Source organism: Schistocerca gregaria, chromosome 8 (assembly GCF_023897955.1).
Source record: "Schistocerca gregaria isolate iqSchGreg1 chromosome 8, iqSchGreg1.2, whole genome shotgun sequence".
Taxonomy (NCBI): domain Eukaryota; kingdom Metazoa; phylum Arthropoda; class Insecta; order Orthoptera; family Acrididae; genus Schistocerca; species Schistocerca gregaria.
The window spans coordinates 327,684,372-327,820,449 of NC_064927.1; the positions used below are offsets into that span (position 1 = coordinate 327,684,372).

The 136,078-nt window shown below is 42.7% G+C and overlaps 1 protein-coding gene across 1 annotated transcript; it reads right to left on the bottom strand.

Moving 5' to 3' along the window:
- Positions 1-49,265: 49,265 nt before the first annotated feature.
- On the bottom strand, positions 49,266-121,207 carry LOC126284965 (odorant receptor Or2-like). The gene is made up of 5 exons (XM_049984237.1): positions 120,278-121,207; positions 93,937-94,036; positions 80,262-80,363; positions 55,071-55,226; positions 49,266-49,319 (listed from the first exon to the last, which is right to left on the bottom strand). Exons 1-5 carry the CDS (start codon positions 121,096-121,098, stop codon positions 49,266-49,268), a joined length of 1,233 nt encoding a protein of 410 aa, XP_049840194.1. The 5' UTR covers positions 121,099-121,207.
- Positions 121,208-136,078: the final 14,871 nt, after the last annotated feature.

The window sequence follows — 136,078 nt, forward strand, 5'->3', positions numbered from 1 at the left end:
GACCGTTGCTATTCACAATATACATAAATGACCTTGTGGATGACATCGGAAGTTCACTGAGGCTTTTCGCGGATGATGCTGTGGTGTATCGAGAGGTTGTAGCAATGGAAAATTGTACTGAAATGCAGGAGGATGTGCAGCGAATTGACGCATGGTGCAGGGAATGGCAATTGAATCTCAATGTAGACAAGTGTAATGTGCTGCGAATACATAGAATGATAGCTCCCTTATGATTTAGCTACAAAATAGCAGGTCACCAACTGGAAGCATTTAATTCCATAAATTATCTGGGAGTACGCATTAGGAGTGATTTAAAATGGAATGATCATATAAAGTCGATCGTCGGTAAAGCAGATGCCAGACTGAGATTCATTGGAAGAATCTTAAGGAAATGGAATCCGAAAACAAAGGAAGTAGGTTACAGTATGCTTGTTCGCCCACTGCTTGAATACTGCTCAGCAGTGTGAGATCCGCACCAGATAGGGTTGATAGAAGAGATAGAGAAGATCCAACGGAGAGCAGCGCTCTTCGTTACAGGATCATTTAGTAATCGCGAAAGCGTTACGGAGATGATAGATGAACTCCAGTGGAAGACTCTGCAGGAGAGACGCTCAGTAGCTCGGTACGGGCTTTTGTTAAAGTTTCGAGAACATACCTTTACCGAAGAGTCAAGCAGTATATTGCTCCCTCCTACGTATATCTCGCGAAGAGACCATGATGATAAAATCAGAAAGATTAGAGCCCACACAGAAGCATACCGACAATCCTTCTTTTCACGAACAATACGAGACTGGAATAGTAGGGAGAACCGATATAGGTACTCAGGGTACCCTCCGCCACACACTGTCAGGTGGCTTGCGGAGTATGGATGTAGATGTAGATAAAAACAGTGAAATATACGCCACTGCAATTGGTGGATAATGTGAGGTTGGGGCCAATTCTTCATTCAGAGTTCTCATGAAGTTGTGCTGCCGATGAGTCCACATCTTCACCATGGTGGTGTTCTAACATACACAGACCGTTCCGAGACTGCCCTCTACGGTATGGAGTGTTAGCGTATCGTATTGCAGTTTGATGATCGTTCCCACACTGGTGGAGTAAGCAAAATCCCTGTTAAGAGCGTCTTATCGGCATTGGGAGGACCATTTCCAGATGGACTCCAGACAGATGCTGACAGCCACCCGTTGGACCATGTTCAAAGATCACAGTAAGTTGGTATAGACATCCATAAGTATGTCTTGTAGAAGAAGTGCACGGGTAAGGTGTGCCGTCCATCGACTGTCACAAAAAAAAAATTGTTCAAATGGCTCTGAGCACTATGGGACTCAACATCTTAGGTCATAAGTCCCCTAGAACTTAGAACTACTCAAACCTAAATAACCTAAGGACATCACACACACCCATGCCCGAGGCAGGATTCGAACCTGCGACCGTAGCAGTCCCACGGTTCCGGACTGAAGCCCCAGAACCACACGGCCACCGCGGCCGGCGAGTGTCACACATGTTGAGGACCCAATAAACATTTCATCGTATCTCGCAGTGTATATAGGACCAAGCTCCATTCTGGGAGGCCACTGCCATTGACCATCACCCAGACTTTCCCAATCTAAAGGAGCTTCTGGCTGTGGCACTCTATCGAGCAATCCATTCCAGTGACCTTTGGAGTTCATCTGGGATATGCACTAAAAACACCAGATCATCCTCTTATGCATGGCAGATAAAGGTATGTTCTGTCAACAGAAGACCCTGCAACCAGAGTCGTAATGTAACAGGGGCTCCATGGAAATACCATACATAACAAATGACAGGCCTAAACTTACCTCACAGAACTGGCGATAGTGATTTTGCCCGCTATACGTTCGTTGATCGTCGCGCCACACCGAAGGCACCTGCCAGTGTTTAAGAAGGTCTGGTGGAAGGACAGCTGTCGAAGCACCTTCCCAGCGTAGTCGTGACATACCCTATCGAAAGCTTGTCAAAGTTCACTGACACTAAGGCCCTGTGCGCTCAATGCAACTCCGCCAGTGCAACGACATCACCGTAATCACTGAGCCTGTCTGAATGTTTCTGCTTCAGAATAAACGCTCCTGGACTGTAGAGACGACTTGGTGAAAGACGCTCCGAAAGCAGTCAGCCAGTATACTCATAGGGATCTTGAAATCACTGTTGATCAGTATAAGAGATTGGTAATGGTCAACTCCCCTTTCAGCAAATGGCTGGGGGACAGATAAAATATTGGAATAGGCAATGGCAGATGGCATCTGCACTTGCTGCATCTACTCCCAATGGGGAATAATCATATCACGGAACATATGAAAACTCTATCGGAAGACCGTATGGGACCGGTGATTTGTTGGTTGCTCCTTTACAGAAGGCTTCGGCGACGTCCTCCACAGTTACGAAGTCCGTGAGAGTCACTGCCACGTCACCATCAACGGTCCAAGGCAGAAAGCGGAGAACTTAACCTGTGTTTATAGAATTGTGGTCTTCTGCAGAATAGAATCCCCAACTTTGACGAGGACTTCAGACGGACGCCTCTAACTCTGAGTGAGAGCAGTGTTATTGCAGGGGTGTGATGGCCATCTTTGTCCTTTTGCATATGCATCCAGGGCCATGTCAGGTCCGGAAGTTAGTAATTACGTCCAAGAGCTAGAAGTTCTGGCAATGCTTTACTCTCTGTATAAACTTTCATTCCATTTAAAACATCGTGCTTGAAACGGATCCCTCACTAAGCAGCATTTGCCAACAGCTTACTTAGTGAAATTACCAGGTTCACTAAAGGCTCATGTGTTATCACACTATGGGATGTGACAAGTTAAAAATACGTAGGTGGAATAGAGGAATGGAAAAGAAAAGTAAAGGTTGAGTGGGAAACTAGTAATTTCCAGTTCTACGGTAAGCTGTAAATTTGTGTCCTACCAGGATTCGAACTCCGTTCCATCGCTTCTTTTGAGCTTTAACTGATTTGGCCATTCGAACACATTCACCGACTGATGTTATTTCCATCTTAGCGCCCTCTGCAATGCAGTTTCCGTCGTCCATAAACGCCCTACTCGCAAATTTTTTGACACTCGTAGGAGTTCTAACGATATTAGTGCAGCCACATTGAAGCAAATGTCATGGAGCCGTCAGGGTATCGCAGATAGTTATGTGCATACATTAGTGTCTGTACTATTGGACATGCCTGACAGCAAGACACAACTTTAGATGACGTGGCTGATACATAGATTGTATATGAAAGAGACGAATGGGAAGGATGGGGAAATGGTGGGTAGAAAACTAGAGTCGTATAGTATAATAGAGTTTTTCGAGATGTGGAGGAGATTCTGCCTGTCGCTTTCTAGAGTGCAGGGTACAGTAGCCCGAAAGTTGCGGCTCATATCGGCACTAATAAAATCCTGTTGCTTAGGTTCTGAAACCATCTTCAGCTGCTACGGACTGGCGGAAGTAATGAAGATGGCTGGCTTCGCTCGTGTACAAGCAGAATTCACAGTTGATCAGAGTGCGTTGGTTGGGAGCTAAGTGGTGTATCTCAACCAAATGCTCCGTCGATTCTGTGGAGGTTAGGGCTGCAGATTTATGGACCTATGCCATTAGTTGGAGAGTTGTAGAACCCCCCTCGATGAGTCATATGAGTACGATGGTTACTAACGTTGTTCATAAACCCATCACCAAGACTACATGAGTATTTTTGCTAGAAAAATAATATAAGCAGTTATTAGAATATCACACAGAGAATGTATGTACATAATTTAGTACCATTATGACAGACATACGCTGGTGTCCAAAGTGAAAGCAACAAACGGAAATTGCGCAGGGCTGTGTTAATTTTGTCACAAAACAGTACAAACACGTGATACTAACTTAACGTGATACTAACTTAACGGATTTGCACACACATTCTGACAACTGGTTAATGTGCTCAATATAGGGTGTGACTACCTCTGGCACCAATACAGGCCTAACAACAAAGGGGCATGCTGTGAATGATGTCATAAATCCCATGTTGAGACAATAACCCCCATTCTTCCTGCAGAGCTGCTCGCAAGTCTTGGAGAGCTGTTAGCGGATGCTGACATGATCCAACCCATCTCACTAATGCATACCAGACGTACTCTATGGGATTCAAATCGGGAGAGCGAGCAGGCCATGCGATGCGTGCAATATCTTCTGTTTCCAAAACAACATCAACCTCCCGTGCTCCATTAACACCAAGTCTGGGCCCACATTACCGTGCAACCACGGCGCCTGATATCCCAAGGCCTCCTCACGGCACCTGACAACATATACATCTTACTGATTCACCCGCACAATTTCAGAAAGAGGTGTTCGAGTGGTCAACATAATCCCTATCTACACCATTAGGGATCCTACTCAATATTTATCTTATTCCCCAATGTTTGGGTCCCGGAAACGTGTTCCAATTGTCCTCCAGATGCGAATCTATAGCGAATCACTCTCCAGACCAACTCGAGTCGCATCTGTGAAAAGAACATTCGACCGTGTAGGAGGCATGTTGACGGCTTCACTCTAGACGCTCCCTTCTGTGAAGACACGTCAGAGGTAAGCGGACACCAGGTCCCCAACAATAAAGGCCACTCTACTGAAGCCTTTTGTACACCGTCTGCCTCGATACAACACGTCCAGCGGATGCTGCCTAGTCACACGACAGTTGCAGTACAGTAATAGGGCGGTACCTTCGTGTCCTTACAGTCAAATAACGGTCCTCTCTTTCTGATGTCACACATGGTCAGCCCTGTCCTATTCTCCGGGATGCATTTTCGATCTCCGTAAACTGTCGCCTCATCCGAGAAACAACACAACGATTCACATTAAGCCTTCGGACCACATCAGTTAGTTACTCTCCTGCTTCCATTGCTCCTAGGTCCCTCCACAACAGAGTCTGTACCCGTCTCATCGGTGCCATTATTCACCGCCTGTGACTGTGTGCACAGCGGTTGTGGATGTGGGACTACCCTGCAAACACTACTCCACTTGATAGTTGGCCTGAAGTCATTGCTGGTGTGGTTGTCCGTTGACCGGAATCCCATCCTCCGTCCAGAACACGATCCTAAGGACATCTGTTGAAGGTTTTTATGATTATGTTGTGAATTAGGATGGGGAAATAGCATTTTGTTGCTTTAATTTTGGACACCAGTGTACATGAATTATGGGTAATGTTCACAGTGATTTTACAATCGCGCTATGAATATGTTTGTGCCAAGTAAGTGGATTAAGGACAGAGAAGATCCTCCCTCATTAATAATAAAATTCTGAATGTGGTGAGAAAATAGAAATGTTTGCTCTCTCGGTTCAAAAATCAATGTGGAGTTGTCGAGAAACAAAAGTTATCTGCAATTCGTGGGTCCGTAAGAAGGTCAATCATCACAGCCATTCTAAAGCTAATGATATTTCTGAGCACCCGAGAAAATTCTAGTCTTTAAAAAAATCACTAAGACGATCAAAGGGTTCTACTCAGTAACTCGACGACCAGTCTGGGTTGTCAAGACAACACAGCAGAAAGGAAGCTTTAAGAAAAAAATTCACGTAGGAGGATCTTACAAACATACAGCTGATTGGCCGACGCACAGAGTCCCATATGGACAACATGGAAATACTTATCCCTGGCACTGGGGTTTGAGAAAATATGTAGTAAGTCGCCAGGTCCAGATGGAATCCGAATCCGTTTTTACAGAGAGTCCCTGCGTCATTGGCCCGTTACTAGGCTTGAATTTACCGCGAATCTGTCGCCTTGAGTTAATTACTAACCGATTGAATAGAAACGCCATTTTCAGGTATATTATTTTATGTCTTTAACATATATTGCAGGACACTTAACATGTTGTCAAGCTCGAAGCTGGTAATAAATTAAGAAAAATATTGACTCCCCAAGTAGTACCATATGTAAAATCAGCATCTTGTAACAGATCAGCAAATAATCGTGGGAGCACGTCACATTTAGTTCAAACAGGCTTACTATAGTAAATAAAAGATGAACACATATCCTTGAAACGTAATGCTCAGTGAAAGATGATCTTGGTTTAAGAAGGTCTATAAGGTTCCCTGTAGGTGCGGGATGTTATACATTGGACAAACTTGTCTCACCGTGGTGGACAAATGTGTCCAACATCGACGATACACACCTCTGGAACAGCCAGAGAAATCTGCAGTGACCGAGCATTGCCTCAGTACAGGACAATGTATGGAGTACAAAATCACCGGAATTATGTCGTCGACGTCTTCGGACTAGGACAGCATTATTAAAGAAGAAGTGGAAATTCGCATCGCGACTAATTTTCTCAACAGGGACACAGAATACCAAGTCAGCACGGTACTGAATACAGCGCTGGCCACGTTAAAATCATAGCGAACCCAAAAAAAGAACTGAAGTTAAACTCTTCTGTGTTATTAGGCCGCGTCATGTTTCTTCTAAAATGTTCGACGTTTAGACCCCTCTGCTGGGATCTTCCTCAGGATCTTTTGGTGTCCACCGCTGGTAGAGTGTTCTAGCAGTAGTGGACACCAAATGATCCTGAGGAAGATCCCAACAGAGGGGTCGAAACGTCGAACATTTTAGAAGAAACATGACGCGGCCTAATAACCCAGAAGATTTTAACATCAGTGACAACGGCCACGAAAGCCTGCAGACTTACATAAAAAAGAACTGTTGGTCGCACGAGAGATGACGCTGCGATGACGACATAGGTATTTGAAGGATTGGTTGGCAGTTGCGTGGAGGGGCAAACGCCAGCGCGGACACGTATTTCGACTGGAGGCTCCCGACAGAGGGGGCTAGGGGAGGCCGTCGGCAGCACACAGTACGACTGACACGCTTCTGCCTGTTCGTTCATCGGCCGACAGGTGGCGTACTTGACTCTCTCGCTACCGATATGCATATCTGCGCTATTGGTCACCGACATTTGGCGTATTCACGCTTGCGCAGTTACTTCCCTGATTGTCAGAAATATGAGGCTTCGGTCACAATCTGAACGTACCTTTCCTTCCTCCCTACTCGTAACCGGGACACACTCCTCCGCTACCGGCAATTGCAAAGACACTTTTGAAACATTCTGACAGCAACGAAACGGCGAGGCTGGCACCATACATGCACATGACTCAACGCCACCCTCCCTGTCAGCTCCTCCAAGTACTGGTCTGCGTTCAACCCCCTTACTGGTAGCCATCCTGCCCCGTATCACCCACTCCTCCATGACAACGGTCCCTTCCCTTAGAACCTCAGAAAAGATAAGCTTTTTGCTTCCCACCTCTCTGAAGTCTTCTCCATATCCGATAACTCTCTGTTTGATTACTCTCTCTTCCCTGATGCGCTTGATCGCACAGATACCGCTGTCACACTGCTTGCTCCCAGCTTTCGGTACTTGGACCAGTTGCCGCCCTCAGAATTGAACACTCCTATTGCAGCATGACATTAAACCAAACGCAATACGACCCGTGTTCACAACTGCTTTACCTGCTGCCATCTCAAAGGAATGCCCGCTCACCTTCCTCGGCGCCCTTGCCACTTTGCACAACACAATCCTCTCCACTAGGTTCTATCCCGACTTGTGGAAGATTTCCCACATCATGTTGTTCCTTAAACCTAACAAATCAACTTCCTACACCTCCTCCTATTGGCCCATCTTCCTCACCTCCATGTTCAGCAAGACTGTTGAGTTCATCCTCTCCTTCCGTATCCATTACCACTTAACTCAACACCACTTCCTCCCTTTTACCCAGTGTCGTTTCTGGCCCTCCTTCTGCACTGACGACCACCTCCTTAACCTCACGCATATCCTCTCCTTCCAACTTCTGTCGCTTGTTATTTTTGTTTCCCTTGACCTCCAGAATGCCTGTGACTGTATATGGCTTTCTAGGCTTCTTTTCAAGCACCAGACCTACACCCTTTCCATTAACTTTATCAGTCTCACTGCCTCCTTCCTGTCTCACCGTCCTACCTATTTCACCATTCATAATACCAATTCTTATACTTTCTACTCTACTGCAGGCATGCTCCAATGCTCTGTCCTTTACGCTCTCCTATCTCCTGTACATCACTGATATGCTCAAGCCACATCCTCCTGTCCATCTCCACCAATATGCTGATGACCCTGCCTTCCTTGCCTTCTTTCTTTCCCTTCAACAGTCCCAGCGCTTCCTCCAAACCCACCTAAACCAGTTTACTGTTTGTTGTAACTAATGGCTTCTTTGAATACATCCTTCCAAAACCCATACAATCTTTATAGGATGTACCACACCCTCCTGTCAACTCCATGATTTCTGCCTCACAATCTATGGCCGCCCTATCCAACTAACCTTGACCTTGAAATTCCTTGGCCTCACCCTTGACTGTCTCCTCACCTGGACTCCCTATCTCATTGAATGCAAATCGCACTTTAAATTATCCCTCCTGAAACTTCTGTCCTGACAAACATGGGGATTGCACCCTTCCACCACCCTTCATGTCTACAAATCCTTGATTCATCCCATCCGTTGTTATGCCAGTGTTACCTGGATCTTTGCTCCTCCTAAATTCTATAAAGCTCTCCAAATCCTTGAACACCATGTGCTCTTCCTCGTTTCCTGCATCCTTCTCCCATCCCCTAAAAGGATCTTCTGTGACCTCATCCCCTTCCCACATCTCGTCCCTTTCCTTCAATAAGTCCGTTTCCTCTACGCCAACTTCCGCCTCAATCCGCCTTACCTCTGGTGTCTTTTTGCCTTTGCACTCCCTACCTTTTGCCACTCATTTACTTATGTGGCCCTCCCTTTCTTCATTTCCCCACCCTCCACCTCCTCTCTCAAAGGAACACGCAATGACTCCCTGTTCTGGGTGATGTGCTTCACTTTGATCTTTATCCTTTCTTCCAACTCTGTCCCTCCTCTTCCCCTTCCCATCTGTCTGCTATTTCCTCCCTCCTCCCCCCTGTCTTGCTCACTTTCCCAGTCCTTGCACTTGCTCCCATCTCCTGCCCCTTGGTGTGCTACTGGCTCCACCCCTCTGCCCCCCTTTCTCACCCCCTTCCTCTATCAACCCCCCATCTCTCTGTCCTCTCTCCCTTCTTCCAGACCTACCCTCCTTTGGCAGGTCCTTCAAAATTTAATGTAGTTACTTCGTCGTCTTTGGGTGCTTACCGTGTGTGTAATACGAGTATAAGTGCAGTGTTTGTTCAGTGTCGTAGTCTCATACCGTGAACACCGTTTTTAATTGTGCTATTCGTGCCGCCAGCGTTTCTATACCAAGTCTTCATCGAGTGCCATTTTATCTGTATGTGCATTTCATGTAAAAAAAAAACCGTGGGGCACGGGAATGAAATGACAATGAAGAAAAAAAACAGCCTTAGCAGTGTGTGTGCAGCGCATGAAGATGTCTGACAGTTGCACTGACGAAATATTGTGGAGTTTTCACGACATCCGACGTCTCGCCCGAAAAGCATTTACAACTAGTCCGTGATGAAATCTTTCTGTGATTAAGGATAATTAACGGACGACGTTACAGATCCTTTTATTGTGCTGAAGTACACCTCTGGGTAAATGGCATCGTGCTCCTTAGGATTTTTTTGTAAAGTAATTAGTAATATTCGTGAACAGTTGTGACACTTTAAGTGGTAATGTGAATTACTAGGAAATATGTGTTCTATTCTACATATAATTCTAGGAAAGCTATTGAGACCATATACTTTTAATTGAATGTTAAGGGACGAGTTTGTTAACATTACCACGGTATTAGATACGTTGTAGATTTCAGATCAGGTGCAAATGAAAGCCACTGGGCTAATACGCAGATTACAAACTGTAGTTCAAACTGACGAGATTCAAATTACTACTTCTACTTCAAATTTCTACTTTATGGAGAAGAAATAAAAACTTTGAGGTTCGCCGATGACATTGTAATTCTGTCAGAGACAGCAAAGGACTTGGAAGAGCAGTTGAATGGAATGGACAGTGTCTTGAAAGGAGAATATAAGATGAACATCAACAAAAGCAAAACGAGGATAATGGAATGTAGACGAATTAAGTGGGGTGATGCTGAGGGAATTACATTAGGAAATGAGACAAAGTAGTAAATGAGTTTTGCTATTTGGGGAGCAAAATAACTGATGATGGTCGAAGTAGAGAGGATATAAAATGTAGACTGGCAATGGCATGGAAAGCATTTCTGAAGAAGAGAAATTTGCTAACATCGAGCATAGATTTAGGTGTCAGGAAGTCATTTCTGAAAGTATTTGTATGGAGTGTAGCCCTGTATGGAAGTGAAACATGGACGATAAATAGTTTAGACAAGAAGATAATAGAAGCTTTCGAAATGTGGTGCTAAAGAAGAATGCTGAAGATAAGGTGGATAGATCACATAACTAATGAGGAAGTATCGAATAGGATTGGGGAGAAAGAAGTTTGTGGCACAACTTTACCATAAGAAGGGATCGGTTGGTAGGACATGTTCTGAGGCATCAAGGGATCACCAGTTTAGTATTGGAGGGCAGTGTGGAGGGTAAAAATCGTAGAGGGAGACCAAGAGATGAATACACTAAGCAGATTCAGAATGATGTAGGTTGCAGTAGGTACTGGGAGATGAAGAAACTTGCACAGGATAGAGTAGCATGGAGAGCTGCATCAAACCAGTCTCGGGACTGAAGACCTCAACAACAACAACAACTTCAAAATTTAGTCCAGTACATTACTGCGCCGTGGTGCAGCAACTTTCTGTTGTGATTAATACTAAAAGACAGTCCTAGGTTGCAGAATGCTCTTTATTGCCTCAAAAACGGTGCGTTTCACCCGGGTAGCACATCGTCGTCAGGATGTGGGTCGTCAGACTTAATCCGCATAGTGACTAATGACTCAAATCGCGAGAACGTTTTGATGCCTTACTCGGGAGAAGCGTGTCGTTTTTGAGCCAATAAACAGTATTTTGTAACCCAGGACTGTCTCTTAATATCAATAAAATTTGTAGCTTTACAAACTGATTATACAGAGAATAACTGGTTGATAAGGAACCACCTACATTAGCCTTTTCAGACCCTCTTATCATAACTGTCTACATTAAATTTACTGCGTCTTAGCTGTAAAAGAAGAATTTATTGATCCAGTGGTAATCTGGGTTACACATTTTTGAATGTTCAACCTTTTAATCATGCGCCACTATGAAAATATCAGCAAGTCAATGCAATAGTGCACAATACCTCATGACAGTCAGAATACACAGATATTGTTGGTTCGCCACATTCTACTCAATAATTGAATATCGTTGTTGTTATTTTTCATAGTATTTATTGAATGATCATTTTAATACTTATTACAACAGCAAATATTTCGTAATTACTTATTTTAGTACATAAATGAAGCCAAGGGTATCAGGTACAATTTGCAAATGAGTATACACTTTTGTAAAAACCTCTGTTCGAAAATCATTAAACGATCACCTAAGAGCATTACCACATAAAGAAAAATTTTCCGTAGTCCAGAAAGAATCAAGTCATAAAAGATTAAAACAAACAAAAGGATCTATTTATTTATTCAACTATGTCAACCTACTGACCAAAACATCTCAAGAATGTTGGCTTGCGTCAGAAATTCACTGTGCGTCATTCCAATTCCTTGGATGCAGTTGTGTAATTGGTAACAAATTTTCATTGTTGACTCACCTGAATTTGGCCGTGACTGAAAATTTCTTAATAGCGAATTCTCACATTTCCATTATGTGTCTTTCCCTCTTCAGAACGCCCCATAATTACATTTGCGAGTCTCATTGTCCGTTTCTCACTAACTTATTAAATGGGTATTGCTGCAACTATGTTTCACTTAATACCTTAAAAGCACTCACAATTTTTCATATCTAATAGTGTATTCCTTTATACAACAGCACTTTGCGAATTATTTGTATCGATTACAGCACCATTCCAGAAACAGTTAGGGATATTGTCGGTATTGAGCAATACACTGACGTATTGGTCTCTTTCCATATTATGCGAGCCTCTCTGAAATAATTGGGTAAGTTATTCATTCTTATTTATTCTCGTGCGAACTACTTTGGAGAAACTGAAAAAAGCCAAGTATATAACTTAAAATACGAAATAGGCATGTTCGTATAAAAACATACTAGTCAAATATAGGAATACGTAATCAAAAATATAAAATATATCATATTTCGCTCAACCAGGATTCGGTATAAGCTGCGGCTCTCTCGGTATAAGAGAGTTGTTATTGCGTTAATTTGGCGGAAAATCAGAGTGCCGGAGATATTCATAGTCGCTTGTAGAGTGTCTATGGAGATCTGGCAGTGACCAAATCACTTTCAGTAGGGCGAGGGGTCTGTCTTCATCGCAACAAGGTCGCTAAAACTTGTCCGATTCCACGTGCAGGCCGATCGCCCACAGCAGTGATTTAGGCAATATTTGGAACGTGCTGACACTCTCATTCGAAGTGATCAATGGGATCACAATCAGACACCTCGCTGCTCAACAACATGTCTCTGTTGTTAATGCTGACATACATGTCCGCCAGTTGGGCTACTCAAAGGTGTGTTCTCGCTGTGTCCCTCGCCTCCTAATTGAAGACGTTGAAAAGCTTCAAAGGGCCCACTGTGCACAATGATTTGTGCCTTACGAGGCTGATAGTGATAAATTTTTGTCAAGCGTCGCCACAAGCAATGAAAGATGGGTTCATCATTTCGAACTAGAAACAAATCAGCAATCCACGCACCACCTCTCCTCATTCAAAATGTCGAAATATTTATTTTCTAAATAAAACTGCCTTTCCCCAGGCGTGTTTCACCTTTTTCTTACTCAAAGGCATATTAAGGGGGATATAGAACGATACAGTTTTGTTGTTTTCAGGTTATCAGACAGTTCACGTCGTGTTTTTTAATATAAATAAGTAATTACTCACAGTTTGTTGGTATCTGCGTTCAAAGGCTCACCTCAGCTGGTGAAGTCATGGCAACGGTCTTATGGAGCCTAAAGGGGTTATTATGTTTGATGTCCTCCCTCATGGTGCAACGCACAACTCTAAAGTATATTGTGTTGGCCTCGTGAAATTGAAGAAACAACTTCAGCGTCTTCGTCAGCAAAAAAATGCAAACCATTTTCTCTGTGTACATGCCAACGCAAGTCTTCTCACAAGCCTACCCGCCTGAGTGGCGCTCACGAAACTTCACAGCACTTTTCTTTCACTTCCAGCCCAACCCGAATCTCTTATCTTCCGACTTCCATCTGTTTGGCCTAACGAAGGAGACACTCCACGGGAAGCTGTACGTGGATGATGCGGAGGTTATTCATGCAGTGGGACGACGGCTCCGACGGCTCCGACGTTGACCAGTAGAGTGCTACCATTCTGGCATACGGACCCAACGAGCAAAGACAACCGTTACGTTTAGATTGCAGTATTACGGGTTAACATTCATAAACGCTAACAACAGTTAAATCCTGTGATCTGGAGTGACTTAAAGTGAAATCAGCACATGAAACAACCTACAGGGAAAGCATATCCCAATCTGAGATCCCATGGAAGAATCTTAATGATTTTTTTCGCAAAAGAAACGGCATACAAAGCATTCCTTTGAGTGGTTATCACTCAATAGTCTGCGTCACCTAGCCAATTGGGTTAGATGGAGAATAACATAATATCAAAATTTATCGATTAGTGGGCATGATAGCCTAATTCAGACGATCAACAAGCTACAATGGCAGACGCTACAAGCGAGGCGTTAAGCCTTACAGAGATGTTAACACTGGGGTGAAAAAGCTCATAGGATACCTACTGATATTATGGAGAACCTCCTTTTGTCAGATGCAGTGCAGAAACTCGACTAGGCATTGACACATCAGTTCGTTGGAAGGCCCCTGAGAAAAATACTGAGCCATGCTGGCTTTATAGCCATCCATAATTGCGAAAATGTTTTCGATGCAGGATTTTGTGCACGAACTGATCTCTGGAGTATGTCCAATATATGTTCCATGACATTCATGCCGAATAATCTCGAATCGCTAGCAATTGTGTCCCAGTGACCTAGCTTATTATCATCCACAAAAATTCCATCTTTGTTTGGGAACATGATGCACGTGAATGGATGCAAATTGTCTGCAAGTAGAGGATCATAACCATGTCCAGTCTGTGACTGGTTTACTTGTACCAAAGGACCCAGCTCATCCGATCTAAACACAGTCTACAACACTATGGAGCCATCACCAGTTTTCACAGTGCCTTCTAAACAATTTGGGTCCTCGGCTTCGTAGTGTCTGCACCAAACTTGAGGCCTACTATCAGCTATTAGCAACTGAAGTCAGGACTCATCCGACCAGCCCACGTTGTTTCAGTCCTCTAGGATCAAACCGATATCGTCAAGAACCAAGCAGAGGCGCTGCAGTCAATGTCGCGCTGTTAGCAAAGGCACTCACGTAGATCGTCTGCTGCCATGGACTGTTAACGCCAAATATCTATTGTCCGCCGTACGTCCCACATTGATTTCTGCGGTTACTTCAGGAGTGTTGTTTGTCTGTTAGCACTGACAACGCTGCGAAAACGCTGCTGCTCTCGGTCGTTAAGTGAAGACAGTCGGCCATTTCATTGTCTGTGGGGAGAAGTAATACCCGAAATCAGTTATTCTCGACACACTCTTGACACTCTTGACACTGTAGACCTCGAGATACTAGATTCCCTAATCATTTCCGAAATGCAATATCGATGCGTCCAGCTCCAAGCAACATTCCGCACTCAGACACTGTTAATTACCATCGTGCGGTCGTAATCACGTAGGAAACCTTTTTACATGAATCACCTGATTAAAAATGACAATTTCGCCCATCCAGTGCCCTTTTATACGTTGTATATGCGATACTACCGCAATCTGTATATGTGCATATTGCTATCCCACAACTTCTCAGTGTATTGTAGAAATTCTAAGAAATTACGTTACAAGAATAGTCGGGCAGCATATTGCATCATCTCACACGCATCTCGCGATATGGCCAAGACGAGAAAACCGGAGAAATTATACACTCCTCGAAATGGAAAAAGGAACACATTGACACCGGTGTGTCAGACCCACCATACTTGCTCCGGACACTGCGAGAGGGCTGTACAAGCAATGATCACACGCACGGCACAGCCAACACACCAGGAACCGCGGTGTTGGCCGTCGAATGGCGCTAGCTGCGCAGCATTAGTGCACCGCCGCCGTCAGTGTCAGCCAGTTTGCCGTGGCATACGGAGCTCCATCGCAGTCTTTAACACTGGTAGCATGCCGCGACAGCGTGGACGTGAACCGTATGTGCAGTTGACGGACTTTGAGCGAGGGCGTATAGTGGGCATGCGGGAGGCCGGGTGGACGTACCGCCGAATTGCTCAACACGTGGGGCGTGAGGTCTCCACAGTACATCGATGTTGTCGCCAGTGGTCGGCGGAAGGTGCACGTGCCCGTCGACCTGGGACCGGACCGCAGCGACGCACGGATTCACGCCAAAACCGTAGGATCCTACGCAGTGCCGTAGGGGACCGCACCTCCACTTCCCAGCAAATTAGGGACACTGTTGCTCCTGGGGTATCGGCGAGGACCATTCGCAACCGTCTCCATGAAGCTGGGCTACGGTCCCGCATACCGTTAGGCCGTCTTCCATTCACGCCCCAAACATCGTGCAGCACGCCTCCAGTGGTGTCGCGACAGGCGTGAATGGAGGGACGAATGGAGACGTGTCGTCTTTAGCGATGAGAGTCGCTTCTGCCTTGGTGCCAATGATGGTCGTATGCGTGTTTGGCGCCGTGCAGGTGAGCGCCACAATCAGGACTGCATACGACCGAGGCACACAGGGCCAACACCCGGCATTATGGTGTGGGGAGCGATCTCCTACACTGGCCGTACACCTCTGGTGATCGTCGAGGGGACACTGATTAGTGCGCGGTATATCCAAACCGTCATCGAACCCATCGTTCTACCATTCCTAGACCGGCAAGGGAACTTGCTGTTCCAACAGGACAATGCACGTCCACATGTATCCCGTGCCACACAACGTGCTCTAGAATGTGTAAGTCAACTACCCTGGCCAGCAAGATCTCCGGATCTGTCCCCCATTGAGAATGAGAATGTTTGGGAGTGGATGAAGCGTCGTCTCACGCGGTCTGCACGTCCAGCACGAACGCTGGTCCAACTGAGGCGCCAGGTCTAAATGGCATGGCAAGCCGTTCCACAGGACTACATCCAGCATCTCTGCGATCGTCTCCATGGGAGAATAGCATCCTGCATTGCTGCGAAAGGTGGATATACACTGTACTAGTGCCGACATTGTGCATGCTCTGTTGCCTGTGTCTATGTGCCTCTGGTTCTGTCAGTGTGATCATGTGATGTATCTGACCCCAGGAATGTGTCAATAAAGTTTCCCCTTCCTGGGACAATGAATTCACGGTGTTCTTATTTCAATTTCCAGGAGTGTATTTCACACGGAGGTCTACTGCCTCTTGCTCCACCTGCGCACGGTTGACTACTCTGTTACGCAGGGGGTGAAAACGGCTGTGGTGTCAGAAGTACCCTCTGTCACACACGAGAGTGTAGGTTTTTGTGTATGGATGTTAATGTAGATCAAGAGCCTTGGACTACAGTCTAGGAATACACAAATAAAGTGGGCCCATATAGTTGCCGTTATTGTTATCGCATCACGGCTCCCGAACCTTCTTCCAGGAGATCTCTGTTTATAAGATTGACGCTCCACGACTATTTCAATCTGTTACAGTGACTTCTGCTGCCTCTTCTGTTTTTCATATTTCCAATAACTGCGTCACATCACTCTAGCGCAGTGATCGTCATGCGGGCCCAGTATTGGTGCAGCTCGTAGTTCTCATTATTTTTAATAATAATAATAATAATAATAATAATAGTTTTATAATACTGTACGTGTAGCAAGTAACAGCCGAATCCAAAAAGGTCAACTGTTATTAACAGCTTTTCCTTCTCAATAATAGGCTAAATACTTACAGATATCTTAGGAAGTGTTCTATTTTAATTGACGTTTGTGAACTCGGCCGAAAGCTAAACTAAATTTGCTGCTTACGTCAGGGACAGAGGCGAAAGTGGCGCGGGGTTAGAGGCTGTGTGAGGGGAAAATTTTTACTTTTATTGTCCTGTGCTGACAACTCATGGGCATAACTGTTTCGAAGCGATCAGCACTACTCTGATATGACTTTCAAACAGAAGGAATATGGCCGCGTGAATGTGCATTAAAGAGTAGATGACCTTCACATCCGGTACACGTTTGTATTAAGGCATTTGACTTTCAATATTAAGACTGTTGTAGTACAATGCAACGAGTAGAAGAAAAATTACATTCAATACATTTACTACGCGTACGTGATCATCTCTCATACTGCATAACACATTTGAGCGTAAGAACTATTGCTGTTATTGTCCATCTGCTTACACAGAAAGTACAAAAATACTTCGTCGGGCTATTACAGTGTCACAACTTTGGCGTCGCTGAGGGTGCTAGCAATGTGAAACGGAGATCAATCGACACGAACGATTCTGATTGCTGACTACTTTTAACGGTTGGCCGGCGGCCAACCTATCGTCTCCTCATTTCTGGAGACCTCTAACATTTAATTTATGTACGCTAGCAGTTATTAATAAGATCGGTACATACGAGGTTCAAGGTGCCACATCACGACGACAGTGTTAGCTATTGAGCAGACAACATAGAAGACCACCGCTCTGCTGCATGTATTCCACGTCACACGAATATGGTCCCTTCCATTAAGGCACTTCCCAAATTCTTTCACTCACTGTGATTAAACTTTCTTCTCGCTAATATTAAATCACCACTTGTGACGCCAGGAGCACTTTTTTAAGGCGTGAAGTTTCAGCTAAATTCTCCATAAGGGACTCCACACCCTTTCGTAAACGGGAAAATAGCTATATTAGGCCAGAGCTTTGTAATTCTTACCGTGATTGTCATAAGAGAGATAACTGTATATTTGGAACGACCTACCGCACTTCCTGATTCGTCTTTATAACTACCTCGCGGAGTTTTATGAGTAAACTGCTGCGCCTCTTCGCTACGGTGTAAAGCACTGAATGGGAACATTTCAGTGACGCTAAATAAACAGACCGATTTCTGTCAGCGAAATTCTTCTAGAGATGAGACCAAATTTTCAGTGCGTAAAATTCTCAGGCTTTACGGCCTTTGAAATTGGCTTTCCTCAGGGTGTTTTTCCTAATTGACAATTGTAAAAGTGCCCGGACGAGCACCATCTGCAATAGTAGGCGAAACAATGGAGAATTTTAGCCGCTGACAATGCGGTCGTATACGCACAAGAATTTTATTGACTATGACATCGGACGCAGAAACCTGCTCTTTCATCAAACCTATGGCTGTTCGCACAACTCTCCTCTCATTCTTTTTTTTATTATCAGTGTACTATCTTCATTTTTAATAATTAAAAGAAACATGAAAACATTCTATCAGACTAACATTTTGAAACTAATTGCACATTTTTATAGACGGTCTCAGTAGAGATGAACACTGCACCGCTGTCATCTCAACCAACCCCTGACAGGCAACAGCAACACTTAAAGATAAAACAAAATTTAAAATTTGCGTATTTGTGTGCTTGTGATGCATCATGAAAGGAAAGAGACCGAGGTACTAGCCCTCTTGAAAGCGCATTTCATGTATTCTCGTTATGAGGTTATGGAGAAACAGAAAATATTAATCTGGGTAGTAGCTGGGAAATAGGTGGCTGCCGCTACATAATATATAACTCACAAGCGGTCACATTATTTTGTGAGCTATAATGGAGGTTACCGGGCTCTTGTTTCATCCGCGTGGATTTGTCTCTTCTTTGCTGTTGAATCGTCGGACTGTATGGATGTAGACGTTGAAACATGAGAGACGAAAGACTTCGACACATGCCAGTTCGTTTGTTAAGGTTTACGTTTGACAAAGATTATCTTTGAATATCACGCCTTATGTTCACGTTGTTTATGTCATTCGCGACGTTCGATCTGTCTGCAAGACTCCGGATAACCAAGGATACATATAGAGACGACCAACGTATCGCTGGACTTATAAGAGGAAATGTTTCATAGGCCATGACGATACATCTGACCAGATTCACCAGTAACTACGGCAAGTGGACGAGATATCTTTCATTTCATGTCTCTCATCATAATCGTACTTCAGTATCTTACGTACCTGAGGATTCCTTGTTGACTTTCTTTGCACCGCAGCACGTCTTTGCACATTTTCTAGTCATTTTCGAGCCCGACAGGTTTCCCCACGACCAATTCCCTCTTGATTTTCAGATTCGCCATGAGCATCGGAAGAGTCTCGAGCTGTGAGTAGCACCGCTGAGTCCAACAGTTGGCAGTCGAGGATAACGTTGTCTTACCCCGAGAGAAGACCGTGCAACACTGCTGGGCGTTGGAAATTTCGCAGCAGCGGTCGCTGCCGTTATCAGATCAGTCGTGCTGGACGAAGGGCAGGCATCGGCAGCCAAGGTCACGCTTGCACCAGCATCAAGAGGAAGCCGATCAGCAAGAAGATCGCCTCGTATGTCCATATGGACTCACTCCGTGGGGACGTCCTCACCATAGGGCAAGGCCTGCGAGGACATCAGCGCGTCCTGACTGAGTACAAGGGCGCAGTAGATCTCGCGGCAACGTACATAGAGGCAGATTATGATGACGCCGCTGCCGATTGTGAATGTGTTGGTCAAGACAAGATTCGTGTCCTCCATCCACCATCGCGCGAAACGCACCGCCAGTGCGTCCTCCACACAGGTCGCCAGGACCATCAAGAAGACGAGGTCGCCATAGTCTCGGAAGAGCCACGAGCAGTTGGAGGTCCACACCCCTTCCAGGAACAGGATGCCCTTCCAGGATGCTCATCTAGAGCACCGATCGTCCGCTATGTTGCCAGGAACAGCCGCCATTCCCTGTCGTTCCCGTTCGTTATCCGGCCATTTCACTTACCGCCGAACACAAATGACGCCAACACACCTGATGCTGTCTTTTTGAATGCAGTTGCGAAAGTGACTGCACGGGAAGGCAAAGGTATTGGCGAGAGAGACGGTGCAAGGCCACCGAATTCACTTAAGAAATCAATGTAGAACATGGCGTGAATATAAATATGAAAACCGCAGTTTAAATTTTCATTTGAAATTGCAGCTGTCGTCGCGAGATGTGAATTATGCAGTGGCACTGCAGGTGACGAACTCACATATTTATTTCTTGATTGCATAATATAAACAATCTTAAGACATAAACAAAAGTAAATGTTCGACACTGTACAGTAGGTCAATGGTACATTCAACTCTCTTGCTGCATGCGATATTTAAAAATGATGGCACTTCAGTTTACGTAACTGCGTAAATTTCCACTAGAGTACCCCTTCTCAAGCTGCCCGGAAGTTGCAAAACTGAGTGCCGGAACAGGACTCGAATCCATGCTTGGGCAGTTCAGTTGGTAGACCACTTTTCTTGCGATGCTCCTCCAGGAGGAAAGAAATCCATAATCCCGGGAAACGTATTTAGCAACTTTTAAATTACGCATTGAGTGAAATATTGTTGCGATCCGAAATAAATGGATATACATTTATATAGATAAAATGTAATTTTACGTCCTTCATCTCTTCCATGGAGGATCTACAATAATTGCCAAACGACTGTCCGGTCAGTAAGCCGATCACTTAACAGCGTGTGCGGTGCCGTGTTTGCGACCCAGGAGTCCCATTCACGAGGAATATTATTCTAATTGCAATTTAGGTTTACTATTATTTACCTAAATAGCAATAGGCAAATTATCTGCTGGTTTACTCGTAAAAGAACACAGCTGATTTCTTCACGCGCTCTTCCCCTATGTGAACTTTCTTTAAGATTTCAACGAGCGCATCATCGAAGACGTGTAAATTATTAATATTTCTTTCCACATTTCGGTCTTTTACATAAAAATTTGTATCAGTGACTTTTAAAAGGTAAACAGACGAAGATGTTAACAACAAGCATACAAAGAGTTTGAGATGTTGTAACACTCAACTTGACTTTTTGTTTTTTTTAAATCACTGTGAACTGCGAAGTTCAGAAGAATACACACTTTCTATTTTCTTCATAATTCTAGCCCCCTTTCCCTCCCACCCTCCCTCTCTCCCTCCCTCCCTCTCTCTCTCTCTCTTTGTCCCACACACACACACACTGTCTCTCTTTCTCACTCACACATTCACACTCTCTCTCTCTCTCTCTCTCACACTCACACACACACACACACACACACAGATGGACACACACACAAGCGTTCAATCATGCACGCACTCACATTCCCCTGCCGTTAAACTCGTTAGGCTTCTATTCACCTTCTCTTCTGTTTTCTCCACAGCGTTACCTTCTTTACGTGCTCTGGGGACAGACTCTAGCGTGCCCCTCTTCGTCGTATGAAATTGTTTTAAAAAATTATAACATAATATTTCAATAGGACGTGACACATATCTGAACTTAAATCTCGAATTATTCTTTCTTAACGCGCCTGCGACACCTCCCGGATCACCGGCTACACAATGTGAAGCATCACCAACTGAAAGCGTAGTGTTCGAGATAAACCGTCCATAGGCTCTGTACCCTCACTGGTTTGAAAGATAAGGTATTCTAGAACATTCGAGAAATCTGATACTATTCCCCATTTGAATATGCCGCAAGCTCCATCGGCAAATTCTAATACTACCTTTTTCTGTGAGGCTGGCTCGCTTTTCGTTTCTAGTTGCATATTTTATGCATAAATGTTACTTTATCTACTTGAACCGTGGAACGATCGTACAGACATCCCACAACTCGCGACAGATTCCTGCCAAATACATTTCTAGAAATCTAGAACAACTGCTAGTAAATTAATCTTATCATGCATCATTTAGAAAAGGACGAGACATTGTTTGCTTCTGTAAACCCCTGTATTCTACAGCGTTTGTCACGAACCTACATCCTCATTGTCGTGGAGGGAAAGTACTGCAAAGATTAGACTGATTGTTTCTCAGTCTCTCCCATAGCAATCACTATATATATATTTCCTCGAGCGCATGACACAAGTTATGTTTCATAAAGGCGGTTCTCCATACAAAATCAACGCAAGTGAAGTTTCATTCACTCACTGAAGAACACTAAGACAAAAAATTTTCAGCCGGTCTCTCCCTGTGTACTCCCCTTCACGATCAATATTATTCGCCAACCATCAGTACTGTTGAAAATATCAAGACAGACTTTCCAATACAAAAGTAGCACAAACTGCGCCGACGAAAGTACAATTAGGATTTAGGTTATAACGGCCACAATTCTAGCACACACACGTTCGATTTCTTTTCAACAAGCGAGAACGAGTTTTGAAATACATGTAATCGTATTGTAACTAAGACTAGCCATTATCGGGTTTAGAAGTCCTATCGTTATGTTATTCTGAATTTATAATCATGAACTGTTGCCATGTAAATGTTATGTCTCTATTCTACTGGATCCTTGTACACGTAAAAATTCTCTAATATAATCTCGCTAATTTTCTTAGTCTTAAATTCGTTCACACTCACACTCCCTCGATTGTCCTAGTAGCATACACTTAATAAATTATTTCGTTCGTGGTCCCTATGCAGTTAACTGTTCTGCCCTCTCTGCGTACACTCTGTACCGCATCTTAAAGACAAAAGCTCTAGCATTAGAGTGTTTTTGATATTGTTTCTGACATCAGATCCCTTTGTTATGAAATCAATGATTCGTTCGTACATGGGCACTAACACAACATGGTTTTCCTTCTGCCAAGTTTCTTCAGCACTTCGCTCAAGACCCACAAGAAATGGTGTCCCGGATTTAAAACTCAACGTTCCATTCATCCTTTGTCTACGATGATTCATCTCTCATTATTATGTCGACTTCCATGACGGTTGTGTTTTAGTATGTAGAATGTTTCTGTCGAAGTTTTTCGAATCTCTATATGCTAAAAGAAGTGAGTTAAAATGACACTTTTGTTTAGAGACAATGAAAAGTTTGTGTCTATACATTTCACTGCCCAGATTGTTTTGTGACTGACAGAAGTTTTATTTTTGTGTCTTTCATGCTTGGATCATACATAAATATAGACAGTGTAGCGCCATTACGCGCTGTACGAAGAGCTGCCGATACGGTTTATATCGTTTATAGCTGATGTCAGGCTCTCCAATTAACTGTTGAGTGACTTATTACATTGTTATATATGTGTAGCCCTACAAATTATCTTTTTTATACTACGTTCTCAGTGAACCGTTGCTCGATCCATAGCTCGCGTTCCTGGAACACAAACAATACTGTTCAAATGTGTGTGAGTTCTTAAGGGACCAAACTGCAGAGGTCATCGGTTCCTAGACTTACACACTGCTTAAACTAACTTAAACTAACCTGTGCTAAGAACAACACATACACCCATATCCGAGGGAGGACTCGAACCTCCGGCGGGAGGGGCCGCGCAGTCAGTGACATGGCGCCTCTAACTGCACGGCCACTCCTCGCGGCGGAACAAAATCATTTAAGTGAAAGGGGCGTGGCACGTTTGCCGCGAAGGGCGTGGACACATTATTAATTTGGACGACCAGGTCTGGAGGCGAGAGGTGGGTCGTCGTCATGCATACAACTTTGGGGGGGGGGGGGGGGGGGGGGAAGGGTCCAAATTTTCCACTGTTCGTCATCGCACAGCGTTCTTTTATACCCGGTGAGCTAAGTGTAGCTGGTTGCTTCGGGGTCGAGACCACGCTTCATTCGTAAAGACTGACCTTGCTCTGCGATGTGAGCGTTATAATTGTGGCTGGTTCGCTTCCTGCGCGTGTTTGTGTCTTGCTGCTTCTATATCGGATTCCGTTGAGCTTTCTGTTGTTGTTGTTCTCCGTTCCTGCGTCTGGCCAGGTAATCTGAGGAGCGTGTCCCTCGTATCAAAACATTTGTTAATTGTTATAGCAATCACTTTTCTTTCTTTCCTTAAACTTATATGCAATGTCATACATTAGTGATTTGACGGTGATCTGTGAATTCCTTTGATGTTTAATGCGTCATTATTTGGGATATTAAAAATATTTTTCTAGTCTGGTATACGTCGCGGACTAAATCGCCAAACCGCTTTCTTTTGTTATTTCAAGCCCGCAAGCTTATCCGCCTTGCCGGGGCAAACCTAGTTGCATGTCCTTTGGTGGGTCATACTTGCAAGCGAAGCTCATGTTTTCGTAGATGAGGTTCATCAGCCAACCATTCGCGTCCTTCTTCCATCTATGTTTTCCGTCGCGCGGGGTGGTTAAGTTTTTAGCGTTTCCGCCCCTTGATGTGATTTGAAGCCGAAGATCGGTTGGCCGCTGAACCTCGTCACTGCCACGTGTAAATAAGGCAGTCGCTGCCTTGGCAATATACCTTACTATCTATTAGTAACTTTTCACAACTCTTTTGTCCGCAATGCCATCGTGTATTCTGAAGTTTAACATTTGTTTTCGTTTTACTTAAAAATGTTTTCTCTGTACATCAGGCTATCATTCTATGTTTGTGCCTTGGGGCGTGTTCCCACAGGTTGCACACAAAATGAGTGTAGTGAGCAACGTATCGTGCCTTTCTTAAGTAATTTCGGGTCTGTTTGCCCCTATAATATTGCCCGACGTATGGTGGTTTCATATCAGGGAGCTTTCTTGTTGTTCCCTTTTCGTAAACCTCTTTTTAGGTTTTGTTGTATTTTTGTCAAACACATTAAATAAATGTCTGTGGACCACCTATTTGAAGACTGTTTACTCAGAACCTTTCAAGTGACTTTAAGTGTTGAAGTGTTATCTTGCTTCTCTTATTAAAATTTGCTGGAAGTATTTCAATACCAACCAGTGGCTCACAAGATTAGTGCGTTTTTGGAAAGAGAATAATATTTGTTCTAAATTTAAATTTTCATATGTAATGTTCACATGAATGACTTTTGGAGGGTTGGGAGCAAGCGTTAATTAACAGTATAACCTATTATATGGTCTCATTGAAAATTTCATAATTTGTTGAGCGGTTGTCAGTAATTGTTTTAAGTAATTTTATTTAAATTGACAGTTTTGTCTTAATATGTGAAGGTACTGTTGGCCTAGTTAATGAAATTATTAGGCTGGCATGTGTTAGTAAAAATCTTCATTCGATTGGTGTTCAATCCTAATTAAGCCCATCCTTCCACTCCCAGGCAACCTTACTGTAGTAGGGTGTACCACTCTCGTAGCTAGATCGTGGTTATTTCTGGGAGCTGAAGGATTGTTGTTATATTGAACATCCACGTATAATTATTTAATTACACCATAATACTTGTATTTCGTCTTAGACAGAATAGATTGTTTTTTGCATTGGGTTTCAGGTGCATTGGTCTGTTACGCAGCCTCGAGTCGTGATGAGAGTTGGCTGCCTTCGTATGAACCACTTGGGATACAAGAACAAAATCCGAGGACTGGAAGAGAATGGGGGCTTGGAAGAGCTATCGGCCCACCTTCAAGGAGGTGGACCGCAGCTCGTGGTCTAGTGGCTAACGTTGCTGTCTCTGGATCACGGGATCCCGGGTTCGATTCCCGGCCGGGTTGGGAATCTTCTCTGCCCGTGGACTGGGTGTTTGTATTATCTTCATCATTTCATCACCCTCATCATCATTCGTGACAGTAGCTAGATTGGACTGTGTAAAAATTTGGACTTTGTATGGGCGCTGATGACCGTGCAGTTGATCATCATCATTGACTAAGCTGTGGGGGCTCTGTTGCAGGGGATTGCGGAGCGTATTGGTCATGTGAGCGTGGCCATCGACCACTGTGTCGCTTCCATGTGAGACATAGAGTAGACCTTCAAGTTTCTTCGGTTTAGTGCTACATCGCGCGTTCTGCTGTACTGCACGCAGGTGCAAATTATTCACTGGTTGAGTAGAACTGAAGACCTGACTTCAGTAGTCACGGATTCCTAGTTCAAATCGGCGGTTCATCCACTACGTAACAGAGTGATTAATTCGCAAACTAGTTTGAGGGACTTAGAGTTGGAGAGTGATCAGGGTTTTACTAAACCACAGAAACCGGTGGTTATAGAAAACCCACAGTCCGGTTTCGCTTATTACCTAATCCCTTTTTGCACACTGTGGGCGGGATGCCTTGATGTCGGTAGTCAACAGAGATCGATGAAATTTTTGTCAGTTACTGTTTCCTTAGAGGAATAAGTTAACGTTATTAAAGTGTCGTGGGAAACTATTTTCCAGTTGATGAATCCTTTGCGTCAAGGGTCCTTGGGCGAAACAATCCGTGAGGTTTTGGCGAGGAAGAGCTGTTTAAGGGAAATGCACGCCCTCGTGCTGTAGGTGCGCCTGCCAGGCAGGGTTAGGAGCGAATTTGTTAATCTATATCTTTTCGTGTTCAAGATGATTACGAGAACCTAGTTGAGTATATTCGTGGAATACGCACGACAGCCGTGGCCATTGATCTAGAGTGGGCTGAACATGAGACTGTTGCCACCATTTTGCAAGTGATTAATCCGGAGGATCGTTCAAGGCTCATGTTTGCCGAGAGGCCGACTACCTTTCGTAACTTGGGTAAGTCAGTCACTTGTGTGGAAGGGGTTAACCAAGGCAATCAAAGGAGAGACTGGGAAAAGGCGCTCTCAGTGTTATGCCAAACGCACCTCGGGCGCCGTTTCTGCTAGTAACATAAGGTTCTCCCAAGGTAGCTGTTATCACTTGGGGTCGGCAAGGGAACTGTGCTCGCCAGTTCGAGGTCCGCCGAAAAAGGCGCTTCGACAGCTGGTGCCATAGGCAGGGACGGCATGGCATGTTTTCCACGTTGCCGAGTGCACGTAATAAAGTAAAAGGGGTGAACCATAGAGCTCTTCCATTTTTGTGGGCGTATGTCAATCATGAGCCGCTATTAGATTCCGGCAGCAGCCTTCCTTGATAAGTTGTGAGTGGTACTTCCGATACCGGATCACTTGTGAGTTTCCGAGTTTAAAGCCCGCGTATAAACATGTAGAACGGTTAATGGTCAAGCTCTTCCTTTGAGCCGTGCTCATTACTTGTCACATCGGTGAATTTTCTTGACCCAAAGAGGGTTGGTGGCGCAGGACTTAGGGACCGATCTTCTCTTAGTGAGTGATTTTGTAAATAAAACGGGGTTAGTTTTGGATTATGCCCTTGATAAATTCTATTTCGGCTTACGGTCTGAGGTGAAGACTCGCTTGTGCCGCAATCCTAGCAGGGCAGGTCTCTATAATACTGACGTTAGTGGAGCGGAGTTCTACACTGCGAACTTACCTCTGGACCAGGCTGAGGCTCTCGTTCAGATACTGCGTGGTTTCTCGAAAGCGTTGACAGATAAATTAGGTGTGAGTAATGAATACCGGATTTGCTTTCCGACCATCTTCCTGTCAGGCGATCCCTCTACCTGATATCTTCACCTAGGATAAGAGTATTGCGGGAGCTGTAGATAAAAGGTTCGCTGAGAGGGTCATCAAACCGTTCACCTCGCCGCACGTATCTCCGATATTTCGGGTGTCCAAGAATAATGAGAGGGAGGGGCTTCACACCCATTGTGAACTATGGCTGACATCTTGTTTCGCAGGACAGAAGGAATCAGGTTGTGGAAAGTAGTCAAGGTCAATTAGTTATACAAGAACAGACACAACTTTATTCCTCAAACCACTGCACAGTTTACTGGTTAAAACAACAAAGATCAATTCACTGCTGAGGCCCCAAGTAACTTCTCCAGAATAAGTTTAAATGGTTGCTTTTAAAACACCAGGATTTAAAATAAAGGCTGAAGGCCTTACCTAAACAAAATTACAATATATTCTCGGCTAAAGGCCGAAATAATATTTCAGATCAACTCAGGAATTCTTTAAAAGCCAAGCATTTAAAATTTCCGTCTAAAGGCCATATTAAGGAAAATTCAAGATAATTTTTCGGCTGAAGGCCCAATAAGAAAGATTTTTTTTTACATGATGAAAGAGAGACTTTAAAGATAAGTTTTTACGCAGTACAACAGAAAAACAGCCTAAAAAAATCAAAAATGGCTCTGAGCACTATGGAAATTAACTGCTGTGGTCATCAGTCCCCTAGAACTTAGAACTACTTAAGCCTAACTAACCTATGGACATCACACACATCCATGCCCGAGGCAGGATTCGAACCTGCGACCGTAGTGGTCTTGCGGTTCCAGACTGTAGCGCCTAGAACCGCTCGGCCACTCCAGCCGGATCCTAAAAAAACTTGAAGTATCTTTTCGGCTGAAGGCCCCATATAGTAAACATAAAACAGACAATATTAACACACAGCTGAAGGCCTGGCACAGTACCTCCTACCAAATAAAATGACAATGACAAACAACTACATCAGTGCTTCTCAGAGGTGTTCCAATGGTCGGCCTGAGAAGGTCCGTCATGGGTGTAGTGAAGTGGGACAGCCAAGGTTGAAGGTCAGATTAGAGAAGGTAGCACAACTTAGGGACGTTCACGACCAACCGACAATCTTACCGATTTCCAACCGTCAGATACAAATTGAGAAAAAATAATAGAAAATATCGGCCGATGACGAGTAAACCAAAATACCTATACTTCGGACACGGCCTCGCCAAGATCAAGGTATCACACAGCACTCAACACAAGTTTCAAAGAATGCAGAAAACATAAGTCACAACTGGCAAACTACTACGGAAGAAGGCTACTGGTTCTGGGCAGCAACACACACCAATTGCTGTCACACGCGTCAACGGCTGAGGAAAGAACAATGCACCAAAACGTAGAAATCGTAACAGTCGAATTTTAAGAACAGGCAACTAATTACTCATCTCGAGGATCCTGTATCGGTGGAAAGCGAAAAGTCGCTCACATAGTCGGTGATGAAAGTGTGGGTGCTATTCTGTCATCCTGCGCAACGCATTAATCTGAGATGTGCCCTTTACCCTGTGGCTCCTGCAAGATGCAATTTCCACCCCCACACTATTACAGAAGTCAGACAGACGCCCCTAACGTTCTAAAGAGAAATGCCTAAAAACCGTTCAGCAATAAATATCTTCTGGAGTCGTCCGCTGTAAGGAAATGACACAAAAATTCACAAAATTTCTTACGTAACTAGTGATATACTTGGGTACTGGAGTAGTGCTAGTTAGTGTAAGAAACACATGAAACTAACGAAAATTATTATTTTTTTATGCAAAGATTCTGAGAAATCACAACTTTCAGTTATGAACTGCGTGCTATGTTTGTAAGGAATGCGTAGGCTGGGCACTCCCACACAATGTAGCGAAATTTGCTTTTTAGCCGAACACGGGGTCGTTCTCCCTTTCACTCGGGCAAAAGCTGTCTGCTCTACGGGCGGTCGCCAACCGACGTAGAAAGGTTGACTTGTCCTCTGAAGGGACCGACCTCCTGGCGTGCGGTTTTCCTCTCCCAAACTAAAAGCTTTTGTGACTGTCATGCCTTGAATGTGTGTGTGTGTGTGTGTGTGTGTGTGTGTGTGTGTGTGTGTGTACGCCAGCCTGGAGTATTTCAACCCTGGTGTGCATTTGCAATTTACTTACTTTACTTATTTGCATATCGTTTACACGAGTTCATACTACACTGACTTTATATTATCAAGTTTTGGTTCGAATGAAGCGTCTTGATGTGCGGAATATGATTGTGAGGGTGGAATATGTAAGCAGTGAAGGTCAGAAGATCACAACGTCTTACATACCTCCCTCCTTCTGACAAAATTTTTGTCTGGGGTTTGTCAGTGCCGAGGAAAACATTGACAAACTCGGGCAAAAATTGTTCTTCTAGATTTTCTAATAAACGTTTCTCAGTCATTTTTAACAATTTCTTCTCATGATTTCTTTATAGCTATTGTTTCTATTTTTTAATTCTACGATTTATGTTTTGTTGTTAGGCAAATATATACTTTACAAACGTTGTTATTCTTTGTCGTTTCCAGTACATGTCACACTGTTTTTCTTTTTCATTTCCAGAAATTGTTTTTATAATATTAATTTTTCTAAACTAGTTAGTGTAGAGTGTATCATGTTTTAGTGTGGTTATATCTTTTCTTTAGTTAAGCTTCGTGTGAATGTTCGAAAAAGCTCTGTTGTGTGACTTTGTTTTATTTATTTAGGCATTATTTTTGTGTCACTGTTTTAAGAGTGAAGAAGTGTTTTTTTCTTTATTCTATCCTCTTTCAACCTATGATTAACCAAAATCCGTTTTATATAAAAAACTAACTTGGCTTTACAGGGATTTTTGAAATTACTTATACTAATTAATTTTCTTTACGTAATATTTTAGGGTCTCTATCACATTATGGGTTTTACATATATGATAAAACAATTACTTTTACAAAAAAGGAAAAAAAATATTTTTACAAATATATCATTTCCTTAACTCCACATTTGTATTTTATGTTTCTGTGCTCGACGATCCCCACTGAAATACTGGAAGGCGTCGACTCATTTGTATGGGTGTCACAAATGGTGAGAGAAGCACTCTAGCATGTGATGCCGGGTCTTACCTGTTGGCATTGTCATCATGGAGAGATACTTTTAACCGATGATGACGATTGTGGTTTACTGCATAAACGGTCTTGGTACTCCTTTGCTGTCACACCTGGGACGGTATGGCAGTTCGATGATTGTAGTTGACTACCAACGACTGTCACCCAATATTGTGCTGTGACGTCTTGGTACTTCAGCCCTGGTTCGGTATGGCTATTTGATGTGTGGTAGGGAGAATAATGTTCATTTTGCTGAATCTATTTCTAGATAATGTTGTTTGGTACTACTTAATATTCCGTTTGCCTTTCGTTTGTATTTGTTTGACGATTCAAGGTTTATTTTTGGAGACGTTGTTGTAGTAGTTGCCATGCCTCAAAGTTCATGGAAAGACTTTTCTAGCAATTTGCTTTGTAGGATAGGACAGAAAGGTATCTTGCTGTCTCTGCCCTTCTTCACCTTGCGTCTTCTGTTCTTCTCTTCTTTCTTGCATTCTTATTTTTGGCCTAGGAAGATGTGAATTTTAGTGTAGGAGTGATATAGGTTTTGTAGGATCTGACTGCCTTTCCAAATGTTACTTGATGAGTTTGTAGATCTTAGTAAATATTTGTACCTTCGTTATCGTCTCGTCATATTATGATTCTCCCCACGCTCTTCTGTTGTGTAGCAGTGTCTTGACACATGAAATGTCCGTGCTGCGCGTTGTCCTCCTGAAGTCCAACCTGGTTGCAAACTGCATTTCCAGTGTTGCGTTGGTCTTCATGTTGTTGTTATTTCCCTAAGTGCTTTCTCAACATCTCTGTACCCTCTCCATCTCTATCTCGAAACATCTGGTGTTAAGGGAGCTGGTGATTGGTGTTGGTGGCGATGTCCCTTTTTTCGTGTAGAGAAATTTTTTACAATGTTTTGTTTTATACAAACAACAAGAGATTTTGACTGTATACAATGCAATGTTTATAAATATGAAGAACATTATTATTTATTTCTCATATGATTAATTAAATCATACATCTATAATATTTGTAGCCTACCACTTCTTCATTCTTTTACTTGTTGTGTGCCATTAATTTTTGTGGGCGTGTTGTAGTGTACTTGATACTACAACAGATTGTTATGTGTATTGTGTCCATTTTCTTTCAATAAATGTGTTGTCCTGTTGATCTATTAATTTAACTTTTATTTAGTGGTTAGTATAAGATAGGGTGACGTTAATTTGCCTAACCCGCATTTTTCAATTCAATATTTATGTTTTACAGTATTCGGGGTCCTAACGTCTACAACTGGTTTCCCTTTGCTGCGTTTTTCTTGTCTCTGTGGACCATAATTTACTCGGTAATTATTCGCGCCCTGGTCTCGCCCGTTGCTGTTTCTGACATCGTGACCTCTTTCAAAGTACCCTTGACCGTTGGCATTTTCATTCCTAAACCCATATCCGCCACTGTATGAGTGTCCATTACCGTTCCTATTTCGGTATCAATTATTCTGGTTACCGTTTCCATGCCAATTGTCTCCATTGTACCACTGTCCTTGTCTGTTAAATTACCTGATATTATTGCTGTTAGGATTACGATTGCTATTATTGGAATATTCGTTCCTAGTCCTCTCGATTTGCTGTTCCCTTTCCTTTCTTTTTTCTTTCACCTCGTCTTCTTTAAACATAAATTCAAGTTCCCTTAAAACCTCTTTGAATTCTTCAGTATTTTCATTTTTCCTACTGTCACCTGTTGACACTTTACCGGTAATTTCATTCTGCATAGACGTATCAGCTCTCCATAACTGTATGGTTTGTCTAGGCATTGATTCTTTTTGTCCATTGTATAAAAGAATTTTACCACGCTTTTCTCTCTTGAGTTTTCATATGGAGTCATCTGAAGTAACTCGTATTTAACTTTGTTTTGCTCCTCCTTAGACCAATATCTGTCGAGAAGTGCTGTTCTGAACTGTAGGTAACACGTACAGGTAGCCGCGATCTTTTGCATCACCTGTGCTACTGTCCTTGACATGTGTACACAAATGAAGTCACGTTTGTAGGCTACGCTCCAGTGTTTTGGTAAGCCTACTTGAAACTGATCGATGAATGTGCGTGCATGCAAGCTACCGCCTTCTTCCTTGAAATGTTGAAATTTTCTAACTGTAAGGAAGTGGTCTGTATCATATATACTCATAAATCCGGTTTGTGGCTGATTCAAATAATCTGCCACTTCTTGTGGCATCGTGTTTATTCTCTGGTAATCTACTGCCTGCCTGCTTATTCTCAATTTCCTGACTCATATCCGCGCCATGTCGTGTCATTGGTGAACAAAAGTGTTCTTCGTTCGCGGTATAGTACCCGTGCTGCTATTATGTTGTGTCATTGAATTTACTGGTTCAGTTGCGTGTTTTTCGACTGGTATCAGCTGAACATATGTGTTCCGTTTTTCTAGATACTGCGCCTGATCCTGTGGCATGTCATGTATTACTTTAATCGGGGTTTTCTGTTTCGATTTCTGCGCCAGTGTTACGTCTAGCCTTGGTTCTACTTGAACTTCCTTAGACGGCGCGTGTTCGTGTACTGAATTAATGCTTGACGTGTCAGTTGTTTCGCTACAGGTGTAACCGGTCTCGATCTTTTCTTCGATAGTTTGTATCAAATCTGTTCGAAGCTTTCCAAATTGATCTTTGTTTTTTAGTTCTATTTTATTGATCCGCTGATCATAGTTTTTCAGTGCTACCTTTGCAAACCTTGCTTTGAATTGCTTGTTCTTCCTAAATTTGTATTGCTGTTCGAGTGCCTCTTTTCGTAAAACGTTCCATCTTTTTGTCAACGTTTACGATATCCAGTTGGACCTTGTGCGTAATTGCTGCTGACCTTGTGTTAGTACCTGAATTCTTTCTCAAGATTCTTTCGCGTCTTTGTTCATCTGAGTGATCTGACTATCAATTCTGGCGATCCCTTCTTCCATCTGGATTTTAACCTGTTGGATCTGTGTCTTAATAGCCTGATTATCCTGTTTCAATTCCTGATTATCCTGTTTCAATTCCTGATACTGCTTTGTCATCTGTGTATTCTGTTTCGTTATCTGTTTATTAATATCCTGATTCTGTTTCGTCATATTAGCGTTCATTTTTTGTAACATCTCCATGATCGCGTCCTGTCCTGTAACACTACGTTCTGCTGAACTACGTATTCTCGATATATTGTTTTCTAATCGCTCAGTTACGTCGTTTACTGGCCTATGCTGTGGCGTTTCTAAGTTTGATAACTGCAATAACCCGTGCTGTCTGTGTTAAGGACTAGTTGCGTTTGTCATTGGACCATTACGTGGCGTAAACAACTCCGCATTCTGCTCTCTCAGTTGTGTATGTCTCGTGTTTGCAGGTACAGTTGCGTCTGTTACGGAACCTTTTTTTAGCGCTCGTAACTTCGCAAAATTCTGTGTCTGTTGTTGGGGCATATTTAGAATGTGTACGATAGGTTCGAAGTATTCTGAATGATCCCCCTCTTCCTCACTGTCTACTTCTCTCTGATCGTTAGCTAACTGCCGGTTCATTGACTGTATTGACGGGTATTCTGTCCCTGAATATGCGGCAAACAAACGCGTTTCCTGTGCTCGTTTCTCTTCTAATCTTTGCCATTTCCTACGTGGTCTGTCTATTTCTGGCTCAGAATGTGCCCTACCTGTAATTTCATATTCTTGAAATTCGATGTTCTCGTCCGTTCGATTCCCATCTCTGTGATCCGTCTCAGTTTCAACCCAGTCTAACTGAGCCTGCTGATTCTGCAGCTCCCCGACTGCCCTATTCTCTGATTCACTGTCTGTCCTATTCTCAGGTTCACCTTCTGTCCTATTCTCAACAAGCTCGTTTACTTGCTGTCTATCTGGTTGAATTTCCCCCATCTTGTCTACTTGCTGTCTCTCACGTAAGCTTTTGGCTTGTGCTCTCATTAACATGGAAATTCTTTCAACACACCACAACCCTATGTACAAAACTGTACGACCACTTACCAGTTGATTTAACCAACAACAACAACAACAACGTCGTGACTTCTCGGCTAAGGTTCTGTCTGCTCTGTTACAGTCTCCAAGCTCCACCTGTGCGCTTGCAAAGAGAGAAAAATGTTGTTTCTTAATTCTAACTTATAAGATGCTGAGTCACGCCACGTCTCTGCGTCACTCTGCGTCTGTGCCTATCACCTGAAAATCCTATGCCCTAACAGCTACAAAAAAATTGTAAAAAATGCAAAATTTTCCGACACAATTTCGAGAAAAGAGAAAAAAAATTCACATTTAGGTAACAGCGTATAAGACACAATAGTGGCATAAAAATTCAATTTTTACAGCACATATTTTGCAGCGCTGCATGAGAAATAAATGCAACTCACCCCCCCCCCCTCCTCCCCCCAGCTCCTTTCATTCTCCCACATACACAGATACTCATATGTTTATACATCCTAATCTCACCACTGGTCATTCATTGTTACAATACCCTATGGATAAAGACATATTTCACTGTTTCAATCAAGAATTTGTGTACTTGCTACAAACAACAAAAAATTATCATCTTGACAACAAATTTTCAAGGTTCGTTTATCGTGACAGTACCACAATTAATCTCAAGATGTAATCAAATTTCTAAATTATTTTATTGTGCAAATCCCGTAATCAGAAACATATTAGATGACAGTTCTGTTAATAAGAATGAGCTAGAAGCATAGGCATAATAAAAGATTGTAGTTTTCTTATTAATACACATATTTTACAAAAATTATGGAACTGAATACTTGAATCTCAGTTGGATTAGTGCTTTCACTGCACAGCATTAACAGATAACATGCATCGATGGAATAGCGGAATGTTTCATTGTGCCTTTTAACTAATCCGTTAATCTATATAAGCTTTCAAAATAAATTATTTTAAATTTCTTAGAGCTATATCTTCTTTTATGGGGCCTGCCACCAATTCCTCTCCTGTGCTAGTCTCTGAGTAGCCTGATGTCCTCAATTCTTTACTGGATGTGTTTAGTCACTGTCTTCTTCTACGGATTCTACCCCGGCTAGTACCATGGAGGTATTTTTTTTTTTTTTTGTCATCAGTCTACTGACTGGTTTGATGCGGCCCGCCACGAATTCCTTTCCTGCGCTAACCTCTTCATCTCAGAGTAGCACTTGCAACCTACGTCCTCAATTATTTGCTTGACGTATTCCAATCTCTGTCTTCCTCTACAATTTTTGCCCTCTACAGCTCCCTCTAGTACCATGGAAGTCATTCCCTCATGTCTTAGCAGATGTTCTATCATCTTGTTCCTTCTCCTTATCAGTGTTTTCCACATATTCCTTTCCTCTCCGATCCTGCGTAGACCCTCCTCATTCCTTACCTTATCAGTCCACCTAATTTTCAACATTCGTCTATAGCACCACATCTCAAATGCTTCGATTCTCTTCTGTTCCGGTTTTCCCACAGTCCATGTTTCACTGCCATACAATGCTGTACTCCAGACGTACATCCTCAGAAATTTCTTCCTCTGGCCAGAAATGCCTTTTTTGCCATAAGGAGTCTGCTTTTGATGGCCTCCTTGCTCCGTCCGTCATTCGTTATTTTACTGCCTAGGTAGCAGAATTTCTTAACTTCATTGACTTCGTGACCATCAATCCTGATGTTAAGTTTCTTGGTGTTCTCATTTCTGCTACTTCTCATTACCTTCGTCTATCTCCGATTTACTCTCAAACCATACTGTGTACTCATTAGACTGTTCATTCCGTTCAGCAGATCATTTAATTCTTCTTCACTTTCACTCAGGATAGCCATGTCCTCAGCGAATCGTATCATTGATATCCTTTCACCTTGTATTTTAATTCCACTCCTGAACCTTTCTTTTATTTCCATCATTGCTTCCTCGATGTACAGATTGAAGAGTAGGGGTGAAAGGCTACAGCCTTGTCTTACTCCCTTCTTAATACGAGCACTTCGTTCTTGATCGTCCACTCTTATTATTCCCTTTTGGTTGTTGTACATATTGTATATGACCAGTCTCTCCCTATAGCCTACACTTACTTTTTTCAGAATCCTGAACACCTCGCACCATTTTATATTGTCGAACGCTTTTTCCAGGTCGACAAATCCTATGAACGTGTCTTGATTTTTCTTTACCCTTGCTTCCATTATTAGCCGTAACGTCAGAATTGCCTCTCTCGTGCCTTTACTTTTCCTAAAGCCAAACTGATCGTCACCTAGAGCATTCTCAATTTTCTTTTCCATTCTTCTGTACATTATTCGTGTAAGCAGCTTCGATGCTTGAGCTGTTAAGCTGATTGTGCGATAATTCTCGCACTTGTCAGCTCTTGCCGTCTTCGGAATTGTGTGGTGATGCTTTTCCGAAAGTCAGATGGTATGTCGCCAGACTCATATATTCTACACACCAACGTGAATAGTCGTTTTGTTGCCACTTACCCTAACGATTTTAGAAATTCTGATGGAATGTTATCTATCCCTTCTGCCTTATTTGACCTTAAGTCTTCCAAAGCTCTTTTAAATTCCGATTCTAATACTGGATCCCGTATCTCTTCTAAATCGACTCCTGTTTCTTCTTCTATCACATTAGACAAATCTTCACCCTCATAGAGGCTTTGAATGTATTCTTTCCACCTATGTGCTCTCTCCTCTGCATTTAACAGTGGAATTCCCGTTGTACTTTTAATGTTACCACCGTTGCTTTTAATGTCACCAAAGGTTGTTTTGACTTTCCTGTATGCTGAGTCTGTCCTTCCGACAATCATATCTTTTTCGATGTCTTCACATTTTTGCTGCAGCCATTTCGTCTTAGCTTCCCTGCACTTCCTATTTATTTCATTCCTCAGCGACTTGTATTTCTGTATTCCTGATTTTCCCGGAACATGTTTGTACTTCCTCCTTTCATCAATCAACTGAAGTATTTTTTCTGTTACCCATGGTTTCTTCGCAGCTACCTTCTTTGTACCTATGTTTTCCTTCCCAGCTTCTGTGATGGCCCTTTTTAGAGACGTCCATTCCTCTTCAACTGTGTTGCCTACTGCGCTATTCCTTATTGCTGTATCTATAGCGTTAGAGAACTTCAAACGTTTCTCATCATTCCTTAGAAATTCCGTATCCCACTTCTTAGCGTATTGATTCTTCCTGACTAATGTCTTGAACTTCAGCCTACTCTTCATCACTACTATATTGTGATCTGAGTCTGTATCTGCTCCTGGGTACGCCTTACAATCCAGTATCTGATTTCGAAATCTCTGTCTGACCATGATGTAATCTAATTGAAATCTTCCCGTATCTCCCGGCCTTTTCCAAGAATACCTCCTCCTCTTGTGATTCTTGAACAGGGTATTCACTATTACTAGCTGAAACTTGTTACAGAACTCAATTAGTCTTTCTCCTCTTTCATTCCTTGTCCCAAGCCCATATTCTCCTGTAACCTTTTATTCTACTCCTTCCCCTACAACTGAATTCCAGACGCCCATGACTATTAGATTTTCGACTCCCTTTACATACTGCATTACCCTTTCAATATCCTCATACACTTTCTCTATCTGTTCATCTTCAGCTTGCGACGTCGAAATGTATACCTGAACTATCGTTGTCGCTGTTGGTCTGCTGTCGATTCTGATTAGAACAACCTGGTCACTGAACTGTTCACAGTAACAGACCCTCTACCCTACCTTCCTATTCATAACGAATCCTACACCTGTTATACCATTTTCTGCTGCTGTTGATATTACCCGATACTCATCTGACCAGAAATCCTTGTGTTCCTTCCACTTCACTTCACTGACCCCTACTATATCTAGATTGAGCCTTTGCATTTCCCTTTTCAGATTTTCTAGTTTCCCTACCACATTGAAGCTTCTGACATTCCACGCCCCGACTCGTAGAACATTATCCTTTCGTTGATTATTCAATCTTTTTCTCATGGTAACCTCCCCCTTGGCAGTCCCCTCCCGGAGATCCAAATGGGGAACTATGCCGGAATCTTTTGCCAATGGGGAGATCATCATGACACTTCTTCAACTACAGGCCACATGTCCTGTGGATACACGTTACGTGTCTTCAATACAGTGGTTTCCATTGCCTTCTGCATCCTCATGTCGTTGATCATTGCTGATTCTTCCGCCTTTAGGGCAATTTCCCACCCCTAGGATAAGAGAGTGCCCTGAACCTCTATCCGCTCCTCCGCCCTCTTTGACAAGGCCGTTGGCAGAATGAGGCTGACTTCTTATGCCGGAAGTCTTCGGCCGCCAATGCTGATTATTTATCAAAATTTAGGCAGTCGCGGGGATCGAACCCGGGACCGAAGACGTTTTGATTATGAATCAAAGACGCTACCCCTTTTTTTTACCTATCTAGCCTAAAAACAAAAACAAAGCTAGTGCCACGGCCACTTTCATCCTACCGTTAACTAGGACGGCCGTTCGCCACCACTTCAGGTTTCGCCAACGAAACAAAAATTTTATACGCCTCTGAACTTTTAATATAAAAAATAATAAAAGGAGAAAGGAAAGGGTATAATACGTTATTATATTTGATTTGTTATTCATTTTGTTCTTAGTTTGTTCTTATGTATTTATTTTGATTCGACACGCAGGTCTCCTGCCCACTTTTTTTGTTATCTTTTTTATTTATATAGGTATCAATGTGCGAACAGTCATAATTAATCAAGGCTGGAAAACTAAAACAGAATGAAGACACCATCGAAGATATTAAACGTAAATTACATGAAAAGAAAGATACCACGTCGTAGTTAGGCTTCCCAACGACTGCGCCCACTGATAAAGATTGTTCAATATATGCTCGTTTGGAGTTTGTTCTGACCTCATCTGCCACTGCCTGGAACATTCCAGCTGCACGGGGGGCTGTGAAAGGCACTCCATAGGTAGTTTGCGAAGCATTGTCGATATCTGGTATGCCCGGAAACAGCATAATGTCTTTCTTGCAAATAGAGCCAGAAGTCAAGGAAATTCTTGTGTCCGTCACGACAGAGGTAATGGACCGCATGTCCACGTATCCAGGTGACGGAGTTGGTTCGAGTCTTGGGGTAAAATGTCTCATCCGGAAACAATAACGTGCGTGCAGATATATGCTCTGGCCTAACTCGCAAGACATAAGCCAGCATCTGCCGCACTAGGTGCCAAACCGGTTCCGCCTCTCCGCAGCTGAGGCGGTGCTCGTCAGAATCTACTGTGTTACAACCCACACAATTAGGAGATTCTGCCATGCGGATATTGTAGAGACGTTCTTGCGTCACCAGCTTCCCATTAACGACTACGTACCATTGGGAAACAACGTCGGAATCAAGCATAGTTTTCCACACCACGCGCCACCGTACGTCAGGATATTTTAGCTCGACCACATTTAGGGGGCGGCGTTGCATCATGTCGTGATATATATGTCGAGTCGTGGCCATTTGTGGTGTCGTGAGTGCTACACTGCAATAACTTTGTTCTAAATAAAAACGTCCTATATAAAAGAGGGGCGCTGGGATGTCCTGTAGTGGCACCGGCGCTCTTAGTGAAGCAGGTCGTAGCGCCGTCAGGAGCAGACTCGTGAGGCTCGTAGGACAACGGCGCAGCAGGCATAAATGAGAGCTAACATAGGCAATGGCCCTATCATGGACGTTGACTAGGCCGAGACTACCTTTTTCCTTGGGGAGAGTAAGAGATACGTATCTGATCTTCAGTAACATACCAGCGGTGACGAAGTATCCCAGTGGTGCCATAATGCTACGAGCCAAGGGTTTCGGAATGGGTAGCATTTGGGCGACATGCGGTGTGCGGGACATTGGCATAATACGCCCGCTGAACGATGTTGAGGGATCGCAAGCGCTGGTTTGCAATTCCGGCCCTCATTTGGTGAAGAAGGCGTCGATAATTGAGCGTCGTCGCGCGTCGCATGTCGTTCATTAAATCTAAGCCCAAGCAGCGGACAGTATCACTGAAGCGTAAGGGGGCAATGTGTTCCTGCGGTAGCCCAATCCCGATGCTCAAGGCGACAGATTTATCAACGTTGATTTGGCTACCAGAAGCTGTACCGTACGTTGCAATCCAGTCCAACGTCGCGGACATATCGTCAGCTCCTCGTATGACGATCATCAAATCATCCGCAACGCGGTGCAGCGATAGATGGAGCCGACGAACTGTATCCCAGTGAGCCTGTCTCGGAGACCACACAACAAAGGTTCTAAGGCCAATGCAAATAACAATGTTGATAATGGACATCCCTGCCGTACCGATCGGCGGATCGGCATTGGTCCCGTCAGTCTTCCATTAACAAGAACTCGAGAAGTAGCCCCATGCAGAAGGCGTGTCAACACTGTGACAAAGGGGTCGGGATATTCCATGCGCCGTAGAACGGCAGTGAGGAAAGTGTGGCCCACACGGTCAAAAGCCTGGCTAAAGTTGATAGACGTCAGGGCTGCCGGCAAACGTCTCACCCGTGCAAGGGAGATGAGATCTCTGTAACGACATAACGCAGTTCTCATGTTGTTAGGTCCTCCCAAGGACATCTGATCGCTGGACAGGAGGTGCAATAGTGTGCCCCGAAGACGTTCTGATAGCAGCCTCGAAAAGATCTTGAAGTCGCTGTTCAATAACGTTAAGGAGCGATAATCGCGGACATGATTCCGTCCCTTCGGCTTATGGATGGGGACAATCAGTCTTTCCAAGAACGGTACAGGCAACGGTATACCCGGGGACATCAATTCCTGACAAATTTCAACCCAACACGGTACCAACAGTTGTTTAAATGTTCGATAGAACTCTAATGGTAATCCATCGATTCCTGGTGATTTATGGGAAGCACCTTTACCAATGGCGTCGAGCACTTCCTCTTCTGTCACTTCTCCCAGTAAAGTCGGTACCATGTCTGGTGGAACTGTACCGTGGACATGTGCTGAAACGGTGTCTACCGTCGCCATATCAGGGAGCACTGCTGAATAAAGTTGAGCATAATGCCCATAGAAGGCTTCTGCTATATCTGCTTGTTCTACCACGTGTCGACCGTCGTCCGTTATCATGTCGGTTACCAGTGCCTGCGTTCTAGGAGCACGTGGTGCATAGATGGCCTTTCTGATTTTATCATGTCTGGAGTACGCGACCGTATAACACAGCGCCTAGTAAATGATGGCGTGCTAAGGAGACGAGCTGCGCTTTCGCGCGATTGACTATGATCTGCCGGTCAGGTGAGGGCTCCATAGCAAGACATTTCCGTAGGACGGTGTAATAAAAGTTTTCCGTGCTCCTCCTCCATGCGCCGCTTCCCGGCCGTAAGCCATGAAGATGCGCCTAAGAGCAGGCTTCGCACATTCAATCCACCAACTGAGGGTCGATCGGTAACGACCACGACGCTGTAAGGACGCGTTCCAAGACTCTTCGATAGCACGTTTACATGCCGGCTCGTCCAGATGGGCGACGTTCAGTTTCCATGGGGGCCTACTGCGCCACACACGTGCAGCTTGGAGGGTAATGGTGCAAATATAGGCTGTGTGGTCGGTGAATGCAGTGGGCCAGAGCTCTGCTCCTCTCGTCGCCGTGGAAAGAGTGCTTGTGACGTAAATCCTGTCTAACCGACTTGATGAATGACTTGTATAGTGGGTGTATCCAGGAGCTGGGCCATGGATATGGCGCCACGTGTCAATCAGGTGGAGGTCACGCACTAGCATTTCCAATTCCGCACACGGGACATGATGTGACTGCTGATCAGACGGAGATAATGTACAGTTAAAATCTCTTCCGATCATCATATCGTCTATGCGGCCCATGAATAGACGCGTGATATCTTCCGAAAAAAAGCGGGCCCGATCTCTCCGTCTCCCTGATCCTGAAGGGGCATAGACATTGATGAGTCGTACACCGTTGACAGTTACTGCCATGGCTCTTGCACTCGGTAAGTAAAGTACGTCCGTAGCCGCCAAACCGTCCCGTAGCAGAACAGCCACACCACAAAAGGTAGAAGAGGCGTGGGAGATGTGGACGGTATATACGTAGAAGTCAGAGAAACTAGCGACACATACTTCCTGTAAGAGGGCCACGTCGACGTCCGCCGCATCAAGCATGCGTTGCAGCATTGTCATTTTGTGTGGTGCCCTTATCGCGTTGATATTGATTGTGGCAAGGCAAAAGGTGTGCTGCCTAGCCTCTTCACCTAGGGTAGACCCCATGGCAATCAAAGCTAACGGCAAGAGATGCCGGACCCACCAAAACCGTTACAAATTATGCGTCTTTTACGATAGAAGTAGCATCTCCAATGCCACCCCGTCCCCTGTCACCTGTGCCCTCTTTAGGAAGTTCCTCAACATCGTCCGACCACAGTGGCTGCAACACGATGCTGTGTAGCTGATCGGCACCTAAATCTCCCGCACGTACGTCGTCTTCGGTATAGGGAGACGGAGCGCTATCCATCGACGCGACCTGCTGAATCCGTGGTGCAAGAAGTAACTTGGCATTCGTGGTATGGGCAAATGAACCGTGTACACCACTTAGATCCTTAGCAGGTGCAGCATCCATGCCGTCTGAGGAGATGTCACCTTCTTGACCGGCCGTGTGTACGAGGCAATCGTCAGAAGGGGTCCGCCGACGTCGCTTCCGTCGTCGAGGCGAACGTTGCTTTCGAACGTGGACATCCTTATCCGAATGTGGGAGGCAATCCAGCGTCGTATCATCTTCTGCTAGGAAAGCCGCGGTCGGGACAATGTTCGCGTCCACGTCCATCGAGTTCTGGATGTTATATTGCGTCTGGAGTCCGTGGGACTGTTGCTGCTGTTCTTGCTGTAGAGGGGGCGACATATGGGTTGGCATCGGGGGTTCTTCCTGTTCCTCCCTTGGTACTTCTGGCGTCGATGGGTGTGTCTGATCGCCCGTTTCGTTCTCAACTATGGTGCGCATCGTCGTCTGAGCGTACGTGAGGGGCAGGATTGTCGTCCCCGTCGGGGAAACGGAGTCTCCCACTGGTATCTGCGTAATTCGACGTTGTAAGCAGCTCGATCGAACATGGCCTTCCTGCCCACATCCGGAACAGGTACGCAGCTGACCGTCGTACATGATGATTGCACGACAGCCACCGATGTTCAAATAGGACGGCACATGTTTCTTGAGCTCAGTTTTAATTTGGCGCACGCCATTGTAGACCTTATACGTCGAGAAAGCTTGCCACTTTTCTGCAACGTGGTTGATAACATTGCCGTATGGTCGGAAGGCGTCCTTGACAACTTCCTCTGGGACCTCGAAGGGGAGCTCAAAAACCCTTACAGTCCTTAGGCCCACGCCTGCATCATTCACCGTCACTGCACCGATATGCCCGTCAGAATGTTTGAATCTGAGAGAGTTCGAGTATTTAGACACCACTGTCGCGCAGACCTCTGCACTGGTCATTTTAACATAAACCACGCTCGCCGTTATAGAAAAATATATTCCGACGACAGTCGCAGGACCTAAACGTAGATCGTCGCGTATGAACTGTTCTATTTCATAGGTTCGAGGACGCGCGTGATCTGGTTGGAAAGTAATTTTGATCGTATCGTGGCACCATGTGTGTGCCATAGTCGCACTGAATTTGGAACTAATACAACTCGCGCCGCGAGAAGGTAAACACAAGCAAGCGCTCACGGTCGCGCACGGCGGGGCGCAGCGGACGTCCTCGCCCCACCGCAGCCGAAAGCAGACTGATTCCCCTAGACCACGGGTTTAATTCTGGAAGTCATTACATGATGTATTAACAATTGTCCTTTCGTCCTGTCCCTTCTTCTTGGCAGTGTTTTCTTCCTCCTTCCTTATTATGTCAGTTCACCTAATTTTAGACATTCTTCTGTAGCACCACATCTCAAATGCCTCGATTCTCTTCTTTTCCGATTGTCCCACTGTCTGCTTTTCACTACCATACAATGCTGTGCTCCAAATGTACAGTCTGAAATTTCTACCTCAAATTAATGCTTATTTTTGACACTAGCAGACTTCTCGTGGCCCTGAATACCCTCTTTGTCACTGTTAGCCTGCTTTTTATGTCCTTCTTGCTCCATCCATCATAGGTTATTTTCCTGCCTAAGTAACAGAAATTCTTAACTTCGTTTCCTTTCTTGATCACCAAACCTGATGTTAACTTTCTCGCTGTTCTCATTTCTGCTGCTTCCCATTAATTACGCCTTTCTTCGATTTACTCTCCATTTGCAGTCTGCACTTACTACACTGTTTATCCCGAACAACATATCCTACAATACCACTACACTCTCACTAAGGACGGCAATGTTATTTGCAAATCTTATTACCGATATCCTTTCATCCTGAATTTTAATTTCACTCTGAAACCTTTGTTATATTTCTGTCATTGCTTCTTAGATTACAGCTTAAACAGTACACCCTTCTTTAACCCATGTACTTCATATAAGACAGGCGAAATTCCATCAGGTTTCAATCCCAAAGAAAGCAGGTGTTGACAGATGTGAAAATTACCAAACTATCAGTTTAAAAGCCATAGCTGCAAAATACTAACGCGAATTCTTTACAGACGAATGGAAAAACTGGTAGAAGCCGACCTCGGGGAATATCAGTTTGGATTCCATAGAAATATTGGAACACGTGAGGAAATACTGACCCTACGACTTAGAAGAGAGATTAAGGAAAGGTAAACCTACGTTTCTAGCATTTGTACACTTAGAGAAAGCTTTTGACAATTTTGACTGGAACAATGTCTTTCAAATTCTGAAGGTGGCAGAGGTAAAATACAGGGAGCGAAAGGCTATTTACAATTGGTAAAGAAACCAGATGGCAGTTATAAGAGTCGAGGGACATGAAAGGGAAGCAGTGGTTGGGAAGAGAGTGAGACAGAGTTTTAGCCTCTCCCCGATGCTATTCAATCTGTATATTGAGCAAGCAGTAAAGGAAACAAATGAAAAGTTCGGAATAGGTATTAAAATCCATGGAGAAGAAATAAATACTTTGAGGTTCGCTGATGACATTGTAATTTTGTCAGAGACAGCAAAGGACTTGGGAGAGCAGTTGGACGGAATGGACAGTTTCTTGAAAGGAGGTTATAAGATAAACATCAACAAAAGCAAAACAAGGGTAATGGAATGTAGTCGAATTAAGTCGGGTGATGCTGAGGGAAGGAGATTAGGAAATGAGACACTTAAAGAAGTAAAGGCGTTTTGCTATTTGGGGAGCAAAATAACTGATGATGGTCGAAGTAGAGAGGATATAAAATGTAGACTGGCAATGGCAATGAAAGCGTTTCTGAAGAAGAGAAATTTGTTAACGTCGAGTATAGATTTAAGTGTCAGGAAGTCGTTAATGAAAGTATTTTTATGGTGTGTAGCAATGTATGGAAGTGATACATCGACGATAAATAGTTTAGACAAGAAGAGAATAGAAGCTTTTGAAATGTGGTGCTACAGAAGAATGCTGAAGATTGGATGGGTAGATCACATAACTAATTTGGAGGTATTGAATAGGATTGGGGAGAAGTGTCACAACTTGACTAGAAGAAGGGATCGGTTGGTAGGACATCTTGTGAGGCACCAAGGGATCACCAATATAGTACTGGAGGGCAGAGTGGTGGGTAAAAATCGTAGAGGGAGACCAAGAGATGAATACACTAAGCAGATCCAGAAGGATGTAGGCTGCAGTACGTACTGGGAGACGAAGAAACTTGCACAGGTTAGAGTAGCATGGAGAGATGCATCAAACCAATCTCAGGGCTGAAGACCACAACAACAACATCTTCATTCTGTATGTTCCACTATTACTGTATCCTCTTGCTTCTTGATTATATTGTATGCAGTAATGTAGAATATTGTAAATATTGTCATGCTTTATAGGTGATCTTTGATATTAAGATTTGTATGTAAAAGGTAACTTGATATCGCAATCATATACCTTTTGTCATGATTAGATAGTATTATAAATTTGCTTCAAAGTGCCTGTTCAAAAGCAATAATTTTGTGAGTGAAAGTAATGTGATTCCATAAATGCTATACTTCAGCGTAAAACGCAAATTAATTCATATGAATATGACACATAGGATTTAATGTGAGTGTCACCAAAACGATTAGCAGGAATTACACCTTATCCTATGTACCCCGTAGATTCAGTTTACTCTGTAGCGGTTCTTCCTCTAATCTTTTTACTGTGCCTTGATAAACATAGACCCAGCTCCAGTTTTGTCGAGCAGTTTTGTGATTGCGGCTGGACTATGGGTGCTCATGTACCGGTCAACTTGGTCTTCATACCCAATGATCATCATCAAGATGGCCACTGGCGCTTAGAGGAGTAACACCACATACAGTCTCTGTACTGAGGTTGGTGAGCCCCACCTACCACCTGGAGTCAACCCTTATAGTGCATCAGGAATATACATTCCTCACAGCTCCTTCTTCCCAAGCATACCATTGCTCGTCTAGCTGTGGAACGCCTTTCTACCATTTGACCATGTGCATGAAGTGTGTGTTGGAGTCCTTTGGTGTGGTGCACACACATGTTCAAATCCGTGGCTCTAACAGACTGCCATCGTAGCTGCCGCAGCGTCCAAAGTAACTTTACACTGTACTGGAGTGATTACGCCTCTGTTTATATTTTGACATGATTTTATCTGAAATTTTGAAAGGTCATCACAGCCATTTAGCTGGATTCACAGATGCTTATAAACAGGGGAATTCATTGGCTGCTCTGTTGTTTTCCCTAATCTTGTCCTCAAGATTTGGTAGCATACAGACTTCAGTCTTCGATGCCTAATTATCCGCGAACTTGAGGACGCCGGAACAGATAAGACTTGCAGTCCCTGCTATGTACCATGTCTTTTATGACTCCCTGCTTGCTCTTCAGTCTTTGTAACTCTTGTATCCGACCGATAAAATGTTCCGAGACATGCTGGATGTCTTTCTCCACTTGCAAGGGCTGGGGAAGGGGATGTCTTTCAGTTGAGCGCCAGGGCTCGTGGGTATTGCGGGGAAAGTAAGTGAAGATGTAGCAGCGAAGGAGGCGTGTCGTGATCCTCAGTTAGTTCAGGGTGTCTTTCCCTACACGCATTCACTTCACTGCTGAGGTGCAGAGTCATGCGTCGATGGGAAGAATAGTGGCTGGATGTGACAGACAACAAGCTGCCTCAGGTAAAGTCCATAACGCGGCCGAGGCGCACCTCCTTCTAGCCATGCAGGTGTTACAAGTTGCTCCTTACACAGCGTTTCGACGAATGGCTTCTTGCTCCAGCGAGAGAATCTTCTAATGTGTGGTGGTTGTGGTGTGTGGCGCACACTTTTCACCCTTTCTCCACTGCCTTATGAATGTAAGATGGAGAGATTGCGTGGGTCAGAGCGATTGACATGGGAGTGAGTGAAGTTATTTTGTGGGTGTGCTCATCAGAGTGTTGCAATATTTTCAACCTTTTTATCCATATTCGTTTCTTTTAATATTTGTAAGTGCACGATAACGTCGCCATTTGGGGCACCTAACCTCTAGATAACACAAATACACAGTGATTATCAGAGGCTGCATGTATTTTATTATGACCTATTTAAATTATAATTATACAATAGCAAAATCAATGTTTAAATAAACTGGTAACACATATCACTGTCAGTAGGAAAGACGAATTTGAGAGTGAAGTAGGAAAATACCAACAATTTTTCATACCTGATGAAATTAAAGGCTTTTTTATTCAGACAGATGTCAGTATGGCGTAATTAGGATCACAGTGTGAAGACGTAATTTGTCGTAATCCTTTTAGTGAAATACAATATACTTTATATACAAACAGACACAGCAAATGACATAAAAATCTGACAATATAATGTAGATAACCTAAGTTAATTTCATACTTCAATGACTTGTACTTGCTACTCCAAGTACATCTCCTAGTGTAAGATAATTACAAGAGATGAAATATCAAACAACTGATCAAAATAGCGCAGGTTAGTCTCAATTGAAATTGAAATGTACCTAAAATACTTATGATATAATTTCCTACCTCCTAAATTACTTATGATATAATTTCCCAACTATTTAAATTCAGGATAATAAAGTGTGGGTATATAACTAAATCAAATGAAATCAATACATCTACTAGCCACAAAAACAAATATATGCGTTATAGTGACAATTAAATTTATATTAAATCTATCAACTCAATAAACTTGGGTTACATCGTTCATGTTACATACTGTTACACACACATTTAACACATTGGTGCAGTACTGGAAAGGCACCTATAGTTCAACTACTGTCTTTGGTAAGCAACTAATGTTTTCTCTTCAATTAAACAAATGTTTAATTTTTTCTTAATTAGTATAGAAATTATGAGAGAGCTAACAGTGTGATGTTATCTATCAACAAGTATAAAGCAGTAAAGGTGATTAAAATTTCAGCTTAAGAGTCTTCAGTGGATTTGTTACACCAGCAAGCGATTATTATACAAAACATCTTACAGTGTAGCATTTATAGCAGCTTCCAGAGAAAATTAATTTGAAATTCATACTTAGGTGAAAGTTAAGCAAAAATTTTGTGAGATACTTTCCATCTAAATAATTGTTCTTTGTATACATTCAGTAAGGAAACATCGCTAATTAACTGAAATTACTATGCATTTCTACATATACTTTCTCCTTATTTTAATTTACATCTGTCCTTTCATAGGTTTCACTACTACCCATACATTTAGCTGATGTGTTTTCAATTGTTATTTAATATAATATACATCATATAATCTCATTACAGAATGCCATCAGTGAAAGAAGTTTTGAAATATACAGTTACATCTATTAAAACCTTAATATCATAAACCACTGGAGACGTTGGTTCCAAATTAGGGACTGACTCTATCATTTAGTCATTTGACCCAGCAATGCGTAGTATGAATATGATGCATTCACCAGCTGTAAAAAGAAAATAGAAATTTATAAGTTTCAAAAAGAAGTATTCCACAGTTGGATACCTACGTTTGAGGAGGTTCCATTAACTTTTGTATTTTAATGCAAGAAAAGACAGAGTAGCTAAAAGAGAGCTCTTCAAGACATGAAAATGGATATCTCCAGAACAGTTAAATACAATACTCTCTCGACAAAACACTAAAAGTAAAGTTAGATGTTTCTAAAGAGAAGCTATCTCAACTCAAAGACATGTTTAGCTATCGATAGGAACATGCTCAAGAGAAGATCATTGAAGCCCATAATATATGGAAAGATTGCCATATGATCATTTGTTAACACACCAACAGCTAGAACACAGATCCTTCGATAATATACAAATTAAGTAGTTTTGTCTGTTTTCGGAACACAACTCTCCTTAAAGAAGTTTAACATCTTACTTTAATGAATGCCTCTTTAATTGTTACATTTATGTGGAAATGCCTAAAATTGGCCTGAAATTTATAGCATTTCCTTTACAGAAGATGACGCCGAGAAGGAAGGACATTAGTGAAACAGGTTTTGGAAAAATAGGTTGTAAGGATTTCACCTACAAATTTCACTCGTCGCCCTTTCATGTGTTTCAAAGAGCAGTATGTTGTTCATCCTAACTATCTAGAGAGAATGCATACCATTGTTAACCTTTGTGAGTGATCAGGTTTTGTATCTGTATTTGTGTACACAAAAAAAGGGCGCTCTTCTAAACAGTGATCTGGGTAATTCTTGTATGTTGTTCCTCTTCCTCTTTTACCGCACTGAGCATGAGATACACATTTCCAACTAATTTTCTCCCACATCCAGTTTCTTTTTGTCAGATCCAGTGATTAGCTTTCACATTTTGACTTACGAAATTTGGGACACGATGTGTGCACGCAAGTTCAGTGGAGCAGTGACACAGTGCATCTGGTTCAAGCTGTCCTTTTTGGGATTCTGATAATTGAATGAATGTCAGTTGTTGATATGAGGCTTCCATAGTATTTTCAACACTTATAAGTTTCAAATCCGTAAGCAATAGGAAAGAAAAGTGAATGTGTGGGTTTCTTCAGAGCCTGGACTTACTTTACTTCCTTTCCAAAAAAATTACTTGAGGGACACTATACTTTCTTTGAGCAACCCTAAGCTGGAAAATACTGTAAGTGATACTCATGTTCTCAAAATGGAATTTGACTCTCGGGCCTACCATCGTGTGAGAGTCCATCCTCGAGGAAAAAATAAAGGACTTTTCATTTCTTTCTTAATTTAATACTGCTTACAATTTTGATACCTGCCACCTAAAATTCAGTGCGAATTGGATTTTCTCATAGCTAGTGACAGTTATATACAGCTGTTATTAACATTCTCTTCGACATTTGTAATTTAAGGATTTGCAACAAACGATAAAATAGTTTTTAAGGGAAACAGAAAATACATAAAATTTTAAATGAAAAGTAAAACCACCCAAGTCCATTAAACCAAGGTACTACATTAATTAATGATTTACGCTACCACTCTAGCAGATAGCTTATTGCCATTTCCTAATCTTAACCACTAGGAAACATCAGGGTTACTCCTACCAACAGTAATGAAATTTCCATAATATTTACGTAGGGTCTAGAGCCCCAAAGTATATTTTAGGACAGTCTTGAAAATACTACAGCATTTTCTGCAAAGTTTATGCAGTCGTGAGGCGACTCAAAGAACACTACAGTTTATTTAAAATGCAAATTTCGTAGGTGACGTTGACTTTTGACTTTTATTCACAAAGGGTTTTAAAACTGAAAATAAATGACATATGTAGCGAGAAGTCGCATTCAGTATTAACCATTACATTTTTGGGTTAAGATTTGCTAAAAATTTAGAAGACTTACGGATCCTTAAATAATTAATCTTTAAAAACAATCGCTACTGCATTCAAAATTTTAAAATGTAATGTACATAACAAGACTACGATATTTTCAAAAGGTGGGCGTAAAATGCCCCCAGTTGCAAGTTTTAAGATGGTTATATGCTTCAGGAAGCCCGAGTTGCGGAAGCCTACATCCAATACCCATTCTGTCATTAATTACTTCTGTGTGAGGGAGTTCCCAGTTGCGCTGGTGAATCCTTGCTGACACTGATTCACTCACTCACAGCACCCAGTTCAGCGTTATCGCCTGCAAGTGGATTTATCTTAAATTCTTACCATTTTCAACTTCCCACCCAGATATTTTATTTAGTAATTTGTTCACCAGGTGTCAATTGTATTTACGTAAAGGTCAGTGATCGATGGCATACTAGTGTGTGAGCAATGAGAAATATTATCATATTTACATTCCCATCAGCTCTCTCCCAAAGTTTCAGAAAGCCCAACAGGGTCACCTTAGTAACAGTTGGTAAGCAAATTAAATATATGGTCACATAAATCACCTGTACTGTTCCTAATGAAATAGAAGACGACTGAAAAGAGAATTATTGATCTACTGAAATACAGTGATGTCAGTTCTGTTGAGGATTAAGAAGCTTGAAAAGTAATGTAGAGTACCGTCTGACATTTTTCATACCTGAACCCCGCCGCGCACACACTGCCCAGCATCACTAAATTGATCCTTTCAACTGATTATTAGTCAACTTGTGCCACAAATTTCTTGTCTCCAAAATTCTATTCAGCACCTCCTTAATAATTTCGTGATCTATCCTTGTAACCATCAGCACTCTTCTCTAGCAGCACATTCCAAAGCTTCTATTCTCTTCTTATCTTGTTATTGTTCGTGTTTCACTACCATACATGGCTACACTTCTGACAAATATCTTCAGAAAAGACTTCCTGACACTTAAGTCTGTATGTGACGTTAGCAAACTTCTCTTCTTCAAAAACGCTTATCTTGCCATTGTCAGTATACATGACATATCCCTTTTACTTCAACCATCATCAGTTATTTTTCTTCCCAAACAGAAAACTCATCTATTATTTTAAGTGTCTCGTTTCCCAATCTAATTCCATCAGCATTATTTGGTTTCATTCGTCTATATTCCATTCTGCTTGTCTTTCTCTTGTCGATATCAATCTTATATCCTCCTTTCAATACGCTGTCTATTCCATTCAGTTGCTCTTCCAAGTATTTTGTTATGTCTGACAGAATTACATTGTCATCGGCCAACCTCAAGGTTTTTTGTTTCTTATCCCTGTACTTCAACTCCTATTCCAAATTTTTCTTCGGTTTCCTTCACTGAAGGTGCAGTGTATCGATTGAATAACATTAGGGATAGGCTGCTACCTAGTCTCAAACCCTTATCAAACACTGCTTCTCTTTCATGTCCCCCTACTCTTATGACTGCCATCTCGTTTCTATATAGGTTGTAAACAGCCTTTCGCTTCCTACGTTTTACGCCTGACACCTTCAGAATTCCAAAGAGAGTATTCCAGTCAACATTGTCATAAGCTTTCTCTGAGTTTATAAACGCTGTAAACGTATGTTCTACTTTCATTAACCTATATCCTAAGTTAAGTCAAAGCATCAGTATTGCCTCGAGTGATCTGACGTTTCTCTGAAGTCCAAACTTACCTTCTGTGAGGTCAGCTTCTCCAGTTTTTACATTCTTCTGTGAGAAATTTGTGTTAGTATTTTGCAGCCATGACTTACTAAACTGATAATTCGGTCATTTTCACAGCATTCAGCAACTGCTTTATTTGGAATTGGAATTATTACATTGTTCTTGAGGCCTGCCTCATACATCTTGATCACCAGATGGAAGATTTTCGCTGTGGCTGGTTCTCCCAAGGCTGTCAGTGGCTCTGACCGAATGCCATCTACTCCAGTGGTCTTGTTTCAACTTAAGTCTTTCAGTGCTCTGTGAAATAGTTCTTTCAGTATTACATCTCTCATCTCATCCTCATTTACGTCCTCTTCCATTTATATAATATTTCCTTCATCTTCTTGTATACACCCACTATATGCCACTTCTACCTACCAGCTTTCCCTTCTTTGCTTAGTTCTGGTTTTCCATATGAGCTCTTGTTATTCATATAGCTGCTCCACTTTTCTCCCAATTTCTTTTAATTTTACTGTAGTCGGTATCTATTCTTCCCCTACTGAAATATGTTCCAAATCCTTACACTTGTGTGGAGGTATTTCTGCTTAGCCATTTTGCATTTCCTGTCAGTCTCAGTTTTTAGACGTTTGTATTCCTTTTAGCTTGCTTAATTTGCTGCACTTTCGTATTTTCTCCTTTCATCAATTACATTCAATGGCGCTTGTGTTATTCAAGCATTTCTGATAGGCCTTGTTTTTTATCTATTTGGTCTTCTACTGCCTTCACTATTTTGTCACTTCCACCATGTTTCTTTCCCCGTTTCTGGTCAACTGTTGCCCAACGTTCCCTCTGAAATTCTGAACAATCTCTTGTTCTTTTAGTTCATTCAGGTCCTACCGCCTTAAATTCCTATTTTTTGCAGTTTCTTCACTTTTAATCAGCAGTTCATAATCAATAAATTGTGGTCAGAATCCACATCTGTCCCTGGAAATATCTTACAATTTAAAATCTGGTTCCGAAATCTCTGTCTTAGCATCATTTAATCAATCTCAAACCTTCCGGTGTTTCCAGGTCTCTTCTACGCATACAAGCTTCTACACCATTCTTAAACCAAGTGTTAACAATGTTTAAATTATGCTCTGGGCAAAATTCTACTAGGTGGCTTCATCTTTCATTCGTTTCCCCAAGTCTATATTCTTTTGGAATTCTTCCTTCTCTTGCTTTTCCTACTATCCAATTCCAGTTCCTCACCAAAATTAAATTTTCTTCTCCCTCAGAAATATGAATAATTTCTTTCATCTCATCATACATTTCCTCAATATTTTCATTAGTTAAATATATTATTTTTTATTGTTGTGGAAAAATGAAGGAAAAGAGATTAGCGTTTGACGTCGAATAGACGATGAACCTTCAGCCGTCTAAATTTCCAGTTGTTATTTTATATCCGCAACCAGTTTCAGCCTTACATTACGTTATCTGCGCGTCCCTGGCCGACGTTTGAGTAGGATCCCACCTCCTGACCTGCAAAAATAGGGACCACCATTCAGTGAGTTGTATCCGTAGATTTCTTAACTCAGCGATCCATTCGGTACTCACTTGCTAACTGGTGTCGACAAGTAATGATCGAAGGGATCACTGTGATAAGAAGAAATCTAAGGAAACCACTCCCTGAATGTTGGCCCCTATATCAACTTGGCCAGAGGTGGGATTCTTCCTACACGTCGATCTGGGCCTGAATATGGCGTAACGCACCGCTGAAACTGGTCGCACAAATAAAATAAGAACTGTAAATTTGGGCCGGCCGGAATGGCCGTGCGGCTGTAGGCGCTACAGTCTGGAGCCTCGTGACCGCTACGGGCATGGATGTGTGTGATGTCCTTAGGTTAGTTAGGTTTAAGTAGTTCTAAGTTCTAGGGGACTGATGACCACAGCAGTTAAGTCCCTTAGTGCTCAGAGCCATTTGAAACTTTTTTTTTTACAGCTAAGGGTGTTTTGATTCGACATTTTATAAATCTAGGTAATCGGATGGCCATTTCAACCGAATTCCCGATGAATACGAAACGAGTATCTTAAGTAATGTGTCTCTTCCCTCAGTTACTATGCTGGTAGGCAGCAAGCTCAAGTTTAATAATTTGGTATTACACAAAATACATGAACGAGTTGTTTTGGGCAGTTGTAGAGATGGCATGTTTTGTCGGACCCCATAAATATGGTATTTCTTTTAGCACTCACCGAAACGAACGCTTCCCTGTTCATAGGGTAGAGGTGTGCAGCGGTGAGAACGAGCGGCTTCTGGGCGCGGCTCATGAGTATCCTCAAAGCGCGCTTGAATCGATGGCTCGCCTTCAACCAGGAACAGCTGTACGCCGCCAGCGTTACTGCCTCCGCCTGCGGGCAATGAAACAGCTGCTGAAGTTTTGTTCTGGTGTGGGGCTGTAATTAACATCATTAGTAAAGTAAAAAAAAGTTCTTCGTTTGATGAGCGGAACGAAACTTAAAGCAGGAAACTATAGTTTTATAGAATTATGAATCAATGGTCTTAAAACTTTCTGAGATACTTTTTATCATCAGTGACCTATAACAAGAGATGAAATGGAAACCGAATTCAGGAATAGTGTGGCTCGCTGTTACATGCAGACGTAGGGTAGGTGAGGGTAAAACACCACGTTGGGTAAAAACCCGCACCAAGTTCTTTAGCTAACTGTAATGGATTCAGGAGATGACCACTAAGCGGCAAGTTAGGCATATTGTAACTTACTGCTGCATGGAAGTTCATCCCGGCAGGTCGCTCGAGAGGTGAGAAAATGTTTTTTACTATACACAAGTAACTTGCCCTATGTTTTACTTGAACTATGTATAATGTACGGATTGAGAAGGAGAATCAACAAATTACTTGTTGACAGTACTGCGTTTAAGCCTCACTTTCGCGTGAAAAAAATGGTTCTAGTTGGATCCCCAAATTCAACAATGTCGCATTTTTATGAAAATGGCACTATGGGGCATATCTCTGTAGGTGTTCTGGGGTAAATCGCCGCAGCTAGAAAAAAGTGACGACATTTCTTCATTGATAACCCCAGGCAGAAGATGATATTCAACACACACAGCGTGAGAGTATTATCACCTGAATATTTCTCGGTCTTTAGGGACAACTTTCCAGCAAAGCTTTGAAAACAAAGCTTCTAACTATGACACCCAATAAATAACGAGTGGAAGCAGAATGCATGGGAAAATAAAGGCTCGCTACTGAGAAAGAAAAATATGCCAGAGAAAGAATAGGTTGCGCTATAGGAATAAAACGACATAAGTTAGATTTCATTATATCAATGCCAAAAAAAGGAAAGTAAACACATCAAAATGATCGTTGATTCAGTGAGATTCAGACTTCTCACATCATGACAGTAGCTCGTATAAAGATATGGTCTTACTATTTAGCAACGAAGTATTCAAGGAAGCAGAAAAAGAAGAAGAACAAGAATCTGTGATTGCAAGGAGGAGTCAGAGGGCTTTACCTCAATAGCTTAGTCTCGGTAAATGGACTCTTTTAGGTTACCCTAATGATACTCCTTTCGTGCTGGAAAAAAGTAGTTTTTAAACATTATCTTTCACTTTGCAGGATATTTCAGTTCAACATTGCTTTGAGTAATTTGGCTGCAATACAACAATATTACAGAGGATTATTTCAAGTATTTATATTAAGCACTCATTCATTTTCGTCCATGCTTATCTCAAATAGGGCAAAGACACATACGCATCGCTTTACCGCATTTTGTGTGGTAAAACCCGGAAATTTTTGATGTAACCAAATTATCTATTCCTCTGTTATTAATGATGAAACCGAGCTGAATTTTGATAACTTATAGATAATAGTCCAAGCTGTGACTTCTATCTGAAATCGCTGGACAATACATCCCTTATTGATTACATTATTAGAAAAACTGAGAATTGCGAGGCTGTATTCCCACCTGCTCAGTGTATGGGTAACCAAAGTGCATGAAAGCGAGTAAATATTTACTAAACGAAAGCCGGAAAGCGTGGAGAGTTCATTATGAATCTTCTTTTGGGATGGGGAATAATTGCAATTGGTGTTCCACAGGGTTCAATTCCGAAATCACTCCTGTTCTCACTCGCTCATTCTCTCTCTCTCTCTATCTCTCTCTCTCTCTCAATACACATGAACTTCCTCCATAGACTGATAAAGCAGAAATAGAGTTCAATGTTGCTGGTGCAATCATCGTAAACAATCCCAACGGAGCTGCAGCAACACAAGGAGCGATAAATGAAAAATTCAAAATGATAATGATTGGATCTCAGCAAAGATACAGTCACACACAAAGAAACACAGTTCATTCTATTCTACAGAAGGCTAACTATATCGTCATCAACAACAACACCGCAAAGGAAAACAAAAATGCTTAACTATTAAAATTTTTTGGAATGTATACGATAAGCACTGGGACTGTACAAAAAAAAATTACACTAAGGGAAAAAATCGCAACACCAAAAATTGTGAAATGCGCAGTAAAGAAATTTCGGGAATTCATTTCTGTCGGTAGCTTATTTAAGTGATTAACATTGCAAGATCACAGATTAATGGAAGCGCGAGATGCGCTAGTGCAAATGTGAAATGCTGGTACATTAAAAACCAATGTAGTCGTCTGAATGTTGAACGCAAACGTGCATGCACTGCGTTGTTCAGATACCGGATGTCAGTTTGTGGGATTGAGTTCCTCGTCTGTTGCATATGGTCTGTCAGTACAGTGGCGATTGCCATTGTTTGTATATGGTGTCGAAGTAGTTATCCGATGATGTCTCACATGTACTCGACTGGACACAGATTTGGTAATCGAGCAGACCGAAGCAACATGTCGACACACCGTAGTGCATGTTGGTTTACAACAGTAGTATGTGGGCGAGCGCTATCTAGTTGGGAAACATCCCTGGAATTTTGTTCATGAATTGCGGCCAAACAGGTCGAATCACCAGACTGCGGCACAAATTTGCAGTAAGGTCCGCGGGGTAACTACGAGGGTGCTCTTGCTCTCATACTGAAGTACGCCCCAGATCATAAATGCAGCTGCAGTTCCAGCGTGTCTTCCACGCTGGCAGATTGGTGGAGGCCCTCAAACGGCCTTCTTCTAGCCAACAGAGGGCCGTCACTGGTACCGAGGAAGAAACAGATTTTATTAGAAAACGCAACAGATGTCCACCCTGCCTTTCAATGAGCTGTCGTTTGACACCACTGAAGTCGCAAACGGCGGTCTTTTAGGGTCAGTCGAATGCAGACTGAAGCCGTTGTCACACGGACCGGGCATCCGTACGTTGAGCGTTGAGCGTGCCGAGTTTCTCACGTCATAACGCCGAATGGCACGTTCGGGAGTCTTTCCGAACGTGCAGAGCAATGTCTAGCATGTCAGAGCGTGCGTCTGAGCGTTGACCAATCAGATGGCACAACGCCTCCTACGTCACGTGCAGGCCTGCAGTACGGAGTTGTGAGGCGCCATATTCGCATTCATTTCAAGCCTATACGTATATATATGCCGTTTCTGAACACCAGAAAATTGAGAGTCACCCGAAAACCCGTTGTTAACTGTCTGATTCGTTGCAATAAAATGAGGAACATCATATTCGTTGCAGAAGAATTATTGCAACTTGCGTATTATGAGAGTATGCCATTTGAAGACAACGACACACTGAAGATCCACCAAAAAACGCATTGTTCTTGCTACTACTCGTTATAATTAAATTTCAGTTAGTAACATAGTTTGAGGAAGTTACAGGATGTTAGAAGTGGCTGATATATAATTGTCGCTGAATTGCCGGCACGGTAGCCCCACGTGTTCGGTCAGAGGGTTAGCTGCCCTCTCTAAGAAAAAACTGAGTCAACGACTCTACCCTGAACTTCAAGGGTGTCCTGGGACATCCGCACCGAACAAATGCAACAACATCGAACAAAATGGGAAAAAAATAGCGTTGTGAGTTGCGTTATTGCTTCTGCGTATTAAAGCGGTGGTTCACCTCTCCCTATATCCAAATTTTTTTCCCCCTAACATTCGCGTTTTTAATAGATTCTGATACTTTACTATTAATTTAATATAAGTCTATACAATAATATTTGATCTTATGTAAATATGAGTTCACCTTTTTTTTCGAAGGGAGAGTTTGTTCGATTGGCTTAATCTACAGCACAGCTTGCGCTATTTATAAAAGAAAAAGGAGCGAGATATCTTTATACGTTTGTAATTCATATGTTACAAAGATTTTGCTACTGGGTAGGAACAGTGATCAAGTAAGAATGATCTTGGGGTTTTACTAAAATGTGGGAATGATGAAGTAATGTTTATCTTACCTGGAGAACTAACGCAAAATTTGTATCGCACTGTTTGTAATGGAACTTTTGTATGCCTACGTCCTTACTGATTGGACGTGATAATTTCCTTTTCGTCTTAAAACATGTACATGGATATTGAAGTTTTTATATAACATATAGAACAATGTGACTAGCATATGGGCAATGGAGGGAAGGTGCGTTTTAGTCCGCAGCTCGTGGTCGTGAGGCAGCTTTCTCGCTTCCCGCGTCGAGGTTCCTGGGTTCGATTCCCGGCGGGGTCAGAGATTTTCTCTGCCTCGTGATGACTGGGTGTTGTGTGATGTCCTTAGGTTGGTTAGGTTTAAGTAGTTCTAAGTTCTAGGGGAGTGATGACCATAGATGTTAAGTCCCATAGTGCTCAGAGCCATTAAAACCTTTTTTTTTTTTTTTTTTTGAGCGTTTTAATAGAGCAAACGTGGGAATTTTACGCGCGCCCGTTTAGTAAACAGTGTGATTTACAAAACAGAAACATCCCTCAACTGCCGCTGGAGTGCGTTGTGATCGCGTATACCACGTTGGGGCCCACATACTGTATACACAAATCGACATTCCTGCTTTCGCTGTCGCCGCGGTCGGACGTGCTACCTGGTTGCTCCACGTCGTCGGTGTCCTTGCCAGTGTTTACTGTTTGCCGTTCTGTTTTTCTGTGTTCCGAGTGATTCATGTGTATTGTACTTTTTTGTGCTCGTCCTTTTCGTCAGCAACTTGCCGATCGTGTACGGGATTCGGGCTTGACCGCATTCCCTACAGCTGCAGCGCCATGTCTACCACCACCCGGAAAAACACCCTGGCTTTTGGCTTTGACCCGCCGAGTTCAACCGACCGCCCTCGAGATTCATGACGGGCTAACCGAGGTAATAGGCATCACTTCTGATTCTGTGCACACCACCCAGGTAGATTCTGATCGTTACTGCGTGTTTGTCATGTTTCTCAGTCCAATAGTAGTTGATCGACTTCTTGAAAAAATCGGCAAACAAGTCCCTTTTGTTCATCGCGACGGCGCCACTAATATGGTTACTGTAAGACGTGACGATACTTCTATTCAGACAGTTCGAGTACTTAACTTGCCCATGGAGATTGACAATACTAAAATCAAAGATGCACTTTTTAAGTTTGGTGAGGTTAAAGAAATTTTGAACGAAAAGTGGTCGTCTCGCTACAAATTACAATGTTTCAGTGGGATTAGATCTGTGGACATGGAAGTAAAAATGAACATTCCTTCTCACATCGCGGTCGATGGTTATAAGGCTCACATTATACACTCCTGGAAATTGAAATAAGAACACCGTGAATTCATTGTCCCAGGAAGGGGAAACTTAATTGACACATACCTGGGGTCAGATACATCACATGATCACTCTGACAGAACCACAGGCACATAGACACAGGCAACAGAGCATGCACAATGTCGGCACTAGTACAGTGTATATCCACCTTTCTCAGCAATGCAGGCTGCTATTCTCCCATGGAGACAATCGTAGAGATGCCGGATGTAGTCCTGTGGAACGGCTTGCCATGCCATTTCCACCTGGCGCCTCAGTTGGACCAGCGTTCGTGCTGGACGTGCAGACCGCGTGAGACGACGCTTCATCCAGTCCCAAACATGCTCAATGGAGAACAGATCCGGAAATCTTACTGGCCAGGGTAGTTGACTTACACCTGCTAGAGCACGTTGGGTGGCATGGTATACATGCGGACGTGCATTGTCCTGTTGGAACAGCAAGTTCCCTTGCCGGTCTAGGAATGGTAGAACGATGGGTTCGATGACGGTTTGGATGTACCGTGCACTATTCAGTGTCCCCTCGACGATCACCAGAGGTGTACGGCCAGTGTAGGAGATCGCTCCCCACACCATGATGCCGGGTGTTGGCCCTGTGTGCCTTGGTCGTATGCAGTCCTGATTGTGGCGCTCACCTGCACGGCGCCAAACACGCATACGACCATCATTGGCACCAAGGCAGAAGCGACTCTCATCGCTAAAGACGACACGTCTCCATTCGTCCCTCCATTCACGCCTGTCGCGACAGCACTGGAGGCGGGCTGCACGATGTTGGGGCGTGAGCGGAAGACGGCCTAACGGTGTGCGGGACCGTAGCCCAGCTTCATGGAGACGGTTGAGAATGGTCCTCGCCGATACCCCAGGAGCAACAGTGTCCCTAATTTGCTGGGAAGTGGCGGTGCGGTCCCCTACGGCACTACGTAGGCTCATACAGTCTTGGCGTGCATCCGTGCGTCGCTGCGGTCCGGTCCCAGGTCGACGGGCACGTGCACCTTCCGCCGACCACTGGCGACAACATCGATGTACTGTGGAGACCTCACGCCCCACGTGTTGAGCAATTCGGCGGTACGTCCACCCGGCCTCCCGCATGCCCACTATACGCCCTCGCTCAAAGTCCGTCAACTGCACATACGGTTCATGTCCACGCTGTCGCGGCATGCTACCAGTGTTAAAGACTGCGATGGAGCTCCGTATGCCACGGCAAACTGGCTGACACTGACGGCGGCGGTGCACAAATGCTGCGTAGCTAGCGCCATTCGACGGCCAACACCGCGGTTCCTGGTGTGTCCGATGTGCCGTGCGTGTGATCATTGCTTGTACAGCCCTCTCGCAGTGTCCGGAGCAAGTATGGTGGGTCTGACACACCGGTGTCAATGTGTTCTTTTTTCCATTTCCAGGAGTGTATATTCTGGTCAAGCCCCCACCTGCCATATTGGCAATGAACTAGGCCATCTTCGCCAGGACTGCCCCCATCGAGTTTTTGTCTTAAAAAATAATCTCCAGCCGCGGCGTAGAGTAACACTTAACGAGGTAATGGCAGTAGATACTTCTGGTTCTTCTGCACACCCTGATGTTGCTGCTCCCCAGGCAACTACCTCCGAGACCCCGCCCATAACAGCTGATGCGTTTCCACCACTCGTAGGACGGCAAACTGCTGTGCCAGTTTGTCTTGAAAGTGAATCTCAGCAAAAGTTAATAGGAATATAAAAAAAGGGAGGAATGTTTATCTGTTTAGCAACAGTAATAGAAGGCAGATTTCAGACTACCTAACAGATCAAAACGAAAATTTCTGTTCCGACACTGACAATGTTGAGTGTTTATAGAAAAAGTTCAAGGCAATCGTAAAATGCGTTTTAGACAGGTACGTGCCGAGTAAAACTGTCAGGGACGGGAAAAACCCACCGTGGTTCAACAACAAAGTTAGGAAACTACTGCGGAAGCAAAGAGAGCTTTACTCCAAGTTTAAACGCAGCCAAAACCTCTCAGACAAACAAAAGCTAAACGATGTCAAAGTTAGCGTAAGGAGGGCTATGCGTGAAGCGTTCAGTGAATTCGAAAGTAAAATTCTATGTATCGACTTGACAGAAAATCCTAGGAAGTTCTGGTCTTACGTTAAATCAGTAAATGGCTCGAAACAGCATATCCAGACACTCCGGGATGATGATGGCATTGAAACAAAGGATGACACGCGTAAAGCTGAAATACTAAACACCTTTTTCCAAAGCTGTTTCACAGAGGAAGACCGCACTGCAGTTCCTTCTCTAAATCCTCGCACAGACGAAAAAGTGCCTGACATCGAAAAAAATGTACAAGGAATAGGAAAGCAACTGGAATCACTCAACAGAGGAAAGTCCACTGGACCTGACGGGATACCAATTCGATTCTACACAGTGTACGCGAAAGAACTTGCCCCCTTCTAAATGCCGTGTACCGCAAGTCTCTAGAGGAACGGAAGGTTCCAAATGATTGGAAAAGAGCACAGGTAGTCCCAGTCTTCAAGAAGGGTCATCGAACAGATGCGCAAAACTATAGACCTATATCTCTGACGTCGATCTGTTGTAGAATTTTAGAACATGTTTTTTGCTCGAGTATCATATCGTTTTTGGAAACCCAGAATCTACTCTGTAGGAATCAACATGGATTCCGGAAACAGCGATCGTGTGAGAAACAACTCGCTTTATTTGTTCATGAGACCCAGAAAATATTAGATGCAGGCTCCCAGGTAGATGCAATTTTCCGTGACTTCCGGAAGGCGTTCGATACAGTTCCGCACTGTTGCCTGATAAACAAAGTAAGAGCCTACGGAATATCAGACCAGCTGTGTGGCTGGATTGAAGAGTTTTTAGCAAACAGAACACAGCATGTTGTTATCAATGGAGAGACGTCTACAGACGTTAAAGTAACCTCTGGTGTGCCGCAGGGGAGTGTTATGGGGCCATTGCTTTTCACAATTTATATATAAATGGCCTAGTAGATAGTGTAGGAAGTTCCATGCGGCTTTTCGCGGATGATGCTGCAGTATACAGAGAAGTTGCAGCATTAGAAAATTGTAGCGAAATGCAGGAAGATCTGCAACATGATAGGCACTTGGTGCAGTGAGTGGCAACTGACCCTTCACGTAGATAAATGTAACGTATTGCGAATACATAGAAAGAAGGACCTTTTACTGTATGATTATATAATAGCGGAACAAACACTGGTAGCAGTTACTTCTGTAAAATATATCGGAGTATGAGTGCGGAATGATTTGAAGTGGAATGATCATATAAAATTAATTGTTGGTAAGGCGGGTACCAGGTTGAGATTCAGTGGGAGAGTCCTTAGAAAATGTAGTTCATCAACAAAGGAGGTGGCTTACAAAACTCTCGTTCGACCTTTACTTTAGTATTGCTCATCAGTGTGGGATCCGTACCAGATCGGATTGACGGAGGAGATACAGAAGATCCAAAGAAAAGCGGCGCGTTTCGTCACAGGGTTATTTGGTAACCGTGATAGCTTTACGGAGACGTTTAGCAAATTCAAGTGGCAGACTCTGCAAGAGAGGCGCTCTGCATCGCGGTGTACCTTGCTGACCAGGTTTCGAGAGGGTGCGTTTCTGGGTGAGGTATCGAATATATTGCTTCCGCCTACTTATACAACCCGAGGATATCACGAATGAAAAATTAGAGAGATTCGAGCGCGCACGGAGGCTTTCAGACAGTCGTTCTTCTCGCGGACCATACGCGACTGGAACAGAAAAGGGAGGTAATGACAGTGGCACGTAAAGCGCCCTCCGCCACACACCGTTGGGTGGCTTGCGGGTATAGATGTAGATGTAAAAGAAAAGGCCGCTGGAACGTAGTGATGAGCATTCAGATAAGGAAGTATCTCACACGACTCCTGCAGCCCGGAAACCAAACCCATCAATCGCGGAGGATTTAGTACCAGATGATGTTATGCGGGTCGATTTTGAAGCCAATGCGGATGGACTCGAGGGGATGCCGAATTCTGAGACGCCGGGTCATGTACAGGAACCTCCAATTTTGAGAGCCGCGTCCGAAGGACAACAGCCGCTACAACGCGCACACAGTGAGGAAGTGTTGTGTCAACAACGCGCTACAACTGACATCCGACAACAAGTTCCGGGCGGAAGTAAATAAGCGAAAGTGTTTACCAACCTGCCAGCTGCTGGCGGCAGTGCTGCGACAACGACACCGCCGCGTCTCAAAGAATCCACAAAATGTCCGGGACCTCAAAACACCCCACGACGAAGGCTGAATCCACAGCCAAATCTCTACGTTCCTCGCAACAAGGGCAATTCTACTTCGTCGCAAGCGGATGTAGTACCCCGAAATATTAGTTATGAAATTGTGAGGGAACGTTTCGGTGATGACAACAGCAAAGAACTCGGCGAAGCCCATCCTCCACAGTGGTAATTCCGTTGGTACAAGGTTTGTTCCATGCTGTCGCCTAATGTTGCAAAGCTTCTTCGTGTTTCTTCTGTCCTTTTATCCGGTTATGGTTCGCAGCATTCACTGTGTCGTTTTTGCTGCAACCGGTCTATGATTCGTAGTGTATCACTTGTTATGACCTTTATTTAGCTTCTTGATCCAATAATCCTCTCATGGCTGCTCACATTATACCTTTTTTAATTCTGCAGCCGTCACTCTTGAGCTGGATGCCATCGTTTTGTTATACTTTTACATCTCATTACCTATATGCTACAGGCCTATACTATCACCTCCCTTAACATCAATAGGATCACGTCAGAGTTAAAACTTGCTTTATTAAAACAATTTTTGTTTGGCTCTCGTACAGAGATTGCCCTTTTACAAGAGGTTTCAACATGGCAAATTAACATTCCCGGCTATGTTGCAATAATCAATTTCGCTCCCGAATTGAGTGCTGGCTCAGCGATTTTAGTCAGGGAAGGAATATCTCTAACCGATGTCAAAAAGTTTGATTCTGGACGGGGCACAGTCGTGAATATCATGGGTGTCAGTGTAATCAATCTGTATGCACCATCTGGAAGTGCACGGCGCGCTGACAGATCGAAATTTTTTAAGGAGGATATCATTTACTTATTGCGGAGAGACTTGATCATTGCAGGCGATTTTAATTGTGTATTGCACCATAAAGATCAATCCTCGAATTTTAATTATTCCCCTGAATTAAACTTTCTTGTCTCCCAAATGAATTTGAGGGACGCGTGGGAAGTTAAGTATCCCACGCTTGTGAAATACACGCACATTTCACATAAATCCAGTAGCAGGATTGATAGAATCTATATGTCGAGTCACATAGTGAGGAATTTGCTACAAGAGGAAATCACTCCAGTCAGCTTCTCTGATCACTTTAGTGTGAGTGCCGGCATAAACTTAGACCGGCAACCGACTCACTGGTTTAGGTATCAGTGGAGTATGAATGTCGGCCTTTTAACAGACGACGAGCCCAAGGCCGAATTAAAGACAGCTTGGGAATTTTGATGCTCTCTGTACACAACTTTCCGAGTGTTTTGGAGTGGTGGACCCGCAAGGCGAAGCCCAAATTACGGAAAGTAATTATATCTTACAGTATAGAGAGATCTCGGGCAGTTCGCAGTACAACGGAATTTTACTACACGGTTTTAAGGGACTTGTATGATCAGGCAGATGGCTCAGACAGGCCCTTGTCCGACATCAAGAAAATTAAAGCGACATTATTATGCTTAAAGAGAAAACAACTGGAGGGTCTTAAAATTAAGTCAAAAGCCAGATCTGTTAGCGAGGACGAAACGGCTGCGTTATATTATCTGATTAAACATCGCAAGAACCGACGACGGATACTCATGGACGAAATTAGATTAGAAAACGGTACTGTCCTCACTGTGCAAAACGAGATAATCAGAGAAATCCAGGGTATTACAGTGCCCTGTATGAGGCAGAAGCAACGCAAGGGGACTATTCGGATGAGCTATTTGCGTTTACAACCTCCACAATTACGGCCGTCGACAACGCCAGCTTATTTTCGGCTTTTAGTCCAGATGTCCTTGAAATAATTCGCGGCTCCCCTAAAAGGAAATCGCCAGGAACTGATGGCTTCCGGTCGAATTGTATCAACGATATTGGAGTATCATAGGTGATAAGTTGACACAAGCCGTTAACGACGTCCTGCGGGGAAACTTTGTACCATCAGAACTTAAAGAATGTAAAATCGTGTTGATTCCTAAAAATAAGGGATGTAAAAAGATTAAGAACTTCCGGCCGATTTCTCTTCTTTATTCAGATTATTGCGAGAGCTTTAAACAAACGAATGATGCCTTTGACCGCCAACCAAATTGGGCAACAGCAAACTTGTGCTTATAGGCGATCAATATTTCAGACTGCAGCACAATATAGAGATATCGTCGCTCTGTCGTCTGCCAGCACCATTTATTGCGGCCTCCTTTTTCTCGACTTTTATAAAGCATTTGATCGTGGCAACCATAAATACCTCTTCGAAACGATGCGGAGGATGGGCTTCCTGCATGACTCCATTGCTGTCGTGCGCGACATGATCACTGGTATGGCCGCCATTATCTCCGTCAACTGCCAGCTCACAACACCCATTACCATCGCAAGGGGTGTCCCCAAAGGAAGCCCCCTTTCCATGTTGCTCTTTGTCATCTCACTAGAACCATTGCTGCGGCTAGTACAAGTGCACATGACGGGCATAACGATCGCCGGGAAGAAAACTGCAGTTGGGGCATATGCTGATGATGTCGGCATCGTCGTGAGGAACACGGAAGATGTGATTCAATTGGAGGCATACCTCAGAAGCTATTGTTCTGCTTCTGGCGCAAAAATGAATGAAACTAAAAGCAAATTTCTACGTATAAGGGGACTTGACGATGTCGGCCTAAAATGGGCTAACCATTTTACGGAACACAAATCTCTTCGGACGATACTGACGGTCCCCCCGCAAAGGATGATAGCGGCAAATTGGCGGAATGTCTCGCTCAAAGTCGAGGGTGCTTTAATAGGTAACGTTTATCGCAGCATGGACCAAATTCAGAGGGTTAAATTTATACACTCCTGGAAATGGAAAAAAGAACACTTTGACACCGGTGTGTCAGACCCACCATACTTGCTCCAGACACTGCGAGAGGGCTGTACAAGCAATGATCACACGCACGGCACATCGGACACACCAGGAACCGCGGTGTTGGCCGTCGAATGGCGCTAGCTGCGCAGCATTTGTGCACCGCCGCCGTCAGTGTCAGCCAGTTTGTCGTGGCATACGGAGCTCCATCGCAGTCTTTAACACTGGTAGCATGCCGCGACAGCGTGGACGTGAACCGTATGTGCAGTTGATGGACATTGAGCGAGGGCGTACAGTGGGCATGCGGGAGGCCGGGTGGACGTACCGCCGAATTGCTCAACACGTGGGGCGTGAGGTCCCCACAGTACATCGATGTTGTCGCCAGTGGTCGGCGGAAGGTGCACGTGCCCGTCGACCTGGGACCGGACTGCAGCGACGCACGGATGCACGCCAAGACCGTAGGATCCTACGCAGTGCCGTAGGGGACCGCACCGCCACTTCCCAGCAAATTAGGGACACTGTTGCTCCTGGGGTATCGGCGAGGACCATTCTCAACCGTCTCCATGAAGCTGGGCTACGGTCCCGCACACCGTTAGGCCATCTTCCGCTCACGCCCCAACATCGTGCAGCCCGCCTCCAGTGCTGTCGCGACAGGCGTGAATGGAGGGACGAATGGAGACGTGTCGTCTTCAGCGATGAGAGTCGCTTCTGCCTTGGTGCCAATGATGGTCGTATGCGTGTTTGGCGCCGTGCAGGTGAGCGCCACAATCAGGACTGCATACGACCGAGGCACACAGGGCCAACACCCGGCATCATGGTGTGGGGAGCGATCTCCTACACTGGCCGTACACCTCTGGTGATCGTCGAGGGGACACTGAATAGTGCACGGTACATACAAACCGTCATCGAACCCATCGTTCTACCATTCCTAGACCGGCAAGGGAACTTGCTGTTCCAACAGGACAATGCACGTCCGCGTGTATCCCATGCCACCCAACGTGCTCTAGAAGGTGTAAGTTAACTACCCTGGCTAGCAAGATCTCCAGATCTGTCCCCCATTGAGCATGTTTGGGACTGGATGAAGCGTTGTCTCACGCGGTCTGCACGTCCGGCACGAACGCTGGTCCAGCTGATGCGCCAGGTGGAAATGGCATGGCAAGCCGTTCCACAGGACTACATCCAGCATCTCTACGATCGTCTCCATGGGAGAATAGCAGCCTGCATTGCTGCGAAAGGTGGATATACACTGTAATAGTGAAGACATTGTGCATGCTCTGTTGCCTGAGTCTATGTGCCTGTGGTCCTGTCAGTGTGATCATGTGATGTATCTGACCCCAGGAAAGTGTCAATAAAGTTTCCCCTTCCTGGGACAATGAATTCACGGTGTTCTTATTTCAATTTCCAGGAGTGTAAATACATGTATCCTGCCGCGAACATATTATGTGGCACAGGTCTTTCCTATCCCCACAGTCTTAGCCAAACAGATAACGATCAAGTTGACCAATTTTCTGTGGCGCGGGGAAATATTTCGAGTTGACGTGAAGACTATGACCCTCCATTCTCTGCATGGCGGTATGGGTCTGACCGATCTGAACGCCAAAGGAATGGCTTTGTACATTAAACGGATGACATCCTCAATCCAAACCTCCTGTCACACCCTTGCGGCAAAGTTGTTTGAGGTAGTCGCGCCGAAATGCGTAGAACCGCCGATCAATGTGCAGACGATCGACTACCAGCTCCCCACATCCGCACATTGTATCTGAAAAAGAGCTAGTAGAGCGAGGTCCTTCTCCAACATCGACCATTAACTGCCATGGGCATTCTGGAGCACAGGAAACAATATGAGGGCAAGAACAAAATCGAAAAAAAGCACACTGGAGTCAATTGGGATCTCCTGCGGGCGAACATCAGCAGCAGTGTATTTCCGTCCTTGGTCAGGTCGACATGGTACAAAACGGTTAACAACATTATCAGCACAAATGAGCGCCTGCATTAGCTTGGGCTAAGCGACACAGCCCATTGTCACCAAGCACATACTGTTCCCCACAGATATACTTGCAGTCACCGCATGCACAATTGGCAATGGGTTCGTCAAAAAGTCGCCCTTATAACTAGGACTTATGAAAATAACATAGACACGAACTTACTGCACAGACTAGACGTCAGATATTTTCCGCCAACTAAAAATAACCCTATCATGTGGCTGTTGGGCCAATATATAAGTCATGTCTTCAATCGGCTGACGGTCGACAATTACAGCGAGTTTCTGTTACACATGGAAACGGATTATATTTAAATTAGATACTACGCGTAGCACAGTCGCAAGTACGGTAATAAGCTGCATATTGCATTCATTAGAACAGGTGTTGGATAGCTGTTCGAACTCTAAAACCTTCACCCATTTATGTATCAACGGAATAATCTGGCTCCAATCCCATATTTACGCTTTCCCAAACAAATAAAAAATATAAAAAATATATAAAATATATAAAAAATTAATCAATGTTTCTTTACAATCAATTTGAGTGGTGACGGGAATGAGGGCGGCACCGTGGCCAGGCCTCCGACTAATTGACTCCTGCCCTCCTTGCCGCCACGCCATCTGGCTGCCCCGCTCGCTATATACACTCCTGGAAATTGAAATAAGAACACCGTGAATTCATTGTCCCAGGAAGGGGAAACTTTATTGGCACATTCCTGGAGTCAGATACATCACATGATGACACTGACAGAACCACAGGCACATAGACACAGGCAACAGAGCATGCACAATGTCGGCACTAGTACAGTGTATATCCACCTTTCGCAGCAATGCAGGCTGCTATTCCCCCATGGAGACGATCGTAGAGATGCCGGAGGTAGTCCTGTGGAACGGCTTGCCATGCCATTTCCCCCTGGCGCCTCAGTTGGACCAGCGTTAGTGCTGGACGTGCAGACCGCGTGAGACGACGTTTCATCTAGTCCCAAACATGCTCAATGGGGGACAGATCCGGAGATCTTGCTGGCCAGGGTAGTTGACTTACACCTTCTAGAGCACGTTGGGTGGCATGGGATACACGCGGACGTGCATTGTCCTGTTGGAACAGCAAGTTCCCTTGCCGGTCTAGGAATGGTAGAACGATGGGTTCGATGACGGTTTGTATGTACCGTGCACTATTCAGTGTCCCCTCGACGATCACCAGAGGTGTACGGCCAGTGTAGGAGATCGCTCCCCACACCATGATGCCAGGTGTTGGCCCTGTGTGCCTCGGTCGTATGCAGTCCTGATTGTGGCGCTCACCTGCACGGCGCCAAACACGCATACGACCATCATTGGCACCAAGGCAGAAGCGACTCTCATCGCTGAAGACGACACGTCTCCATTCGTCCCTCCATTCACGCCTGTCGTGACACCACTGGAGGCGGGCTGCACAATGTTGGGGCGTGAGCGGAAGATGGCCTAATTGTGTGCAGGACCATAGCCCAGCTTCATGGAGACGGTTGCGAATGGTCCTCGCCGATACCCCAGGAGCAACAGTGTCCCTAATTTGCTGGGAAGTGGCGGTGCGGTCCCCTACGGCACTGCGTAGGATCCTACGGTCTTGGCGTGCATCCGTGCGTCGCTGCGGTCCGGTCCCAGGTCGACGGGCACGTGCACCTTCCGCCGACCACTGGCGACAACATCGATGTACTGTGGAGACCTCACGCCCCACGTGTTGAGCAATTCGGCGGTATGTCCACCCGGCCTCCCGCATGCCCACTATACGCCCTCGCTCAAAGTCCGTCAACTGCACATACGGTTCACGTCCACGCTGTCGCGGCATGCTACCAGTGTTAAAGACTGCGATGGAGCTCCGTATGCCACGGCAAACTGGCTGACACTGACGGCGGCGTTGCACAAATGCTGCGTAGCTAGCGCCATTCGACGGCCAACACCGCGGTTCCTGGTGTGTCCGCTGTGCCGTGCGTGTGATCATTGCTTGTACAGCCCTCTCGCAGTGTCCAGACCAAGTATGGTGGGTCTGACACATCGGTGTCAATGTGTTTTTTTTCCATTTCCAGGAATATATATATATATATATATATATATATATATATATATATATATATATATGTGTGTGTGTGTGTGTGTGTGTGTGTGTGTGTGTGTGTGTGTGTGTGTGTGTGTTTCTTTCTGGTGAGCACGGAATTAAGCCTAAAAATTAAAAAAAAGCAAAAAAAAATCAGGGACGTGGTAGTGTAATACAGGAGTGTGAAACCTAAAACTTTTTATGTGTGACGGTTCAGCAGTGTAACCGAGGCACCCATGTCCAACTGAAATTTCACACATACCCCACCAAGAAGCAAATGAACAAAAAAATAGTTGGACTGGCATTGCAATGAAGAAAATGCTCGCTTACTGATTTTGCTAATGCTTGTTGCACATTTTGAATACACCGCATTAATGACATGGGCCTTGTGACTAAATTTTTGTGAGTCTGCTGAATTCTTGTGTTTGTTTCGTTGCAAACCTGCAGGCTGTACATGTCCTTTCTCAAGAGTAGCACTGTACTTGATGGGAGGAGCAGTCCTGGCTTCTGTGCCATGAATAACACTGAAGCATGATTTAATTCAGTTCACTTGTGTAGCAAGCTGCTTACACGGTGCAGAGAGTTGTTTACGAGGTATTCCGAGGACAAGCTGGCGCTGCCAAATGGGCTGGGTGCAGACAAGGGACTCAACCCGACAAATTGCTGGCTATTCAAATTTGTCGGCCAACAAGACACCTGAGTTGTACTGATCTAGTAGTTGCTCTCAAATTAAAAAAAAAATAAAAAAATCGCATCCTTCCTCAGCGTTCATCAGCAAGCTTAACGTTGACGTTCGACAGCACGGTCCGTGTGCCGACGGCTTAAGGGCCGTGTGGCTCGTACCTGTCATTGAAGTAACAGATTTGTAACAGTTCGTTGTGTCGCTGTGATTGCTACTGCAGATGCAGTACGACCAACACCGACTCAAAAGAAGGCCTCGGCGCTTGTTCGTGACGTCACGTCAGCTAGGCACAGCGAGCGCCAGGTCTGTCGCAGGCATACTCATAATGGTGGTGTCTCCTTCTCTGACACAGGAAAATGTGAAACTATTGGCGGTAGTTGACCAACACACAACGTTCTGAGAGATTACTGCAATCAATTAATTGTGCAATTCATGAAACTTCTTAACAATTAGTGTACTCCTGACCTTAAATTTCCACCTGTTTTAAGGATTGACAAGCAAAAACAACGTCATGGTCCGGCAGCATCAGAATTCGTGCTTCTTTACCTTATTTCTAAATCTGAGGAAGTTACGTTTGTACTGGGTTGCTTTTACAAGAAACTGTCAACATATTGGTGCTCTTCTTTAGGTATCTTGGTTGACTATGGGGTGAGGAGCACAGAATGTTAATGAAATATCTTGCGATTGTATACGTTGGGGGAGGGGTGGGGGACAGAAGAAGAGGCAAAAGAGAGATACTAGTTTTATCAGATAACATTTTTTTATCTTATGAAGTTTCTCCTTTCAGTTGCAAGAGGGGAATATTTATCTTTTCTAATGTGCATGTTTAAAAAAGTTTAAGCTCAGCAGCATTTACGATGTATGAAGCTATTTTGTTTCCTGTTTAGAATTCCATTCGTTGAAAACGACTGTAAACTAATGACTGGCAACTGTTGGACATTTACACATGTAAATTGGTTCACATTTCCATTGACGATGTCAAATGAAAATAAATAAATAAATAAAAGAAACGACTTCATTGTAAGGAGGTTGGGGTAAGTTTCGATAGCAAAATGGATGAATTAAATATAGTTACTGGAATGTGAAAAAAAAACTTTCAAAGTTTCTCTCAAAAATGACATATGTATGATACCTATATAGTGTATCGTTCTTGTGCAATATATAATTGGAAGTGCTCCCGGACTTTATGTACACCCTGTAATTTACTTACCCTCGTAGCTACGGTATTGCTGAGCATGTATTGTTCCGAAGCAATGTATCCTCGGACATGAATGCATATCTGAAGTAACAAGCATTGCGGTATGAAATGCATGAAATTTATTCGCAGCTGCAAATATGCACAACCGTCGGTTGTATAATGGAACGACGGCAACGAAAATTTGTGCCAGACTGGGACTCAACCTGGATTTACAGCTTATCACTAGCGGTCAGCTTACCATTAGGCTACCTGAGCACGACTCATGGCCATACCCAAACTTCCCTATGTCGTCAACCATGTGACTACAACCTGTACTTACGTCCATTACGTATTTTACAGCATAGGGGGGACATTATAATTGAATGTCACTTGCCCGCTGTCGGCGGATAAATATGATATTGCAGTACCTGTGTTGTTCCAAGTTATGATACTCTGTTCAGTCGCACAACACATCGGTCAAGCAACTTTGAATTAAAATGTCTCCCTTGTACAGAAATATAGACAATGGCCACTCCAGTACAAGTTATAGACACGGTTGCCGACATGTGGATGTTTGTGTCAGGCCGTGTGCTGTGGTAGCCGTACGGAAAAGCGACTCCTCACGATAAGCAGGCAATCGGGGTTCGAGGCCCAGTCGGGCACCAATGTTCATTTTCGTCATTCCATTATACAGCTGACTGTTGTTCATATTCGCTACTACGAATATATTTCATACAATTTTTAGCTCTAAGTAGCATTGAGTTTATTCGTTGGGACAAAATGTCTTGTCGGTAGTTTTAGGTGTTTATTAACTCTTTTTATAAACTATGCAATTGACAGTGTGAACTTTTATTTGAAAATGAAGTAGACTAAAAACATTAAAGTTCATGTGCCTCCCTACATCTCCTAAAACCATAAAAAGGGGAAGAATAGTTACAATTTTGCTATGGAACAAAAATGTCGCGTAAATGGTTCCAGTGTTAATGTAAAGTGGGGTGTTATTTCATGCCAAATGACGCATCCAATTTTCTTCCACATCCTTCCATAAGTCGAGCATGTACTCTTATGACCACATTGCAATGGGATGTTATAATGTAATTTTCCTTCCTGTTTTCCTTCTGCTAGAATGATTTGCGGGAACGCATACAGCTAACGCTCGACCACCAACCTTCGATAAATTATGGTCAATTATGGTGGTTTTATGTTTGAAACAATTCAGTTGTGAGTGTTTCCTGTATGCCTGGTTGGACTTAAGCGTAGGGAACGAGCTGACCACCATAGACATGTAGGAGTCGCACTCATCCAACAGTATGCCCTTGTGTTACCACACATCATATGGAGATGTGGCTCATGTACAAGACGAAAAACGTGCACGAACTTTTGCGTGATGGACTCTGCCCTCATGGACAAACTTTCTCTATTAGAAAAGGAAGTCCGAGCCCTCCAACTGAGATTTAAGGGTGCTAGTTCGCTGTTTTAGCCCTGGAGGGGGACTTTCTTACATTCGACGTTGTTTTAGTTTATAATATACTATTGCCTTTATTACTTATACCAAGAGATATTACAATCCAATTTGTGTGCATAATCTCCTACAGCCGTACCATTCTCAAAAAATTTACGACTTTTAGCATTTGAAACTTTTCTGAGTTTATTGTGCTTTTCACAAGCGACGAATATTTTGCAATAGTTGTTGGCGTTATGGTGTTAAGTCCAAAGACTAATTTGATGCAGCTCTCCATTCTAGGTCTCCTCCCAGCTTTTACATCTTTGCATAACTACCGCCAAGTTACGAATATATAAACTTATTTGCTGTAGTCAAGCCACGATCCCTCCATTTATTTCCCACTGCACTTCCCTTCATTACGAAACTGGTTATTTCTTAATGCTTGAGGGAGTGTCCTATGAACCTATCTCTACTTTTAGTCAAGTCGTGTCATAAGTTTCTTTCTTCCAGTTTTATCCAGTACTCATCATTTGTTATTCGATGTATGAAACGGCCCCTTAGAACAATTATACATGACTGTGCTTAAACTGACACACAATATTTTTTTAGCGCAACGCAATCTGACTTTCCATAATCCCTACAAAAGAATGGCCCTGACTAACATTATCCTTTACCTTTCACAAATCACTTACCTCACAAAAATCTTCGTTACTCGAACTACTGCAATACAACGAGCGCCACTACTGCCAGCTAAATAAAAGATTCAAACTACTGATGGCACTAACTACTGATAGGCACAGTTAGCAAATGAAAGATTTTAATAGAGAACAAACAATGTATTTACCTTAATAGTCATTATATATATATATATATATATATATATATATATACTCCTGGAATGATCACACGCACGGCACAGCGGACACACCAGGAACCGCGGTGTTCTCCGTCGAATGGCGCTACCTGCGCAGCATTTGTGCACCGCCGCCGTCAGTGTCAGCCAGTTTGCCGTGGCATACGGAGCTCCATCGCAGTCTTTAACACTGGTAGCATGCCGCGACATCATGGACGTGAAGCGTATGTGCAGTTGACGGACTTTGAGCGAGGGCGTATAGTGGGCATGCGGGAGGCCGGGTGGACGTACCGCCGAATTGCTCAACACGTGGGGCGTGAGGTCTCCACAGTACATTGATGTTGTCGCCAGTGGTCGGCGGAAGGTGCACGTGCCCGTCGACCTGGGACCGGACTGCAGCGACGCACGGATGCACGCCAAGACCGTAGGATCCTACGCAGTGCCGTAGGGGACCGCACCGCCACTTCCCAGAAAATTAGGGACACTGTTGCTCCTGGGGTATCGGCGAGGGCCATTCGCAACCGTCTCCATGAAGTTAGGCTACGGTCCCGCACACCGTTAGGCCGTCTTCCGCTCACGCCTCAACATCGTGCAGCCCGCCTCCAGTGGTGTCGCGACAGGCGTGAATGGAGGGACGAATGGAGACGTGTCGTCTTCAGCGATGAGAGTCGCTTCTGCCTTGGTGCCAATGATGGTCATATGCGTGTTTGGCGCCGTGCAGGTGAGCGCCACCATCAGGACTGCATACGACCGAGGCACACAGGGCCAACATACGGCATCATGGTGTGGGGAGCGATCTCCTACACTGGCCGTACACCTCTGGTGATCGTCGAGGGGACACTGAATAGTGCACGGAACATCCAAACCGTCATCGAACCCATCGTTCTACCATTCCTAGACCGGCAAGGGAACTTGCTGTTCCAACAGGACAATGCACGTCCGCATGTATCCCGTGCCACCCAACGTGCTCTAGAAGGTGTAAGTCAACTACCCTGGCCAGCAAGATCTCCGGATCTGTCCCCCATTGAGCATGTTTGGGACTGGATGAAGCGTCGTCTCACGCGGTCTGCACGTCCAGCACGAACGCTGGTCCAACTGAGGCGCCAGGTGGAAATGGCATGGCAAGCCGTTCCACAGGACTACATCCAGCATCTCTACGATCGTCTCCATGGGAGAATAGCAGCCTGCATTGCTGCGAAAGGTGGATATACACTGTACTAGTGCCGACATTGTGCATGCTCTGTTGCCTGTGTGTATGTGCCTGTGGTTCTGTCAGTGTGATCATGTGATGTATCTGACCCCAGGAATGTGTCAATAAAGTTTCCCCTTCCTGGGACAATGAATTCACGGTGTTCTTATTTCAATTTCCAGGAGTATATATATATATAGCAGTTCATGACATCCATTCTTACAGATGTTCTGTTTCTGATGGACACTCCTCCAGATTATCCATTCTCAAAAATCCGCCATCTCACTTCCCCACATCCACTACTGCTGGCGGCTCACCTCCAACTGCGCAACACTACGCGCTCTGAACAGCCACTGCACAACACTACAACGGCAGCAACAATGCAAACTAGTCACAGACTGCACACAGCACAGCCAGTGATTTTCATACGGAGCGCTACGTGGCGTTACCAATAAGAAAATCTAAGCAGCCTACTTACAGATTTACTGGCCTAATCTTGAACAATCTTCTAAACCACCACATTCCAAACGCTATTGTGCTCTTCTTGTTTGTACTGCTCTTCCAAACAAGTGATAAAACAAATGGAGCGAATGTTTGCTTAGTTCATGTAGTTTATGTTATGTAGTCTCTGAGTTTCCAAGCTATGAGGGATACCACATAGAAATTTGAAAAGTCCAAAAAAGTCCAGGAATTTTTAATTAAATCTACAAGCGTTATAAATATAGGTTTGCCTTATTCAATCTGTCTTCTAAGATAAGTCATAGGATCAGCATCATCTGGCGTGTTCCTAGATTTCTTCGGAATCCTAAGTAAACTTCCCCGAAGTTGGCTTACATTATTTCTTCCATTCTTCTGTAAACACTTCATGTCAATATCTTGCAACAATGGGTTAATAAACTGATAGTTCGGTAATATTCAGGACTGTCACACCTCCATTTTTTAGATTTCGAATCATTGCATTTTTCTCGAGACATGAGGTTATTTCGCTATTCTCAGACATATTATCTTGCATACCAGGAATAACTGCACCAGGTGGAATAATTTTTTCATTGCTGTCCCTCCCAAGCACGTCAATAATACCTAGAAAATGTCGTACACTCCAAGGTACTTATTTCCACATAGGTCTTCCAGATCTGTCAGATTCGTCATACAGTTTCTACAGTATTCTCCTCGAATTTGTTTCGCTTTTATAGACCCACTGTGTACTTCTTCATCCTTTCAGCAGTTCCTTCTCATTTTAGTACTAGCTTGTCATCTAAGCCCTTAATGTTCATGCAGTGGGTGGTACCTACATTTACCCTAATCATGCATGCTCTTTCACCTACACCTACATTTACATCTACGTGATTACTCTGGTATTTACAATAAATTCCCTGGCAGCGGGTTCAGTGAACCACCTTCAAGCTGTCTCTCTACCGTTACACTCGAGCGGCACTCGGGAAAATCGAGCATTTAAGTTTTTCTGTGCGAGCACTGATTTCTCTTATTTTATCGTGATGATCATTTCTCATCATGTAGGTGGATGCCAACAGAATGTTTTCGCAATCGGAGGAGAAAACTGGTGATCTAAATTTCATGAGAAGATCCCGTCGCATCGAAAAAACGCATTTGTTGTAATGATTACCGCTCCAATTCACGCATAATGTCTATGACATTCTCTCCTATTCCACGATAATACAAAACGAGCTGCCATTCTTTGTACTTTTTCGATTTCATCCGTCAGCCCCACCTGATGCGGACCCCACACCGCACAGCAATATTCCAGAATAGGGATACAAGTGTGGTATTTGTAATTGTAATCCCTAAGTATTTAGCTGAATTTACATTCTTCAGATTTGTGTGACTTATCGCGTAATCGAAATGTAGCTGATTTCTTTTATTACTCATGCGAATAACGTCACACTTTTCTTTATTCAGGGTCAATTGCCACTTTTCGCACCATACAGATATCTCATCTAAATCATTTTTCAAGTCGTTTTGAGCATCTGATGACTTTACAAGACCCTAAATGACCCTAAATGACAGCATCATCTACAAACAATCTGAGACGGCTACTCAGATTGTCTCCTATGTCGTTAATATATATCAGGAACAATAGAGAGCCTACAACACTTCCTTGGGGAGCGCCGGATATTACTTCTGTTTTACTCGATGACTTTTCGTCTATTACTACGATTTCCGGCAGGAAATCACGAATCCAGTCGCACAACTGAGGCGGTACTCCGTAGGCACGTAGTTTGGTTAGAAGACGCTTGTGAGGAACGGTGTCGAGAGCCTCCTTGAAATATAAAAATATTGAATCAATTTGACATCGCCTTTCGGTAGCACTCATTACTTCATGTGTATAAAGAGCTAGTTGTGTTTCACTAGAATGACATTTTCTTAATCCGTGCAGACTATGTGTCAATAAATCGTTTTCTTCAAGGTACGTCATAATGTGCGAGTACAGTGTATGTTCCAAAATCCTACTGCAAATCTACGTTAGTGCTATAGGCCTCTAATTCAGTGGATTATTCCTACTTCCCTTTTTTGGTGTTGGTGTGACTTGAGCAATTTTCCAGTCTATAGGTAAGGATCTTTCTGTTAGCGAGTGGTTGTATATAATTGCTAAATATGGAGTTATTGTATCAGACTACTCTGAGAGGAACCTGACTGGTATACAATCTGGACTGGAGGCCTTGCCTTTATTAAGTGATTTAAGCTGTATCGTTACACCTTGCGTACGTCCCCAAATCGGTCTTGCTTTGCCATTTTGCAGGTCCCGTCGGTCTCTCTTATTATATTCAAAAAAGTGAATGTGTTTTGGGTTTTTGAAACGGAGAGTGAGATCATTGCTAGAAAATCAGTCAAAGATATTTTTAAGAACATTGTTTACCACTTCTTCTATTGCTGTAAGTATGTTGTACGTATGCTTTGATTACAATACTAGTGTCACCTGCAAAATGAACTAATTCTGTTTGTGGATTAGTTAATCGGTTACATAAACATGAATAATCGTGGACCTAAGATTGAGCCTTGGGGAACGCCATATTTGGTTTTTCTTTCCTGAGTCAAAAGATTCTTCCCTCATTAGATTGACTGAATTTCTAGGAATGACTTTCTGCTATGAAGTAGATATGATGTTACCCACTGGTTGATTTAACTATCAGTTCTGTAAAATCCCAGTAATCTACTTAAAAATTCCGAAATTTGGAAACACCAAGTTCCACAAGTTCCAAAAGCGGATCACTTTGTATATGGGTCAATGAAACGGGCGTTATACCGGCAAAGAACGGCGGTTACTCATTTGAACGTTTGCTGTTGAGGGTTACAGGTTCCCATTTCCTGATCCTAATATGTACCCACCTGTTGGGTAACGTTGTGTGCCGACCAACAGTATAAGTAGATCTGGCCAGCAGGTACAGGAAGGAAACAGATGCACTTTAGCACTGAGCCGAGTTCCGTGCTCTGTAACAAACAAATGAAGGAGCCACAATTATAAAGGTTACAAGGTAAAAGAGGGAATTTCTGAATCATAGTATCGACTGTGAAAGAGGTACACATCTAAGATCTGTAAACGTTTTCTAAATAGCTAATTCTGAATGTCCACGTGTACACTTTGATTGAACCGCGCCATCAAATACAAACGCCCAGCAATGTTGATGGATGGCGTCATTCCGTTGCAGGATAATGCCCGCCCACATGCTGCAAAGGTCGTTGCGAGTACGCTGAAGAAAGTTTGCTGGAAAGCCCTTACACATTCTCCATAGAGACCCGATCTCTCTCCATGCGGTTTCCATTGTTTTGGAGCCAGAACACCATTCAAGGACGTCGATTAGCTTAGGAGGAAGAGGAACACGCCTGGGTGCAATCATGGTTCCTCCAGCAATAGCAAACATTTTTCAATGAAGGCATCGATAGTCTTGCGTCTAAGTGGGATAAATTTGTCAATAGTTGTGGCGACTACTTTTGAAATAATAAACACTGAAGTAACTTCTTTTCCATCAGTATTGTTTTTATTTGGCTCCCACTTCTATAACAGAAGGGCAAGCGGGCTTCGGAGAGTTAGAGCCCAGACATACCCAGTAACGTAACTTTCAAACAACTGAGCCGTCCCTCCATTTGGCTACTGGTGTCTTTTCGCCTACGTTGAGGAGCTACCTATGTTAATAAATGTCTCACATCCTCAGTGGGACGCAATTGTTTGTAGTCGCTAGACTTTTCGGTTCGTGAGTAGTTGCAGTGTGGACGTTGTAGCCGTCAAGTCAAACTACTCATCACTTTGGGAGCAGACACCCTTTGTAACATGGAGTACCATGAGCGCAAGGTACCAGTAATCACGTTGGTTACTCACGCTCCGTTACCTGAGATTCCACCCACATGTCCGTTACCTTGAGTCCATCAGCAGTAATGTAAGTTACAATGCGCCGCACTTGTTTCAGCTTGTAATGTATTCTATTAAACTGGGGACCTAGAACCGACTGTAGCCTCAGTGGTACACAACCCCATGACAGGCTACACCTGTCCACTCAACCCTCCACCCACACCGAATCCAGGGTTATTGTGCGGTTCGGCCGGCATTGGACCCTCCCCCCCCCCTTCCCCCCCCCCTCCCCATTCCAGGAAACGTAGCACACAGTACGAGTGTTACCCCAATGTTGCCGTGGTAGAGTAAGTATGGTGTACGTGTATGTAGAGACAGTGTTTGCCCAGCAATCGCCGACATAGTGTAACTGAGCGGAATGAAGGGAACCGGTCCCCATTCGCCGAGGCAGATGGAAAATAGCCTTAAAAACCATCCACAGACTGGCCGGCACACCGGACCTCGACACTAATCCGCCGGGCGGATTCGTGCCGGGGACCGGCACACCTTCCCGCCCAGAAAGCACGGCTAACCGGGCAGGTTGTTTCAGCCTTCGCACTCAACTTCCATGGATCGATTTTACAATGTTCGACGTAGAATTTTTGTAATCAGTCTCTCATATATATATATATATATATATATATATATATATATATATATATATATATATATATATATCACTGTGTATTAGTTCTCGATTACTGCTTCATTGAACTTTATATGTTTTTGTCCTGTACATAATCTGGTTCTATAACAGGAATGAAGCTCGACATTTATGGCAATACTTGTGTAAGGACCATAGTAACTTTTCTAACAGAGCTACCTCGATTTGTGTAGACTGTTGCTTACGAAATATAACTAAATTAATTTCGAAAGTCTTCTGACTGACAGCAGCTTTTTCCTGTCCTCTTTTCATAATGATATAATGGTTCAAATGGTTCTAAACACTATGGGACTTAACACCTTGGGTCATCAGTCCCCTAGACTTAGAACTACTTAAACCTAATTAACCTAAGGACAGCACACACATCCATGCCTGAGGCAGGATTCGAGCCTGCGACCGCAGCAGCAGCGCGGTTCCCGACTGAAGCGCCTAGAAGCGCTCGGCCACAGCTAGACATCTAATTCGTTGCCCGAAGGACAGGAATCCGGCAGCGTACCTGGTGCAAAGGACAAATGATCAGCAGGCGCCTGACTATCTCTCTATATGATAGAGACTAGATCTGAATCAGTTTATCAATCTTTAATCTCAATGGCCGCAGATGTCTCGATTGCCTTGACCACAATAAGAGTCTGTCACTTCCAAGAGAATAACTATTCTTCAATCGCTACAAGACCAGTTATAAGGACAATTTCGCACCACATGAGCACATATCTGTATTTTTAGGTGAGAATTCCGATTCTAACGTTACACAGCTAAATGTAACTGTAAGAAACTTGTACGAGAATAAAACGTTAGTTCAAAAATGAGTTGTGAAAATAAACCGTAGTTAATAACAAATAGCATGTCAGCATCCTCTTCTTCTAACGTCTAAGCCATCTTAAGAGCAAGAATTCCTCCGATCTCTTCTTCACCGGTTGTCACTTGATAGTGTTCTGCCTGTGCCTCATTCACCCAACAGTTTGCCTTAGAAACAGTATGTCATCTGTGTATTAGTACTCTGTATATGTCCCACATGTTTCAATTTTCATCACTTTTGTTTTTTGCATACTGTCCATTTCCCTTTCCTCATTTATATTTTACGACTTCCTTATTAGTTTCTTTCTCAATATCCAGGTCGTTATGGTGATCCTCCTGTATTTAAATAGTCCTCTATCATCTTGATCTTTTGTCCAGTTCGTTTTTCTGCAAAACAGTGCAACACATGGGAAAGCTTCAGCAAATTCCTCGTTCGATTCTGTGCTAACATATTTCACAATTAAGAGACATAGGCAGCTCAGTGAATTTGTCGTCTTTAAGTATATTGCTCGATAAACGATTAAATTGGCTCATCTGTTCAATTTTCAATCATCCGAGTTCTAATGTTTGTGGCAAAGTGCTGATCATCTAATAACAATAGTTTAGTTTTAGAAGAGTTTATCTTCAGTGCCTTCTGCATACTGCTTGTATTCTGAATCCAAGACTAAAACAGTATCGCGAGCCAATGTAATGTTTTGCTTCTGAATATTTCTTTTAGGATACCATCTGGAATACGTGGAACAGGATACGCCATGGGCGAACAGCTTGTTTACCTTCTTTCACTTCCACTAATATGTGTCCGAATCAATCGCCAACCTACCTGTTCCACTCACAAGCTTAAATGTCAGTTTCCAGTTTTTAGTGTAAAGATATTTCTGTTATCCTAAGAGCAACAAAACTCGTGAAAGTCACTCCACGATAATCCGCAGTACTAAAATTACTTCGGTAGTTTCTCTTCAGAAAAAAGTAACATCCAACTATCTTGCTTTAGATCGACGATACTGAATTGGATAGTACATTGATAAGATACTGAGCACATATTTGAGATGACAGCGGGTCAAATTTCCTTTAGTCATCCAGGTTTAGGTTTTCCGTGAGTTCAATAACTTCCCTCGAAATTGCAGAGCTAATTTCCTTGTCGACCTGCTAAAATTCTAAGTTTTGCTCCAACGTCGACGGGACGTTAATCCCTTATATTCTATCCGTCCTTTCCTTTCATGTAGATGTCAGTCTAATTTTTAATTCCGTACAAATGCTACATACGCCTGGATTTTTTTTATTTGAAAGTACCGCGTGTACGAATGTTCTGAAGACCGTCGTGTACATGACTGTGAAAACTTTGGAAGCGTTTTATCGGACATGAAACCCATTTTGCATAGGTATAATGTAGCATTTCTTAAAAATTATGAGTGAAAATACACTGAAGTGCCAAAGTAACTGGTTTAGGCAAGCGTATTCAACAGAGATATGTAAACTGGCAGCATACGGTCCTGTGGTCGACGCAGTTGTTAGATCGGTTACTGCTGATACAATAGCAGGTTATCAAGATATTAGTGAGTTTGAACGTGGTGTTACTGACAGATAAATACGTACATGCATTTGCACGGATAATAAGGTAATAGTCAATTAATGCTGGTTATTTCCCAAGTAATAGGAGAATGATTTATAGTTCCGCGTACTGTGTAGCGTAACACACGGTGACCTGTGCAACCGCGAGGTCGGTGATATAAATGTCAGTGAAAACGCAAATCTACCATTACTCAGTAAAGACCTTGAAGAACTCCATAAGAGATTTGTATCACAAACGATTTACTTCATGTGAACATAGGCTTCCGCGGCCAGAAGAATTTTATTGACGATTTGCGTCATAATTTTATTCCTCCCTGTATAGGTGTGGAGAATTAAAGGAGGAGATATAAATGATATTTTGATAAAAGCAGCAGCAGACGCTCTTGGAAATCTTAGAAAACAGAACCAAAGAAAAGGAAAATATGTAATCACAAAATACAGGAAGCCATGGAAATAAATAACCACCCTCACAAACAAATAATGAAAATGTAAGTACTACAAGATATCGAGAATATTAAGAACTACCAGCTAATTCAGAAAGTAAGCTCACAGAATCACCAACAAGAGAGTTGGGACAAGCACACACAAAAATTTGATGGTTTTTATGGGCGGAAAAACATGGATTTAAAATCCGAAACCATTTTCAATGATAAAGTTGGATATAAAGGTAAAACATAAAGGGCAGCATTCGAGAGGAGTGGGATGTTCACCAGCAACAGGTTTCATCAACTCGCTCCTTTGATCAACGTTCAACACGAACATGACACTACACTATACACACACCATTCCAGTCATCTACACTTGACACATAGCCTTACCCACGCAGCTCTCATATTTCCCAACGGAGAAGTGACAGTGGGTGCGGAGGGCACGAGAAACCTTTCCAATTACGCGGCTGGACCTGTCCTTGGAGGTCTCCCGACCAATCATGTCGTACGACTTAAGAAAAATGGATCAAGTGGGACAAAAAAGACGGATTTCAAAATAGAAAATTACTCAAAGTGGACATGAAATAAGAACGACAGCAGTTATAAGATAAAACGAAGAAATAATGAGCTGTCTGGAACAAATGGAAAAACTAAGAGATCGAGGAATCGAAAATGAAATCAACTTTGGAAGGAAGGAGACGAGGTACTGGCGGAAGTGAAGCTGTGAGGACGGGTCGTGAGTTGTGCTTGAGTTCTCAGTTAGTAGAGCGCTTGCCGGTGAAAGGCAAAGTTCCCGAGTTCGAGTCTTGGTCCGGCACACAGTTTTAATCTTCCAGAAATATTCATGAAAATTTGCTGATAACGAAACTCTGTGGGATTTGATGGAAAGGCACTAGAGAACTCAAACGCCAGAGATATGTTTGGAAAGTCTGGTAACAAAATCGTCCATTAAGATCTGTTTGTAAGAAACACACAAAGATAGTGACGTGATGACCTGAGAAGATAGCAGAAACAATCATAATACCCCTACGTTGTTCTAGGAAAGGAAGAGTTAAACAGGTAGTATAAAAGAGTTGACATATTAAGAGAGAAACAATTTGAATAGAGACTGTGCAGTATCATTTAAGCGAGTAAAGGGATGAAAGATTTTCAACTTACTTGAAAACAGACGAATCCCACTATGTATGAAAAAGACATGATTTAACTAAGGTAACATTCTTCCTTCAAATCAGTAACCCGCAACGTTCCCAGTGAAATGGAAATTACTAATTCCATTGACGATCAGTGCCATTAAGGATGTTGTTGTGGTACTCAGGCCGAAGATTAGTTTGATTCATCTCTGTGATAGTTTATCTTGTTGAAATCTCTTCATTTTTGAATAACTACTGCACCCAAAATGCTTTGTAACCTATTGTGTGTAAAGAAGCATTAGTCCCTCCCTACAATTCTTATCCCTCACGGTAAGGCTCACAAACGCACAATTCAGCGCCTGTTGTTGCAGGATGGGTCCTATCAATGAATCTCTCATTTTAGTCAAATTGAGCCATAAAGTACATTTCTCCAAAACTCGGTGCAGTATTATATAACGTTACATCGTCCCAGACAAATGCTTTCATGAATTAGATTTTAACAGTCGATATTAGGAAATAACGCCTTTTGATATCATTGTTATTGTTATTCCCAACATGAATTTCAATTTTTTTTTCCTTTTTCTTTTATTTAAAAAATTTTGACGTAGTTTTAATTTGTCTGCACGAATAGTGAAACCCGTCTATTACTTTTAGCGTCTTGTTCCCTGATTTAATAACTTTGTTTAGTTCGACTACATTCCATCACCCTTGTTTTTCTTACTGTTGACGTGCACATTATGTATACTTTTCAAGGTAATATCAATTCCCTTCAACTGATTTCCCAAGTCTGTCAGAATTGCATTGTAAACGGAAAATCTTAAACTGTTTAATTTTTCTCACTGTATCATTTTCAAGTGTTTGCCTCCATTTGCTTTACTGCTTCCTGTGTTTGCAGACTGAATAACATGGAGGATGGTTCACAACCCCTTTAATTCAGTTTTCTACTGCTGTGTCCCTTTCGTGCCCTTTGACAGCAGGGTGGCACCTGAGTTCAAAGTCAGAAATGTCAGATGAGATTTCTAAATTTATAATCTTATAAATGTTGTTTGGCATTTTTCGGTCTACCTTTTAAAATAATTGATATGGGAAGCATTACCTCGTGTCTTCCTACATTTCTCCACAACCTCCACTGATGTTGCTCCATATCGGTTTCTACCAGTTGTTCCATTCTACTGTAGAGAATGCGTGTCCATGACTTACTATGCTAATTGTTCAGCAATATTCACATCTACCATGTTTGAAGCATATATTATTACATTTTTCTTGAAGTTAGATGGTGTTCCGGCAGTCTCATAAATCCTGCGTAATAGATGAAGCAGTTTCATTTGATTATTTCCCCTAATGATCTTGATTGCTATGATGAGACGTTATTTGCACAAGGTGCCTCGTTTTTCCTTAGGCCTGTCAGTATCCCGTCAAATTCGTCTCTCAGTATCGCTCTTCCACTTAATTTTTATTCAGTTCTTCTTCTCTTTCATAATATTGCCATTAAATTTCTTTCCTTTATACAGTTCATGTACGTAGTTCCTCCACCTTTCAACTTTTCCTTCTGCGCTTATATTGCACTGTCATCTAAGCGTTTGATGTTCATACAGCTACCCTTGTTTTCCACAAGTATTTCTTTAATGTACTTACATGTCATGCTAGTTTCATTAACTCTATATTCATCGTGTAGCCATTTCTGTTTTGCTTTTCTGCATTTCCTGAAAGTCTGGTCTTTTAGAGATCTTTTATGTGCCTCGTATTCAGTGTTTATGTATTTTCTTCTTTCTTAAATTAAATTTAATGCCTCTTATGTTATCCAAATATTTCTGCTTAGCTGCGTCTTCTCCGTTAGTTATTTTCCTGCTTCTTTCACTGTTCATTCCTGAGAGCTCCCTTCGTCTTCTGCTATATTTCCCTTATTCTGAGTCAACCATTTATTAATATTTACTTTCCAATTTTAATTATCTGTGCTTTTTCATCTCATGCTTGATCTTAAATGGTGCCTGTCTGAAATTTTTTCAACTTCAAAGACTTAAATCTGCATCTATTCCTGGCCTGCATCTATTAATGACCACATCTATTCCTGGAAATGTAGTTTAGATATTTCTGACTTATTACTATCTACATACACATGACTACCCTGCAATTCACACTTACGTGTCTGGCAAAGTGTTCAGCGAATCATTCAGACTTTTTCACTAGCACTCCACTCCCGATAACGCGCGAGAAAAACCAAATCTTAAATCACTTATTTTGTTACGATGTTCATTTCACCCTTTTTAGCTGGGCGTCAACAAAATATTTTCGAATTCAGAGAAGGAGGTTGTCGGTTGAAATTTCGTGGCAAGACCGGACCGAAATTAAAAACCCCTTTGTTTTAATGATTGCCACACCAGCTCGCATATTAGGTCAGTAACACTCTGTTCGTGCATCACGATAAACGGAACTATCTGCCCTTCTTTGAAATTTCTCGATGCCGCCCATCGTTTTTAATTGGTACTTAATTGTTATCCCTAGGTACTTAGTTCAATAGGTAGCATTTAGATTTTTGTGATGTACCCTGTATCTGAAATTTAACGGCTTTAGTAAACATGTAGATGACCTCACACTGTCCATTATTTACAGTCAACTGCCACTTTTTGCAACATACAGATATCTTGCCTAAATCGTTTGCAATTGGTTTTGATCTTCTAGTGCCTGTACTATAAAAGCTATCAGTTTTTGTTCCACAGACATCCCTACCATTACTCACCCTGATTATCTTATAAATGTGGCTTGTCATTTTTCGGAATGCACCCTTTGCCACATGCCATGGATTTTGCGAAGCTACTGTGCTTCCTGTTAAGAGCAGATGACCCTCTCTATATGCCAATTCCACCGTGATCAATGTTGTGTGAAGTCGTTAAAAGAATTTACTTATGTCTGAAGTAATAATTTTTTCGAAAACCTCGGCGAAATCTAAATTGAAGCTTCAGCACGACCGTGCAGGGAATGGGCTTCATCAAAATCTTGAGATTCATTTTGCAAGCAATGGTCTTTCTGTCAGTGATTGCAAAGAATACAGGGAGGAAACGGAAGTGAACGGTATACCATGTTACAGAAACCTTTCTGGAAGATGGGGGGGGGGGGGGGGGAGGAGGGAAGGTTTAACTTCTTCTCATTCTTAGCTGCGTTTCATTAGCGAGAAATCAATATACAAAGACGATTGGACACGGATGCTCTAGGGAATGTAATAACCTTTGACACTGTCAACATCTAAGTGTTTGCACTAGCTAATAGGAAGCTACATGAGGAGGGTACATAGGGTTGGCACGCCAGCAAACAGTGTTATTACAGCTGGCTCAGAAGAAAACTAGAAGCCAAATCACCTCTTTGGTAAAAGTTCTAATAATTACAACAAAATCCAACTGCTCCACACTTTTCTTGGCTTGCAACTATTCATCCGGCAGGAAATACACTCCTGGAAATTGAAATAAGAACATCGTGAATTCATTGTCCCAGGAAGTGGAAACTTTATTGACACATTCCTTGGGTCAGATACATCACATGATCACACTGACAGAACCACAGGCACATAGACACAGGCAACAGAGCATGCACAATGTCGACACTACTACAGTGTATATCCACCTTTCGCAGCAATGCAGGCTGCTATTCTCCCATGGAGACGATCGTAGAGATGCTGGATGTAGTCCTGTGGAACGGCTTGCCATGCCATTTCCACCTGGCGCCTCAGCTGGACCAGCGTTCGTGCTGGATGTGCGGACCGCGTGAGACGACGCTTCATCCAATCACAATATGCTCAATGGGGCACAGATCCGGAGATCTTGCGGGCCAGGGTAGTTGACTTACACCTTCTAGAGCACGTTGGGTGGCACGGTATACATGCGGACGTGCATTGTCCTGTTGGAAGAGCAAGTTCTCTTGCCGGTCTAGGAATGGTAGAACGATGGATTCGATGACGGTTTGGATGTACCGTGCACTATTCAGTGTCCCCTCGACGATCACCAGAGGTGTACGGCCAGCGTAGGAGATCGCTCCCCGCACCATGATGCCGGGTGTTGGTCCTGTGTGCCTTGGTCGTATGCAGTCCTGATTGTGGCGCTCACCTGCACGGTGCCAAATACGCATACGACCATCATTGGCACCAAGGCAGAAGCGACTCTCATCGCTGAAGACGACACGTCTCCATTCGTCCCTCCATTCACGCCTGTCGCGACACCACTGGAGGCGGGCTGCACGATGTTGGGGCGTGAGCGGAAGATGGCCTAACGGCGTGCGGGACCGTAGCCCAGCTTCATGGAGACGGTTGCGAATGGTCATCGCCGATACCCCAGGAAGTGGCGGTGCGGTCCCCTACGGCACTGCGTGGGATCCTACGGTCTTGGCGTGCATCCGTGCGTCGCTACGGTCCGGTCCCAGGTCGACGGGCACGTGTACCTTCCGCCGACCACTGGCGACAACATCGATGTACTGTGGAGACCTCACGCCCCACGTGTTGAGCAATTCGGCGGTACGTTCACCCGGCCTCCCGCATGTCCACTATACGCCCTCGCTCAAAGTCCGTCAACTGCACATACGGTTCACGTCCACGCTGTCGCGGCATGCTACCAGTGTTAAAGACTGCGATGGAGCTCCGTATGCCACGGCAAAATGGCTGACACTGACGGCGGCGGTGCACAAATGCTGCGCAGCTAGCGCCATTCGACGGCCAACACCGCGTTTTCTGGTGTGTCCGCTGTGCCGTGCGTGTGATCATTGCTTGTACAGCCCTCTCGCAGTGTCCGGAGCAAGTATGGTGGGTCTGACACACCGGTGTCAATGTGTTCTTTTTTCCATTTCCAGGAGTGTAGATTAGGTTTAAGATGTTGGTCCATCTCCGTAACGGAGAACCATCGTTCGATTCCCGGCACTGCAAGAGAGTTTTGATTGGTGAGAGGACTGGTGTGCTGTTTACTCAGCCTCGTGAGGCCAATTTAGGAGCTGCTCGACGGATTACTAGCAGGTCAAAGGCGAAGAAACCCGACTACGGCCGGGAGAGTGGTGTGCGGTTTGCACGTGCCCTTCCATTCCGATAATGCCATTCTTAGGCACGGGGTGGCTGGTCGGGATCGAATGACCCTTCCGGACCACAACGCCGAACTTTCCCCAAAAAATATTCGATCCAAACGTAGGTGGACCATAACTTCCAAGTGAAGCCTGACAAAGTCAAATTAATGTTGATAAAAATCGGTATACACAAACCAGGATATACTACATCCAGGTATTCTTTTTATTCTCTGAACTAGGAATTAATTGACTAATGGGATGAGAACTCTGGATTTTACTCATTATCCAAAAACAGGAAGCAACAGACTTGAATAGTTAACCATTTCACACGATACTAAAAGGCATTAAATCCTCTTGTTGTTTAATTTAATAACCACAGTGATCATTAACACTGAAAAACTAAATGAATAACGGGTCCTATCCAATAATGAAGCCATGTAACGTCTACTGGTAAGACGACTTACTATGCACCACACCAACGCAGGAGAAATCCTCCGTAAGACGCCGTTTCCCGGTGCGACATTTCAAAACTGGCCTGTGAGGCGGCCTGTGCTATCTCCATCGGGTGGATGCTAAAGGCGTGGGATCTCGTTGTCTTCGAATCTACCAGTATGCTGGACGAGTTACTGGTCAGCGCTCAGTGGAAGCATCCATGGCATACTTTTAAGGAAAGAAAGAACTCTGCCGCCCCCACCCCGTCAGACGACAAGCGAGATTTGAAAACAAGACTCAACGAAAATGTAACAATATTTTAGATGGATTAATGAGAACAACTGCCTTGATAATTACTGTTTCATGTGCACATCCTGATAATCCTCCTTTTGCAGAGCGAACTCATTATGAGGTTTATGAAAAGATGTATAAGACAAGCTGCTCATAAGCAACAACAAAAATGTTCAAATGTGTGTGAAATCTTATGGGACTTAACTACTAAGGTCATCAGTCCCTTCCACACTACTTAATCTAAATTATCCTAAGGACAAACACACAAACCCATGCCCGAGGGAGGACTCGAACCTCCGCCTGGACCAGCAGCACAGTAAGCAACACAAAAATAAAAATCAGTTGTGAGATGGTACCTTATGCAATCCTCCTACCAGCTATGAAATATATAAAACAAATATCAGATAAAGAATCTACTGGATTAATTGAAAGTGTGTCAAGTATTGCAGGTAAAAATTACGTGAGAGGAGACTGAAACAAGCTCCTATCAGTTAGACCGTAAAGAACTGTATCACCTGCAAACAATCTGAGACTACCGCTGAGAGCTCGTTTATACAGTTTCGGAACAGCAGAGGGTCTGTAACACTTCCTTGGGGAACGCCAGGTATCTCTCCCTTTTCACTCGATGACTTTCTGTCAGTAACTACGAACTGTGACCGTCCAGACAGGAAATTACAAATCTAGTCGTACAACTGAGACCATCCTCCACAGGCATGCAGTTTTGTTGGAAGTCCATTGTGAGAAATAGTATAGAAAGCCTTCTGTTAATAGCCTCCTGCATTCGGTTGCAGAGCCCGCCTCTCTTTTATTTCACCATCATCATGTCTGGTTCTTCGGCACTGGCACATTACAACCCAACTGGGCCGTTATCTGGGTGCAGCTCAAAGTAAACAGTGGCTTTAGTCCTCGACCGTAGACTCTTCACGGTCGATTACCATCAGGGAAGGATCTCCCTCGACAATGTGCCACAACCTCTACTTACTGACATTCACGAGGTTAAAACCCAGATCAGTTTCCGTGTTCACGTTCCCTGCAAACAACACCTGTTCTCCGATGCCTGTCAGTTCCTGTACATCATCTACATCTACACATACACATACACATACGTACTCCACAAGCCACCATACGGTGCATAGTGGAGAGTACCTCATAACGTTACCAGTCATTCCCTCTCCTGTTCCACTCGTATGTGATGCGTCGGAAAAATGGGTGTCTCTGCACCTCCATACGAATCTTATTATGCCTTACATTATTTCGCGGTACTTAGACGAAATGTACTTTGACACCAGTGGAATCGCCCTGTAGTCAGCCGCAAATGCCGGTTCTCTAACTTTTCTCTACAGTCTTCCTGAAAAGACGGTCTTCCCTCTGGAGCCAATATTTGAGTCCAAGAAGCATCTACGCCAAAATTAAATGTTGGTCGAACCCACCAATGACAAGTCTAGCAGCATGTCTTTGAACTGTTTTGGTGTCTTCCCTTAATCTGACCTGCAGGCGATTCCATTCTAAGCAAGTTGAAACTAACAAGCACAGATTTTAAAACTAATGGTTGGTACTCTGGACAGGTTTACACAAAAATGAATGAAATGAGATTATTCCAGAACAGCTTACTCAAAGTGACAGTTATTATTAAATGTGCACCTAGACCACTTACTGCATATGCAAAACACATTACTGCCGAATTACGGCTTTCTGGAGCCATTCACCTACCTCCACTAAACAGATCGTGAACACAATTTTACTGAAAAGGTGGTTTTTTCTTGTAGCTAGGAAACTTTGCACAAAATGTTTGCCGAATCCATTCCGTTTGTTTATAATATGACATTTACTGCAAAAACTTTCTTGACCTCCTCTAAAGTGATAGCACTATAGACTATGACAGCATCACTTCGCCCAACGCGCTTACGGTGGAGGAAACAGTTCCCAGTGCCTGTAAAACCTTGTGGAGACTTTAGGAGAGGCCTGGTCAGATCGCAGTGTAGCCCAGCAAGTGTCTCTACCGTCCGTTTTTCTATCGAAGGCCATACCTGCTTCTTCATAAAATGTCAAAACTGGTTACATGTGAACAAATCAACGCAAATGAAATTCAAATATAAATTTATTATGCTTCAATTTACAACTGTTATGATAGTGAAATGAGAAGTGCAGAAGGACATACGTTAACCTTGCTCTTTCTTAGAAAAATGTCAATCATCAATTACTATTTCATCTGGTTTGACGAACACAAAACATTCATGTCTGAATTGATAAACAGTCCCTGTATAGGCATACTGACATATACATCCACACAACAACATTAAATTGTGTTTGCAACATTTTAAAATGAAGATCTTACATATGTTGCTTGGAACAATGACACACACGTGACGAGGACGCTGAAGCTGAATTGTGTCATTACGATGGAACTCATTGTCTTCTCCAAATGCTTCACGAACCTGCAACAGCAAATAAAAAAGTTCAGTCAATGATACACCGTTTCACAAATTTTAAAAATTTGGTAATCCAATAAAATGGTGCCTTTCGGAAAGTAAAATAACATACAATTCCATAACCTTGAGATTATAAGTCAGTATTAGGGAACTTTGAATTGAATTTCTGTTATTCCTCAAAAAAATTTTGTAATTAATTTTTTTCCTCAGACTGAAATCAGCAACTCGCAGTGAAAGAAGGCTTCGAAGTACCTTGATGTGCCAACTGTGAAATTCCGAATTGCCAGTAATAATTGTCGAGTTGAGTCTTGAGTATTGTTGAATAAGGTCACTACGTCATTTGTGGTGTAAATAATGCTAGTGTTCGTTGTTACAGATTTTTTTGAAATATATAATCGTCTAATTTACAAGAAATTCATCTCTGTCTTACATGGTATACAGTAAAATGTTAGTAAGATGAAAGTAAATGAAAGATAATTAAATATTCCTACTGCTATTCTGACACCATTTATATGATCATTGTAATTTGCAAACCGTTAGTTAATTATAAAATGTAAGAAATCTTTGCTTACATTTAATATGTAAGTGCTAAAATAACTATAACGCATGTTTTTGGACTCATATTATGCAATAGTACCTTGTGAATATTGCAGTGCTATGAAAGAAGTGTATGAATATAAACGTATAGAAAATTCAAGACAGATTATAAAATTTAAATTACAGTGCAGTATGAGTGATTTTGCTTACGGACATTTGTGTAAAGTTTTCTTACACTTGTATGTCAAGATCTCAGAGCTTTTGAACTTCATATAACGTTGCCAGCCAAAAGCCACAACTGCATAAGTAATCATTGTGTGTCTTCAACGCCAAAGGGCAACTACGAGATTGATTCAAAGAGTAGAACCGGAAGTTAATGATTGTTTTGCGTCTAGACCCAAGTTGGAACATTAAGTTAACATATAAAGTATATTATCATTCATTGATGTCGTATGGGATACTTTTCTGTGGTAACTCATCGCTTAGGCAAACCATATTAATTCCACAAAAGAAAGTAACTATATTTATTTGTGGAGTTGACACATGACGATCTTGCAAATAACTCTTTGAATAATTGAGAATATTAACAACAATCATATTTAATCACTTATGAAATCTGTTAACAACAGTCCGTCTGAGTTTGAGAGTAACAGGTATAGTCGCCAGCACAGCAATGGACGGAAAAGTGATCTGTACTACCCTGTAATGGATCTAGGTTTGGCACGCAGCTATTAAACTTTTTGGTAATCTACCCATGGAAATAAACTGCCCAACAACAACAAATTTCTTTTCAAATGTAGATTAAAGAGCTTTCTCCTTAACAACTCCTGGTATACTATAGCAGAATTCTTGAGTAGAGATAACTAACCATTTAAAAAAAAAGCCATAAATAGCCAATGTGAAGCCATATAAGTATTACTTTTTTAGTTAGTTGTTTGTAAGTGTTATATATTTGTGCGGTTGAAACGGTCTACGTCAGAGGGTTTATCGTGTATTAGATCCTTGGAACAAATAACTAAATAATAAACTGAAAGACTTTGAACGAGCATTAACGATCACTCTCGTCAAGGTGATTTATGATATAGCACCTACTGGACTAACACCACCGCAGCACAGCCTGTCTTCAAAATATTTTGCGGTCCATTCATCAGTGTTATATGTAGAAGCGAATGGAAGTAAACTGTCTTAGTAGTGTTATTCTGATCAAATTTTTAATCCAAGTCCAAGAGTTATTGCCACTTAACTGGACAAGAAGCCGTGAAGCAATGTTACTGAGAGAGGAACGTTTGGAGAAGCATCCACATGGTAAACGTCTTCCGGAGCTTACAGATGAGAAAAATGTTAATTAGAAGTAGAGAAAAACAATATACTCATTTTTACGTACTCACAGGTATCGTTTAGGCTGTGAATGAAAGATACAAATTTCATATCGTGAGAACTAGGAACGAATTACAAGACCACGGAATAAGACTGTAATACTAATAAAGGACAATGGAAACAACTGATGTATTTCAGTGCCAAAATGAATATCGTAGCCTACAATAAATTTACAGAACGGATTTCCTATGTTCCCTTAGTTTAAAGCCTTCCTTTATGTTTTAACTATGCATTCTATTCTTATTTCAACAAATTTCTCATTTTCGCATATTTCAATTTATTTGCTGCCTATGGAGGCTAAGCTTATTAGAGAGACGAAGAGCAGAGAACTGTCAGCGTTATTCCGCCTTTTTGTCATAGAAAGGAGAGAATCTACGCCAAAGAGAGGCCATGCGTGTGCTACGCTTTCTGCGTCATCGGAAGTGACTGAGAAAAAATACGTTTGGTACTAACAATGGACATTACATTTTCCCTATAGTGATTACAGAACGGAGCTAAATATGTGATTAATGATAATTTCCTTGTGTTTGTGTGAAATTAACATTTAAATTCAAGTAACTGATGCAGATGCAATTCATTTTAAGCTCACAGGGAGATGACCACTACGTGAAACTATCCTTACTCTGGTGGCTTAAATACCTCAACAGTAAAGACAACCGTAATGTAGTAATGGAGGAGTGTCTGTAGAGAGACCTAAATAACTTGTGGTTCCTAAAGAGGATCAGCAGATTTTTCAGAAGTTGTAGGCTCAACAGTCTAGAACAGGGCATCCAACCCGCAGCTAGCGTGCCGCATTCAGCCCGAAGCAAGTATCAATGCGCCCATGAAGTGAGTATCTCTCACACGATTGGTAGAAAAAATTATATATACTAGAGATTGAAAATACTGCTTCAATTGGAAATTTCTTTTATTAAAACTACCGGTCTCGGGCTCTCATAAGAGCATCCTCAGGTGTTCCAACTGTGATATGGCCCCCGAGCGCCTCGGTGGGCATGTAGTAGACGCGGTCCACATTAATTCTATAACTACCTGGTTTCTGGCCTCTAGGTCGTCTGGAATGCGATGCTGTTAATATTCGAATGTAGGAAATCGATTTCCAGCGCCTGGCCTGTATTATTATTTTCTTATCTTATACAGACTTCCACACAATACAGTAGCTTATGAGAATGAAACTACTACCTTGTTCACCAAACACAACATCAGTTCTATGTGACACAAACTCGTTATATGTTTCTGATGGTGTGAGACGAAATTTACATCCAATTACGTTTCGGAAATTATAGTAAATTCATATCACTCCTATAAAATGATAGCAAACTTTTAAACCTATACTCAGACGTCTGGATTTCACATAAGCGTGAGAAACGAGGCATGCAATTTCAACTACCTCCAACGTACGCCAGTTACCCAATTTTTACTACCTTTTTATTTGTTGGGGAACAATATTTGTAGCAGAGTAGGTGGAAATTATAAGGTGTAATTCTAACATGTGATAGTACTATCTTTTGAATTATCATGGTTAAGGTGTTCTCGTTTCTGTAAAAGGATCAAAATCTCAGCAACTAGGAAATTGAGAGTTCCTCACACGTGATTTGATGAATACTGATGTTTATATAGACATCGGATGCTTCCGCAGAATTTCTGAATAATAATCCGACGGATGAAGGGGTGCTTCCCTCATAAAAGTCCCTTATGTTGAATATACACTTGCCATAACCCCGGTAAAATTTGAAATGAGCGCAGTTATTTAATTTTACAATTCAGATGAAAACGCTTCCTACTGATTCCGGCGTTAAGTACACAAGGTGAGAGTGCAAAAGACACAATGCAAACATGCTGGTGACCCTTTAACGCTATTTAACAGTCCTTAGATGTGAAAGTAAAGTCAATACAGCGTAACTCAGTTGGTCTGCAGGACACACAAAACTCCAGTGGTACCGCCCATAAGTGGACGTGAACTGGTATTTAGGTGATTTTAAGCCATTCTTCACACAAAACATAAATATTTTACGAAGTACATAGCACATTCAACATCTCCAACGAATTTGTTATCCTACAGTTATCAGGGGTTTAACATCAAGTGAACCTGTGTGATAATGAGCTCAGTATTATAGCAGGGAAGATAAATATAGGTACCTTATGAATAGACCTAAAGAGAATAATTGCATGATATTGTCTTTCTTACAACCATGGAGGCATTGAGATAGGCATGAGCTGTTTGTGATTTCGTTTATTCAACATATTTTCTAAGATCAAAGTGTGATGACAAGTGTCACAGATTTGTGGTGGAACATACAGAGGATAGACAAAATAAAATATGAACACCTGTACTTACTTGTGATTGGTTTATTAATAACGGGTTGAACCAATATTTGCCCGTAAAACAGCTGCGATTCTTGTTGGAATACGGGCATATAACGATTCTATAGTCTCCAGTGGAATGTTATGCCACTCTTCGATCAGAAACTCCTCTAAATCCTGTAGAGACTAGGGAGCCGGAAATCTGCACTGTAGACTGCTTTCCAATACCGCCTACAATGTTTCAATAACGTTCAAGGCCGGGGGCTGTGACGGCCAGGGAAGACGCTGCAGTTCAGTTTCATGCTCCTCATACCACGATTGTACTGTCCTGGCTGTGTGAATAGCAGCATTATCGTCGTGAAATATCGCGTCATTGTTGAGGAACAACATTTCATGGGGTGCACCTGATCATCTAAAATGTTGACATAATCGTCCGCTAGAACACGGCCTTTGAGAGTAATGATGAGACCGTCAGGATACCATAGGACTGCCCACACCATCACACTTCCAACCGCATGCTTAACCGTTGGAATCAAGCAATCAGGACTGTAGGCTTCTTTTGACGTTCTCCAGACGTAAACCCGGCCCGATGTTGCAAATAAGAAAAACATCCATTCGTCGGACCATATGAAGTGCTTACACTGATCAGCCGTCCAAGATTTATGCTTTGGTTGTCGTCAATAATGGTTTCTGTATAGCAGCTTGTCCATGAATATTCACTTAATGGAGTTCTCAGTGGACAGAGTCGATAGATACGGGGTGTCCAAGATGGCTGTTGAGCTCTGCAGTCACTTTAGTGACTTTAGCTTTGTGTTGATTTGACACAATTCGTGTTAGTGTACGATGATACCTGCCATTTAGTTTTTATTTGCCCCCATTATTACGTTCACACGATGATGTCTTTTCATGTCTTGTGTAGACTGACATTTCTGTTGAAATTGTTGCTCTTGAAATATTCAATAAGTTGGCTGTCTTGGTTACTTATGCTTCAGCCAATCGGGCTCACCACAATCTGCTCTCTTTGGAACTCTGTCAGGTTTTCCATTGCACGTCGAGTGAATGAAATACGAAGTGTGCACTACCCGTAAACAACCTGCACTTATGCCTAGTCCGTACTAAACACACATATTACAGCGCGACACGAGCCTTACCTTTTCTTGTTGACCGTCAAACAGAACCATCCCATTACCACCACTGTCCACATGGGCGTACCCAGCGAGGGCAGGGGGGGAGGGGGGAGGCAGCTGCTTCCCCTCCCCGTAGAAGATATTCGCAGTTTTTCACTAGTTTACTGTTTTATTTATTTAATGAGAAATGCTGCTTGTTTTCTCGGATTCTACAAGTGCATTCTTGTATTTTAAATGTTTATTAAAACAGTTTTTCGCTGGTTTACTGTTTTATTTAATAAGAAGTGCTGTATGTTTTCTCGAGTCCTTGTCTCCTGAGACTGGTATGACCTGCCCCCCCCCCCCCCCCCCCCCCAGTTCAGATCCTGGGTACGCCCTTGACTGTTCACATTAGTTTTCCTATTCACTGTAGAAGGTTACACGGCACATCCAGTCAGAAGCGTCTCAGAAAAGAGAGGCGAATTAATTGTCGCAAATATACATTGCTTGTTTCCACAGGTTTCTAAACAATTTCTGATCAGTGCATGTATAATTTCTTCAAAAACATGCTTGCATTGGAATTATTTTGCTGGCCAAGATTGCGAAGTATACCAGATGAGATTGAGAAGATTGTTTTAGAAGTCGGAAAAAGCATTTCACAGTAGTACGTTCTCTACAGTTCGTTTACAGACAACTGCATTAACCTATGGCCAATAGCGCACAGCCCGCATCTCGTGGTCGTGCGGTAGCGTTCTCGCTTCCCACGCCCGGGTTCCCGGGTTCGATTCCCGGCGGGGTCAGGGATTTTCTCTGTCTCGTGATGGCTGGTTGTTGTGTGATGTCCTTAGGTGTGATGTCCCATAGTGCTCAGAGCCATTTGAACCAATAGCGCACAGTTAACGTAGCAAAAGTACCATGCCTGTATGCAATAAACTCCCATCACAGTGAAGTATATACACCCTCAAACCAAGGTAACACTGTCGGCCGGAGTGGCCGAGCGGTTCTAGGCGCTTCAGTCTGGAACCGCGCGACCGCTACGGTCGCATGTTCGAATCCTCCTCGGACAAGGATGTGTGTGATGTCCTTAGGTTGGTTAGGTTTAAGGGGTTCTACTTTCTAGGGGACCGATGACCTCAGATGTTGAGTCCCATAGTGCTGTGAGCCATTTGAACTGAGGTAACACAATTTAACCTTCGTACCACACCAACTCATCCTGCTGGAGACTGAGAATGTCCATCATCTCAACATGCATCAATGACAGACATAGAGATCACACAGTGTCAAAAGATTTGTAAATAATTTATGATGAACATTAACTTGCATTGGCATGGAGTAACACGACTGAGTCTGATATGACAGTCAATTGTGAAGTTGTTGTTGTTGTTGTTGTGGTCTTCAGTCCTGAGACTGGTTTGATGCAGCTCTCCATGCTACTCTATCCTATGCAAGCCTCTTCATCTCCCAGTACCCACTGCAACCTACATCCTTCTGAATCTGCGTAGTGTATTCATCTCTTGGTCTCCCTCTACGATTTTTACCCTCCACGCTGCCCTCCAATAGTATATTGGTGATCCCTTGATGCCTCAGAACATGTCCTACCAACCGATCCCTTCTTCTGGTCAAGTTGTGCCACAAACTTCTCTTCTCCCCAATCCTATTCAATACTTCCTCATTAGTTATGTGATCTACCCATCCAATCTTCAGCATTCTTATGTTGCACTACATTTCGAAAGCTTCTATTCTCTTCTTGTCCAAACTATTTATCGTCCATGTTTCACTTCCATACATGCCTACACTCCATACAAATACTTTCAGAAATGTCTTCCTGACACTTAAATCTATACTCGATGTTAACAAACTTCTCTTCTTCAGAAACGCTTTCCTTGCCATTGCTAGTCTACATTTTATATCCTCTCTACTTCGATCATCTTCAGTTATTTTGCTCCCCAAACAGCAAAACTCCTTTACCACTTTAAGCGTCCCATTTCCTAATCTAATACCCTCAACATCACCCGACTTAATTCGACTACATTCCATTATCCTCGCTTTTTCTTTTGTTGATGTTCATCTTATATCCTCCTTTCAAGACACTATCAAGTCCTTTGCTGTCTCTGACAGTATTACAATGTCATCGGCGAACCTAAAAGTTTTTATTTCTTATCCATGGATTTTAATACCTGCTCCGAACTTTTCTTTCCTTTACTTCACTGCTTGCTCAATATACAGATTGAATAACATCGGGGAGAGGCTACAACCCTGTCTCACTCCCTTCCCAACGACTGTTTCCCTTTCACGCCCCTCGACTCTTATAACTGCCATCTGGTTTCTGTACAAATTGTAAATTGAAAGAGAGTATCCCAATCAACATTGTCAAAAGCTTTCTCTAAGTCTACAAATGCTAGAAACGTAGGTTTGCCTTTCCTTAATCTAGCTTCTAAGATAAGTCGTAGGGTCAGTATTGCCTCACGTTTTCCAACATTTCTACGGAATCCAAACTGATCTTCCCCGAGGTCGGATTCTACTAGTTTTTCCATTCGTCTGTAAAGAATTCGCGTTAGTATTTTGCAGATGTGACTTATTAAACTGATAGTTCGGTAATTTTCACATCTGTCAACGACTGCTTTCCTTGGGATTGGAATTATCATATTCTTCTTGAAGTCTGAGGGTATTTCGCCTGTCTCATACATCTTGCTCACCAGATGGTAGAGTTTAGTCAGGAATGGCTCTCCCAAGGCCGTCAGTAGTTCCAATGGAATGTTGTCTACTCTGGGGGCCTTGTTTCTACTCAGGTCTTTCAGTGCTCTGTCAAACTCTTCACGCAGTATCATATCTCCCATTTCATCTTCATCTACATCCTCTTCCATTTCCATCATACTGCCCTCAAGTACATCGCCCTTGTATAGACCCTCTATATACTCCGTCCACCTTTCCGCTTTCCCTTCTTTGCTTAGGACTGGCTTTCCATCTGAGCTCTTGATGTTCATACAAGTGGTTCTCTTATCTCCAAAGGTCTCTCTAATTTTCCTGCAGGCAGTATTTATAAGCCACTACATCCCTGCTTAGCCATTTTGCACTTTCTGTCGATCTCGTTTTTGAGACGTCTGTATTCCTTTTTGCCTGCTTCATTTACTGCATTTTTATATTTTCTCCTTTCATCAATTAAATTCAATATTTCTTCTGTTACCCAAGGATTTCTACTAGCCCTCGTCTTTTTACCTACTTGATCCTCTGCTGCCTTCACTACTTCATCCCTCAAAGCTACCCATTCTCCTTCTACTGTATTTCTTTCCCCCCTTCCTGTTAATTGGTCCCTTATGCTCTCCCTGAAACTCTCTACAACCTCTGGTTCTTTCAGTTTATCTAGGTCCCATCTCCTTAAGTTTCCACCTTTTTGCAGTTTCTTCAGTTTTAATCTACAGGTCATAACCAATAGATTGTGGTCAGAGTCCACATCTGCCCTTGTAAATGTCTTACAATTTAAAACCTGGTTCCTAAATCTATGTCTTACCATTCTATAATCTATCTGAAACCTGTCAGTATCTCCTGGCTTCTTCCATGTATACAGCCTTCTTTTATGATTCTTGAACCAAGTGTTACCTATGATTAAGTTGTGCTCTGTGCAAAATTCTACCAGGCGGCTTCCTCTTTCATTTCTTTGCCCCAGTCCATATTCACCTACTATGTTTCCTCCTCTCCCTTTTCCTATTACCGAATTCCAGTCACCCATGACTATTAAATTTTCGTCTCCCTTCACTCTCTGAATAATTTCTTTGACTTGGTCATCATACGTTTCTTCAATTTCTTCGTCATCCGCAGAGCTAGTTGGCATATAAACTTGTACTACTGTAGTAGGTGTGGGCCTCGTATCTATCTTGGCCACAATAATGCGTTCACTATGCTGTTTGTAGTAGCTTACCCGCATTCCTAGTTTCCTATTCATTATTAAACCTACTCCTGCATTACCCCTATTTCATTTTGTGTTTATAACCCTGTAGTCACCTGACCAGAAGTCTTGTTCCTCCTGCCACCGAACTTCACTATTTCCCACTATATCTAACTTTAACCTATCCATTTCCCTTTTTAAATTTTCTAACCTACCTGCCCGATTAAGGGATCTGACATTCCACGCTCCGATCCGTAGAATGCCAGTTTCCTTTCTCCTGATAACGACATCCTCTTGAGTAGTCCCCGCCCGGAGATCCGAATGGGGGACTATTTTACCTCCGGAATATTTTACCCAAAAGGACGCCATCATCATACAGTAAAGCTGTATGCCCTCGGGAAAAAATTACGGCCGTAGTTCCCCCTTGCTTTCAGCCGTTCGCAGTACCAGCACAGGAAGGCCGTTTTGTTTTATTGTTACAAGGCCAGATCAGTCAATCATCCAGACTGTTGCCTCTGCAATTACTGAAAAGGTTGCTGCCCCTCTTCAGGAACCACACGTTTGTCTGGCCTCTCAACAGATACCCCTCCGTTGTGGTTGCACCTACGGTACGGCTATCTGTATCGCTGAGGCACGCAAGCCTCCTCACCAACGTCAAGGTCCATGGTTCATGGGGGGAGGATTTGTGAAGTTAGTTCTTAAAATATCTTAGTCCTTAAAAGACGTATGGTCATTGTGATTGAGTTAGCAGAGTACTAGTGGTTATTTCAATAGCAGTGCTGCTAGATTCATTCCGTAGGTTCAAGCTAAAGGTCCACTGTGGTACAGTGAAATGCGGTACTCTTTTGGTGGGTGACGGTATTATTTTTAACTGACACTGAATTTTGTCGTAGCTGTGCCTTAGTGCAATAGAAATTTCAGATGGATGCAAACGAAATATAAACTCTAACTATCCTTCCCACAAAAAATAATATATTATAATGCTCAGTCTAGCAATGCATTTTTTAATTATTCCACACATAAGTAACATTTTATCTTATACACAAGGCATGAAACGCCTTCAGTGGATTTTCAAATGCAACATCTGCAGTGGATTTTCAACCACCACTCAACCCCAAGTGTCCAGCCTTCCTTCTCATCAAGGACATAATGGAGCAACACGCAGAATTTTCTCCAGGAAAGCTCTATGGTACATTGGTGTAGGATACACTGAATCTCTGGCATATTATTCACGTGTAACATTTCATAACAATAAAATCTCTACACATGCTTATATATTCAACATAAAACACTTATAATTTATGTGAGGAATCACTTAAAATCCCCTGAATACTAGCACACTTCGTTTATATCGGAGGATTGACTGGAATTTCGTGGGAGCTGCAGACCAATTAACTAGTTGTCTAATGATTTTACTTTAACATATGCACCTATGGACTGCAGGATGGCGTTAAAGCTTCATAAGCATGTTTTCGTTAGGTCCTCTGCTGTCTCACCTTGTGTGCATACATCGGATGAGGTAGGAGGGGCTTTCATCTGAATTGCAAAAATATTTTAAGTCTTTATATAACCGCACTCTTTTCAAATTTTACATGGGCTCTAGCTACCATACATTCCACACAAGAGCTCTTCTTGAGGGAGGAACGTCTCCCTTCGTCAGATTATTTTTTGGAATATTGTGGAAACATCTGATTTCTACGGAGGTTGAACAATAATAAAATTGAGAAACTGTAGTGACCTATTCCTGACTGGTAATGGAGGAGAAGAGGTCCTATTAACACTTAGACGGTGTGTGTGCAAAGACAACAAATCTTTCCGGAACACAGTGCAGAGCTCCATCTTATCCACGTCACAACAAATGTTCCAAATGGCTTCCATTGGATTATAGGTGATACGCATAGTAGCGGTTGTCATGCAGGATACACATAGCTGACCTTATGCTTACACCATATTGGCGGGTCACATGCGTGGCAGCTTGTAAGATGGTTCATCGCAATATTCTGTAGAACACAGTCCACCAACGCACAGTTCGCCATCTCCCTGCACGCTCGTCTGTCTGGAAGGACGCATGATCACACAAACGCCGAAAATGGGCCTGAAGTGATGTATGCTGCGGTTGGTATCCGTGGTGTTACTTGTTTTGGTATTGCCGTGCTACCTCTTAATTGTTTCTACCCGCTTGGCCAAACACAAACATCATTTTTGCTTCTTCCCAACATAAATTGCGCATCATTCTGCTGCTTGCAGCACGCTACGCCAGGTACATACCCTGCAACACACGAGGGACACACGGTACTTGGTCAAAGAACTGTCATTCGTCAGCGCCATCAAGCATGGCAACGATGCATTTCTGCACAAATGTTCATAGAACCTTTTTTCCTGCAATTCCAAAGAGGAATTCGTCCGAGCAGTTTGTCGGTTTTGTTAATGTTTATCTTGTATAAACAGCAGTATTCGTCAAAAAACATGTGACGAACTGTGTTTCCTAATGGTTGCTGTTTTGTGTCTGTAGCAGAAATGGGAATACTTTAAACGTCATAACTGAATGGATAGTACTTTAAAATGTTAAAACTGCACTTACTAATTCCTACATGTTCTGCTAGTATGCTGTTCCCCATTAAATACAAAAGTAGCTGAAATTGGGTAACTGGGATGCTCTGAATCTAGTTGAAACTGATGCCCCGATTCTTATTTACATGTGAGACCCAGATATCTGAGCATAAGTTGATAGGTTGACTGAATGATGTGAATGTCCTACAGTCTCCGAACCGGTTATACGACGGTTGTCCAGAAAGTAAGTTACGATCGGTCGCGAAATGGAAACCACAGAGAAAACCAGAAACGTTTCATTTGTAACAGTTAGGTACACCTTCCACGTAGTTCTCTACATAGTCGCCGCTCCCACTTCGAGTGTTGTCGTAGTGTTGTATCAACTTTCCATTATCCTCGCCGTAAAAAACAGCCACCTGTGATTTCGGCCAGTTATCTGCACTGGTTAGCAGCTCATTATCTGTGGAAAAAATTTGTCTTCATAGCCAGCTGTTCTCGTGAGCAGAGGAGAGACTCTGGGGGTGCCAATTACGCACTGTACAGTGGGTGTTCAAACACTTCTTATCAGAAACGCTGCAGGAGCGTCTTCATTGCCCCACCAGTGTGAGGCCGAGAATAGACACGAAGAAGGAACTGCTCAACAGTTGTGCAATGTGGGCTGCATGACACAGGCGAAATCTCTGACCAGGCCCTCGTACTTGGCGGGAGACGCTATTTCCTGCGCATCTTTACGTGCTCACTGTTCACTCAAAACTGAAAAGAGCGATCGACACGATCGACGTGCATACTAGGGACACTGCCCAACACGTCTGTGCAAAGCTTTACTGGATTTTCCCAGTGGTTTCCATTTCACGACCGATCGGAACTTACTTTCTCGACAATCCTCGTATACCTCCGGAAACCTACAACGGGTTCGTGTCATGTAGAACTGATGTCGTATTTGGTGTACAAGGCAGTAGTTTCACCCTCTTAAGCGACCATAATTCGTGATTCTCTTTATAAGAGAACCTTGGTAGCTAAATATAGGACATGTACTGGAAATAGATTTCCTACATTCGCATGTTAACAGCGTCGCATTCTTGACGACTAAGAGGTCAGACAACTAAGAGATCAGAAAGCTGGCAGTTATAAAATTAATGTTTAAGTGCAAAATCATGTATTCTTAGGCATACATCCGAATGTTGAGTCAGCTTATAAAGGCAGCGGCTGTGTCGGGCGCAATATGCGAGCGTCTGCCTGCATTCGAAATTACAGGCAGCGGTGCCAGCTGCTCGACGCTCTATAATTAATAGTATAACACTGCAAGGATTGAAATAACATGAAAAAAATGTAGCAGCAAAGCGAATCGAATCTGACAAATGGTCAGTTAGTGCAAATACCAATGGGCTATTGAAATGGCTCTGAGCACTATGGGACTTAACATGGTCATCAGTCCCCTAGAACTTAGAACTACTTAAACCTAACTAACCTAAGGGCAGCACACAACACCCAGTCATCATGAGGCAGAGAAAATCCCTGATCCCGCCGGGAATCGAACCCGGGAACCCGGGCGTGGTACCAATGGGCTATTGAACCATTACTTGAATCACTGTTCCTAAACTCCTCATACTCTATTTGTGTATCATTAGAGAGCGTCTTTTCCTAAGGCTCATTCAGGTGAAATATTCTAGGAACTTGAAAGGACCGCCAGATTGCCTCTAATCGCACAGTTTCATTTTATCTAGTGTTTTTGTCAACAGGATCAATAGCGATATTTGAGTTCAACAGACATCTTTTGAATTCAGTAATCTGTGGCATGTGAGTAACTTCAGATTAAACCAGGGCAGGCCAAACGCTACACAGTGTGCAGACGTGCGGAAGTGCTGCATATGTTCGCACGTGTGCGACAGCGAGCGACAGCGACATCTGTTATTAGACATGTGTCCTAAAATGAACGGCGGCGGCTCCACTTCCCTATTTATGTGGTACACGCAAGAGCTTGTTCATGAAAGATTTTTCTCGGTGATAAAAATGAATAAATCAAGGTTTCGATCAAGAATAAGTGATGAAAATCTTCGCAACTGCTTGCGTTTTTCAATGAGCCGTGCTTTTGTGCCCGATTTTAACTATATCATTTCTCATGACGACTGATAAACGTGTTTGGATTTATTCCTTTCGTAATTAAAAATTATTGTTTACTAATCGTGCGTTATTGCCTCATTCTGCTCCATGTTACATTATTATCACGAAAATTGGTCATTAAACCGATTGTTCCAATGTATACTTACATTTAGCGGTTTTTGTTAATGTGAGAAGGGCTACGCTCAGTTGAAGTCGATAAAACATAACATTCATCTAATTGCCGGTTATTACGGAGATTTCAGACGGAACTGATGAAAGATATAGCAATAATGGTTTTGAAATAACAGGTGACCATCGAGAGGTCTGCGGTTATCATTCTGTTCAGAGGTCAGTGAGACAGAAATTATGTGGGTGTAACTTAGGGCACCGAGAATTAGTTATGGAAACCTTGCATTAGTTTAATGTTATTTGAAATCATGAATAAGGTTCGTTGGAAGTCGCTAAGTGCTCTCTTTCTTAAATACTAGATCAAAAACATTACGCGTATTTACGTGCCGTCAGTCAAGCTGCCTTAATAAAAACCCACGGTTGTTAACTGTATTGCTTGTCTTACTGGGTTAAACTGTTAACATAAAATTAGACGTCTCAATGAGGAGAGTGTGACAGTAATGTTTAATACACGAAATACCTTCCTATGGTTGGCTTGCAAGCTGTGGGAAGAGCACTAGAATTCGCCGGTACAGAGTATCCCAGCAAGTGGATAAAGCTACATCTATGCGTAGAAACATTCACTACATGAACGCTGATGGCTGCGGCGTGCACGCTGTGACCCGGAAGTTGCACATGTACGGGAGCACCGCAAGCGTGCAGAATTTCTGGCCGGCCCTGGATTAAACATTTGTTCAGAAAATGACATGCCCTTGCTACAACCACCTTTCTATTCACCTAGATCGCTCTCCAGTTTTGGCTCTACTCTATTTAGTGTAATATTGTAAAATGTGTTATAGGCAACTCACTGCAAAGAAATTCCTCTGTAGTTGCTAACGTCTTGTTAGTACTAGATGTAGTAGATGTATGGAGGCCACCTTACCCTTTCCTGGAAGTGGTTCTGTTTTCAATATTTTCTGGAAGGTTAATTTTAGTCCATGTTACTATAGGTCATTATCAGGAGAAAGAAAACTGGCGTTCTACGGATCGGAGCGTGGAATGTCAAATCCCTTAATCTGGCAGGTAGGTTACAAAATTTAAAAAAGGAATTGATAGGTTAAATTTAAATATAGTGGGAATTAGTGAAGTTCGGTGGCAGGAGGAACAAGACTTTTGGTCGGGTGCATACAGGGTTATAAATACAAAATCAAATAGGGGTAATGCAGGGGTAGGTTTAATAATGAATAAAAAAAATAGGAGTGCGGGTAAGCTACTGTAAACAGCATAGTGAACGCATTATTGTGGCCAAGATAGACACGAAGCCCATGCCTACTACGGTAGTTCAAGTTTATATGCCAACTGGCTCTGCAGATGATGAAGAAATTGATGAAATGTATGATGAGATAAAAGAAATTATTCAGGTAGTGAAAGGAGATGAAAATTTAATAGTCATGGGCGACTGGAATTCGAGAGTAGGAAAAGGGAGAGAAGGAAACGTAGTAGGTGAATATGGATTGGGGCTAAGAAATGAAAGAGGAAGCGGCCTGGTAGAGTTTTGCACAGAGCACAACTTAATCATAGCTAACACTTGGTTTAAAAACCATGAAAGAAGGTTGTATACGAGGAAGAATCCTGGAGATACTAGAAGGTATCAGATAGATTATATGATCGTAAGACAGAGATTTAGGAACGAGGTTTTAAACTGTAAGACATTTCCAGGGGCAGATGTGGACTCTGACCACAATCTATAGGTTATGAACTGTAGATTAAAACTGAAGAAACTGCAAAAAGGGGGGGGGGGGGAATTTAAGGAGATGGGACCTGGATAAAATGAAAGAACCAGAGGTTGTAGAGAGTTTCAGGGAGAGCATAAGGAACAATTGACAGGAATGGGGGAAAGAAATACAGTAGAAGAAGAATGGGTAGCTCTGAGGGAAGAAGTAGTGAAGGCAGCAGAAGATCAAGTAGGTAAAAAGACAAGGGCTAGTAGAAATCCTTGGGTAACAAAAGAAATATTGAATTTAATTGATGAAAGGAGAAAATATAAAAACGCAATAAACGAAGCAGTCAAAAAGGAACACAAACGTCTCAAAAATGAGATCGATAGGAAGTGCAACATGGCTAATCAGGGATGTCTAGAGAACAAATGTAAGGATGTAGAGGCTTATCTCAGTAGGGGTAAGATAGATACTGCCTACAGGAAAATTAAAGAGACCCTTGGAGAAATGAGAACCATTTGTATGAATATGAAGACCTCAGATGGAAACACAGTTCTAAGCAAAGCACGGAAAGGAAAAAGGGGAAGGAGTAAATAGAGGGTCTATACAAGGTCGATGTACTTGAGGGCAATATTATAGAAATGGAAGAGGATGTAGATGAAGACGAAATGGGAGATACGATACTGCGTGAAGAGTTTGGCACAGCACTGAAAGACCTGAGTCGAAACAAGGCCCCGGGAGTAGACAACATTCCATTAGAACTACTGAGGGCCTTGGGAGATCCATTCCTGAAAAAACTCTACCATCTGGTGAGAAAGATGTATGAGGCAGGCGCAATACCCTCAGACTTCAAGTAGAATATAACAATTCCAATCCCAAAGAAATCAGGTGTTGACAGATGTGAAAATTTCCAAACTATCAGCTTAATAAGTCACAGCTGCAAAATACTAACGCGAATTCTTTACAGACGAATGGAAAAACTGATAGAAGCCGACCACGGGGAAGATCAGTGTGGATTCCATAGAAATGTTGGAACACGTGAGACAATACTGACCCTACGACTTATCTTAGAAAATAGATTAAGGAAAGGCAAACCTACGTTTCTAGCATTTGTAGACTTAGAGAAAGCTTTTGACAATGTTGACTGGAATACTCCTTTCAAATTCCAAAGATGTCAGGGGTAAAATACAGCTAGCGAAAGGCTATTTACAATTTGTACAGAAACTAGATGGCAGTTATAAGAGTCGAGGGGCGTGAAAGGGAAGCAGCGGTTGGGAAGGGAGTGAGACAGGTTTGTAGCCAATGTTATTCAATCTGTATATTGAGCAAGCAGTAAAGGAAACAAAAGAAATGTTCGAAATAGGTATTAATATCCATGGAGAAGAAATAAAATCGTTTAGGTTTGCCGATGACATTGTAATTCTGTCAGAGACAGCGAACGACTTGGAAGAGCAGTTGAACGGAATGGACAGTGTCTTGAAAGGAGGGTATAAGATGAACATCAACAAAAGCAAAACAAGGATAATGGAATGTAGTCAGATTAAGTCGGGTGATGCTGAGGGAATTAGATTAGGAAATGGGACACTTAAAGTGGTAAAGGAGTTTTTCTATTTGGGGAGCAAAATAACTGATGATGGTCGAAGTAGAGAGGATATAAAATGTAGACTGGCAATGGCAAGGAAAGTGTTTCTCAAGAAGAGAAATTTGTTAACATCGAGTATAGATTTAAGTGTCAGGAAGTCGTTTCTGAAAGTATTTGTATTGAATGTAGCCATGTATGGAAGTGAAACATGGACGATAAATAGTTTGGACAAGAAGAGAATAGAAGCTTTTGAAATGTGGTGCTACAGAAGAATGCTGAAGATTAGATGGGTAGATCAATTAACTAATGACGAGGTTTTGAATAGAATTGGGGCGAAGAGGAGTTTGTGGCACAACTTGACAAGAAGAAGGGACCGGTTGGTAGGACATGTTCTGAGGCGTGAAGGACTCACAAATTTAGCATTGGAGGGCAGCGTGGAGGGTAAAAATCGTAGAGGGAGACCAAGAGATGAATACACTTAGCAGATTCAGAAGGATGTAGGTTGCAGTAAGTACTGGGAGATGAAGAAGCTTGCACAGGATAGAGTAGCATGGAGAGCTGCATCAAACCAGTCTCAGGACTGAAGACAACAACAAACAACAACAACTTTAGGTAGATACCATTTTAAAATTTCTGCTGTAGTATAGTCTTTTACACTCACTTCATAAGGTTTTAATATCTTCTTCAATTTCTTTGATAGCTGGTGGTAAATCTTCTTCAAGGTTTTCATAGGTGTTTTATTATACACGCGTATGAACTGATACTTGGCAATTATAAAGCTGATCAAAATATTTTGCAAGTACTTCGAAATTTCTAGTGTCATGTGAGCCAAATCGGTGAAACTCGTGCCATGTCTATTATTAAATCCTTCTCTCCTCTCCAAACATATAACATAAAATGGCCCCTTTAGAAGATTATAACAGGTCACTAACAGGAAACACATTCCTGCTAAATTTCCTTGTATATTTGCTTATTTTACCGTCATCTACCCTACAGCTATTTGACCTACAAGGGTAGCAATTATAACTAATTTGAATATATTAGCTTAACATGTATAAATTGAACTGTTTATATGTATTTATATCTTGTAGCTAATAGTTAATTATTTTGAGAAATAAAATGATATTAAAAGAAAGATTGATAACAGAATGAGTAGAACAACAGTTTACATGAATAGAACTTCAGTCTGAGTTTATCGTAGCATGGATGACTGTCATTTCAGCACTTTATTTGTAGTTATCGTGGAGAAAGAGCAACAAAACACGTTTTCGTCCACTTTATTTGCATACTACCATGCATTCGAAGAGAAATAGCGTAATTCTATTGCGATTTCCATCTCGCATGCGAAGAGAAAAAGCATTATGTTTTAGACTCGCATTCAAAAAGAAACGACAAAATTTTAGTGCAGTATTTGCAGTATGATGTAGCAAACTAGCACATAACAACCAGCCATCACTGCATGGTAGCGACAATCGTAGAGGCTGCATTGAACTTGGGCCAAGAGCTGTGGTTCTGACAACTAACTATCTCCCCATCAAGTGTTATTACTCTATGGTTACGACGCCCAGTGTGTTTGACATCATTTAAAGTTAGGGTGAGTATATTTAGAATTTCTCGCCAGTTTGAACTCAGGACAAGTAATATTATGAATTTTCCTGTAATTTTCAACTTAGGAATAGCTAACTCCTGAGTTTAAACTGTGATGTGAAACTGGTGAGAGAGGAATGGGGGGGGGGGGGATTATCTAAACCTTAACGCCAGAGAGAGATTATTTAAACAAATCGCTAGTAGACTTAAGATAAGTTACAACCAAATTTAAGGTGAAATTGTTTAATGCCTGATCTCGCAGGGGAGCTGTTTACATGTAGCACTAGTCATTAATTAGGAAAGCGGTATGCGTGACATCAGGGAATTTCAACTGAAATAACACAATGCTCTACGAGATATATGTTGTCCATTTTCAATTTCCTGCCAAATTTAAACTTAGGATGGTGCCTGTTTCATTGGTGACATCAGAGGGGGAAAATTAGGATTTCTATAAGTGACTGGCGTGCTATAAACAGCCTCTACGTGACTGAGCACTCTTCAGGAAACATCCCGTCTTTTGTCAACTGTCAAGCTTGGAGAAACAAAAATCCTTCATCTCATGTGAGTGAAGTCATGGGAAAATTTCTCACGCCACTATTCCCATGACAAAACCACAGGAAAATGACGGCTGCAATCCTTCTTTGAGTTGGTGCGGCTGACCATCTTATCAGCATTCGATACTGGTACGTAGTTATCGCGGAGAATACGCTAAAAACATGTTTCCTCTGTTTTATCTACATACCAGCACGCATTCACAAGAAAACAGTGGACTGTTATATTTTTGGTCCGCAGTTAGAAAAACGGAGACTGCTCGTAGAGACAAGTGTCATTTGACGTTCTTCGGTGCAGCACATAATGCATGCAACTTGTCAACTACCGCTACACATATCTGTTTTCTTCCAAAATTTGAATGGGTATGAGGCTCATTTCGTAGTTGGACACTTGGCTGATTTCGGCTTGAAAAGTGATTGAGTCAAGGTCCTGCTTGAGAGTACTGAAAAACTCACATCTCATTCAGCTGAATCACCAACAACATTACATTCCGCTTCCTGGATTCCCTGTGGTTCACGGACACACCACTTCAAAATTTTTCGATGGAGAGACGCAACGAAACCACACCGCCCAACACATCGGCTTGCACCAGTAATCTTACAGGCAATGGCATAATGGATGCAGAATATAGGCATGCAGTCAATTTTTGGGAATAGTTCAAAATCCTTCATTTAGGGTAGTAAGCAAGACTTACTTGGACCTGGACTTCCTATTGTTTTCAAATATTTTGGAGAAATTCCAGGGTGGGTGCATGAGCACATACATGTTGGACCCTACCCCCTATTACACTGCGCCAAAGCTTTCGTGGGACACCATGGCGAAAAAGACACATGTCAACATCGACCTATTGACCAATGTCGACATGCTGCTCTTTTTCAAACGCGGAACCTGGTGACAACTTCGGCAATGTTTACATGGACACGCCAATACAAGAATGTGCAAATGACTAAGGAACTCAACACATCCGACAATTCGAATTACATCCTGCACACGAATGGAAACAACTTATGCAGATGCATCATACAACAGTCACTGCCAGCTGGCCACGCTGGGTAGCCGAGTGGTCTACAGCGCCATCTGACGGTTCGCGGGGCTCTCCGCGTCGGAGGTTCGAGTCCAACGCCCGGACATGGATGTGAATGTTGTACTTATCGTAAGTTAGATTACGTTATATTAAGCAATGTGTAAGCTTAGGGACCGATGACCTCTGCAGTTTGGTCCCATAGTACTTACCACAAATTTCCAATTTTCATTGCCGTTTGAAAGGTTTCGATGGTTGTCTGCTGACTAAATCATTGAATTAGGTGAAATCAAGAATGTGGTAGTGGACTGTGATGTAGAATATGTTGTTGAGGTAGAATCATCATATCCCAAAAGCCCACATGATGCACACAGGGATTTTTCGCTGGGTCCAGAGCGACTAGTTACGAGCAGTAGCTCTGTGGTTCAAAAAATGGCTCTGAGCGCTATGGGACTCAACTGATGTGGTCATTAGTCCCCTAGAACTTAGAACTACTTAAACCTAACTAACCTAAGGACAACACACACATGCATGCCCGAGGCAGGATTCGAACCTGCGACCGTAGCAGTCGCACGGTTCCGGACTGCGCGCCTAGAACCGCGAGACCACCGCGGCCGGCAGTAGCTCTGTGCCCGAGATGATAACAACGCAGGGGGATGAACAGAGAAACGTCCAGCAATGCATCAATTTGTTTGTGAATCTGATTAAGTCGCCCAAAATATCTCCTTTATGCAGTCACACTGGTTGAAGGACTATATTTTAACCACTGTGAAAATCAAATAGTTTATTGTTGGAAGAGGAGTAATGGCGCAAGGGATTACATCACCAGCCCAAATTTTGGAGCTGCCTGAGATTATGACATGATTTACAAAACCTGTTCATCTTGCTATATGTGTATTTGACCTACCTACACTCCAAATGTGCCACTTTCTCTACGAAATGTGAAAACTCATTTTGCAGACCCTTAATCACGTTACGTAGGTACAGGGACGCTCATTTATTGGGTGAATGGTTGCAATCCATTATAAGTAATAAGGTGCCATGATGACAGATTCGATATGCCTGTAATCACTATTAATATTATTATATATTTCGATATAATCTTACCGTTTGCAAGCATTATGCCATTAGGATTATCAGCCTAATGAAGGACGTGACGGGCACACTGATAGTGAAAGTAATGGTTTTTGGGTCGTAAATCAATGTGTACCATACAGATAGGTCCCTCCCTAAGTCAGGCAATTGGTCTGCATCGTGGGACCTCAATGGCTCTAGGAACTGATGATTATAAGTGCCTGCTCTCTATAATTGGTTTAACTCCCCCTCAATCTTCACATATGGTGAACCATACGAGTATTTCATCACAGGACCATGTGGTGCACACACTGTATTGCAAATGAAAATCGCTCTCTCATGCCACGCCAACAAACCGTTCATTTGTGAGGATGGAATCGAGAAATTCCTGTACTCACACTGTTCACATAGGAGACAGTAAGAGTGTGGATGTAGTTTTTTGTAAAAATTATATATGTATGTGAGTGTAGAGGATATGGTGTGAACTGTTTGTCATATTGTAAATAGATGTGTGACTGAGTTGATTGCACACTATGTGAATATACGTTGAATATATGTACTATGTGCACATCTGAATTGATTGCACACTGTATGGGTGTGCATATGCCGCGCGGGCACGCTCACGCGCATGTCTGTGTGTGTGTGTGTGTGTGTGTGTGTGTGTGTGTGTGTCTGTTTTATATGGTTTCTTTACATTCTGATAGTCATCTCTGCCAGTATTACTACTATATCTCATTCTCCATGGAAATAAAGCCCTTTATTAACCAATGGTATCAAAGAAGGAATGGCAACATTACAATAGCTCCACTAAAGAATGATAAAAGTATTAAAAAAAAAAGTGTCTCCAAAAACGAGGATGCGAAAGGAGAATCTGCGTATACACGTAAGTTTCTTGTCATTATTACTCAATTGTCTCAGAACTTATTGCTACCAAATACTTATAGTAAAAGATGTTAAAAAAGTTTATTTATATACACTGTACCTCGTACATTGTAACCAAGAACATTCAACCTTTTTCCTTGTTATAACTTACAAACCATACCTTCAGACCTAAAACTCAATCTCACTGGCACGTAAATGTAAAAAGCAGTTCTACTGAATAAAAAGTACATAAATTTAAGACACATGTCGTATGTTTGTGCAGGGCAGAAGTGCTGATAACATGAGTTATAGAATACAAATGACGAAACTCACACAGTTAAGCCAAAGAGAGAAGGGGGAAGGAAGAGGAAGAGTGAGGGAAGGAGGAAAACTGTGAAACCCTTAACCTGGATTGGAGGATAAATTTGGCAACCCTACGGGCAGTACTCATTCCTACAGCCAATAAAAACTCTCATTTCTGGATTTTCAGTCACTTTTCAGCAAATTGCCTTAGTAGGAGTAAGGGGAAGAGGAGAGGTGACTTTGACCCTTGACCATTGAAGAGATAAGGCAGTAATTCAGACTGCACTGCAACTGATACTGTCCAGGTATTAAGAACCACGAATAACATAGTGAATACATTATCATAGCCAAAATAGATACATAGTCAAAATTTGGAACAGTAATACAAGTTTATATACGTACTATCTCTGTAAATGCTGAAGAGTTCGAAAAAATTTACTAGTTGTGGGGTACTGAATTTCAATAGTAGGAAAGGAAGAGAAGGAAAACTATAAGGAGAGCCTAGACTGGGAGAAATGAATGAAAGGGCAACCCGCCTAGCAGAATTTTGCATACATCATAGCGAAGAAAGAAGGTTGTAGAGGTGGAAGAGACCTGGAGGAAACGGAAGGCTTTGGGCAGATTACGTACCGCAAAGTAGTGCGACGCTGATATTAAACTGCAAAGTATTTCAACGGGCAGCTGTGGACTCCAATTTATTGGTTACTAACTGCAGGTTAAAACCGAAGAAAACATACAGACGAAGGAAATTAAAGGTAACTTACAAAAGGCGAACATAACCACGAATTCCTAAGAGAGCGTTAGGAAACGATTGACTGAAGCAGGCGAAAGGAGTACTACAACAGCTGAATGGGTAGCTTCGAGAAATGAAACAATGAAAGCATCAGTGTATCAAATGGGCAAAAAGACAAGACTCGGTAGAAATAGTGACTTTAACTAGCGATAGAAGACGTGCGTGCTGACGACGTTATTACGAAACGATTCCAAACAGGACCAACGTGCTCTTATTCTTTTCTGGACTCCGGAAGGACAAATATCGGTAGACGGCTGTCGGAGAACGAGAATGTTTATGGGGCAGCTTGAATGTCGAAAACCACTTCTGAGCAAAGATGGGCCAGCGGATGTTGCTGCTTTATGATGACGCACATCTCGTTATAGCAAATGTCGTAATGCGTAAATTGCTACAATTTCATCTGGAGACACTCGAACATCCATCCTATAGTTCTGATCCCTCCCCATACGATTATCACAGTTTTGGTCCCTTGAAAAAGGCCTTGAAGGATCTAAGATTTCTATCAGACGAGGATGTGCAGCACACAGCTACGAACTATTTCATGTAGAAGGAAACGACGTTATATCAAACGTTTATCTCCAACCTGTTGTGTTGGTGGAATAATTGCCTCAATGCTCATGGTGATTTTGCCTGATTGGAAAATCGATTCTCGACTGTACGGCCTTCGAAAGGAAACTTTCTGAATGCCCCTTGTAGTGGATACTTTCTGCACAGAAAATTTATTCAAAGATTATGGCGCTTAACTGGAATTTCGTAGGAAACAAAGGCATGGATCCATGTCTGGCAATGTTAATTTGGATTTCCCTAATCAAATTAAGGCTAATATGAGAGTTGTGTCTTTGTAAATGTTTTAGTGAATTTCCTGCCCATGGTTCAGCAGTCCACACTTTCACTCCCATCTCTGATGACATTGTGCTCAACAGTAAGTTGCTTTCTGCCAGCCGGCGGAAGTGGCCGAGCGGTTCTAGGCGCTACAGGCTGGATTCGCGCGACTGCTACGGTCGCAGGTTCGAACCCTGCCTCGGTCACGGATGTGTGTGATGTCCTTAAGTTAGTTAGGTTTAAGTAGTTCTAAGTACTAGGGGACTGATGACCTCAGAAGTTAAGTCCCATAGTGCTCAGAGCTATTTGAACCATTTTGCTTCCTGCATTACTTCCATAAGGACTACCACACTATTACGTTGATTGTTTACGAGACCCGATGCAAGAGTTTCGTAAGCACCTTAGTTGTAGATATACATCTGTTTCCAAGTATCCAAATACCTTGTCAACATTTGCCTGACCTGCAGATGAGTCATAAACTCAAGTGCATTTTTACGGAGGGTGAAGTGCACTACTCTACAGTCACCGTCATTGTGTGTTAGCTTCCGCTCGTGACAAGAGCTCACTGTATTTCACGATAACGCTCTTCGGATAATACTTCATCATGTTTGGTCGATAGAAGCCAGCAGATGAAAAATTTTGTTCTAATACAATCTCTTTGACTTTAGAAATTGTAAAGGAACCGGAGACGCAGTTCTCATGTTGCGGTTGCTAATGGAAGCAAAACCAAAAATAATAGTTGAGACAAGTTCATAGGGACTTTTAGACCTGGCAAGAGCGTTCGTTGGTGTCAAATGGTATAAGTTGTTGGAACTTCTGAGAAAAATAGAGGTAATCTTTAGGGAAATATTGGTAACACACAATATCTACAAGAGCCAAGAGAGAGCAATACCAGGAATACCGAGAACAAAGTGCTTATATAAAAAGTGTGTAAGACGGGGATGTAGTTTTTCGCTCCTGCTGTCCAATGTATTCATCGAAGAAGAAATAACGGGAAAAAAGGAAGGTTCAAGTGTAGAATTAAAATACAAGGTGAAAGAATATTAGTGATAAAATTTGCTGATGACATTGTTATCCTTAGCGAAAGTGAGGAAGAATTACTGGATTTGATGAAGAGGAATGAACAATTCGATGAGTACAGAATATACATTGAGAGTAAACTGAAGAAAGACGAAGGTAAAGAGAGGTAACAGAAATGAGAACAGCAATGAGCTTAAAATCTTAACATCAGGATTGGTGATCACGAAGTAGACGAATTTAAGGAATTATGCTACCCGGGCTGCAAATAATCCATGATAGATTGAGCAATGAGGACATCAAAAGCATACCAGCACTGGCAAAAAGGGCATTCGTGGGCAGGAGAAGTCTTCTAATATGAAACGTAAACCATAATTTGGCGAAATAATTTCTCAAAATGTAAATTTGGGGCACAGCGTCGTGTGGTAGTGAAACATGGTCAGTGGGAAAACCGGAACAGAAGAGAATCGAAGCATTTCAAATGTAGTGCCAGAGAAGAACGTTGAAAATTAGATGGACTGATAAGGTAAGGAATGAGGATGTTCTGCACAGAATCCCACAGGAAAGGAGTATTTGGAGAACACTGGCAAGAAGAAGGAACAGGCGGTAGGACATCTTTTAACGTATCTCGGAATATCCTCCATGTTACTACACTGAACTATCGATGGTAAAAACTGTAGAGGAAAACAGAGATTCGAATACGTTCGGCAAATAACTGAAGACGTAGGTTGCAAGTGAACCTTTGAGATGAAGAGGTTGGCACAATAGAGCAATTGAAGGCGAGCTGCATAAAACCAGGCAGAAGACTGAAGAGTCACAAATTTTTAGAAAATAAAAATAAAAATAGACTATACTGTTTCGCAGGGCATCAAGCATAGTCGTGTATTGTTTAGACCAACTTCACTGTGCTTATCCAGTTCTGTGCGAAACATATTACTCAAATTATTGAACGTACCTGAGGATTTTCTGGTGACTCTCAATGCATTGACTCAAGTTTTCATACATTTTATCACTGCAACTATTCTCCGTCTGATCTGCCACGCAACTGATTCCTTTTTCTAGCTTTACTTCAGGGTCCTCAGGTTTGAGACTGGCAATGCGGATTGTGAGAATCTGCAGCTGCGCAGCTGTGAGGATCATGATGCTAACGAACAGTAAGTCCACACTGTTGCTGATCTGCGTGGTCCACGCCCCTATCACGCACTGTACGACGTACAATAGCTCGTAGAAGTTTGTGTTGTTGTCCCAGCCGTGCTGTGCGAATGGCAGGCGCCGTTCGTCTGCACGCGCAATTAGAGGCATCGGGAACCACACAGGGTACTGCGAGAACATTAGGAGCAGCAGTCCCACGGTGAGACGGGAGGCACGCCTTTGCGAGCCCTGCCTAATGTCAGCCAAGGCAGGGTCTGCCGAACAGAATTCACTTTGCAGAGACATCAGCACCTCCACGCTTCGAGCCAGCGCGTAGTACTGTCTGCGATTGCACATGAAGAAGGCCATCTTGACAGTGCCGCAGCCGATGCTGAAGGTGCTGATGAATACCATCGTCGACTCATCCATGTCTCGCCAACAGAAGTAGAGGGCCAGTGTACTCTCTATAGCGTTCCAGACGCCAAGCACGATCCCCAAAGCTCCGTACACTTCAAATATCCAGGAACCAGGTAGTGGCCACACACCACACAACCAAAGATGGCGGATGTTGAGCTTGAGGACTGATTGCCCACTATCCGCCCAGGACAGAGGCATTTCCATGTTTTCTGGTATTTCTCTCGCCATCTACTTTGTCTAGTCCTGCTGATTACTATCGTTTCTATACTAGGACGATTAAATTAGGCGAACGTCTGAGAGCTACTCAGAGCCGCTCACCCTCTTTACAGCCACTGACACTGCAGTGACATTGCATATACATAAATGTCACCGCATCAAGTAACCGCCTTGTTAATGAATTCTAAGTTATAGAACAGTGCTGAACATGGTAGTTCATTATGTAGTGTTTGATACATTTAGTCAAGACTGACTTACATAATGTAATCAATGTAGCACGACATTGGATGAAAATGAAAGTAGTCTCATCGTCTGACTCTACATAACAGAAACTGATCGATCATCACAATTAGAAGTAACGAGTCTCTCTCCGTCTCCCTCTTTGTCTGTCGCCGGACATACTGTCCGAGTACGAAAGGGACATAGGTGCACTTATATGAAATATGTACCGGAAATTCAGTTTTCAAATATTCGTTTTATACATTTTTGAAACAGTGTAAGGAGCTTAAACATTGGACGATTGAACAGAGGAAAAACGTTTTGTGGAGTGACGAATCACGGTACGTAATGTAACGATCAGATGGTAGGGTGTGGGTATGTCGAATGCCAGGTGAACGGCATCTGCCAGCTTGTGTAGTGCCAACAGTAAAATTCGGAGGCGGTAGCGTTTTTCACGGAAGGAGCTTGCACTCCTTTTTGTTTTGCGTGGCTCTTTCACAGCACAGGCCTACATTGATGTCTCAGGCAACTTCTTGCTTCCCACTGTTGAAGAGCAATTCGGGGATTCATCTTTCAACACGATCGGTCGCCTGTTTATAACACATGGTCTGTGGCGGAGTGCTTACACGGCAATAACATCTCTGTAATGGACTGGTCTGCACACAGTCCTGACCTAAATTCTATATAATATCTTTGGGATGTTTTCGAGCGCGTGACCTCACCGACAGGCATCGATACATCTCCTCAGTGCAGCACTGCGAGAAGAATGGGCTGTCATTCCCCAAGAAACCTTTCAGCGAACGTGTGCCTGTGAGAGTGGAAGCTGTCATCAAGGCTACGGGGTGGCCAACACCAAATTGAATTCCAGCATTACCGATGGAGGGCGCCACGAACTTGTAAGTCATTTTCAGTCAGATGTCCGGACACTTTTTATCACATAGTGTACGTACATGAGGGGGAGACTGATCGCAGTTGTCAATTGTTATTTAACAATTAAACTGAGGCTTATTTATCTTTTGGACTTGCAGCTCTTCTATTTTTTTCGTGTTTACAGTTACAATTATTGGGTGTAGGTTCCGCCTTTTATGCAAAACCACTTTTTCTTCTCTTGATACCCAAACATGTTTCGGCACCTCTGTGCCATCATCAGTGGATTTTATTTGCTCGAAACTGTAAAAAGTGAACGTGTTTTAGGTTGCAGCTGATCTAACAAAGTGAGACCTAAAGGCAGTTTTTGTTTGTCTTTTATTCTTTCCGTGATTTTACAGTAGCCTATCTGGTTTTGCAGGACCATCTGTATGGTCTCCTGCACTGATAGCTTGTCATCTGTAAATAAATGATGTAAATGTGAAGTCTTTCAGTGAGCTAACACATCCTTTGATTTTTTAACTCAAAAAATTCACTTTTACGTCATTTGGATTGCAAATGACAAGTTATCAGTGCAGGTCACCATACTGATGGTCCTGCAATACCATATAACGTAAAATCACGATAAGAACGAAAATGAACAAAAACTGTCTTTAGACCTTACTTCGTTAGATCAGTTGCATCCTAAAATATGCTTACTTTTCACAATTTCAATAAACAAAACCCATTGATGATGGCACAGAGGTGACGAAACATATTTGGCTACGAAGAGGCATAAAAGGCGAAACATATATCCAATAATTAGAGCTGGGGTCATAAATAGATCACATTATGATCATTTTAATTTGAATTTCGCTCACAGGATGATCCTGAAATTTAAGCAGGCCTTTCAGCAGTTACGTTAAAAGCAACTGGTAGAACATCGTGTGATATCACACAACTCCAATGTTGTGGCACTGCGTAATTAGTTCAATTTCGATCTTTGAGGTGGATTTATATATTCGTTACGTTTTCGTTCCGATGGTTTTGTGGCTAATTAATGGTTCACTTGAACAAAATATATAAAGGACAATGAAAAAAATTTCCATTCAATGGTCGTATAGTTCAGGCTCGATTTGCCAGTCAGGCAAAATCGCCCTGAGCACTGCGGCAATCAACTCAACGTTGCACAGGGTGAAGATTCCCGCTTGGTGAAACACGTTTCCTACTGCTTAAAGAAGTCAGTAACCACCTGCTGCCCATCATCGTCCACCATGCAACATCGCTCCTTCATTTATTAAGAGACCGAACCGTGATAATCACATGGGGAGAGTTCGCGACTACAGTGTGGATGCCCGAGAGTCCCCCTCTTGCGCTGGCTAAGTACTATGTTACAACATTTGCAATATAGTGACGTACACGGAACTTGGCGCATCATTCCAAGACGGTGGTTTTCGACAGACTTGCTGCCCCATACACATTCGTCATACTCCGATGGATGTCTGCCGGTGCTCTTATCCCGTTTGGGGGCATTTGATAATAAGGTTGCCATAATTCATGTTTCTGGGTTTACCGCATGCTCTCGTAAAAGCATGAATACAACACTCATCCCTCATCTACATGTCGATGCTTATACACCGGAATCGGAGTCACTCTATTTTCAATATTCGCTGCCGCAAAGTCTTCTAATCGAATCTTTTTGATCGTTCCTTATATCTTTTCTGAAGAGTCCCTTTCACCTGTCGCTGACAAATGGAAATGTTTTCACTTGCTCGGTACAATTTTGTAGAGAGCGCGTAAACATCTCGAAGACGCTCACCTCTGTAATTTGACTGTAACACCAAATTATTAATAGTCTTTATAACATGGTTCATCTACATCACTAAGCAGCCAAGTCTTATATAAATATAATTTTTAAGTAAAGTAATAGGACAAAGACTTATGGGAACAGATGTACTATAATTAGAAGCATATCATCGAAAATTTTATTATGGACAAGCAACAAAATCAAAAACCGTGGAAGAAGGTACGATTCTATTGGAAACTTTTATCGGAAAATTCGTAGTCCCTAAGTAAGGCTGTAATGCATAACAGAACGGTTATTAGCCACTAAAGATGAATAACGCACCAATCTCAATCTGCACATTCGGATTTAAGTTCTTTGCGAATTCCCTAAATCGGTGGAGGTTAAAAGCTTTCCCATGCCAACGTATGAATCGTCCCTAATCTCGTTGTCGATAGCTTTCCATCTTACCTTTCTAATACATAGCACCATGTTGAAGCTGAAGAGCCAGTGAGTCTCAATCTGCAGGTGTACATTTCAGATAATTTCATCTGTAGGTAGTCTTTGCTGACTCGGGAGGGGATTGCCATTTATTCTATTCAGATATGCTAACGTTTCAGAAGTATTAGTGCAAAAGTGTCGGAGTAGCCTTCAGTAACGTTAGAATTTACTGAAACCCAAATTTTAAGGGTGGTGAGTAAAATAATAGTCTTAAAGGCATGTTATTGTAAAGACCAATAGTATCAAATTATCAAATAGAATAAAAATCCTTAAGATAAAAGTGAAATAATGTCTGATATATCGAACGTAGCATCAGAGCTGAATTTATGAAATTTTTGAAGTAAAGGTGTTAATGTACAGTGTGAATTACTTAAAACTTGCACTGCAAGTATTGCAGAAATGGAAAGTTCTATTGATGTGCGGTTTTCACAGAGTGGATTGGCAGGCAGGTGCTCGTGCTCTTGCTTCACTAACACATCTTTTCAAGTAAGTGTCTTACCCAATCAGATTTAAATATTAGGTGATTGCGTCTTTTGCAGAGATAGAAGAATACTTGTGTACCCAAAAATTTGTGAAAAACCGATGTACTACTTATTAGCAGATAACAATATGGTTTTGTTAACCCTCGTAAGTCTAAGGGAAAGAGTTTTGGAAGTATTTTAATCAAGTTAGTTAATTTATATGTTAAATTTTCGAAACAAATTATTTATTGTTGCTGCCGAATTATTCTAGCAGATTTCATATACGTCTCAAATTTTTCAGTGAAACTTAACTAAAAACTGTAAATCTTAATTCTAGATGTTACGTTGCCCAATCAATTCTGTATTAATTGTTTCGAGGTTCAGGGTCTTACTTACACATTGATATCTCTTAAAGAGTATGTTGAGAGTAAAAGTCAACAACAATGAAAGCAATTTGCATTTTTATACTTTTATGGTAGTCATAAAATGGGTAGTACACTTTTTATTTGAAAGTGCATTGATATCGTAAAGGGTGTACTAAAAGGTATTTTCAGGTTGTTCACACTACTTACACACTAGTACGTCTTTAAAGAGTATGTTGTTAATGTAATTCAACAACAATTAACGACTTTTTTATGGTGGGCGCAAAGTCCCACTTTCCCTTTTAGCAATGGACGTTATGGAAACTGCCTTGATATTTCTAGGGTTAAGTGTTGCTTCTTGCACTGCTGAGTAACAACTGCTTACCGAAACCCAAGACAATCAGATAATTTTCTTTTTTACTTAAAGAAGTGTTTCAAGCTGCGTAAATATAGTGCTGAACAAGTTACAGAATTATGCAATTAAAGCTTTTGTGCATTACATTGTTTCACTCTTATTTAAGACTAACACTTATCCTCGTGGGATCGCACATATATGCGATTGAGACACATATTTAACACACCTCTTCCAGCCCCTCTCAGTGTCCACCTAATCCTTCCAACTCTATGTTTCTTCTATTCCCCACACCCTCAGTCTCTTCATCTACTCCTCCCCCACCCTTTGTCCATTTTCTCCACCCTCTTTCTCTGATCACATCGTCTCTCCCCCTTCTGTGATCATATACTGCTCCCCATCTCTTTTTCCATCCCTGCCTCCAACTCTTCCTTTTCCATCCTTCCACTATAGACATTCCACCTGCCTCATGGTTTTCCTCTCCTCCCCTGTCTCGGTCCATTCCTTCCTGTCATGTACTCTGTTCATCACCTCCTCTATCTCAACCATCCCCAAGCATGTTCATAGGAATGTGTAGCCCCTGCATTAAAGCTCAACAAAGCAAGCTGTGATACTACTCCCACAACACATTGGCCACGCAGGGCAGGATATACATACGAGACTTTAAAATCATTTATTTTCCCTGTTGTGCAGGTCACCATTCAAAGCAGATCAATAAAGCCGGCTGCCACCATGTCAACACACTTGTTGTGCAGGGAACCCTACATATCGGGCGCCAGCAAACTGCTACTTGTGCGGGCACATAGGCTCACCTGCAAAGCAGGTTGATTTGGCAGGCCAACACTGTTCCCACACACAAGATTTTAGTTGGAAGAATAACGATTTTGCCCAAATCTACGATATTATTGGAGCTATGAAGTCATAAATGCCAAACTGCTCATACTCGTGAGGCCGGCTAGTTCTCCTTTGATTGAAAGTGATCCAGATGTTCACGAAGAAATCCCAAACATACCCATTCACACATGCACTCTGCTTTACGTATATAACGTATAAGCTCTGGAACAAGAAATGTTCTTTGTGATCAGATAACATGTTTGTTTCTTTTCCTAGTACACTTCAAGGAATTGCTTTTAAACACAAAAAATAATTCTAAGATAGCTTCGTTTATAAAAAGAAACACTATCTTTACCAATTCAGATCATGGACTAAATAACAGAAGAACAGCTGCTCTAGACAGAATTAGCTCTTCATTATTGGTAACGATCAATTCTCAATTGCAATAAATACATTGTATCCAGTTTATAACACACAATATAGTTAAATATATTTCTGTGTCGGAACAGATGACAACAAACATATGGGGCCGAAGACAGATGGGATGGTCCCATTGATATTACACTATCATGACCTCATTTAGAAGCTAGTTTCAGCTAATTTTAAGGTATCAATATCGTCTACAGTTAGTAACCACACATGTGTTTTTATTTACTATGCTTACTTGTAATTACAATTGTGATATTTACTCATATTTTTCGGAAATTTTTTCCAGTTGTAAACTGGATATATGCTTTAAAACTGAGCCATATGTGCAATTAACTCACTCACAACTTGGGGATTCTTACTCTGCCATTCAGTGTCTCAGCTTTCTTGTGACATTTGCGATTAATAACAGAAACTGATTTAAAAGAAACAGCAGCTTCTACGCATTGGGGGCAGCCTGAGGAGAGATTTCAACACGTTTTTATTAGTTCGCTTTCTTGCATGTCTGTTCGGCACTACGAAGAAGCATAATGCAGAGCAGAGCATTTTCAGCTGAATTCCTGCATGGTGACTGTACTTAGCAGATAGCGTTACAGTATCTACAGGTGCGAAGCGCATCAATAGCCAGTTGAAGAAGGGGTCTGCGACAACATTCGATTAACAGGTATAATTCTTTAATGCCTGAAGCAGTTTCGATTAACAGGTATAATTCTTTAATGCCTGAAGCAGTTTCCACCAAACTGGGCACACTCATCACTTGCAACCTGAGAAAAAATTACCGTGACATTAAGACACACAAGGCCCACAGCATACCTTTTTCTGGACTGGGGGTGTCAGGTACGATATAAAAGCGTAAAACTTTGATTTGCAATTCCCACCTATTTTCGTAGCTATTTGACCCATTTTATTACGTTTCCACCAACTCGCTCTCTTTACTGGTTGTCTGTTAAGCATAAAGTTTTAAACTGACTTTAAACTATCTCCGTGATGAGGTAGAGATTGAAAAGTTCAATACAGGTCAGAAATGGGAGAATTTTTATATTTTCGGGTTACAGACGCAGGAAAAAATATTATATCGGTTGATTTAAGGTGAAGATAAATTGAAATAAAGCAGAAAAGTGTCCCATGTCTCTGAATCTCATCAAGGTGTCTGAAATCGATTGAAAAAGTAACACACAAGACTAACAAGTGGAAATTAATGATTTGAATGAACATAAAGTTTTAGTATAAAACATGTTTAAATCAGAGTAAAAGGTATAAAATAACACAGGTTCTTAACCCCATGCAGATAGTTCTGAAAAGTATGATTGTGAATTTTTAACTGTTATTAAAAGACAGATCTATATCGAAAAAACATGGCAGACACGCAGTACGTAATTGATGTACGAATAATTCACCTCCTAACTACTGCATGCACCTCACGTTTTTTTTTTTTTTTTACAAATCTTACAAATATTTCTATATGTGCTGAAACGTCTTAATGACAAATTTTCGTAACTGTTGATATGGGTTTAGGACAAGGCTAGAAGAGATTATTTTATACTTCTTAGTCCAATTTAAAAACATTTTATTTCAAATACTTATTTCTATTTTAATATTTATTCAAATTGCACTCACGTTCTTAAAAACTGATCAAAGAGATCGCACTATATCGCGGCACGATTGACTTAACTAGAGCTGAGGGTTATTGCTCGCATACATGTCAGACTTTTACACCAAAATGTATAACGTTTCTCTTGAAAAACTTCATAACATTTTAGTCTTTGCAAGCTATGTTTTCTTCACATAATCGTCTGGATGAAACAAACTGTATATGTGCCAATAATCTTAATGATCATGGTGTTCTTTTTGAAATGTCTCAGATTCACTTGCATTCAGATTGTGCAAAGTAAAATGTTTTCTTCTTTTGAAAGATTATAACTGTGTGCTCGCATAGGATGCTTACAAACGTTTGACCTGGCAGAGTCGTATCTAGACATACAAGGGGCCCAGTACACTCCAATTGCAAACGCCTCACAGCATTAGAGAGCTTCCACCAGCTTGAACAGTTCCCTGTTGACATGCAGCATACATGGTTTCATGAGTTTGTCTCCAAACCCGTACACGTCCATCCACTCGATACAATTTGCAAATAGACTCGTCCGACCAGGCAACATGTTTCCAGTCAACAACAGTCCAATGTCGGTGTCGATGGGCTCAGGTCGGGCGTCAAGCTTTGTGTCGTGCACTCATCAAGGGTACACTAGTGGCCCTTCTGCTTCGATAACCCATATCGATGATGTTTCGTTAAATGGTTAGCACGCTGCCACTTGTTGATGGCCCAGCATTAGAATCTGCAGCAATTTGGGAAGGATTACACTTCTGTCGCTTTGAATGATTCTCTTCAGTCGTTTCTCTTCAGTCGCCGATGGTCCCGTTCTTGCAGGCTCTTTTTCCAGTCACAGCGATGTCAGAGATTTGATGTTTTGCCGGATACTTGATATTCACGGTACACTTGTGAAATTGTCATACGGGAAAATCCCCACTTCATCGTTACCGCTGAGAAGCTGTGGCCCATCGCTTGTGCGCCGTTTATAACACCATGTTCAGATTTACTTAAATCTTGATAACATGCCATTGTAGCAGCAGCCACCGATGTAACAGCTGTGACAGACACTTGTCTTATATAGGCGTTGCTACGGCAGCCCCGTATTCCGCCTGTTTACATAAGGAGAGATGGGCGTAGATAAATGGTATCACTGACGGGGATGATGATACTATTGATTACAGTGATTACATCACTGATAGGGTCACTAACCTTAGTTTCATAACGTCACAAATGTAGACAATGTGAGCGAGAACATACATGACATTCGTCCTGTAATTCAATAAATTCCACAGTTGTGACCGCTTCCTGTAGCTGATATCGATGTGTAATAGAACGCCTTGAGGTATATTTGTCTACAAAGGAAATCAATTGATATATGAACTGTTAGCTTCTCCTACTCCCCGCCTAACAAGCCTAACGTCCTGCCTAGCCGGTACCCAAGACAAGGAAATCTGCCCTGACAATCATCATTGCCGTCAGACCAAACTGAATCCTTCGTTTCCCTTTTCTCGCTTCAGGACCGTTCTTTTCATGTGACTGCATCTAGTTTTTTTTTTTTTTGTTTTGTTTTGTTTCATAAGACAACACAAAGTTTAACATCTCCAGCGTAAAACCTTTCTTTCTAATAATTTAAAAATCGTAATATTTTATATTATTAACATTTGAAAACCGTACTAGCACATTTTTCTAAATTTTCTGACTGTAAAACGAAACTTTGCAACCCAACCTCCCCTGACACGTAATGGGAACAAGGAACACCATAGAAAAAATTAACTTTTTTTACTTTTCCGGCCAATATTTAGGGTTGATGTCACCGGAAGAGATGTAAAATAGACCATCAAGAGACATTAGCTTTGTTAAAAGTGCAGTACCGTTAATCGCGTAAAGCGAATTTTGAGAAATATTAATCTGGGCGGCAGGTGGTAAATCTTCAAAATGGCTCTGAGCAGTATGGGACTTAACATCTATGGTCATCAGTCCCCTAGAACTTGCAACTACCTGAACCTAACTAACCTAACTAACAACACCCAGTCATCACGAGGCACAGAAAATCCCTGACCCCGCCGGGTATCGAACCCGGGAACCCCGGTTCGGGAAGCGAGAACGCTACCGCACTACCGCGAGCTGCGGACGGTAAACCTTCCATTGCACTTACAGTATAAGTGATTTACGCTCGGGGGAATTATTTTGTGAGATACACTGATCAGTCGTAACATTTTGTCCACCTGCGTAATAGCACCGATAACAATGACGATACGTCGTGACATGGAAGCACTGAGGCCTTGGTAGGGCGCTGGAGGAGTTGGCATCACCTTTCCACACACAAGTTACCTAACTCCTGTAACTCGAAACGGGGGTGAGGGAGTGGGGTTGCGATGACCTCTGACGTCAAGTTCAAACTCATCCTGGACGTGTTCGATAGGATTCACATCTGGCGATAAGTGGGGCAGCGCACCAATTGGAACTCCCGGCTGTGCTCCTCGTCCGTCACTCCTGGCCTTGTGACATGGCGCATTATATTGTTGAAAAATTGAAAAAAATGATCGTCACGGAGGAGTGTACGTGGTCTACAACCAGTGTACGATTCTCCTTGCTCGTCATGGTGCCATGCACCAGCTCCGCTGGGCCCACGAATGTTCACGTGAGTGTTTCCCAGAGCATAATGGGGTCGCCGCCAGCTGTCTCCATAGCACAGTACAAGTGTGAAGGAGCTGCTTCCCTGGAAGCCGACAGATTCACGCTCTCCCATCGGCATGATTCATCAGACCATGAAACGCTCTGTCGCCACGCTAACGTCCAGTGCCGCTGGTCATCTGTGCATTTCAGTTAAAGTTGCCGATGTGGAACGCTGGCACGTGCATGAGTCGTCGTCTGCGGAGGCCCATCGTTAGGAGAGCTCGGTGCACTGTGTTTTCAGACGTACTTGTACTCTGGCTGGCATTTAAGTTTAATGTTAGTTCCGCCACAGGTCGCAGCCTGTCCTGTTTTATCAGTCTGCCCAGCCTACGACGTATGGACGTGGTTACGCCTCGGTTTTGCCACGTGCTGAAGACATTCACCACAGTATTCCTCGAACACCCGACAAGTGATGCAGCTTTCGGAATACTCGTGCCGAGCCTATGAGCCATCACCATCAGACCTTGGCCAAACTCACAAGGAGAGGCCGTGATGTTGGGATCACGGATTTAATTGAAACTTTGTACACTTTTAATAGGCCGTTAAAACAACAAAATGTGCAAGTAGTAAGGTTCACAACTCTGACAAATCCGAGAAAATCGCAAGAGGAGTTTTACGGATCTGCTGTGTAACTGATGTATCTGTGAGAAGATTCCAGCCGTAAGAAGTCAGTCTGGTCAAGTGGTTAGTGTTCACACTCTCCAGGAGTCGTGGCCGAGGTGATGGTTCGAATCCTCATGACATTCGTTATCCGCAGTAGTCAAAGGACAGGAGTGACCTTCATTTTTGTAGCACAAGTGTAAATTCTGTGATAGTAAAAAAAATTTGCGCCTTCACTATTCGCTCTTGCTAGATTTGCAATGTATCACAGCTACGCTGGTTAACTTCTAAATGGAGCCTGCCTTTGTAGCTCAAAGCGTTGAGGTACAAAGTAGTTACGGGTACGTTACCAGATTGCATGTATAGCGCATTTCTCAAGTCACGACAGGCATACATTTGCAGGAAAACTCTACGCGTTTCTTCTTTTAGTTGGTGACAGTTATAAACATGTTTGTTCTAATTATTAGATTTAATTAAAAACAGTAAGTTGTCAAATAACAATAAATTCACTAAACCTTCATGCAAATTCACGTAGTGTTTTTAAAATAATATGACATCTCAAATGCCATATAAATTAAATAATATGACCAGTGATGAAAAACGTACAGATTAGAAATTATGTTTTACCGGCAATCGAACGTTAGGCTTTCGTAGCTCGAACGCTCATCATTTGACCACCTCCAACTCTAAAGTGCAGCACCTACGCACAGATATATAACGAACACGATAGACGCGTAAAACTCCTCTTAAGATTTTCTCGGTATTAGCAGAATAATTTTAATGGGCTATTAAAGGCGTACAAAGTTTGAAGTAAATCTGAGATCCCAGGGTGGTGGCCTGCCCTAGTCATAGATCGCGCGCCTTCCCCATTCTACACACGGAGGGCACGCCCTCTTAAACTACAAGCACCATGCGTGTGTCTCACTACCGGCCGTTCTTCGCCAGGTGACACTGCTGTCGCCTGGACGGGTTTATATCGATAGCGGGCCGATGGTTACAATGTTCTGGCTGACTACTGTATGATGGACGTTACTGCATACGTGTTGCAGGCTCGCGTAATTTAAAATTTCGTATCTCTTAGTGGCTGGCAAATCTTTCGGCTTGTACGGTTGTAGTTCGTGATATAGACGATAAACTTTGACAGACTACAGTTCCATAGTTAAGTTTTATCTTTGACGAACATTATCTCTGCCGACCATGCCCAATTTTCACGGTATGTATGTCTGTCGTCCGACAGACTCAACGGAACCAGGAGTACCTCTTACGATGCTCACAGCAGCTCTGGACGAAGCGTTAGGAGCGGCAAGCTTCGTGGGCCGCTATCACAGAACCCGTAAGGCAGACCAGCAACTAAGACAATCGGTCTTGAGAAGCCTTCGTCTGATCTCTTATCGTAGTAACCATCTTCTATGTAATGGAGCAGCTTGAACCATTTAATAAAGGCAAGTCTTCCAATCCTCATTGTATACCTATTAGATTACTTTCTGAGTATGCTGACGCAATAGCTCGATAAGTAACAATCATATTACACCGCACGCTCGAAGAAACATCCGAACCTAAACACTGGAAAGTTGCACAGGTCGCTACATTTTTCTAGAAAGGAATTAGTAGTAATTATATGAATTAGGGACCGATATCACTGTTGGTAATTTGCAGTATGATTTGGAATATATACACTGTTAGACTTTATGAATTACCTCTAAGAAAATGGTCTATACAATCAACACAGATTCAGACAATCTTCTTGTGAAACTAAAGTAGCACTTTATTCGCACGAAGTAATGAGTGCTGTCAACAGGGGATCTCATACTAAGTCCATATTTACAAATCTCCAGTGGGGTTTTGGCACCGTTCCTAAAAAGAGACATCTAATCAAATTGTGTGCCTATGGAGGGAGTACTGTCTTAGTTGTGGCACAAGATTCGTGATTACAGTCCGTAGCAATCGAAAGGAACTCATCGAATCAAGCGGAAGTGATATCTCCGTTCCCCAAGGAGGAGTTATAGACCCTCTGCCATTCTCGATCTATACAAACGAATTACCAGGTAATCTGTCCGCCCCCGGTAGGTGAGTGGTCAGCACGACAGAATGTCAATCCTAAGGGCCCGGGTTCGATTCTCGGCTGCTTCGGAGATTTGCTCCGCTCAGGGACTGAGTGTTGTCTTGTTGTCCTAATCATCATCATTTCATCCCCATCGACGAGCAAGTCGCCGAAGTGGCGTCAAATCGAAAGACTTGCACCCGACGTGAGGCCCTAGTCACACGACATTTACATTCACTAGATAATCTGTGCAGTTATCTTAGATTGTTTACAGATGATGCCGTCGTTTACCGTGTCGCACCTGAAAAAGGAAGAACGAGACGACATTCACACGACGAGACGACATTCACACGAGTACTAAGAAAAATCCATTAAATTTCGGTTACACGATCAATAACACAAATATGTTGGCTGTCAGTTCCAATAAATACATAGGAAATTACACTTACGACTAACTTAAATTGGAACGGTCACGTAGATAATGTTGTGCTTAAGACAAACAAAAGATTGCGTTTAATTATTGATCTTGCCCCGCCAGAAGACCGAACACCTCAGGAGGGCGTAGGACATATGACTTTAACAATCGCTGTTGTTCTCCGACCAGTTGTGCTGGACACAGGGCAAGTGGTGCTGGCCAGGACAGGCCACGATAGGCGTCGTCACCCAGAGGCGAGCCTCCACCAACATGAAGAGGAGGCGGGACAGTAGGAAGCACGAGGCGTGTCTCTTAGACTCTCAGAGGAATTTCTCCCGTTGTGGGACCTTCCCGCAGTACTCGTCCTGCAAGGGCACCAGTGCGTCCAGTTGTCGCATCAGGCCGCTTTAGAGCTGACAGTCTCGCACGAAGAGGCGCCGCTGCCGATCGTGAACGTGCTGGTCGAGACGAGCGTCGTCTCCTCCACCTGGCGCCTGATGAAACACACCGAGAGTGCACCGTCCACAAAGGTCGCCAGAACCACAGAGAAGATGATGGCGCCGTCGGGTGGAAGAACCACCAGCAGTCGAAAGGCCACACCTCTCCCAGAAACAGCAATCGGTTGCTCATACTGAGCACCGACCTCCCACCATCTCGCGACGATAGCCGGATTTATGAGCCGTTTCCAGCCGTCTCTACGGACCGTTCAACACTAACGGCGCCAGCAGACTCTACCGTTTTTTTTTTTTTTTTTTAACTGGAGCTCCGAATGTTCCGAGACAAATGGGACCAGAATTTGGCGAGGTAGGCGATACGAGATCACCAAATTCCCTTAAGAAATCCGTGTCGAACGTAGCGTGGAAATAAATATGAGAACTGCAGGTTAAACATTCACTTGAAACCGCAGCTGTTGTCGCGGAATGTGAATTATACAGTAGCACTGCAGCTGTCTTACTCACATATTTATATCTTGGTTACGTAGTATAAACAAACATAACATGCAAATAATCGAGATTGTACAGTATGTCAATTCCTCATTTAAGACTGTCGCTACAAGCCATCTTCAAAAATTATAACTTCTCAGGTAACGTAACTGCGTGACAGGCAATAGCGGCCAGTGTATCATATCTCGAGAAATACGCACATATTCTTGCAGTTTCCCGCCAATAAGAAAAGTGTAATGAAATAGGCGAAAGACATATCCATTTTTCATCTTGCAGCGGAGTGTTTGCTGATTCGAAACATCGCGAAAGATTAAAATTCAGTCCCGAAATCAGTTTTTATCCCATGTCAGGGCAGTTCACCTGGCAAAACATTTGTCCGAAAAATTCAAATGTTCGTAGTTGAGTTCCGGTCCTGTCCACAAATTTTATCTGCCAGGAAGTTTCACAAAATAAGGCGTCCGCTCCGTTAAAGGCAGAGCACACTTTGGTGTTGTACACTTGTAGCATAATATCTTCTCCACAGCCTCTTAAAAGGCAATGTTCCGACAATCGCCAAAATCGAGGAAAGCGAACGAAGAAGAACCTAAATTATGTTAGACCGACTGAGTTCGAACACGTACATTCTTTACTCAAGCGTGGCAGCCATTCCTTCGTGATGCTCCTCCAGCAGCAAAAACAATTGCATATACTTAGAAAACGTATTCTGCATCTTTGAATTTCTAGTCAAGTACGACATACGTTCACTCGTGATGTTCCTCGAGGGGAAAAGTGATTCAAACCCTCAGGATACGTATTCTGCGGCTCTCAGCCTGTTTAGTTAGTTGAATATTGTTGTGATCAAGCTACATTAAATGTTAATTTTCATTTACTCCAGATAGTTGCATGCATTTCTGTTTATTAAAATGTATTGCATAGTACTTCTCGACTTCAACAGAGATTCTACA

Excerpts from the sequence above, each read along its gene's own strand:
- LOC126284965 (XM_049984237.1), bottom strand. The coding sequence starts at position 121,098 with ATGGCGAGAGAAATACCAGAAAACATGGAAATGCCTCTGTCCTGGGCG. Across the intron at positions 55,227-80,261 it reads CACACAACGTTACCCAACAG|GCGGAGGCAGTAACGCTGGC; the intron begins GTGGGTACATAT and ends CATTGCCCGCAG. Across the intron at positions 49,320-55,070 it reads ACAGGGAAGCGTTCGTTTCG|CTGGTGAATGCATCATATTC; the intron begins GTGAGTGCTAAA and ends TTCTTTTTACAG.